Source organism: Scleropages formosus, chromosome 14 (genome assembly GCF_900964775.1).
Source record: "Scleropages formosus chromosome 14, fSclFor1.1, whole genome shotgun sequence".
NCBI classification, from domain to species: Eukaryota; Metazoa; Chordata; class Actinopteri; order Osteoglossiformes; family Osteoglossidae; genus Scleropages; species Scleropages formosus.
This window is the reverse complement of record NC_041819.1, coordinates 6447524-6590738: the sequence shown is the minus strand read 5'-3', so window position 1 is coordinate 6590738 and position 143215 is coordinate 6447524. Positions and strand designations below refer to the sequence as shown.

Here is a 143215-nt window from a genome sequence, read left to right as displayed (position 1 = left end):
AGATGCAACAAAAGACATGGAAACAATGAAGTTCTTTGTCTGAGAAAATGCGATTTATTTTGATATTTTCCAATGTTTATCAATTTTATTTAAATGCAGTCAAAAATAAGATCTAGGCAGCATTTTATTCTGGCTCAAACATGTCCTTCAACAGTCTAGAGAGTCTGAACACAGAGCCTTTCATTCTCCATATCAGTTAACCTACTAATTTGCGTGGTTTCAATGCTTGCTGTGAAATCCATGTATTTCAGAAGGAAGGTGGGAGTCAGTTCAATGTGGACCTTTGAAATGAATAAAACCTCTGTCAAAGTCTAGATGCATTTCACACATAACCGCTGTACTTCACAGGATTCTTTTGAATATCCTGATCCTGAGTTTCAGAATGCCTGGACTTGCTCTCCTAGGTTAGAATTAATTCAAATTTAAAAAAGCAAATAACTCATACATATGTGGAATTAATGAAAAGTTACAGTTCAAACTGGTCAAATGAGTTTATTCTTCCTGGTAGACTACTAGGACACATATATGAAACAAAAATGGCATATTTTCTTGCCTTTCAGTGATTTTCATAGTGAGAGTAAAGTAAGACACACACACACACACACTTTCTGAACCGCCTGTCCCATACGGGGTCGCGGAGAACCGGAGCCTACCCGGCAACACAGGACGAAAGGCCAGAGGGGGAGGGGACACACCCAGGACAGGGCACCAGTCCATCACAAGGCACCCCAAGTGGGTCTTGAACCCCAGACCTGCCAGAGAGCGGGACGGTAAAGTAAGACAGCAACTGAAAAAAAAAGAAAAATTGTCCCAAAGATTTTTCTAAAGTTCTAAAGGTGTTTCTGCAATAAACATCTCATTTCAGATCAATTTCAGAGCAGTCTGAGGAATACACAACAGAATCTGAGTTATGTATTGTTGAGCAGTGTGGCTATTTTCTGTGAAATTCGTCCTGTATCAGTCACTTTGGATTCTGTTCCACAACGGCATTATTGCGTGTGCCAATATGAGGATGAGGAGATCTCAACTAACACAGTGTGTTTAATGTGATTTAAAGTGTGCAGTGCATTCAGTCAAACTTCCAATAAAGGCTGATTAATTAAGAGCTCAGATGGAACGAAAACCAACTAAGAGGCCTGTAGAGGTCTTTCCCTGCTGTATTACTTATATTTTTATTCCCGGTCGTGGAGGGCCACAGGTATGCCTTTGTCTTTGAACAGCAACATCATACTAAGAAAAAGATTTCAATATATGATTTCTAGGGTGCGCGGTGGTGCACTGGGTTGGACCGGGTCCTGCTCTCTGGTGGGTCTGGGGTTCGGGTCGCCCTTGGGGTGCCTTGCGGTGGACTGGCATCCCATCCTGGGTGTGTCCCCTCCCCCTCTGGCCCTACGCCCTGTGTTGCCGGGTAGGCTCCGGTTCCCTGCGACCCCATTTGGGATGAGAGGTTCAGAAAATGTGTGTGTGTATGATTTCTTTAATTGAACCAATTACCTACTTACATTTTTGTGTACAGTGTAATGAAAATCTGTAGATGCTCCATCCCTCCAAGATTAAGAGAGAAGAACTAAGCTATATTTTATTCTTTCCGCTCTCTATTAAATTAGTTGTGCCTGACGCTGCCTTCTGCAGTTACTCAACAGAGCCACTCTTCTATTGAGCAGATGCTAGTCGGTCTGCCTGCCACCCGACATCCACGAGCACGGTTTTTTCAGTCCTGGTCCAGAAAATTTCGGAGACAGTTCCATAAGAGCCTTTAATCCAAAAATTAATTTATTTCAACAAGCAAATTCGGCTCTGCCAAAGCAGGAGCTATAGAGAGAGTAGTGAATTCTACTTATTTATGTACCTTGGGGTTCTGCACTAAAGAGCAACGTTTCGACCGTTTTTATCGAATGCTATTAAGGTATTCATCTCCAAAGTGTAAGCAATTAAAAGGCTTTTGAGGTATTGACTTTAGCATAGGAATTTTTATCAAGGCTTGTATCGTAATTGCTTTGGGCCCCACAATACCCTGTGATTTTCATCTTTGTTTGATCAAATTTAGAAGTAGACAAGCAAATATTTACGCTGACAGGGTAAACAGCTGAGGGGATAAGTAATGAAGTCTTCTTATTAAATGACACATGAAATGTACTCCGGTCATTTGGACTGCCTGTTAAGGACATCTGAAATTGTATACAGGCACGTCAGTGTGACAAGAACAGCAAAATATCACCGGAGGACATGAAGCAAACTCCAAAAACACATAGTCCTCATGAAGATCTATCAGGAGGGAACACTGTGTTCAGACATCAGCCTTAAGTGTGTACAGTTTATAGTTGTGCTGTTTTAACTACCAGGAACTTCATGGCCACTTTGTGGCCAAGAATATGTAGACATATTAACATATTCATGCATATTCATTAACAATACACAGGAATGAGTGCGTCTGGTCCCTCTAACACCACCCACTGCATGTCTTAATGCGTTATAACCATGGCAGGAGCCACATCAAATGTATATTCCCATTCTTCACACATAATAAGATTCACTTTGGCTGTGTGCTCCTCTCACATCTTCAGTACTCTTATTTCAAGTATTTCCAAAAAGGATAAAAAAGAACAAAGAATCAGTCTGAAAAAAAAAAAAAATTGTGCACACTATTCTAACCAGGATGACGTTCACCATATTTATTTTTTTTTTTTCCGAATTAGAATTGAAACATAAGCGTCTTTGTCTAATAGCAATGCCATATTCAGTGAAAAGGTCCATTTATTAGTCAATTCTCACCTTTCCTGTCAAGGCACCTCATGAAGAATAATGCGATTGATTCATATAATTATTATGCCTGTAACCTATGCAATTTTGCAGCTCGGGAAAATGAGGGAAACAATTACAAAGGAAATCTATCTGAGCAATGGGATTGTGAAAATGACCTTGGATTTATGGTTACGGGGGTAGAAAAGTTGAGACAATGGACTTGGCATGCCAGCCTACTGGGTTTTGCACAGGAAAGGAGTGACACAGCTAAACAAGCCCCAACTTGAGGAACAGGAACTCTTATCCCAGTAGCCTAACAGCTGCATGTGCAGCATTACACTTTCGGAAAAAACAAAACCGAGGACATACTCAAAGCACCAGGACACCAGATAGTGCAGTCATTAGTGCTACTGCCTTAGGCTTTGGATGCTACAGGTTTGAATCCCACCTCCTGCTGCAGTGAATGCCCTTCCACAAGGTTCTAACCTTAAACTGCTCCAGTAAAGATTACCCAGCTGCATAAATGGTAGCTTAACAATATAAGCTGCTTTAGAGAAACCCCTCAAGTATAAAAAAATTAAATAAAAAATTTAATGAGTGATTGCTCCTCCCACAGACACATTTTCTGGAGATACAGCTGAATGTCATTTATAAAGTATGCATGTGACAATGTGCCGTCTGATACTCACTGTTCATGTCTATTTTATATGGCAGATGACTAGCAACAGCACACTTTTCTTGTGGTTCCGACCATTGCTTGACTGGTGCATCGGTGTGCTTTACACAGAGGACATGAGGGATGTGTCCCCAGCACTTTTTAAAGAAAACTGATTTTATTCCCAGACGTTTTGTCTGGTTCCTTCGCCTTTCACTAAGTTGCTGGGTTCCCATATTGCCCCATACACCCTCCTCATTTGAAGATACACCCCCGGATTGGCGGACATCCCCTATCCCCTTACAGTACTGAATTTTAATGTACTTTAATGTGCTTTCGGCCATACACAGTGCTTTCATATCTGCTGTAATGTCATTTGTGCTCTGCTCTTCTATGTGCTGCTACAGGACTGTTTGATGCAAATCACCAGAAGTGGCTTTTTGTTTTTTTTTTGATGTGTCAAGGTCTTTGCAGTCACCGGGCACAGAGAGCAGAGGCGGTGGCGGCGGCGGGCCGGGCAGGATGTGTGCAGACGCTGCACTGGCACAGCGAGCCCTCAGCCATCTGTCCTCTGAGTACCGCAGCACGCAGGTCTGCTTTGCGCTGCATCCCTCTCACCCTCAGTTTCCCTTCCCCGAGCACCATCTTTGGGCATAAACAAAAACAAGTGAACCTCCATTAATGCTTAAGTGTCCCTTTCACATCATTATCGCTGTGTGAATTCTACAGTGGTGGCCACTGACTTGGTGATTATCCTTCCATCCATCCAGTTTGAGCAACCCGAGCAGTCGCAGCCTATCCCAGAACCCCTGGCTGTGAGGTTTGGGGTTACATCTTGAACAGAACACAAATAAACTGCAGGGTAGCCACACACACACACACTATAGGCAATTTAATGTCACCAGTCTATACCGGGGAGGAAACACTTGTTGATGACACACACACACATTGGCTGAAAGCGCTTGTCCCAAGTGGGGTCGCGGCAAGCCGGAGCCTAACCCAGCACCACAGGGTGCAAGGCTGGAGACGGAGGGAACACACCCAGGACGGGACGCCAGTCCATCGCAAGGCACCCCAAGCAGGACTCAAACCCCAGACACACCAGAGCAGGACCCGGCCAAACCTGCTACGCCACCTCGCTCCCCACTTGTTGATTATTCAGAGTCCAAATCTTTAGTTCATGTTTCCAAGGAACGTTCAAGCAAACATGTAAACCATGAACATCTTTTATATGCTATTCTGCATGTCACCTTTCCAGTGATAACATTTGCTTTAATACATGTATACAGTATATATGTATATATAATTTTTTTTTTTTTCTGCTGTAAATGAAACTGAACCAACCAGAGGCTCCTGAGTGGCTAAGCCAGTAAAGCTCCCCCCCACCCCCCGCCCCCTTCCTGAGTGCACTTCAAGCTGAGTAGCTTAGACTGAGTTATGTCATCTGCCAATTGTGGCTGGAAGTTCCCCAGTGGCACTACAAAGTCATTTCATTGCGGGGCTGGGGCTGTGCTAAATTCGCTTGGGGTGTTTCAAGTGACCACTGCCGCATTTATGCCTCCTACAGACATTTTATGAGTCTGCTTGTGGTTACGCTGAACCACTGAGAGATGTGCTATATTCGCCCATTTCTCCCCAGTTCTGTGTCACACCACCATGTGACCTCCAGAGAGGAAAGAAGGCATTTCTCATGCCGGAGGAGCCATTTGATTTGAAGCATTTTAAACCATTGATCTTGGATAGTGAATTGTGGAGCTACTTTGTTTCACGTGTGGTGTGTAATCTCACTAAAATCACACTTGTGTCACAGTTTTGATGGTACTGTATGTGCTGGTTGGTAAATTTGCCATGCGCTGCACTACAGGTCTGCTGGTTTAGCACAACGTGCACGCACCTGGGCCGCTGAATTCGCGTAGCACGGTCACCTTGGCCCAGAGTGCACGGACGATCACCCCGATCCCATGGCTGAAGGCGTGACCTCATCAGCCCAATCTGCAGAGATGGACGCGCGTGGCCTTGTTAGCGCTGTGCTGCAGGTCCGACCTGGCCTCGGTAATTACCTTGGCCTCTCGTGTCTCTGCTGTAATGGTCTTTCAAAGACCAGAAGCTGCCTCACAATGTTCTCATTCCTCTCAGTAGGCCAAGATCAGTCTGCAGAGCGCATCTCCTGCACTGACCCTCCAATGGCATGAGCCCTGGGGACATGGATCAGTTTGACACACTGTCCAGCACTGGCACTCTGACTATGAGTAATGGGAACACGGTTTGGGCCACTTCGTCTCCCGTTGCCTGGATCCATCCTCTTGTTGAGGGACAAAAGAAAGACGGAGGAGAAATGCCGCTGACACTTCAACGAGTTGATTCAGTATAGTCAGTGTGCATTATGTAAAGAGCCAAAAGCAGTCAAAGCAGATCTGAACTTTACATAAAGTACAGGGTGACTCATCTTTTTGTCCCTTCGTCAGATTTTTATTCCTGCCTTTTGACTCTGCTCAACACAACATTCTGACTGCCACTCTTGTAGCCTACACGTGTAACAAAGCATGACAAGATTAAAGGGATGGAACCTTTCAATCAAAATGTATTTGTCACTAAGTTCATATTAACTCTTAAAAAACAGTTTGGCTTGAGTGCTGAACGTGGTTTTTGATAACAGCAATAAAGGCAGTCCCTGGATTACGAACAAGTTCTGTCCCTAAGCATCTCTTTAAGTTAGATTCCTATGTTCACATTTACTCATTTAGCAGATGCTTTTCTCCAAAGCAGCTTACAGTGTTAAGGCTACAATCATACACACACACTTGCTGGTGCTTGTCCCAGGTGGGGTCATGGTGAACTAGAGCCTAACCCAGCAACACAGGGTGCAAGGTTGGAGGGGAAGGGGAAGGGGAGACATCCAGGATGGGACACCAGTCCATCACAGGGCACCCCAAGCAGGACTCAAACCCCAGACCCACCAGAGAGCAGGACCCAGACAAACCTGTTGCACCACCACATTCCCCAACTACAATTATTTACCCATTTAAACAGCTGGGTAAATTTATCAGAGCAATTTAGGGGAGGTATGTTGCTCAGTGGTACTACAGCCAGAGGTGTAGATCAAACCTACAACCTTTGGATTTGAAGGGAACAGTGCTAACCACTACACTGCCAGCTGCATGTAAGTTGGAACAGTTATGTTTGTGTCTAACGTCAGTTAGTCAAATGTTTCTGTTAGTATACTGTACAGTGTATTGTGTACCTTAATGTGCATTAAAAAACATTAAAGAAACTATTTCAGACACACTAAAACATTTTCACACACACACACTTTCTGAACCGCCTGTCCCATACGGGGTCGCGGAGAACCGGAGCCTACCCAGCAACACAGGGCGAAAGGCCAGAGGGGGAGGGGACACACCCAGGACGGGACACCAGTCCGTCGCAAGGCACCCCAAGCGGGACTCGAACCCCAGACCCACCGGAGAGCAGGACCCGGTCCAACCCACTGCACCACCGTGGCCCCCATACACTAAAACATATTTAACATAATAATACACACACACACACACACACACACACACACACACACACACACACACACACACACACACACACACACACACATTTTCAGAACCGCTTGTCCCTTACGGGGTCACGGGGAACCGGAGCCTACCCAGCAACACAGGGGGTAAGGCCGGAGGGGGAAGGGGACACACCCAGGACGGGACGCCAGTCCGCCGCAAGGCACCCCAAGCAGGACTTGAACCCCAGACCCACCGGAGAGCAGGACTGCAGTCCAACCCACTGCGCCACCGCACCCCTCTCCATAATAATACAGTAATAATAATAATAATACAATGTAATGAAGTAATGATAATATTAATAAGAAGACTAGCAACAATAATAATAATACATGTAACAATAGTATTTATAAGAGAGACAAAGAAAGAGAATAAATGTTACTACAGTATTTCTAATAGAGAGAGGGAGGAGGAGAAGAAAAAGAATGAGCGTGTGTATTATGTAGGCATAAAAAACATATCTGACGTCAGAGTCAGAATAGGCAAGGCAAGGGCAGCTTTCCTGCAACTGAAGAACGTGTGGGGGTCCAGAGTTCTGACAGTTAAGATCAAGACCCGAATTTTCAACTCCAACGTAAAGTCAGTCCTACTTTACGGAGCAGAGACCTGGAGGACCACCGTCACCACCACAAAAAAGATACAGACATTCATCAACAACTGTTTGCGACAGATTCTCAGGATCCACTGGCCCGTGATCATCAGCAACCAAGAGCTATGGCAGAGATCAGGACAACAACAACCAGTAGAAGATGATATCCTGCAAAGACGCTGGCGATGGATCGGCCATACTCCGTGAAAGCCAGCTTCAAACACTACAAGAAGAGCCCTCACGTGGAACCCCCAAGGCAAGAGGAAGCGAGGCCGGCCAAAAAACACATGGCGATGCCACCTGGATGCAGAAGCCAAGAGGATGGGCCACACCTGGGGAAAACTGGAAAAACTGGCCCAGGACAGAGATGCCTGGAGAGCCCTTGCTGACGGCCTATGCCCCAAGAGGAGTAGCAGGCATTAGTAGTAGTAGTAGTAGTAGTAGTATAAAAAAACATTTGAGAAAGTTTAATGTTCAGTTTTCCAATCTTCATTGGCATTTCACCTTTTTTCTGATCGCATTATTATTTTTCACTGTAGTTTCAATCACGATCATTTTCCATTTCTTTGATGCATCACCATCACTTGCATCACATTTATGCTTTGGTGCCATGGTTAGGAGGGTAGTAATAAAAAAAATAAAAAAACAATAAATCCAAATACAGTAAAACACAGGAGACATTGTTAACAGCAACGTGGCCTGACTGAAAAGATCAAATTCTTTGTTCCACCTCGGGCCCACGCACTCACAAGCCCCTGTAGACACGCAATGTTTCCATGGGCGTCGCAAAGTAGCATCCGGGGGGAGGTGGTTTGTAACTATGGGTTTTACATAAGTTGCATGTTCAGAACCTGGGGACTGCCTGTATACAAATATCTTTCTTACCATTCCCTACTCTTTGCCCCACTTTTCATAAGTACATTTTTTTTTTTACTTTTGGCTTGAATGTCATCTGGTTCTCTCAGGATGTCCGCTTTCCTTTTTCCCCAAAAAAAGGCATCTAAAGAGGTTTCTTCATCAAACACAACTCACTACTTATGTTTGTGTTAGAAAAAAAATTACATATATATACACACACACACACGAAACGAACATTTGTAATAAAGTGTAACTGATTACTTTCTCATTGTAGGCAGAGTACAGTAAAAATGTCTGAGGCAACTTGACTGTGAGAATCCTATGGGCACCAGTCAAACCTGTTCATTCTTCTTATTAAAACTTCATTATTCAGTCCTTGTACTTTTAAAATGAATATACTGTAGGTGCTCAAGTAAACAGCTAAGTCTCTTTCCAAAGAAACAGAGACGCAGACTTCACAATGACAAATGTACACTTTGTCATCTTCAGAAAAATATCTGGAGGTGGGGGAATCATTCCATCAGTAATCAGAACGGATGTATTTCTATTGTGCATAAACAAATATAAAATCATATTGCATTTCATTTATTTTGAGATTGAGAGCTGTATATTCAGGGATATGATGGCATGGTGGGTAAAGCCAATACCTCATCGCTCTGAAACTGCTTGGTGTGTGTAAGGTTCAAGTCCAACTCAGGGTGTGTGGAGTTTGCATATTTCTCCCTGTGTATACGCCCATCGGACATGAATGAAAGAAAGCCCTCCTAAACCACTTGCATTCCTCTTGGGCCTTAGAAACCATGCATGCCATTGTTATTTGTTAGCCTTGACTTGATGGCACATCCAATCATGCATGTAATAGCAAGATTATAAATGCCATATATTTTAAATGTCTACGTGCAATGTAACCCTGCATTACGAGAAGTATTTAAAACATGCTCATCAACACTACATCTCAGTTACTGTGGTAGCTGCAGAACCTACCACTCCTCGTTCTCCTATTTCTGCATACAGTATATCTAAAGTAGCTATTCTCTCTGACAGAGAGCCTGATAATCTATATAACAGTACACACACACACACATTTTCGGAACCGCTCGTCCCATACGGGGTCACGGGGAACCGGAGCCTACCTGGCAACACAGGGCGTAAGGCCGGAGGGGGAGGGGACACACCCAGGACGGGACGCCAGTCCGCCGCAAGGCACTCCAAGCGGGACTCGAACCCCAGACCCACTGGAGAGCAGGACCTGGTCCAACCCACTGCGCCACCGCGCCCCCCTCAATATAACAGTAAATTTTCATTAAATTATAGTTAAAAAGGTGAATTTGCCATTTGTACATAATGAGCTTATTACCTGCTGACTCTTCATATATACACACACACACACACACACACATCTTCAGAGCCGCTTGTCCCATATGGGGTCACGGGGAACCGGAGCCTACCCGGCAACACAGGGCGTAAGGCCGGAGGGGGAGGGGACACACCCAGGACGGGACGCCAGTCCGTCGCAAGGCACCCCAAGCGGGACTCGAACCCCAGACCCACCGGACAGCAGGACTGTGGTCCAACCCACTGCGCCACCGCACCCCCTATTCATATATACACAACTATGAAAATTAAATGTGAATAAATTAAAAGGGATGAGCTCTGCTTTTTTTCCTCCCGTACTTATTTTAGTATAGTTTGGGGATCTTTGAAAATTGGCTTTTAGTAATATAATCCATGTGAATAAAAATCCTGGAAAGCAGCTGGACCACCAACATAACACTAAACATAAAAAAATAAATACTCACTTTGCTAGTAAGCTACTACGTAGGAAAGCATTGTCTCAATAGTAATCTCAAACAACCTTTAACCATTATTTCAGGAACCTTTTAATTTTGAAGTGTTTTTTTTGCTTTAAAATATTCAGGGGAACTGCACCCACATGTCCAGTTCAACTGTGAAGATTAATTCTTAGATAATCTTAATTTGTTTTTAATTGGCTAAGGTCAGATGAGAGTCTGGAGTGTTCACAGCCAGGTTTTGCTGAATTTTTCTGACGGAGATATGGAAAATATGATCATTAGCCTGTCAGCGTTGGTCTGTTTCCATTTCACTCCAGTGGAAGTGTTATCAGGAAACAGAGTAAAATGCAGCAGTAAAAAAATCTGTGCGGAAAAATGCACTGACATTGCCAATATTTCTACTTTCACTGCACATGGCAGTCAACATCTTGTCCTTCATTTGTCCTTCACTACCTTTCTGTGGGATTCATGGCAGAATAATTTACATCCTTCTGCGACTTGAGGGAAAACATGTTCCACAGGTTCCCTCCCAGTGGCTGCACTTTGAAAAAGGGAGGGTGGATATTTCAACTTTTTCCTAGGTTCACTTGTCTGCACTTTTGTAAGAACATTAAAATGAAACACATTTAACGGTCTTTGCACAGCACAAGCAGTCAGTGGAAGGCAAGAACGGTGTAAAATGACCCCAGTTTTTTTTTTTTTCTTTTTTTTTTTAAAGCGCAGTATCATTGGCTTATAGAAATGTAAACATTGCACCTATGAACAGTAACACGTAATCAGTAATTTACCCGGGTAAAGAAACGGCACATATTGGAGAGACAGAGACGCTGCATCACGAGCTTCAAAAGCAAAAACTACAACAAGCCACAGAAAACAAAAGGCATGCAAAACACTGCAGAGTAAAAATGCATTCTGTATGCAAATGAACATTTGCTATGCCCTACCCTAAAAAAAGAAAAGAAAAGAAAGAAAGAAAAAAAAAACTTGAGGGAAATGATGCTGCTGAAGTGTAAAGTGCGAACGCAGACGCGGAATGCGACTCGCAGCCCCTGCGGCTCCTCTCCACTTCCACTGATGCGCTTCAGACGGGCGAATGAAACGCGCGCAGCTGCTCCGTCAGGTTAACGCTGTCACATCACACAAGAGCCCACAGAGGACAGATATTGCAGCGTTTCCTTGTGCTGGAACACATTGTGCACGGACCCTCCATAACCTACCCTGCGAAGAACACACATTGTTGAAAACCATTTCGGTGCGTCCCTATAATTAACCTTCATTATGATGACAGTCACTGTTGAACAGGGGGGTTATGAAGGAGAAATATATATATGTTGATTGCCATATATATATATATATATATATATATAATATAGTGTCTCTGTGAAAGTGTGGTGAAATAGAAGATTTAAACTGCCCTGAGTAGTTTCGCGTTTCACAGTGAAGAGAGAAAACACAAATAATGATTTCTTTTTTTTTTTTTTTTTTTTTTTGCTCGAAACACCTCCGCAGGCACGCGCCGCAGTTGTAAACAAAGAATGAATGGGTCCATTCCCGCACAAGGTGGTTCGCATCGGGTGCATTGCGTTGACAACGCGCACATTTACCTGCTTTACACGTTTTCATCGCGCGCCTTCTTGGTGCGGTTGAATGGCAAGAGAAGGGAAGAGCTGCCGGTGCGCTTACCGGGGTCACCCTGACTCCACGGTAACATTCAGGATGTTGAGCATGTTCAGGATGTTCGGGTCCGATCTTCTCCTCGGTGTCCGGCGTTGCCCCCATTCAGATTCCGTGATCGCAATCCACATCTCGACATATATACCACAGGATCACGTAGAGGATGAGCAAGATGGCAAAAATGAACAAAGCTACTAAAATAGCCTTGGTCACCGGAGAGATGAGGGACTGCATGTCACCGGCGGGCTCCGGCAGAACACCAGCGTGGAGAGGACACTTCAGGAGCGCACCGATGGACACGCGGGAGCTTCCACGGCTCCGAACCAGACCTTTGGAGCCCGCATCGCTTGCTGTGCCAAGTTGTAGGAGTTGAGGAGAGACGCTGGAGTGGAGGAGGGGATGGGGGGTGTTTCTCCGAGACACCCCGAGCGGCGAACTCCAGGGGGCTCCTTTGCGCATCAGTTGCGCATCAAGTGTGGGAAGCGCGTCTCCGTGCAGCCGCGTCTGAGTGCACCGTCCGCGGCAACTCTTGGTCCCTGGGGGGGCATCTCGGCTGGTGACACGTCGTCGCGCAAGACGACAGGGACGAGAGGGGTCTCCTTCGAGAAGAAGACGCGGCAAAGTTGCTGCCCCTGTTCCGGCCACGGAGCTGCGCCGCTTGTTCAAACCTGCAGCGCACGTTTTTTCTTTATTTTTTAATTTATTCATTTATTTCTTTATTTATTTTTAAATTGAACCCAGCTGATTAATATTCATCAGCGCTCGCGCTCGCCTCTCCTCTCGGGGTCCCTGCTTGGCTCGTTCTCGGACCCACGAAGCCTCTCCGAGACTGCGTGATCTTTAAAAATGTCCAGAACGGTCAAACCCCCACGAATAAGACCTGACAGCTCTTCGACGTTCGCGGCCATATAAACGGACGCCAGGTTACAGTTTAATAAGCGATCACTGGTTTGCGCAAGAGTTCTCATAAATTGGTGGGATGCACGTAAACAACCGAATTCCATATAAACAGATTTAAAAAAAAAAAAAAAAAAAAAATCATAGAATACATGATTCATTGTCATTGTGGCGCGTATTTACCAACTGTTATGAGTACAGCGTTCTGGAAGACGTAAACTGGCAAAGAATAAATATGTAAAATATAGGAGTGTACGGGGCATTCGCAATAGGCAGCAGTCCTCAGTCGTCAAGGGTAAAGACGGTGGTCACTGGGATTTACTCCTGTACGAGGGAACCACAAGTGGCAGTAGCAGTACGAGCAGCCATAGCCATGAGGAGCACTACAAAGACACACAGTATCGGTTGGACTCGCTAGATGGCACACAATTCGCTCATCGCCAGCTGGGATTCTACCATCCTGAGTGACTGCATGTAGGGCTCAGTGAACTGCAGCGCTTTTAAATAACTGCTCACTTATATTTCTCTTTCAGCCCGAGCAGTTCTGTTCACTGAGAGCTTTTAAAACACTCTACTCTATATAGTTACCGTATGATGATTAATTCCTCTCTCTTCCACACCCCACTGCTCCCACGCTAAAAAGATAAATTAAAAAACTTCTAGAAAAATGTTTATAAAACAATTCAGCTTCCATTGTTCTCATGTGAGCATTCTAAGGAATTATATTATTATTATTATTATTATTATTAGCTGCCTGTCTGTCAGACATCTCTGCATGGATGTCTGATCACCACGTACGACTCAGTCTCCGAGCTGGCCTGTCCTCCTGGCACAAGCTCTCGATCAAACTGGACAACTCACTCATTTTGCCTACCTCCTCGACTAAGAGTCTGGGAGTGAAGACTGACTCAAGTCTATCTTTCTCTCAGCGCATCGAAGCCACAACCCGAGCCTGGAGATACATTCTGCATAACATCCACAGGATCCGTCCTTACCTCACAACTGACTCTGCCCAACTGTTTGTCCAGGCCATGGTGACACCCCGTTTAGACTACTGCAACTCTCTCCTGTGTGGCCTTCCTGCTACTGCCATCAAACCTCTGCAGCTGATACAGAACACTGCTGCCCGAGTTGCGTTTGACTTGCCAAAGCGTTCCCATGTATCTCCTCTACTTGTTTCTCTGAATTGGCTTCCTGTAGCTGCCGGGATTAAATTTAAGACCCTGTTTATGACCTGCAAATGCATCAGTAGAACTGCTTCCAGCTATTTACAAGACTTGATTATTCACTACACGCCAACCAGACTGCTTCGCTCTTCCATGTCTGCCCGCTTGGTGGTCCCACGCACGAAAGGTAAAGCACGGAGGTTCTCGGTTCTGGATCCGTTGTGGTGGAACGAGCTCCCCCTCTCACTCAGAACTGCTGAATCTCTGTCCACATTTAAAAAGGGACTGAAAACTCACCTCTTCCAGCCTCACTTTGCTCATGATCTCTTAAGTTCATGCAAGGTATAAATGTTCATGCACTATAACTTCAAGGATCATCCCTGGATAAACCTTTACGCAGCTACTCCTGTAATGTAACACAAACGTTTATATGTATCACAATACATATTACTGGGAAGGTGATCAGGAATCATCAATATTCAGATAAAGTTTTATGCAGCTAGTCATGTGATGAGCATTAGTTCATATGGTGGAAAGAAAGAAACTAACTGTACTTAAGAATCACACGTCTGCATGTGTCGCTTTCTGTTAATGTAATGTACACATTGTTTTTTTCTATGAGATGTACGTCACTTTGGTGAAAAGTGTCTGCTAAATAAATGACTGTAAACGTATTATTGTTATTATTTTCTGTAATTACAGGAAATTATACCTGGGAAAAGGGCACATTCTTGAGTATTACTGTGTGCCGGTTTTGTGTACAGAAGTAATTCCACCATGAAAAGAGTTTTCCAGAAGTGACATAAGAGACACATGTTCCTGACACATGTTCAGCAGTGTGACAAGAACGTCCACAGCGGCCGTCCCGAGAAAGGAAGAACAGAAAAATGAATATGACAAACAGTTAAATCAGCATCCTCGCTCATGAAAACAATGTTCTTATTTTGTCAGTCGAGTAGCAGAAGGTGACCGTAATAATAATGAGTAAGATCATTTAACAACTTAGCACTTTTTAGTTTTGCGAAAAGTAATGTGAAAATTCATGAATAGCGCTGACTATGCCGGCTCACTTCTTCTAATCGCTGCTTGTTTACCCCCCTTCTTTTTCTTTTATTCCTTCCCAGATTTTGGCATCCTTTTGTTTTTCCTTAGGGGAAAACTTTATTGCCATCTCTTCCTTTAAACAGCAATGGAAAATCTTTAGTGAGAATTTTACTACACAGGCAAGTCACAGACTCATCCGGATCCATGGTGAGAGAACGATAACAACAAGCCCTGCATCACTAGCTCATCAGACAGTATTTTTTTCTTCTTTTCTCGTTTTCGGAGGTGTTGGTCCTACACAGGACATGCGAACGAGTAGGCTACTGCAGCTTCACCGTCACTCAAATGTGAGGAAGTCGACATAGCTTCGCAGAACTTGTTGAAAGTGACCCTGAATATTAATTAAATATTTTTTCAATATTAATTTGTGCATTTTTACACATGGTACTGAAAGCATTTTGAAGGCTTTCTGTGATTGTAGTCTTCACACCAAGAGGCAAGTACTAAAGAAACCAGAGCATGGAAGGTTAACACTTCATCTTCCATTCAACACACACACACACACACAATCTCTGCAACCGCTTATCCTGAGCGGGGTCGTGCAAGCCGGAGCCTAATCCGGCAACGCAGGGCACAAGGCTGGAGGGGACACACCTTGGACGGCACCCTAGGCGGTACTCGAACCCCAGACCCACCAGAGAGCAGGACCTGGCCAAACCCACTACACCACTACGCTCCCCATTCAATATATATCCCAGGTAAAATACACAAAGTTGAATATTATTAGGTCAACTTCAGAAACCCCACCAGTCGGGACAGCAGATCCCTGGCAGCTGTGTTTACTAGCACACAAGCGTCAAATACAAACATCCTGCAGCACTCATCTACTGTATACTGGATTGTTCTCCAGACCACATAATGTTCCTCTTGTGGAGTAAAGTGAGTATGTGGAATATGGTAGACATACTGTTTAACTGGAATTAACAAAACATGTGTTATTAAACTGAAAATATATGTAAGAATACCCAAGTTATGTGCTAATGGAAGGATGTGTGCCAACAATGTTCAATTTCACACAATGCTGAAATCAGTGGAATTGTAAAAATATAGTATTTTCAGTTTAAGTGTTTTTTTTTTTTTAAGTTATAATTCAGATATAAAAAGTGTGGACAGATTGTATGCTTTTGCCTCTAAAAATCACTAAAACGTGTCCCAGTTCGGACATTAAGTCTGTCAGAATGCCGATAATGCAGGTGACTTTGACTCATTGATCCTACTGTGAAGTCCACTTTCATATATTCAGCATTGTTTCAAGTTTATTGTCATAGATACAAGTACCATGTACATGTATCATGAAAATCTTCCAGAATGCTTCTCCACAGACTATGGACAAAGACAATAGAAATACTGCACAAACAAAACAATGACAATGACAGTGAGTAGTGCAACAGCAATAGCAATAAATAATGGTAACAGTAGTAACAATAATGCCAGTTGACAGTCAGAGAACTCAGAACGAGAGAATGAAAATGCTTAAAGTGGCAGTGTAATTTACCAATGTGCTTGGGTGAAGCAGTCCAACTCTAGTTACTAAGGGTGGCACATTGGTTAGTGTTGTATACTCTTACAGCAGTGGGGTCAAAGCTGTTCCTGTACCTAGCTGTGCGGGTTCGAATAGACCTAAGCCATTTTGCAGATGGCAGGGAAGAGAAAAGTGCCCGTGTGGGGTGACTATGATCTCTCATGATGCACATCGTCTTTCTAAGGCAGCGTGTGGTTTAGGTGTCCTGTACTGCTGGTAGCTGTGTGCTGATGATTTCCTGATCCATTCTGACAGGGCTTTCTTGTCCTGTATGGAGCAGCTGTCACCCCAGGATATAATACATCCTTTGAGGACGGACTCCACAGCACACCTGTAGAAAGTGGTGAGGACTGTAGTGGACATCCTGGCTTTCTTCAGACACCTGAGGAAGTGGAGGCGTTGATGGGCTTTTTGAATGGTTGATGCTGTGTGCTCAGTCCATGTGAGTTTGGCAGTGAGGGTGACCCCGAGGAATCTGAAGCTGTTGACCCTCTCTACAACGTCATCTCCTATGTAGATGGATGCATGAGCCATATCCTGTTTCCTGAAGTCAATCACCAGCTCCTTAGTTTTAGTGACATTGAGAGACAGGTTGTTGTCCTGGCACCGCTCTCCCAGGAGCCTCACCTCCTCTCTGTAGGCCGTCTCATCGTTGTTGGTGATCAGACCCACAATGGTGGTATCGTCAGCAAACTTTATGATGGTGTTGGAGGCCACGTATGTGTGGCCACACAGTCATGTGTGAACAGGGAGTATAGCATTGGGCTCAGGATGCTTCCCTATGGAGTGCCAGTGTTGAAGATCAGTGGGGAGGAGGTGTTACTGCCAATCCGCACACGCTGGGGTCTGTTAGTGAGGAAATCAAGGATCCAATTGCACAATGCGGCACTCAGTCCCAGTCCTAGTAGTTTCTGGATCAGCTTGGTTGGAATGACAGTGTTAAATGCTGAGCTATAGTCTACAAACAATAGCCTTGCATAGCAGTTTTTATTATCCAGGTGAGACAGAATGGTGTGAAGTGTGTGTGATATTGTGTCTTCAGTGGATCTGTTGTGGCGGTAGGCAAACTGCAGTGGGTCCAGAGTGTCTGGGATGGTGTCCTTAATGTGTCCCAGCACCAGCCTCTCAAAGCATTTCATTGCAATGGGGGTCAGTGCCACTGGGCGATAGTCATTAAGGCAGCTCACTTTGTTTTTCTTGGGAACGGGGATGATGGTGGTGTTTTTGAAACAGGTGGGTACAGTTGAGCTTTTTAAGGAGGTGTTAAAAACGTCCGTGAAGACAGTAGCTAGTTGCTCACTGCATGTTTTTTAAAACTCGCCCTGAAATTCCGTCCGGACCAGCAGCTTTTCAGATGTTGACTCGGCTAAAAGTTTTTCTCACTGGTGCCACAGAGACGGTGAGACCCGTGTTAAAATGTACTGTGGGGATTTGCAACGGGGGGTCTTTGTCCTTAAACTCGAAGTGGCCATAAAATGCGTTCAGTTTGTCAGGGAGAGACGCAGCGGTACCTGTCAATGACTGCCTCTGTGGTTTATAATCTGTTAAAGTTTGGATTCCCTGCCACAGCCTACTTGCATCTTGAGTGCAGTTAAACTCTGATTCCACCTTCCTGCTATATTCCCGTTTCGCGCTGGCGATGGCTTTGCGGAGCTCGTACTTGCTCTTTTTGTACGCGTCCGTGTCTCCGGACTGAAACGCGCACGAACTTATTTTGGATTTCGGCGGTTATCCATGGTTTTTGGTTAGGGAATGAGTTGACTGTCTTATGGGGTATGCAGACACTAACACAGTAGCGGATGAAATCCGTGACCACTGTGGCGTACTCGTCCAGATTGGAGGATGAGTTTCTGAACATGTCCCAGTCCACGGAGTCAAAGCAGTCCTGGAGCCTTTCCTCCGCTTTTGGTGTCCAGCACTGCACAGCGTGCGTCACAGGCCCCTCTTGCTTGAGTTTCTGCTTGTAGACTGGGAGCAGCAGAATTGAGGCATGATCTGACTGCCCGAGGTGTGGACGCAGCAGGGAGCGGTACGCACCTTTGTGTGAAGTGTAGCAGTGGTTGAGGGTGTTTGAGCCTCTGGTGGGCCAGGAGATGTGCTGATGGTACTTGGGGTACACGTTCCTGGAATCGGCTTGGTTAAAGTCCCCAGAGATAATGAATAGTCCACCTGGGTGCTTGTTCTCGTACTTAGTGAAAATGTGGTACAGTTCGTTCAGCACGCTGTGTGTGTTCCCTTGGGGTGGGATGTAAACTGCAGCCATGAGCACAGCCGAGAACTCCCTGGGCAGGTAGAACGGTCGGCATTTGATCAGAAGGTATTTAAGGTCCAGAGTGCAGTTCTGTGCAATCAGTTCCACATTCATGCACCGCACCACACACACACACACACACACACACACACACACACACACACACACACACACACACACACACACATTTTCTGAACCACTTGTTCCATACGGGGTCATGGGGAGCCGGAGCCTACCCGGCAACACAGGGCGTAAGGCAGGAGGGGGAGGGGACACGCCCAGGACGGGACGCCAGTCCACCGCAAGGCACCCCAAGCAGGACTCGAACCCCAGACCCACCAGAGAGCAGGACCCGGTCCAACCCACTGCACCACCGCGCCCCCTCTTCCTGCACCATGCATTGTTAATAAGAAAGCATACGCCCCCTCCTCTTTTTTTCCCCAATGAATCAGTCCGCTCTGCACGGTAAATTGAGAAGCCCTCGGGCTGGACCGCGTGGTCCAGTGTGCTGGCAGTGTAAAAGTGTAAGTGGAAAAACTAAATGTTTGGTCAAATGCAAATTATTGTGGATACTTTTGACTTAACTTCATAAAAACCTTTTACATGCGGGGGTTATGAGTCAAAACGTTTGTGATGATTGTCCTGCTGGAGGCCGAGCAAAATTCACATTGAAACCTGGTGAACTGAATGACTTGCAGTCAGATTGGAGAAGGAATGGCAGAGAGAACTTCCATCCAGTTTTAATAACCTCTTGTCCACAGTGAGACAGAGCTTATCACAGGATTACTGGTTCACAAGGCTGGGGGGGTGAGTATATACCCTGGATGGAATGTAGCGACACACAGTCATTCCCTAAGGACAACTGACAGTCACCAATTCAACCAAACTGCATGTCTTTCGACTGTGGGAGGAAACCAGAGCCGAGAAAACCCACACAGACACCATGCAAACACCATTGTGCACCATTTACATGTGTGCATTTAGCAGATGCTTTTCTAAAAAGCAACTTTTAATGAGAACTATGTAGTAGTATCAGCCCACACCTCCATCGACAAGGTGAGTTACACTGCTGGATACACTACTTACAATGAGTCACTCATCCACACACCATATTTCTCTGCAACTCACACACTATGGGTGGTTTTATAGTCCCCAATCCACCTGAGCAGCATGTCTCTGGACTGTGGGAGGAAACCGGAGTAGTGGGGGAAACCCACGTGGAGAGAGTGAGAAGACGTTATATACAGTATATAACCTCACAGACAGAGCAAGGATCGAACCCACGTTTTCTTTCGCGCCACACACGTACTGTAAGGCTGCAGTGCTAAAATATATTATCCGACAGTAACATCCAAGTCAATACTCCTTCTGTACAGTAAACTACTAGAACGAGCAGGGATTCCAACAAAGAGTCGGCTTCTCACCACCGCGCCACCTGCTGTCAGGTTGAAATGCGCTCACCAAAACTTACGCGCACGCGATAATAAGACATTTATCGCACATCAACTCCATATTGTAATGACCACGCGTTACTGTTTTAGGAGGGAGTGTGTGTTTAAATGTAAAAAGTTGCATTATGGGAAACCTGTAAATACTGTCTGTAACCGCTGGGGCCACTTCGGGGAGAAATGGTGGGTTGACTGTGTCTGGGACCGCGTTGGAAAAAAGCCTTGGGGTGCTAAGGTAAACTAAGAAGATTGGTTGTAAACGCAGATCTTGAAGGAAAAGGGGTCCTCGGACTGAGAGCATTGTTTCCCTTGCGCTGGTGTTCGAATAAATTATTCGTTATGAATGCTGTCTCCGCGTCCTTTTTCGCCCTATCCAAACGTATGGCGCTACGTGCCACAATATTTTAGACTTCAAATTATATAAAGAGTTACATCAATAATAATAATAAGAGGAACTTTTAAAAATTTTTTTTTTTTTTTTTAGATTTTGACCAGACCGCAACGTGAGATTCGCACAAAACTTTTTATAGCGCGCGACGCACGCGCAGCTGTCCCGCCCTGGGTGGTTTCAAGTGCCACCCGCTCGTCTGCCCGCGGCTTTGGGGCGTGGAAAAGCGCGTCCCCGGCGCGTTCGCAGCGCGCACGCGCCTCTTTGGGGGTGGGGGAGGTGTTTCCCCGCCACACCCATCATGCGCCTCTTTTCTCTACTTACTTCACAGTCGGGATTTTGCCGAAAGTTGTTTGTGTAGCTCCGCGTTACTGCACTACTTGTGCCCCTCCCCGAGCTCGCGCGCTTTTGCTGAGATGAAGTCCTGCTTCTGGATTCTTTTCTTCGCAACTTTTGCGCTGCGCGCGCTCCCCCAAGAAGGTGAGAACCTCCTACTCCTTTTTTACCTAACACTTTGGCCGCCGTCCAGACGCCGTTTTAAGGTATGGATTTGGGACGCAGGGGGCGAGGGAAACAGAAGATGGACACAAAAGTTGCAATGCAGACTGTTACTTAGTGGCTTAGTTCGTGTGCGACGATCTACCCTTTCCTTGGCACCGAAAACTGTTCCTCGCATCATCATGTATCTAGTGTCTCATTGCTACAAATGTTAATAAAAATGAATCTAAGGCAGAGTAAGAGCAGAATCAATCATGCATCCTGCAGTAGGTAAAATACGCCATCGACGCGACCTCGTGTTGTAAATAATTTACTGGGATTGATTTCGCAAACGTCGCGCCCCAACCCACCTAACTTTACACTAGTATTTTAATGAATACCTGCAGCATCTTGTGTTCCTCAAAGTTTAGCACTGAGTTTTTAGATGCATGTTTGTTTGTGCTTTTTTTTTTTTTTTTTTTTTTTTTTTTTTTTTTTTTTTGTTTTTTGAGAGTGCTGTGTGTGTGTCATCCGGCTTATTCCATAGTGTAATTGCCTTAGTTCTCTTCCAAGCATTTTTCTATTTAAAAAAAAAAAAAAAAAAAAAAGCAGACTTTTTTTTTTTTTAAATTTTTTTTTTTTTTTAACTTCAGCTTTTTTGATTCTGGGTACTGTGGACACTTCTAATCATGTATCCTGGAAAGAATGATACACAGGAAGGCCTGAGAAAGATTAATCAAGTCCAGGCCTCTCTCTCTGGAGCCTCCGCCTTCCAGGGCAACTCCTCATGGCTCTGAAATACTTGCGTGATGAGTGTGACTCAGTCCCGGGTGTGAGTGTACGTCTGAGGTGTGGTTTGCAGGGCCTTGGAGCTTAGGGGGCCTGCTCTCTCTCTTTCAGCTGATGGGTGTGTTGTGTTTCCGTGCCAACGAGCGGTTGCTAGGGCGGCCTTCAGGAACTCCTCGGCAGCGACTTTGACGCATCCCTGCCAGTTCTTCCTCATTACGGTTTGCGAGGCAGCGTAAAAAGACCGCCTGCAGTAGATCTGTTAGTGTAGCCGGTTTGTAACAAGTCAGCAGATGTGATGGCTGCCTTTGAACAAATGGGTTTGCAGGTTCGAAACCCACTTCCTGTCGTAATACCCTGGATGAAAGTAGCTTCATTGAAATTTGCCCAGCTGCACAAATAGGTAAATTGTCGGTGGCTTAATGCTGAAAGTTGCTTCGGAGAACATCGTCATCTAATGCATAAAGGTGTTGGGGAGATGACATTTACATTTATTCACTTAGCAGACGCTTTTGTCCAAAGCGACTTTCAACGGATACTCCGTAGTGTTATCAGCCCACACACCTTATTTTGACTACATTGCTAGATACACTACTTACAAGGGGTTACTCATCCATGCATCAGTGAAACACGCTCGCCCACTATGGGGGAACCTGAACAGCATGTCTTTGGACTGTCGGAGGAAACCAGAGCGCCCGGAAGAAACCCACGCAGACACGGGGGGAACATGCAGACTCCACACAGACTGAGCAGGGATCGAACCCACGTTCTCTCGCACCACCCAGGCGCTGTGAGACAGCAGCGTTACTCGCTGTGCCACCGTGGCGCCCGGTAAAAGTACTTTTTACCTGCATTTACCGTTTCTCTCTGTGTGTCCCAGACCGGGGTGTATCTCATCTGTGTGTTCACTACTTAAAGCACACCAGAATGTGACACTTTTTTAAAATTCTTTACACACACAGTTGGTCATACGTGGCCTCGCTGGGTACAGGTTTGAGGTCACATGACTTGATGGCATTGTCACATATATACAAGGCGGTGTTTTCTGTTCTAACAATAGTTACATGGTGTGTCTAGACGCTGATCCAGGACAGGGAACTGAAATGGGGGAGGGAATGAGAGGAGATGTGTCAGTGCTCAGCAGCTGTTGACTCATGTCATTCTAGCCGAGTGTAGCGACAGCTCCTTCACCTCATCTAGGTGTCGCAGTGTGTCCTTCGGCTTGTGCGCAACTTTCGCACTTTACCATCCATGACTTCTGCTTTCGAAGTCAGATATCGGTCATTAGACTGACCGGTTGTTTTGATAGCTTTTTTTCCTGTATTTAAATTTTTTTTTTTTTTTTTTTTTTGGGTCCATTGTTCAATAGTCTTTATTGCACCCTGAGCTGCAAAGTGACCCTAATGAAAATAAATGGCAAAATACATAATTTTAAATGCTATGCCCACCACTATGGAAATGGAAGAAGCTGCTATTAAAATATTGTGAAATCAGAATGCACCATTTCTCCTTTTGAGAAGCGCTTAGTTATTTTATGACCCCATTGTATGGAAGTCGAGTCTTTACGTAAGCAAAATTCAACAATTATTGTTTTAGACCAGCTAAGAGTGAACAGCTAAAGAAGCGAATGGTTTGAAAGCGGGGTAACCATAGCACTGTGACTAAAGTTCTACACGTGCTTTCCTTTTCATGCCAGATGAGCAGGGCAGAGTTTGCGGCGCAACGTATGTCATTTCCCCAACCACTTCCACATGTCTTTGCACGCTCAGCGCATCTGTCAATCACAGTGAGCCGTCACCCACTTCTTGCATATAACATTTTCATTACATTAATCTAAAATGGCTAATCTGTCTTCGGTGTTCATACAGTAAACTTTTCTTTACATCAGCCTCCTAAGTGCACTTTTTAAAATAACGGGAGATAATTGGTTTAATGGAAAAGATCATCAGTGATCAGTTTGGTCACTCAAAAAGGATAAGAACGAGAGGCTTACTGATAACTATTTTTAAATCTTCCTGTGCTTTAAAAGCAGTACATGGCATTGTGGTTAGACTGCCCGCTTGCCCTCGAAGGACATGGGGTTTGGATCCCAGATGCTGCTGTAGAAACTTGGTGCTAGGCACTTAACCTAAATTTCTCCAGGAAAATTACCTAGGTGTTTAAATGGCTAAATCATTGAGTTATTTAATATGGTATTCACTTTGGAGAAAAGCATCAGCTAAATAAATAATTGAAAATATTTAACAAAAAAAAATCTAGAATAGTAAAGTCTACAGGAAAGCCTTTCATCAGTATTTATTACCAAACTAACAGTGTAAAGATAGAGGAAAACTCGTGGTTGGTCCAGTTCTACAGCAACTCCCATCATTTACTGTTCATCCTGTTGCTTTAAAATTGCCCATGGGACAGAATTTCTATAAAGCGTTTAGACTGTAGCTGCGTGTGAAATCTGTGACAAAGGGGTGTCGCATTTGAACCGTAGGCCAAACGGAAAATGGAATGAAAAAGCTCGGTAAACGGCACCTTTGAAATCTATCTCGTAATTGTTAATCGTGTAGCGTTATTGTGAATAAAGGCATTAATTTACACTCTGTACTGCAGTTTTTGTGCTGGATGTATTTCAGAGTTAAGCAAAACCTTTTAGAAATAGTTAAGAATCTCACAGCACAATGAGCACAATTCATAAGCCCTGGTTTTTTATTCACTCACTCAGTCACTTGTTGTTAATCCCCCCCCATTAGGGTCACATAAGTCTGGAGCCTATCCCAGAATTACTCTAAACAGGGTGCTTGTAAATCAGTGTTTTTCTTCTTTTTAAAATACATTTTACATCGTATATCGCATCACAAAAGCTTTTCTCAGGAGCGGCTGAGGTCCTGTGCTTTTTTTTGAGTGAAACGAGGTGTTATCAATTTGCATATGGCAAAAAGGAGTTTAGATTGCCTGGTAATGTGCATAACTGCAAATGGTGAATTGAGGTCATCGCAATCGATTTGGTGCATGGGCTGGGCATGTAAGCACAGTGAAATGGACTAATTTCTTTGCCAATGAAGGGGGAAAAGTTTTTCTTAAATGTCCAAAGAGGAGGCATTTAAACAAGTTTTTCCTCGTGCTCTTGTGCGTATCGTGCGCTCTTTCCGCCGGTTGTGCAACGTGCCCCCGGGGTCCATCAGTTGAGCCTCTTCTCCTCTAGCAGGAAGATGCCCGTTGTATTCTGTGGCTATCAAATTCCCCGGGGGTCAAAGGAGGACAACTTGCCTGTGACCTAGGAGTCCAGCGCTTCTGAAATGAGTGTGTTTCAAACACCGTAGTAAATTCAGATTGTACTCTATGAGCTCCCTAGTGAGACTGTGGAGGAAGTTGAACAATGTGCAGTGTCCATCTGCAGTTTTCCAACAGATGAAGGCTTTTGCAGTGTTTCGCTTAGAGAGAGCCCACACACACACATTGTCTGTCTGAAACCGCTTCTCCCAAACGGGGTCGCGGCGAGCTGGAGCCTAACCCGGCAACACAGGACGCAAAGCTGGAGGGGGAGGGGACGAACCCAGGAGGGGACGCCAGTCCATCACAAGGCACCCCAAGCGGGTCTCGAACCCCAGACCCACCAGAGAGCAGGACCCGGCCAAACCCGCTGTGCCACCGTGCCCCCCCTCCTTAGAGAGCGTACATTTTTTATTTTTCATTAACAAAGAAATGATATCTCACAACCTTTTGCATGTAAGTGATTCTATGGTGCCGTGTTAGTGGGCGAAAAAACACGAATATAAGCAATCTGTGTTGTGATACTAATGTGTGGTAGCAAATTACTGTTCAGCATGAAATCCTTCCATTGAATCTGTTAAATTTCAGTTTCTTCCAATTCACAGGGTTTGATCTTAGTGATGCTTTTGGTGACGACGACAACCCCGGTAGGTTTTAGAATTATCTCCATGGTTTTTTCTTTCACTTATGTAGCATGTACATTATACTTAAAAAACGTACTTTGAGATGAAAGTCCCCTTAAACCGTGGTGGGGGGGCAGTAAAATAATAAAGTAACCTCTCTTCCGCAGCTCCAACAAAGCGCCCAGAGAAACCCAAGAGTGGAGGTGGTGGGAGTGCAGGTAGGGATTAGTTTACTGTTCAAGTCCTGTTGTCATGCATGCCAACTGATTACCCTTTTATTTCAAGTCTAAGACAGTTTCTTACATGGATGTGCTAATGATGAAAGGACATGTTTGAATAAGGTATAAAACATGTCATTATGGTTGGTTGATCGCTGGCTGTGGTTTAAAATGTTGCTGTTATAAGTAACAAAATGCGTATATTCATTGAAAATCTTTTTCACAGGGGATTTTGATCTCTTCGATGCCTTTGGACCAGGTAATATATGTATATTTATATTCCAGTAAAATGAGTTTCACGTTGGCATTGTTGTGCTGTACTAGAAGTTAAATGAGTTATTCAGCGGTGTTCGCCACGTTTGGTGTGATGCAGTTTTCATTATTTTTCAAGTGTCTTGAGTTGGCTTAATGGGTCGGTTCTTTTTGAATGTGTTATTCTCAGATCCAACACCTCGGCCACCTGCGAAAGACCCAAAGAAGCCAGCAGGAGGTATGGTCATGCTAAACAATGAGTATGAAAGCGTCGATCCCTTGAGCGCAGTACGGGAAAGGTGATGAAATGAACATCGTTGTCATGTTTTGTTTTTTTTTTTTTTTTTTTTTTGTCATTTCAGGTGGCTTTGATCTAAATGATGCCTTTGGTCCAGGTAAAGCCAGAGTTTTCGCTGTGGAAAGTTGGACTGGGATTTGCTTTTGTGCCACTTATCCTCTCGGGTCCGATTCTGCTGCAGCGTTGAGTTCGCTCCTTCTCACGGATCACTTTGTAAATTATGATATCGGCACAGTCAGTTGTTCAGAATGTTACTTAACTGGTTTTGAAGCGTTCTCTTTAACTTCCTTTGTTTCTCACATGCCTCAGCTATGCATTTTCACATAACGCAAAATCATAAAATGCTGTAGATTGTAGATGGGAGGTGGCTGTTTGGAAAGGTGAAAGAAACAAGGAGGAATTCATCAAAAGTTGCCATTTTATTTGCTTTCTTGTCATTTCTTCCACAGACCCTGAGACACAGAAGCCCAAGGTGGTGGTCCCCAAAGATGGTGGAACTGGTGAGACTGAACACTTTTGGAGTCCTCTTACATTTTTGTGTATTTGAATGTTTGAATATTTTCTCAGAGGGAAGGCGTGAATTAAAAGTTGAGATTAAAAACGACTTTCAATCAAATATCAACAATTAGCTTTCAATAATATACTTGTTTTGTAAACACCATGTAACTTTACAGCTGCATAACTTTTGTATAACATCATCTGCTTAATGAATAAGTGGAATTTTATTGTATGGAGGTAGCAGAGTGGGTGGGATACCTTTGCCTTCAAATCCAAAGGTCATAGGTTCGAATCCCACCTATTGCTGCAGTACACTTGCCCAAGGTACTTACCTCAAATTGGTCCAGTAAATTGCGTAATGCCTGAATTTTGAGTCTTTTGGTAATTTGGGGAAACGGGACAAGAGAACCATTATGACTGGGATTGCACTATATGTTGAATAACCTAATAAATTTAAAAAAAAAAAAGACTTTGAAAACAAAGTAATTGGACACCCAAAATACTCAGAGAGGTTTGCAGAATTAGTTTCATATACTGTACTTCAGCCATAATTCAACAATTTATTATGAATCATTGTTTGAATATTCCTGTTTTGCGGCACAACACTATTGTAGCCTTTTTTTTCCTCTCCCCCGCCGTGATGAATACAGTTTGTTTTCTCTTTAGGAGGTGGGTCATTTGGAGACTCAGACTTGGAAGACATCGGTAACGACGGAAGCTATAAACCAGATCCAGGCAGGGGCGGAGGTAAGTTTGTTTATTTTTTTGCCCCTCCCACTATGAAAATATAACATCTTGAGTTAACTTGACTGCGTTCACCTGTGGTTCTCATACTGAACACAGTACGGTACCGTGGTGCAATGCCGAAACAAAGCAAAAAGAGAAGCAGAAGTAATTAAATACATACTTGTTTACTGACTGGACATGTACATAGCAAACTAACTGGCATTATTGCAACTGCTGAGTTGTCCTTGTTCTTTTTTTTGGCCAAAAAAAAAAAACAAAAACAAAAAATCCATGGTTACCAACATAATTGATACCATGTGCTGACTTGTCAAGTTAGACTCTGCTTGCATAATAAAGTCCAGATTGAGCCCGAAACAGGAAGACTGTTGTGTGGCTGTTGAGGAAAGCCGTGCTCAGATTGTGCTCGATGAGAACTGGTGCCAGAAGGTGCTTTTGAAATTCGGCTACAAGTCGCACGCAGGGCTGCGCCGTGGACCTTGTGGTTCTGCTTCTGTGGCCGTGTTGGAAAGTAGCATCCGCTTTAGGTCTGGCTCATGTTCACTTTTTCTGCCTGGCTTTTCTTTTCTAGCCCGTGCCGCTGACCCCGCCTATGGAGGTACAGCCAACCTTTGTTTTTCACACTGGTCACTGATAGGCATCCTTGTGTTTGCAGCCCTTCTGCTACCATTTTTGTTGGAATATTCCATTGGTTTGTAATATTTTCCTTTATTTCAGGCGGTGGTGGTGGTGGTGGTGGTGCTGATGAACCTCAAGGTAAATGCATTACACCGCAGTTTCATTTTTTTACTCGCTAATCAGTAGTTTTTATTGAATTGGGTGTTGAATTTGTGTGACTGATACTCAATTTCAATCCCATATTGAGTTACCTCAAAAATAAATAGTGCTGTCATTATCTTCAAGATGTGATATTTAAATGTATCTTAAGTTGTTTTCTGTTATTTCTGTTTATTGTAGTGACTATTTTCAGTAAAAGGTATATTGTTATTCAGTTAGAGAGGGACATACCTGTGTAAATAGCTTCCCGTTGATGCCCATATCTCCCATAATGCGTTTTTTTTTTTTTTTTTATAAAGTAGAAGATCACACAACTGAAAGAGCAGATGAAACACTGTGCCAAAGTTTTCCGTTTCTTGTACGAAGTTCTTGCCACACATTAGTTAGTCTGGGTGTTTCATCCTGGTTCAGCCCTGCGTGGTACAGGTGTCTGTCGGGCCGCTGTGGCTGATGCCATGGGATCGTGCACACTTACATTTCCATTTATTCATTTAGCAGACGCTTTTGTCCAAAGCGATGTACATCTCAGCAAAAGAACAATTTATGCATTACATTAAGAGAAAGAGACATAGCTGCAGACATGTAAGTCTCAAGTAAACCTAGTTTGTTGCCTACCACTTGCTGCACCGAGATTCATCGTTCGAGTAGGTTCATAAAACACAGGCTAGACAAATCCTGATACCCTCCTACCAATTTTTTTAAAAAAGTTTAAAAAAAAAAAATAAATAAATAAATAAATAAATAAATAATTTAGAACATTATAAGATACACAAGCAAACAAAAAAAAAAATGCCGGAGTAGTGGCTGAATAAATGCTTTATCTGGTGATGCTCATGAAGTTACGATGTATGAACGTTTACACCGTACGCGAGTTGGAGAGATCTTGGGTGAAAAAGGCAAAAAATGACGTTTTCATGCTATTCTACACACTTCAGAAAATGTGCTTGTTACGACCCCATGCATCGAGGATTGTGGTTTAAATTAGATGAAATATTGCAAAACTTTCCATTATAAGGATATTTAATGTCTTGAGCTGTCTTTTTTTTTTTTTTTTTTTGAGATCACCAAAAACACTGCGGTGTAAAATTTGCTGTTTAATAGTCTTAATTTTTCCATATCTTTCGACTTGGAAGTATTTCTGCTTTTGCAGTTTTCTCATTTATTGTTTAAAGGGGTGGGGGGGACGAGTGTCCTCTTGTTTTCGTTCTGTACACTGCAGAACTGCGTGCAGTAATGGAAGTTTACATCAGCATTTTGTATTATGTGTTCTTTCAGAGACTATAAATCTTGCAAATCCCCTTTATAAGGAGTCCTTTATGTTAGTGTTTTGCTGAAGGATACAGTAGCAATAATTCCTCAGATATGAAGCTGGAACATTTAGTATATAGGTTATGTATAATTCCGTGTCCTTCGTTTCACCACAGAGCTGCTACATTTTTAAAACTTAACTTGCAACGATTCATGCGGTGCATATAAATCACATAAAAAGGCACAAAATGACTTTTTCATGCTATTCTGCATTACCACCTCAATTGTAAAGTTAATGAATGCACTTAGTCAAAATAATTGCAGGTTAACCCCTCGCGGCTAAGCTGACACTTGGCCGAATTTTTTGAGCCTCTTTCTTTCCGTTTTGGCACAAAGTGTGGCCGAAAACCCCGAATAGTCATGTTTTGAGAGAAGGACAGAAGCACGTGCTGCATATTTTGAGCGGTGTAGTGAGCGTGGGGTCATTTTAAGGAGATTGGCATGGGTCGTCCATGGACGCCCTTCTAAAACTGTTCTGCAATTATGTTTCATTGCAGATTTAGCGCTACTGTGGGCCCAGTTCCTGAAGCAGCTCAGCGCTAACGTTCCCGAGAGCTTCCATGATTGGATAAACAACTTAAAACAAGTAGTTGTGCCGTTGCTAGAGCGAGTCATGAAGCTCCTTGATGTGACCCAGTGAACGGGACTGCATTTGTTCTTGTGAAGTTAACCTTCCTGCCTCTGTGTTGTCGCTGGACTTTTACTCGGCGGCAGGTCCTGCGGGGTCGTCTCTCACCACTGTGGCTTTTTTAATTTTTTTTTTTTTTTTTTGTTTTTAAAATAAACCTGGACTACTATAACATGGATTTAATTCGTGTTCCAGTCTGGGAGTCTCGAGGATGGAGGATATAATTTCCAGAGCGGTGGACCATCACAAATTTTCTTTTTGTCAGGCAGTCTTTAAACTCGAGTCACCGGCGTTGCAGCTTTTTAATGCACCGTGAAGTGAACTGGGGCCTTTCCGGCTGGGAGTTTTTTTTTTTTTTTTTCTGTTTCTCACTTGCATGGCTTAATTTACACAAAAATGATAGCAAAAAAGAAGGATGGCATGAAGGTTGAAATAGCGTGTGCCTTTGGCATCATTTACTGATAGCTGATTAAGGGTGTTTGAGGTTAGGCTTAGGTGGGGCTTTTATTGTAGTCCTGTCTCTCTTTACTGGGATTGAAGACTTTTAAATGGGATTTTTAGTCTATAATAAATTACTTTTTTTCTTTTTTTTTAAAAAAAAAAATATGGGTTTCATTCGGAGATGTAATCTCACAGCCTTAAATTGTTTTGTCATTTCTCAAATTTGTTTGTATTTAGGAACACACTGTTTGCTCAGCAGGCCTGACAGCTAATGAATTTAGCAGTGGCCTTAGTCTCCCTTAAGGGTTCTTTGCCTTTGTATGTTCTTAAAATACTAGATTATTTTATGCAAAGCGATCTGTCTTCTGTGTTGAATGAACCTGCAGAAATATGGGCTGTAACCTTTCATGTTTCTCTTTTTTGAACTGTTAAACTATACTACCCATGCACTAGTGATGGGCGTATTTGTAATTAATCTGATTCTGCAACACTTTACTGCTCTTTTTATAAAGATTAGGTTTTGTATCTAATTTTTTGTTCCTTAGTTGCAATCTTTCACTTGAAAAGCTTCTCAGGTTTTTGTTTACTCAAGTCCCCCCCCCCATGCATTACACATTTTTATTCTTGGTCTTAGATTTTGTAAATACATTAAAATGGTTGTTCTTTGGGTAACAGCTTGTCTGCTTGAAATGAGACTTTCTGCCATTTCAGGCTTCCTTTTCCACTCCATGCCTGTTTGTGACTAGAGCAGCGCTGCAAAGGGGAAATGGTTCCATGTCTCCGTCTGTGGAGGTGGAATCTTGCCCAGTATCTTCATTATGTATTGAATATGTGCGAGAGAAGCTTACTGGACTTCAGCCCTTATGGTATTTTCCAGTGTTAAATCGTTCTGAGTTGTCAGTCAGTTTCGCATATAAACACCCGGTGGAGTATTTCATCATATTGCTTTTTCTCATATTTTTTTATTATTTTTTTTTTTCTGTGTGCATTTGTGTCAGAAATCTCTGTACAGTCATTCCCTGCTTAAGACATGGTCTGGTTTTGGAAATCTGCTTGTTAGGGAAGTTCACATTAAGTCAACATACCATTTGTTTTGGTTTGAATGGAGAATGTTTTCTCCTACCAAAAAAAAAAATATATCATTCTCCACCATGTATACATCCATAATTTTTTTTTTTTTTTTGTAAAATAGACAGAATAATATCAGGACAGTTAGTTCTTTGCACTGATTTATTAAGACACAATACTTGATTACCAGTCATTAACATTGTAATGCTGACTTGGTCGGTCACCCACTTGGCTGAATTGTCAGTACCCACCGTATGTTCATCTTGCTTTTCAGAGTGTTTTAACGGAGTCATTCTTTAAGGGAATAAATGGGTGCAAGTCAGTGTTTCTTCCAAAGCTCATTAAGAAAAAGTCCACTAAGCATGGCATGCCTGTGCAGGGTCTCCCCCCCCCACCCCCGTCTTTCTTTCATGTGTTCCTTTAAGGTTTCAGTTCCGTGAGATTTGGAGAAAAAATAAAACTTTCAATGTGAGGGCTAGATACTGGAGTCTAGCCAGGGTTGTGCTCGGGTTCTCATGTTACCATTAAATAAAGACACATCTTCATAAAGTGACTGAATAAAGTTTCCAATTTCCTCTAATTGTTTCCGAGGAAAAGAACTTACTTTCTTGCGTTCATGAATTTTAACAAGTCAATAGATCCATTTTCCTTTATTCAGCTAAGGCTTACGGCAAGTTCTTTACAGGTTATAGAAAAAGTACATTGTTTCCTAAACAGAATAAGAATGTGCTGCCATCTTCTGGAAAATATTAGTGGCTTCAGACTGGAAAGATGTCTAAGAAAAAACACAAGTCACAAGGATTTCGGTTGATATGGACTTTCAGCACTGCATGTGTCTGTGTGTGTCCTTACGCTCACCAGCGGCTGGCTCTGGGCAGATCGCAGGCATCGTGAGCGCGGTGGGCGTAGCACTCCTCGGCGCAGCATCCAGTTATTTTGCTTACCAAAAGAAGAAGCTCTGCTTCAAGATCCAAGGGGGTAGGTTTTACCGTGCTGTCGGCCTTTTGGTCACATGCTTAGCGTCTGTGGCTTTTTGCTTTGCTGTGCTACTGGACAATGACCGTTACTCCTGACTCTCAGGTGATCCAGAGAGTGGGCACAGAGACCAGAGCGGGACCCGGTCCGATCCCCAGGGTAAGACCTAAGCTGTGTTTCTGTCCCTTAAACTCTTCTGGAAACAGGCCTGCTTAGACTGCTCGGGGGTGAAAATCTCTCCATGAATATTTTCTTGGTATAACATCGTGGTCAGTTTTTTCCCCGTTACATCAGTCAGTAAAAGTACAATGAGAAAATCCCTGGATTTATAGAATTTTGGATATGGCTATACTAAAAAAAAAAGCTTTGCTCTACATTAAAACAATATATAATTAGATAAAGTAAATTAAGTGTTTTATGCTGATTGATTCCATAAGCAGTGCTATTATTGATCACCAGCACTCTGGAACACCAGATACAAGCTGTACACACTACAGAAGTCAGTTGAATTAAGGTGGCACCAAAGTATTGTTCTTTGTCTTTTACTGATATCTTCCAACTAGCTGCATAAACACAGGTCTTATTCTGTATTGAACAAACAGATTTTGGAATATGTATGTTAAGAAAATTCTATCAAAATGTATAAACAAACTGGAAGAGGTTTGTATCATTAAATTCTTGCATCAACAGTTCATTACAGGAGCCAATGTACTGAATATTTTTTGTTTCTCTTTTAATATGTAGTTGCTGCATGGTCACTCATTGTTTTGTCTTTTGCTGTGTACAGTATCGCTTGAAGCAGCAAATATTGTCTGGGACATGTACATCCTTGGCCTTGATCATTCTAATGTGGCTGTTCTCACATTTCCTTTAACTGCAGTTCTCAGCAATCTTCTCAGAATCTCCTAACTTCCTTGAGGCAAGACGCACAAGTTGAGTCACCACGGGTCCATTTCAGACTGCTTGCAGTTTTTGGGGACAATTTCTAATTTTAATTTCCCCCCCCCCTCATTTGAAGTAGTTTGAACCCAAAAAGCATTTTTTTTTTTTTTCTTCCCTTCCTTCCCTCTCCTTATTAAAATGGGAAAAGTATGAAAGTCTTTCTAAATGACAAGTACTTTTTTGTTGCTATATGTGAAATGATATTTTTTTTTTCTTTAACAAGCATTGTTTCAGTTTAAAGAACCTGTGTAAGCAGTCTGGTAACATATAACACTTTAATATTGAATGTGTTTATTAATACAGAGGTTAATGTGAGTGTTGCACACAAGCAAAATATAACAAGCGCTAATTGTGATCTAACGTAGGCTTAACATTTTTATTTGAAGGACATTTTAATACTAATTCTTAGGCTTGGCATGCAGATGGCTTTCTTTAACTGCTGTATTCAGTATGTGTTTTCTTTGATACAGAAGATATAATAGTTCTTAAAATGAATATACAATGCAGCTGATATGTGTCCCTAAAAATAAAATCCTTGTCTTTTTGTGTTTTTGAAAATCATGGTGTTTATGAATCATGCTTCAACAAATAATTTTGACATCTTTGCTATTTAGTTTTTTTTTTTTTTTTTTGTCTGGAAGGGGGAGTTTCTGCTAGTGTTGTATGCAACTGTTTTTGGTGTATATATGTGTGCTTTCTTCAATTTTCAGGATATTTGATTTTAACTGAATGTTCTTATGAAACTTTTATTTTGTCTACTGTAAATACCTTTGAACTCTGTGAAAAAGCATCGTTTGTCTTCAAAACCATCAGTGTAATGCACAAACTTTTGTGTTACGAAAGTGATTTTAAAACCGCATAATGTTGACTTTCCTTTGCAGCACAAAAAAGCACAACGTTGTTAAACGCTAAATTATTTAGAATATACAATTCAGTATACTTTTTTTTTTGTGTTTGCAACCATGCTTTTTACCCCATTCTGAACTGTAATGTAACATTTCCTTTTAACAATAAAATTCCTCTTTCTACGTGGATATATACGGATTTTAATTTCATTCAACAATGAAAAATGTCAACTTTTATAAACAATATAGATTCTAACATGCTTTAGCAGTACAGACTATACAGAGTCCTTCCCATCTTGGACTTGCCCCTTGTAACCACCCTGGTTAAGTAGAAAAACATCTTGAGAAACTGACTGGTCCAGCTGTGCTGTTCCAAGTGGTTAATCTGTACTTACAGATTTTACTCTATATTTAAAAAAAAAAAAAAAAAAAAAAATTCTTCACTGAAAAGGTGTTTCCAACATCTTACTCTATGTCAGTACCAATTTTAAATTATTTGCACTTTTTTAAAAATTTTTTTTATTTGTACACTTTTCATTTGACTATCTGTTTATACGAAGCACACAATACAGACTTCTTACTTCAAGGTAATGTTTTACGACAGGAGTGGATGTAGATTTTCACACTTATTGTTAGCTAGTTTTTAGAGCATTGGAAATTTGCGCTCAGTTCGATGACAAAACGGGACGTTGAAATTCAGGATGAATCCTGACTGCATGCAGTCTGGGGCAGCACTCAAACTTTTTGAAGCAATAAATTTAATTTCCAAAAAACAAATGCATTTCAGCAAAGTGCCTCCGTCAGCGGGCATGTAAGTAACGTAAAGAAAGACATATACGATACACAGGACGTGTGGTGCGTTAGATGTCACAGTTAAAATAATAGAACAAGGGAGGTACGGTAATTGGAAGAGTCACTCACTTTCCTTACCTGTCCTAGTCACTGTTGAGGTGGTCCAAAGCGTATCTCAGAATCACTGGGAGTATAGCTGGGGAGGCACATCCTGGATAGGATACCAGTCCACTGCAGGGTAGCCGCACACACCCATTAACACACAATAAAGAATTTAGCATCACCACACAGACAGAAGGAGAACATGCATTACTGTACCGCCCATAACTGAGTCAGTAATTGAAAACAAAACAAAAAAACAGTAAGCCAAAAAATATTGGACTAAAATAGAAAAAAAAAAGAAAAGATGTTTCAAAAATTGGTACAGGGAAACATCCTCATTTAGCTTCATACTGCTGACATGCTTCCAAAAATTGGAAGCACCTAGCACCCCTCTGTAGCAAATGTGTGTCTCTTTCACCACCCCTTCATAATAACTTTACTAAATCAAGTCCCATGAAGTTCAGAGCACCGGCAATGTGCCCCCCCCCATATTAGATTGTCCTTGGGCGATGACTTCTATTTATTTCTAATAAAGCATTTATATTCCATTTCCTCCTTCTTAAAAACTTCATGGTTTTTCCTATGTTATTACAGTGGCATAGACAGCAAAGAGGACAAATCACACATGTATAAAGACAACTAATCGTACCCTTTACATTTATTACTGTATCTGAATGTCGGTGTTTGTGTGACCCACCCATGATCATGGCAAAAACAGCAAATACAGCTGTAGCACTTCAAGTTGCCATCTGGAGTGAGAAATGTGTCTATTATGAGTAATTTCTAGGTACTCTCCTGTACCAGGTGGTGCCTTAGATTGGGTGCTCTTTTATATACAAACTTGGGCAATGTTTTAAAAGCAGCACAGACATTAGAATTACTTTTCAGAATATACCGGTGCTGATTCACTATATGTTTTAAAAATATTGAAAGGGGACCGTAAATGCAGACCAGAGTGATGGCAATGGGAGAAGACCGTCTAGCAGCAGCCTTAGTAAGGGGGTTCCATCTGCACTGCGGGTTTTATGCATCCACTGGCTCAAGTGGTAATCCTTATATCCCCACATTTCAAAACACTGAAAAAACTCCCAGGCTTGAGCTTCAAAATGTTGAGTCTGTGTCACAGATGCATCTAAATTGCAATAACTCACTCTATGGCAAACTGCATTTTAGAGCCAGTAGGAGGAAACTCTCAGAGTGTGAAAAGAATTTTCGAGCTGTTGTCTAACAGGTAACCTTGGGATGTGTGTATTCCCCTTTTTCTTATCCAGAATGTACAGAAATGAGATATTTGTGGAACTGAAGAATAATGTTAAAAAGGAAGTTAGAAACAAACACTGTTAAATATGTGAAAATGACTGTTTATATGTTTTTAATATATGTGTATTATGTGTATTTAATATACAGATTAAATATATGTCATTGTCTGAGATGCCTTGCCCAGTCTCATCAATGTATCAATACCAGATTGTAATAAACTGGGTGAAGGGATTATTATTGCAAATTAATTCATTTTTGATCTTACCCATGAATAAATTAACTTAATTAGGGGTAACTGATAGCCCATAGCAGTCCCATGTATTTGTAAATATTATTCAAGGAGAAATGATTACGGTAAGTGTAAAGTTTGCAAAAATGCTTCCAATCAAAATGTAAACGAGAGTTCGGTTGAGACGGAATCCAAGGCTCAGCGAAATTACAGTATATCAGTGAGACATATACATGGAAGGCATGGGTCTGAGCTGCAACCTGGACTACGGCCAGGGTTACGATTACGGAACCTGTCAAGGTCCTCAAGGAGCCTTCAATCAAAATTTATTTCAGAGCTAGGATTAGGAAGAGGGAAGTGGCCGGAGTAAACTGAACTAAGCTTAAGTTCTCATCTTGTACTTGTGGATCATTTAAAAGAGCAAGTCTGCTCTTCTCTGGAGACTTTGAATCACTGCAGTCTTCTCCTGTTCACTTTCCTTTGAAGACAATGCCTGAATGCTGGATAGCTGATAATTCTCTTTTAGAGTTGTTCTCAGGTACTTTGTTAGATGACAACTTGGTCTGCATTTTCCTCTTAGATGCTGAAATTATGGAGACAGTGTCAGATTGTGAGGAACCCAACCAGCCAACCAACATCAACAACCGCTTGTCCCAAGTGGGGTCGCGGCAAACCGGCACCTAACCTGGCAACACAGGGCGCGAGGCCGAAGGGGGAGGAGACATACCCAGGACGAGATGCCAGTCTGTCGCAAGAAACCCCAAGCAGCACTCGAACCCCAGATCCACCACACAGCGGGCACCAGCCAAAGCCACCGCAGCGAGGAAACCAGCAACGAACAAAGAGTAGAATTGGAACATATGAGGGAAAAGGCTGTTAAATTCAGATCAATTCAGTTCAGTTCTTTTTATTATAAATAAATAAATAATATTTTTATAAATAAATGAAGAAAGAAAGAAAGAACAAATGAATAAATAAATACTGTGATGTGCTTCTCACAACAGCATCCCTTATAGTACACACACACACACACATTTTCAGAACCGCTTGTCCCATACGGGGTCACGGGGAACCGGAGCCTACCCGGTAACACAGGGCGTAAGGCCGGAGGGGGAGGGGACACACCCAGGACGGGACGCCAGTCCGTCGCAAGGCACCCCAAGCGGGACTCGAACCCCAGACCCACCGGAGAGCAGGACTGAGGTCCAACCCACTGCGCCACCGCACCCCCAGTCCCTTATAGTACTTAACAGAAAATAATAAGCATAAAACAGACAAGCAACAATGGACAACAATGAAGAAAAAGTGAGGAAAAAGACCGGAAGAAAAGAGGGAATAGGAGGCAAATTATTGAGTGATTCCAGACAAATTCTTTATTTATAGAGACTTCAGATTTGAACTATAATAGTCTGTAACAGACTGGCATCCTGTCCATGATGTACCCTGCCTCACACCCACGACGTTGCATTGGCCAAGTAGTTACTGATGAATGAATGAATGAATGAATGAATGAATGAATAAGCCTTATTAATCCCAAAGGGAAATTCAGTTTGGTTGTAGTAGCATACAATATACAAAATATAGTACATACACAAACACATACATATAGACACACTGAAGATATGTTGATAATCATTGATATATTGATTATGAAAAATAAAATCCTGAAAAAATAAGCATAAATTCCTCAAAGAACTTTTTTATTTAAAAGAAACCTTCAAATAATTATGCTTTAAGTACGGCTCCGCGACTATGACGTCCTGCCCTGGTGGACAAGCACTGCTTTGTTGGCTCTGGGCCTCAGAGCTAAATTTGGCCCTGGTCAGTCACAGGGAGGTTTGTTAAAACTATGGGATTTTGACCTCTGTCCCCTCCCTCAAAATAGCATCCTGGGAAATGTGCCATGTAAGGATGGTGCAGGGGTGGAGATCTGTGAGTGGAGGTGGACCGCAGCATGCTGGGTATCAGCCCGAAGGTCATGTGGTGCCTTAACATCGTGCAGTTCTGTTTATTACAGGATGATGTTTCCTCTTCTAAGCTTAAATATATTAATAATGTCTACATTTCATTGCATTTAGTTAAATCTGCAGTTAAATTCCACAGTTTCCATTGACACCGATACCAGAGTTCCTGAAGTAATATTTTGCTTCATTTTTTACACTGCTACTAAAATGAGTATAATTGTAATTTACCACATATAATATAATATAATATATATTTTACATAGTTATTGGTCAAGCTGGGCTAAACTGTAGATTAACAAGCAGGAAAAAAACTAACTTTTTAAACATATGCATTTAATATATATTTTTTTTTTCAGGACAAGTTGTTTCAGACAATGTGTGTGGGGTGCGGTGGTGCAGTGGGTTGGCCGGGGTCCTGCTCTCTGGTGGGTCTGGGGTTCGAGTCCCACTTGGGGTGCCTTATGGCGGACTGGCGTCCCGTCCTGGGTGTGTCCCCTCCCCCTCTGGCCTTATGCCCTGTGTTGCCGGGTAGGCTCCGGTTCCCCGTGACCCCATTTGGGACAAGCGGTTCAGAAAGTGTGTGTGTATGGATAGAATCAGTCTACTGGCCTCTTTCAGGCAATTCATCAAATGTGTTCCAGTGAAATTTTTCGATGAATGATGTATGTTAGACAGTAACTTCAATGTTAAGCTTGAAAGACATTAATAACTTCAGATTTTTTTCAGATGTTTTTTGTTGCAGGAAGCAGCACACAAAGTCTGCTGTTGAAATGTGTGGCTCGTACCCAAACCCAGTTATTCAGTTTAAATCAAAACAACTGAACGGACCACGTGGACAATAAACCAAATCTTTCTAAATTTTTCACAATTCAACACATCAAAAGTTAAGAAGTCCAAGATCTACATAAATTTTTTTCCAGCATAATAAAATGCAAGACAACTTAATATCATTATCATGTTTCTCTGGGATGGTTAGTACACCAAATGAAAAGGCTGGAGGTAAAAGTGGGATAAAACCATTAAAAGTGGTCTTTTATACCCAGTACTGGATCAGCAGTCATCACAATGATGATCATCCCTGATAAGTTTTTCAAGGTCAAAGCACTTCACACTGATCATGGCAGGTCAAATAAATCTATGGTTATGTCACAGTTTGTAAAGGAAAATTTTCAGATATAAAAAAACTTTTTCATAGTTTTCGGTGTTTATTTCCCTTTGTTTTCAAATGTCCTTTTGTTTTTTGCCTTATTTTTGCTTGTTTGGGACTTTCAGGCTCAGTCCTGTAGGGGGCAGTATTCACTCATCTTCAAACCCAGAGTGTAGCACTGTAAAACATCATCATCCACTCTCACTGAGCCCAAACACCCCCATGCACACCCCCAGAAGCTCTGCAGTTATTTTTTAACCTTGTTCTGTTCCAATAAGTCTATTTAATTTGCAACATTGTAATTGTGTCTACATTTCACCAAAGGACTGCTTGTATTATACTGGTGTGCTTGGAGCAGTAGGACTTTCCATCTTCTGAGTGTATGAATAAGTATTATAGGTGAACTTTGCCAGTTGCTTTTCAAAATATACATATATATATATATATATATATATGTATTTTACAGTATATTTAATCAGTTCAACATAAGTTTATCACTGTAACCCACCGTGACTACAGACAATGAGTGCAAACCCAGATACTGTGTCGCAATCTCTGGATAATTTAAATAAAGCTCAAAGGTCTAAATCTGGAAAAAAAAAAAAAAAAAAAAATCACTTTGTGCAAACCTAACATGTTTTAGGCTTTTTCATGTGTCAATTCTGTATAAAAAAAATGTACTCAGAAGCCCTGAAGAGCCCTGATCATCTGCCTGCCTTTACCACCATTCAAAAATGGCTGCAATTACTAAGTTACGCATCTGAACATTTGTGGGATTCACTTGTTCACTTGTTATTCCCCGTCATGGATCCGCCATGAAACCCACTGCTCTTGAAATTACTTTGAATGTGATGCGCAAGTTCACAAGAACTGTGGTGCGTGGCTAACAGTCGTTTCAATGCAGTAACCGAAAGCAAGAACCTCTTGAGAAACAAGCGCTAGGAAGATTTTTCCTCTGATTTTTCCTCTTTTCCTTGTAAGAAACGGGAATTGAAACAGAGGATCGATTCAAGTGCGTTACGCAGCCACATGTAAAAAGTCACCGTTTCCATTTGAGCCGCGCCTCGCCGAAGCGCTCGGCAACATTTCCTCCCGGACAACATGACAGATGCCACGTGTCAGCAGCACGCACTCAGCTCTCTTCTCTGCCGCACCGGCATGCAGATGTGCTGTGCCTTAAGTGTCTCAAAGCGGACCCTTCCCACCGCTCCCGGGGAGAAGATGTGGGAGGCGTGCAGTCCAAGACATAACATTTCTGAGAAAATCTCTGGTGCTTCAGCAGGAGCTTCCATTCTTCACATGTGACCCTCAGTTAGATCCTCTCCATGCTGTCGAAGCCTGCAGGATCAAGGACATGTGGAGGGCTTGAGGACCATCCTTGGCACCTCTTTACTCCGACTTCAGCTCTTTGCAAGTTGGGGGTTGATGACACAGAACCCTCTGTCCTCGTGGCCAAGAAGGTGTCAGGCTGACGCCGGACTGTGCAGTACCCCGATCTGCTCCAGGCCAAATGAGAGGCACAGAGAACATGTTTTCCATCATGTCTTTTCCGAAGTCGCAGCATATAGGCGAGTCGTCAAGTGTCAGCGGTCAACATACACGTACTGCCTGGATCAGAGAAAAAAAAAAAAAAGGGCAAAAGAACTATAATGTACATGAATAAAAGGAATGAAATGAATTAAAAAAAGGATTGACATCTTTTAAATGCAGCTTTCAACAGCTGACTGACTCCACTTTCCATCTCTTCTCCTTTCTCCTCGCTAAGGCTGGCTTAAATAGATGCTCTTTTGCTCTCAGGCAGAACGAACATCTCTCATAAAACTTCCTTCAGTATAGGATTATAATACCATAGGTTACCGCTAAAACGATATGTATTTATGTGTATGCGAAGAGAAAATATTGTTCGCGACTGTGTTCAGCTAGAGAAAAATAAATACGCAGAGATACAGAATTGTAAATGTACAACATATTTAACATAAAGTATATATATAATTATATGCATGCATACATACAGCCTATATATACTGTATATATACTGTATGTATATATATATACTGAACTGAACATTTCAAAGAAGCTCCAGCTTTCTGGGACAGATGAATCAAATAATGTTTGTTATTTTAAACATATATAGTATTTTGAAATGTACTGTAGATTTTTTTACTGTAACACTTCAACTTACATTTTGAGCTTTTTAGCATTTCTTAAAACTGAAATTATTTTAATAGCCTTCTGTATTACATTTTGTCTGTTATACAGAGTACACTGTATAGTCCATCTGTGCAGCCCTCTTTATGGTAATGTGATGTTTAATTGTCATTTATAAGTGTGAGAAGAAAAAATCTGCATTATGGTCTTTTGCTTGTAATCAATACTTGTCCAATTATACTTGCAAATGATCTAAAATCAGCAACCAAGACAAATGACAAGGATGCTTTTTGCTTCACTGGCTTTCAAGCAGTCTGCAGCATGATGGCACTGTGTCTCTACAGCATATGTTGAATCGTGGTTTCCCTTTGATTTCAAGCCCTGAAGGGCTTTGGGGCTGTGCTTCTGAAGGATACCATCACTAAGGGACAAGTGAGGACAAGCTTATGATGAAGGTACCTCTTGACATTTGTCCACAACCCTGTGTAATAGTTTGGTTAGTTTCCGGGGATGCATATTGTGCTCTATTTCAACAGAAAGCCAATGGTTAGCATTACTGTTAACTGACAACACAGGGCGCTTTGTAACTTAATAATGAAGTACGTAATAATATTATTATTATTATTATTATTATTATTATTATTATAAAAGGGATGCGGTGGCGCAGTGGGTTGGACCGGGTCCTGCTCTCCCGTGGGTCTGGGGTTCAAGTCCTTCTTGGGGTGTCTTGTGATGTACTGGTGTTATTGTAACGACCCTGAGAGTTTGGGTGGGAAATGGGTGTCTTGTACATAGTTGGATTATGGGAAAATTGCAAAGTGTTAAACCACTGGGGGGACTTATGGGGAAAATAATGGGGTAACAGTGTTGCTCAGTAAGACAAGAAAGTCTGTGGGTTCTAGGGAAGGTAGGCTTGGTATACAGGTTCTAGGCCTTTTGGCTAAGATCAAAGAGGTGTACAGGTCCTTGAGGAAGCAGGGTTTTCAGACACGGAGTATTATTTCTTTCTGTGCTAGTGTTCCAATAGTGTGTTTGTTATGGATGTTGCCTGTGCATTCTTATTCGCCCCGTCAAAACCCAGAGCGCTGTGCACCACATTATTATTAAGGATTATTTTTTTTCCAAAGGGAAATGCATTATGTTTAAGTGAATCTATTTAGAATGGTTTGTCTGTTCATAAAGGTAGGTTAATTTTCCAGGGCTGTTTAGGGTAAGTATCTTGACCAAGGGTCCTACATCACGAGCTGGGAATTGAAAATGTGCCCTTTCAGTGCAAGGTAATAATTTCTGCAGCAAATACAACACATGCTACCCCTATTTACCTTCTGCAAAGGGATGGTGACTACTCAGTTTGGACACACTGAAGGCTGTGGAAAGGACCTAGTGTGTCATTTCACTGGTGGTAGTCAAGCTTTATCTTTCGTCTAAACTTAGAGAGGCAGAGGTGAAAAATGAGGCACTACGGACTCTGTCCTTTGTCTCCAGTTAAAACGTTTTAGACAAGTCACACTAACCTGTCCCATGGAGTAACAGTCAGCGGTACAGCAGAATCTGAGCACAGCTTTCAGTCTTGATGAATCGCATTCTCTTTGCTCACTTGCAGCATGCCGACTTTCTTATTTCTGGTATTTAAATTCGCCAGTTTCCTTTTTGCTAACGCTTGCCGTTACGGGAATTCCAAACAAAACAGAAAACTGTTTAGCTGCTGCCAGTACTGTGTGACATATTATAAAATGGGAATTTCACGTAATGGTACCATTTATATGATGCAGACTCAGTAAAACCCTCCATGAGCCTCCCCACTAGTGCGTACCCCAAGTTCACAAAAGTCGCAGCGCTGCAGATTGATTAATGATGTTCAGGACTCAGAACTGTTTTCATCAGAACTAAGACGCAGATCAGCTTAAGCTGTCCGAGGCGAGGGAAACGAGTTAGGGAGTGGATCCATGCTGCTCCACTGGGCTGAGACCAGGAAATGTTTTCTCCTGCCCCAGTATTTCTCTCTCGGCCTCTCTCTTTGCTCAGCCATCCAGCTCCAGAGCCCAGAGTGACGGCTGGTTAAAATTCCCGGCTTAGACTCTGCCTTGACAGAAAGGAAACCTTACATTATGAGCACGAATGCCAGCCTTTAGTGAGCAACAGCTGCTCTTTAGTCCAGTAGGAAAAACAGAGTGATGAGGAGAGTGACACGGTGACGGGGTGAGCGAGAAGTCAAGGAGGGAATCTCGAGAAAACACACAGCATGGACATCTTGTGCGAAATGAGTCATTATCCTCCACTTAAACAGTAGGCCAGACTAAAGGCTAAATGATGAATTGAAATGGTTACTTGATTTCAGGCAACATATTGCTGTTTGACCTTAGTATCTGAAAGCAACTGTAAAAATAGGGAAAAATGAATTATCATTAGAAAAAGGTTGCCTACAGGACAAGCATCAATAAATAGGAGTGTTTTGAGGGGAGTAGTGGAAATAAAATTAGTTGCTGTGCTGAATCTCTGCAAGCTCAGTGTTGGCGAACTTTCCATTGCTCACTCTGGGCAACAGGAAAACTAATGGGATCTGAGGGCGTCCTAGTGAAACGTCAGATGAAACATAAACACAGTAAAGCAGGCTCTTCCATCCCACTTGCACCAGGGAACTGTAAATAATGGTTTCCAGCTGAATTCATACCTCAATATTAATATCAGGGAGCTTGAGCAAACTCTGGCTCTAAATCAGGGATGGGTGTTCCGGATCCTTGCGACCAATAGGGTATGCTGGTTGCAAGCTCTCAGCTAGTTCATTTGTGAATATGGAATATGAATTGTATGTGCTTTCAACCAAAATCCAAATCATTGTGCGGCTTTGCAAGGACTGGAATTGCCCATCCCAACTCTCGCACGGGGTGGGGGACGTGGTGACGCAGCAGGTTTGACCGGGTCCCGTTCTCTGGTGGGTCTGGGGTTCGGGTCCCGCTTGGGGTGCCCTGTGATGCACTGGTGTCCTGTCCTGGGTGTGTCCCCTTCCCCTCCAGCTTTGCGCCCTGTGTTGCTGGGTTAGGCTCTGGCTTGCCACAGCCCTCCTTGGGACAAGCAGCTTCAGACTGTGTGTGTGAGCTCTCACACACAAGCATTTTCTAATAGCCCTATAACATGAAAACACAATGGAAGGGCTCTTCACCAGAAGGGACACCAGGACATAATTTACTGCCAGAGTGAACAGACCATGACAGGATCACACAAAAACAGGATTATGATTTCCATTCTGTGCACTCATACTGTCTGTGGAGCTCTCCACACGTTTGTTGAGAAAAATATATTGTCTCCGCCATGCTTAGTATTTCATTACATTAGAGAGTTAATGTTAGATAATTTATAGTCTATTTATTATGTCAGCATAATTACGTTTCAGTCACATTAACTGAAAAAGGAAGAATCGCTGATGGTCATGCGATAAACACACTTCATTGTGCTGTGTGTATCCACACTTCACATGGTATATGGTCTCTCGGCACCTCTGCACTCACTTCTCTGTATTCACACGAAAACAGCCGATGAAATGAACAGCTCTGTGTACTTTGTGGTGGAGAACAAAAGGCTTGTGAAAGAAGGAAGAAAAAATATCGCTTTTCCATTAACGACCCTATAAATGAAGAAGAGGAATGTGCTTCGGACAGAACTATTAGCTGTCGTACCTGAACCTAAGACAAGAATCAGACGTATTTATTATTAGATTTCACAAAACGTGCTGTGTTGACTTAACCTTGCCATTGCTCTGGGTAACAGTAGAGTCTGTGAATGAGCGAGTCATCGCTGATTTGAAAATAATGTAGGAGCCATAAATTACAAGTCTAACAGCAAGTCTTTCATGCCCGAGTAATGATAAATTTTTCTATTGATTCTATAGTATTTCAGAAATTACTGTCAGAGTCCTCTGAACATGCAGAGAATCCCTGACTGGGATTACAGAAATTGTTTTAGAAAGGCAAATGGACTGTAATGGATTAGTCATGCTTCAGGTTAAACAAGAGCATTTTTGCCAGTTTATTGTGGATTGGGATTTACTGAATTGATGTTTCACAACAATTCAGCTTGAAGAAAAAATGCTGGTTGTCAATAATAAACATTTGTTTATTGCCAGCAGGCAGACTGTTGTAGCTGGTGTGTCTCAAAACCCATAACGCGACAGCTTGAAATTTAGGGGCATACCCTGGGTTTGTTTAAGGACAGCCAGAATAACATTGAAGATGAACATTTTAAGGTTTCTTTGAAACTCACCTCTTTTCTGAATGGTTGGCGGCTGAATTACAAAAGCATCATCTATTTAACATTTCTTTGCAATTAGCTTATTGTGGTTTTACTGATTTGGTCAACTCCTTCAGTCAGCAACAACCAGTCTCATATCACATCTCTATCAGAGGTCTTGCTTAGGTGATTTAAGTGCACAGTAGTTTTCAGTCTTCTAGAACAATTTGACACCAATGGACCAAAACGTCCAACAACTGGCACTTCATCGTTGCTCTACCGTATATATCTCTGCTGGAGGGGCGAACGTTTAAAACAGCCCACGTTTTCTTCCTAGTCTTTCCGCTAAAGGCGCAGCAAAATCAGTCCTATAGGGACGAGCATTCTTCTAATGCTCTTCTGAAAACTGATTAATCTTCTTTTTCTATTGCAGGAAAATCTGTGGCTGGCATTTCAAAATGTGTCATATGGTTATTCATTGTGGGTGGTCACTTGGTCAGATTTAAGGCAATTTAGGAGCCATATGTTACTCAGATGTCAGCCCTGAATTGCTACAATAAAATAATGAGCTGAATAAATGACTAACATTATAAGCTGCTTTTGAACAAAGCATCGGCTCGGCAGTCAGGTTAAGCATCCGTGTTATGGATTACTCTCAATCCCTGCTTTGTTATTCTAGGGTGACGTTGCCATTATAAAATAAATGCGACAAAGCACCATCTTTTGGACAGCATGCCACTGGGAATATTGCAGCTGGCTTTCATCATATATTCAGGAAAACAAACAGACGTTGTTATGATGACTGTCTTCTGCAAAACAAGGCAGTTCATCTTAATAAGTAACAACAATGTCATTATTTACAGTACATGCCATTTCCTAGTGCACATTCCATCATATGTGTTCGGCCAGGTATCTGTCACTGCGGAGGGTGCCGAACAGCATGCCTTTGGCGCGTCTTGCAGGGTCCTTTTCAAGCATAACTGCTCAAGATTCAAGGCTTCAGACCGAGCCTCTGCGGACGCAGATATTACCGTTGTGAGACTGACGTTTTTGTTTGTCCGCTGTGGGTATTCAGCACTGTGAGCAACAGGTAACTGATGGGAAAGGAGCGTTGAAAAAAGTGTGGCATCCTAACAGGAGATGAAGTGGAGCAACACTTACCATGAATGTGCAAGGCCAAAGGGTTACAAAGATACTTGCACTAATTATGTTTATTATGGTGCTCTCCCTCTTGTGGCTTTATGTGGCCTTAATTGCCTAGCAAATAATCATTGAGCTGACATTTCCATTCAGTGTGGTTTGTTTCCTGCTGCTCAGCAGTAAATAAATATTACACTGGGACAAGGATGGAGTAACTGGCAGGGCAGGCTTATGAGTGCCTGCACATATAAAGCAAAATTAATGGCCCTACCACTTTTTCAACAGCTATTCATGGGACTTCTGTTGTACTGCTGAGAGCAGTGGAAAGTCAGAACTCTTTTTTTTTTTTTTCCTATTTGTATTAATTGTAGAAAACACAGTGATACTGATCTGACCTCAGATGGCAGGAAGGAAAACTCTTCTCTGATGGAGATAATGTTTTTTTTTGACTACTTGTTCTCTGCTTGTCAACAAAAGGTTCTGCATGCTTTCTTGGTTGTGATAACTAATAATAACCGTGAGAATATCGGGTGCTGATGTCTTCACAGACAAAAATGCCCCCGGTGAGTTCAAAGGAGGACTGTTGATGCCTTTTGAAGAAAATGAGCCCAAGATGCAACAACCCTCCCTTTAGGGTTCACATACATGGAGCTGCGCCTATGACAGTACAAGGGTAGGGGCAGCAAGCAGTGTACTAGTTACAAAAGCCATTTTTCATACAAAGGATGCAAGTTTGAATCCCACTTCCTGCTTTTATACTGTAACGACCCATGTTACTGTTTTTAGGCAGGAAACCTGTTCAATTTAAATAGTTGCATTGTCAGGAAAATGTGAAATGTGGTTGTGCAACCACTGGGGGCACTTCTGGGGGAAATGATAGGGTGACTGTTTTTGCCAGTGTGTAAAGAGAGAGTCTGGGGGTGCTAAGCAGGCTGGGAAGGCTGGCTGTGGGTGCAGATCCTGGAGGAAACAGGGTCCTCGGGTTTAGAGCATTATTTCCCCGGTACTGCTCTTCAAATAAATCATTCCAGATGAATGCTGCTTCTGCGTCCTTCTTCACCCCATCCAAACACACGGCATTGCACTCCACAATACCTTTAAGCCAAGCACTTCACCCTAACTTCCTGTAGCAAAAACTACTGAGCTGTTTAATAGGTGAATTAGTAGCTTAACATTATATAGCTGCTTTTGGAGAAAAGAATCAACTGAACAAATAAATGCAAAATGTAAGCAAATCATTCTGGCACTATTGAAAAAAAAGGTCTGTGAAGGTAAATTCTTTCTTGGTCTGAACAAAACCATACATTTTGTGTCCAAGATGACGACAACTCTTAGGATTTTCAGCCTTTTAAATTCCAATCTGTTTTACCCATATATTGCAGCAATCTTGCAAGAAGAAGAAATGAACTACAAATAAAGCCGGAAATTAAAATAGGAAAAAGGGAGGTGTAACTATTATTATTATTGATATTCAAGGTCCCCTTACTGTAGTGGAGGGGTTTTAGTGCCTGAATGATTCCAGGAGCTATGTCGCCTGGGGCTATATGCCCCTGGTAGGGTCTCCCATGGCAAACAGGTCCTGGATGACAGACGAGACAAAGTGCGGTTCAAAAGCCCCTTATGATGACAATTAAACCAAGGCTTTCGTTTATCCCACCCGGTATGGGGTCACTGGGGCCCCACCCTGGAGCCAGGCCTGGGGTGGGGGGGGGCTCGCATGCGAGCACCTGGTGGCCAGGTCTATGCCCACGGGGCCTGGCCGGGCTCAGCCCAAAGCAATGACGTGGCGCCGCTCTTTGGTGGGCTCACCACCTGCCGGAGAGACTGTAAGGGGCTGGTGCGTTGTGATTTGAGAGGTGGTCGGGGCCGAGTGCCCGGCCGACCCAAACCTCGGGCGCCAACTCTGGTTTTTGGGACTTGGAATGTCACCTCACTGGCAGGGAAGGAGCCTGAGCTGGTGCGGGAGGTTCAGAGATACCGTCTAGATATAGTCGGGCTCACTTCCACTCACAGCTTGGGTTCTGGAACCACTCTTCTCGACCAAGGGTGAACTCTCCACTATTCTGGTGTTGCCCAGGGTGAGAGGCGGCGGGCGGGTGTGGGCTTATTAATAGCCCCCCAGTTCAGCTACCATGTGTTGGAGTCTACCCCGGTGAATGAGAGGGTCATCTCCCTGCGCCTTCGGGTTAGGGAACAGTCTCTCACTGTCGTTTGTGCTTATGCGCCTAGCAGCAGTGTAGAGTACCTGGCCTTTTTGGAGTCCCTGGGGGGCATGCTGGAAAGCGCTCCCACTGGGGACTCTGTCGTTCTACTGGGGGACTTTAACGCCCACGTGGGCAGCGACAGTGACACCTGGAGGGGCGTATTGGGAGGAACGGCCTCCCTGATCTGAACCCGAGCGGTGAGTTGTTATTGGATTTCTGTGCTAGTCACGGTTTGTCCATAACAAACACCATGTTCATGCATAAGGGTGTCCATCAGTGCACTTGGCACCAGGACACCCTAGGTCGGAGGTCGATGATCGACTTTGTAGTCGTTTTTTCTGATCTTCGGCCATATGTCTTGGACACTCGGGTGAAGAGAGGGGCTGAGCTGTCAACTGATCACCACCTGGTGGTGAGTTGGATTCGATGGAGAGGGGAAAAGCTGGACAGGCCCAAACGCATAGTGAGGGTCTGTTGGGAACGTTTGGCGGAAGCCCCTGTCAGAGAGGTCTTCAACTCCCACCTCCGACGGAGCTTCAACCAGGTCCTGAGGGAGACAGGGGACATTGAGTCTGAATGGACTATGTTTCACACCTCCATTGTTGGGGCGGCGGTTCGGAGCTGCGGCCATAAAATCTCTGGTGCCTGTTGAGGCAGCAATCCCCGAACACTGTGGTGGACACCAGAGGTAAGGGATGCCGTCAAGCTGAAGAAGGAGTTCTATCGGGCCTGGCTGGCTCATGGGACTCCTGAAGCAGCTGACGGGTACCGAGGGGCCGGACGGAACGTGGCTCTGGCAGTCGCCGTGGCAAAAACTCGGGCTTGGGAGGAGTTCGGTGAGGCCATGGAGGAAGGCTTTCGGTAGGCCTCAAAGAGATTCTGGCAAACCGTCCGGTGACTCAGAAGGGGGAAACGGTGTTCCACAAACACTGTTTACAGTGGAAGTGGTGAACTGCTGACCTCAGCTGAGGATGTCCTCGGGCGGTGGAAGGAGTACTTTGAGGATCTCCTCAATCCCTCCGACATGCCTTCCGTAGAGGAAGCTGAGGCTGGGGACTTAGAGGGGGACTCGTCCATTACCCTGACTGAAGTTGCTGAGGTAGTCAAAAAACTCCTCGGTGGCAAGGCTCCGGGGGGTGGATGAGATCCACCCCGAGTTTCTCAAGTCTCTGGATGTTGTGGGGCTGTCTTGGCTGACACGCCTCTGCAGCATTGCGTGGAGCTCGGGAACGGTGCCTCTGGACTGGCAGACCGGGGTGGTGGTCCCTCTTTTTAAGAAGGGCGACCGGAGATTGTGTTCCAACTATAGAGGGATCACACTCCTTATCCTCCCTGGGGAAGTCTATGCCAGGGTACTGGAGAGGAGAATCCGAACGATAGTCGAACCTCGGATTCAGGAGGAGCAATGCGGTTTTCACCCTGGTCGTGGAACACTGGACCAGCTCTATACACTCACTAGGGTGTTGGAGGGTTCATGCAAGTTTGCCCAACCAGTCCATATGTGTTTTGTGGACCTGGAGAAGGCATTTGACCGTGTTCCTTGTGGCATCCTATGGGGGGTGCTTCGGGATTATGGGGTTCGGGGCTCGCTGCTACAGGCTGTTCGTTCCCTGTATGACCGGAGCAGGAGCTTGGTTCGCATTGCCGGCAGTAAGTCAGACCTGTTCCCGGTGCATGTTGGACTCCGCCAGAGCTGCCCTTTGTAAGCGATTCTGTTCATTATCTTCATGGACAGACTTTCTAGGCGCAGCCAGGGAACGGAGGGTGTCTGTTTTGGTGGCAGCAGGATCTCGTCTCTGCTTTTTGTGGATGATGTGGTCCTGTTGGCTTCATCGAATCAAGACTTACAGCGTGCACTGGGGAGGTTTGCAGCCGAGTGCGAAGCGGCAGGGATGAGAATCAGCACCTCCAAATCCAAGGCCATGGTTCTCAGTCAGAAAAAGGTGGATTGCCCCCTCCGGGTTAGGGGGGAGTTGCTCCCTCAAGTGGAGGAGTTTAAGTATCTCGGGGTCTTGTTCACGAGTGAGGGAAAAATGGAGCGGCAGGTTGACGGACGGATTGGTGCGGCGTCCGCAGTAATGCGGTCATTGTACCGGTCTGTTGTGGTGAAGAAGGAGCTGAGTCGTAAGGCGAAGCTCTCAATTTACCGGTCGATCTACGTTCCTACCCTCACCTATGGTCATGAACTCTGGATCATGACCGAAAGAATGAGATCGCGGATACAAGCGGCAGAAATGAGTTTCCTCTGCAGGGTGGCTGGGCACACCTTTAGGGATAGGGTGGGGAGCTCAGTCACCCGGGAGGAGCTCGGAGTAGAGCCGCTGCTCCTCCGCATCAAGAGGAGCCAGTTGAGGTGGCTCGGGCATCTGTTCCGGATGCCTCCTGGATGCCTCCCTGGTGAGGTGTTCCGGGCATGTCCCACTGGGAGGAGGCCTCGGGGCAGACCTAGGACACGTTGGAGAGACTATGTCTCCCGGCTGGCCTGGGAACGCCTTGGGGTTTCCCCAGAGGAACTGGAGGAGGTGTGCGGGGAGAGGGAAATCTGCAGGACTCTGCTTGGACTGCTGCCCCCGCGACCTGGCCCCCGATAACGGAGGAAGATGGAATGGATATTCAAGGTCCATAAGCCATTAAGTCACAATTGACCAAATTAGGGTCAGGGTGGTCTGGAGCCTCTCCTGGAAACTCAGAATTCCACGCTAGTCAGGACACGCAGTACATCAAAGGGTAGACACCCACGCAGGCACGTACGCATGCACACACGCACGCACGGAGAGCAGTGCTACTTGCTGAACTGAGCTATGCAAGAGACTGCGTACGTGCTCATAAGAGATAATGCTTGTACACCTGACAAGCAAGCTGTGCTATGGGTCACTGATACCATTATTCAATACAGAGGGGAATATTCAGTCAGCAACGATAACTGCACATTATTCTCTCGAGTAATAAAGGCCCCAGGAGATTATAACAAATGCATAAAAAGCTGCTGATGATTGCAAGTAATCACATCTGGTGTAATTGCTTTCAACAGCATTTGATAGCTTGAGCAGAACTTCTCTGGCAGAAGCCATTACGTGCCTTACACTTTTGGTATGGGTAAAAGCCTTAATATTTAATCAAATACAAATACAAAATCCTATTAAAGATTAATTCTCCTAGAAAAACTAATAATTTAACTGCCCAGCAGTGTGTAATAAATTTCAATTTAATAAAACTATATTAGTCTATTGTCATTTCATTTCTTTGTCTTGTTAAATATATTTCCTGTAAAACCTGTTGCATTATTTGATCAGCATATTAACTCAGTTCTAAAAAGAACATTTCAATAAAATCCACTCACTCACTGTCTGAACCGCTTGTCCCATACAGGGTTGCAGGGAGCCAGAGCCTAACCCAGCAATACAGTGTGAAGGGCTGGAGGGGGAGGGGGGGACACTCAGGACAGGATGCTAGTCCATCGCAAGGCACCCCAAGCAGGACTCGAACCCCAGACCCACCAGAGAGCAGGACCTGGGCCAACCCCCTGTGCCACTGTGCCACCACAAACCCCCCTCCACTAAAATTAATTTCAGCATTAAATACACAAGTGCACTGGGGCCACTCAAGACTACTAAAATGCACTTTTTGAAACTCGAATCAAGAATTATTAACCCTATGTGCTGGATACCAGAACATTCAGTACCTTCACCACATAACACACAAGAAATAAATTTCAGATAAACTGCAATAATAGTCAGCACGCTAGGTTTGATAAAAGTGTCTTACATTTGAATACCTGTGAAGTCACTAAACAAAAAAAATTAATGCAACTTATAAAAATGCATACAAAAAACTGAACATATATAAGCCAACCCAGTTCCAAATTTTATGCGCAGCTAATGATAATGAAAGGAGGGTAAAGAAACTGGCAACTCATAAAACACAAATATTTCACACTTTCATGCTAGAACATGCAGTGACGTCTGTGTGCAGTGCAACCAAACTGATTAGTCAGATTTCTGTACCTCTCACTGCATTTCTGATGTATCTATGCACTTAAATATCTGCACACTGCCATTCAAAACTGAGTACACATTTTCCATAGGACATTTGGTTAAAAAGTTTGATCAGGGAATCAGCCCTCCTATGTCTTCCTAGCTCTTCTGCAGCAGTCCTCAGAGATGTAGGACAGTTGTGAGTAACTTTTCTTTCACCTTCTGTTCAGATCATTCCATACAAGTTGTGTCCTGGATTGGGAATTGGTGGCACAGCAGGTAAAGCTGGTGCTTCAGACTTCCTGAACTGCTTGGTAGAGTTTGGAGGTTGAAGTCCAGCTAGCAGTGTGTGGAGTTTGCATCATCCTCCCTGTGGCTGCACCCCTCATACATAGATGGAAGAAGGTACTGGTGAACTACTTCAGGTCTTACCTTGCCTTGGTAACCAGGCATACGGTTTCTCTCAGTCTGCCATACTGGCACATCTGTCAATCTATTGCCCACGTGTACTCAAACTTTTGACTGCTACTCTGTGTGTTTTACATGTGATGATATCTCTACATTGTGTACCATGTTTATTTTGCTGTTCTTCTTGAACGTTCTGCCTTGCTTTCCCCAAGTTTCTTACTGAGTCTGGCTTTTCAATCCTGTACCCATGGACAGTGTAGTAAAAAACTGGAGTCATGAAACGTTACCATAGTGTGACATTTTTCTTTGCTTGGCTTCTACTCACAAGCTTTTTTCTTACAATGTGCAAGCATTCCTGCCTAGATCCTTTTGCTATGCAAAGAAAGGGATTGGGGCTGGTTTGATTATTTTATTTATTAATTTTTTTTGCACTTTAATCATATTCTCAAAATGTCCTACTTTCTGGTTTTTTTTATGTTACACAAAAGATGAGCTCTTTCTTGGCTGACATAGTCAGTGCTGAAGCATGTCTGATCCTCAGTCCCAAGCGACATGCATTTAAACTGTAGTTGAAGCGCCAGCCTTGTTTTTATCTGATTTTGTTTTACATCCGAAACATTCTTCCTTTGCCTGTGAAGCCAAAGGAATTACAATTTCATTTTATGTACTCTTGAACAAAACTTTTTAATTGAGTTCACACAGTTTCTGCATTCGCAGTGCAAACTTAAAAAAGTTAATTTATTGTTACAAGGTATATAATGGTTTTTTGCAAGTATATTTCTGCAAAGGATCTTAGATTCAGTTTTCGAGTAAAAAGCCCAGTTCATGTGCAAAAATGTCAGTGTATAGCTTGTAATTTAATACTCAATTAAATTAGTCACAAGATACGATTTTAGTCTGGTGTCAGTGACAGGATTTGCCTACTTTAAAGCAGGTATTTCTTTGTTGCTTTTTTCACGTGCTTTTCACTGTAAAACTCCCAAAGAGCAAGCTCTGCAAGGCATCTCGTAGACATCTCATAAACAGCTTTTATTCTTCTAAGAACAGACTGTTCAAGTCATCCAAGTGCACCACCAATCCTGCTGGAAAACACCTGTGATAGTGGACATCAGAGCGATATTGAGTTGGAAGGCTGGGCTTCTCAGGACACGCTGTAGGTTTTGGCAGAGAAAAACTCATTTCAGCTTCGTGTGCTCTATGAGGGCCTCATTTTTTGGGCCGAGGAACTGAAAAAGCAAATGTACCGGATGTTCACAAGCAGACTGCTAAATATGAAAGTAACGCTGCATGAAACATTTACATTTACTGTTCATGATTTAGCAGATGCTTTTCTCCAAAGCAACATACATCTCATAGAAAATACAATGTATGCATTACATTAGGAGAAAGAGACATAGCTGCAGATGTGTGACTCTTAAGTACAGTTAGTTCGTGTCCTTCACCATAAACACTGACGTTCATCACACAAGAAGCTGCATAACTTTACCAGAATATCGCCGATTCCTAATCACCTTCCTAGAAGTTTTTTTTTTGAGATACATGTAAACATTTACGTTACATTGCAGGAGCGGCTCTGTAAAGGACTGATCCGAGCATCATCATGAACATGTATACTTAATGGGGATGAACATTTATACCTTACATGAACTTAAGAGCTCATGGGCGAAGTGAGTCCGGAAAAGGTGAATTTTCAGACCCTTCTTGAATGTAGACAGAGTTTCAGCAGTTCTGAGTGAGAGGGGGAGGTCGTTCCACCATAACAGATCCAGAACCAAGAACCTCCGTGCCTTACCTTTTGTGTGTAGGACCACCGGGTGACCAGATGTGGAAGAGCGCAGCAGTCTGTTTGTCGTGTAGCGAATGATCAAGTCTTGTCGATAGCTGGGAGCAGATCTATTAATGCATTTGTAGGTCATAAACAGGGTCTTAAATTTGATCCGGGCAGCTATGAGAAACCAGTGTAGAGGAACGAGTAGAGGAGATACATGTGAACGCTTCGGCAAGTCAAACACAACTTGGGCAGTAGTGTTCTGTATCAACTGCAGAGGTTTGATGGCAGTAGCAGGAAGGCCAGACAAGAAAAACAGAAACAGAATAGCAACGTATGTTTTCATTCATTTAGCTACAGAGCGTCAGTGGAAACTTTAGTCTACTGTCTATATGCTTTTCTGTATTTCTATAAATGCTTAAGTAGTTCCCATTAGGGCTTGTGGAAGGACTCTACATGGATAATAGCATCCTAAATGGTTTAAGTTTATTCATTTAGCTGATGCTTTTCTGCAAAGCAACTTACAGTCTTGAGGTTACAATGATTTACCCCTTTATACAGCTGGGTAATTTTACTGGATCAATTTAGAGTAAGCACCTTGCTCAAAGGTACTACAGCCAGAGGTGAGGCTCAAACCTGCAACCTTTCAGTCCAAAAGTAGAAGTACTAACCACTATGCTAAGCCATCCCTGTTTTTCATTTGCTGCTTGTTTCTATTGTCCTCTTTCCCTCTTCACTGCAGCTCCATGAATCAGGGTGTTGGCAGAGCAGCGAAGGAGGAATGTACCAGCGAAGGAGTCCTTCTGACTATTAAGTGCATGTGTGTGTCACGCCCACAACACAACCACAAGCACCTGGCCACAATCAACGCAGCGTATAAAGAGCACTAGTCTACTGCTTCCCAGTTGTGGAATCTCTTTGAGACAACCGTCACTCCTGTGTTCATAACACTTCCACGGTGGCTTACCTGGCCTTCTCTGTGTGTCTCTCCTTGTTCCCTCGCCCGCCTCCTTGTCCTGTCTTCTACGGCATCGGACCTCGCTTCACTTCACTTCGTTCCTCATCTTCGGATTCTCCTCCCGAACCACGTTTGCACCTCAGATTTAACCATGCTCGTCCCCGACTACGAGTATAGCTTTGCTTCTTGTATCTTTGCAATAATGTGTTCAGCCGCATCACTTTTATGATATATACTGTAGATATTGGTATTAATCAAGTGTTATCAAAAACTTTTTCATTGCCAGATGGACAGAAGACATACTGTGCATTGGCAGTGTTCTAGATCAAGTGCTATAATTTGATCGGAAAATCCAGTGGATCTTATTCACACCAAAGTCAATTAAGTATACGTATGATATATGTTTAACTGTGACTACAAAATGCCTCAAAATACCAAGGAAGAAACTTTTATTTCAACAGAATGTTCTTTTGTCAGTTTTGTGAAATCTGATGAACGCTCACTAAAAATACAATGTCTTTTCTTTTGTGGTAAAAGCAAAGAATAAAATAAAATGTAACGGCTTAAAAAGGTTATCATTTGTTTACGTTTGCATTTACATTTATTCATTTTGGAGATGTTTTTGTCCAAAGCGACGTACATCTCGGAGAATAATGCAAAGAGTGGATCACATCGACAGAAGGAAAGATTTGGAGGCAGAGACATGATTCTAGAGTAGTCAATTCGTCACATACCACCATATGAACCAGTGTAGATTACATGAGTACCTGCATAAAGGCTTTTTCGTTGTTCAACAATTTCTTGTCAGAAAATTATACTGCTAAATGTTGTATTGCTGAGACAATCACATTTCAGAATTTCTGCAGTTTGAACATAAATTTTTGCTGTATTGTCCCATTACTGATTGTGACTACTTGTTCTATTCTGTTTCAGGAAGATGTACAGCATGATCTTCATTGCAGCTGAAGCATGTAGGAAAAACATAATCCAAAATTTTGTTTTTTTTTTTTCTGTTACTGTCTGACATATCAATGTCAATTGCATTTCAGTATCAGTGACTCAATTTTACAGTCAAAAAACTCTGCACAACCAGAAAAATATATTAGATTCTTGTCTTGTCCACCACAATTAGAATCATTCTACAGGATCACCCCAAAACTATGTTATTTGTTACCTAGATGCATTTCTGGACTGTTTCCATGAGGTTCATCCAATCAGTTTGCTTTCCGTGGCATGTATGTTATCTCACCTCAATTACACAGTCCAGACGTGCAGCAATAACTGATGTGGTGGAGCCCTGCATGTGTATGCGGGACTGGAAGGGGAGCTATAGCAGAGCTCTTTGCAAACTGCTATAAATCGAAAACAGGCTGCCCAAGATGACCTCCATGAGCCCTGCTTCAATTCATTTAATCTGTCCTGAGAGTGTGACAGTCAGGTGAGCAGCTGATGCAATGGGAGACCACACAGAAGAGGCCGCTTGGACCCTCAAGCTGCTTTCAGTCGTTTTTGCTTTCCTCTCTAGCAGACGCCTTTGCGCTGAGGAGAAACAGGAACAAATGCAGCCTGGTGGTGTCGACAGGTTGGGGGGGTGGGGGGGTTCACAGTGGGTGTTTACACATGTGCACACAGTGGGCCTGAGACCTCCCTGCTGTGGACATACTTCTTGTCCAGCTGGCTGTGCGTGACTCTGTGTGTGTGTGTGTGTGTGCGTGTGTGTGTGTGTGTGTGTGTGTGTGTGTGTGTGTGTGTGTGTGGTAGGGATCTAACTCTTCTGTTGCATTGGGGCTGGTGATCTGTTTCTCAGCTGCCTTCAGGAATTGTAATGTATTTGGTCCGAGGAACATTTGTCCCTCACATGGAAACCTACAGTCATCTAAACAAAAAACAAAGCAAAAATAATAGCCTTGGAAAATAAGAGAAACACACATTATCCCACTAAATGGTTATTTCACAGCCACATCTTGAACTAAGATTTCCCTTAGAGAATCTTCCTCTGTCTAACAAACTATCTAAAGGTTTAGCTTGGGTATGTCAGTTAAAAATATAAATCTTTTACAATCATTTAACATTCTTTAGAATCTATTTATTAACAATTGCATTGTCTGACAGAACTGGTTACAAAATAAAAAATATATATACATGTAATTATTAGAATTTTTTTTTACCTGTGACCCTAAGCAGGACAAGTGGTTAAGGAAAACTGATGGATGGATAATTTAAAAGTTGGATCACTGTGTAAAAAAAAAAAAAAATCACACTTTTTTTTTTTTTTTTTTACAGTGCACACTCTAACCTTGTCAGCATTATGAATCGAAAAAAAAAAATCGATTAGAGCACATTATCCAACGTCTGTCCCAAACAAACAATTTTTTAAACGTTTTTCAGTTACAAAAATTTTATGGTGCAATGTTTGTTACAGACATTATTTAGTACTGTAGCTTTGCAAAGTGTAATCGTTTATAATTAAATCGTTTACTATAATCAAACTGAACTCATTCATTTTATAATTGTTAAAGGTATATTGTTACTGTAACAGGAAGAAATTTTAGATTGAAGGGTCAGATACTGATTGTACGAACAGGTGGAAAGACAGCACTGATGCAATGGTTTGCGACGACAGTGTTATTCTGCCAACCTGTGAAGATTCGTGGGAAACAGAGAGAGAGTTGACCTCATCAGAGCAGCTGCGACAGCGACTCACAAAGCTGACTCCTCCAAGCTTGTGCTGTGTTACTAAGAAGGGCTTTATGGGGAGGGGAGGGGAGGTGAGGGGGGGTCATCACCAAGGATCCCTGAGGCTTTAATAAGAGACAGAACAGCAGTCGTGTTGACCAAAGCAGCACCCAATGCATGTTGATCCACCTCACAGACTCTCCCAAAAGGACAAGGATCTCTGGCTGGGAGACGGCCAGATGAGACAACGAGAGACAAATCTAGGTCACTCTTTGAATCTGCTTCTCTCCATTCTCGGCACGGGGGACGCAGGGCTGTGATCAGCCTTTTTCTTCTGTTGTAATGTGCAATTTTTGGAAAGATCATGTGATAAATCAGCTCCCCCAGCACACTCTGCAACAGGCACCCCAGAACAGCATCAGCGCCAGATTTTTGTTCGTGGTCACCTCGCAGACTTCCTCAGGCCAGTCCGTTTCTTCTTCACCGATGCCATGCACATGGATATGTGAAATCAACCAGCATATTTTGTGTTTCTGGTCAAGCAAACTAAAATATGCTCATCTGTTTTTCACCTAGTGCTTGCCTACATTGCTGAGGACTGGTCTGTAACTAATAAAATACACTCCATGCCCAAATGGTCTTTGGTTACTGTTCATTGCTCTATTCGCAGACTTCAACAAATAGATTTTCACACATTTGCATTATTATTTCATTACAAACCTTTGTGGCCTTATTGTTAGATCTATATACTCTACACACACACTCTCTGAAGCCGCTTACCCCAAGCAGGGTTGCGGCGAACCAGACTCTAACCCAGCAACACAGGGCTCAAGGCTGGAGGGGGAGGGGACACACACCCCGGACGGGACGCCAGTCCATCACAAGGCACCCCAAGTGGGACTCGAGCCTCAGACCCAGCACACAGAGGGACCCGACCAAACCCACTGCTCCACCATGTCCCCCCCATACTCCAGTTCATCCCAAAATCAATAGGGGTGTTTGATCTGAAAAAGTTGTATAACAACTATTAAAGCATTTCTTTAGAATAATTTTAATAGATTAAATATTATTTACAATCTTTATTTAAATTAAAAATTATATTTTTTTTCCTAAATTAATCGCAGATTGTTTCTAACGTTTTGTAATAGTAAAACAGCTTCAGCAAATTGTACCAACAAGAACTGTTGGATTTTTATCCCTATGAATATTTACATTGTTTCACTTCTCTACATTTATTTAACATTGCAGTTCCACACCCTGTAACAGCTGTATTTCCATCTCTTTCTGCCATTAGAAATACATGACAGTAATCCTGGGACTCATATATCTGGTGCCGGTCTCAGATTCCTGCAAAAGGGAGCTGTCTGTAAGGAGCTCAGACGCACACTTCATTTCACAATGACTCACTTGAGTTAATGGGAATTTCTCCTTCAATCCAGATGTTTCAGCTCCTTTGAAGGAAACAGTATGACAACGTAAAGCGTCCCAGAATTTAGAACAGATTTAGCAATAAAACAAATTCTGCTTACTCCTCCTCGACCTACATCACATCTCAGTGTACCCATTTGTGGACTTAGAGTGAATTTCTAATATCTATTGTGAAAGAAATTTTCTCCTTCCCATTCAGCCATAGGAGACAATGAAAGAAACACACTCCGACGCACGAAGACTTCTCACAACATCGGCCGATGGGTGAGCCCCAGAAATTGGGTGTCTCCCCGATCACTCTTAATTGCTTGCTTTTATTTGCCAAGTTCATGCATAATTCATTTTAGGGTGTAACAATTATGCATAGTAGCAACTTTCCACTTGTTGGGTCTCTGAACCTTCTTCTTTATCAGTTTCTGCTCTTTCCGTGGAAGCAGAAGCAGCAGTTAAAACCCCACCTCTTGAGAACCTACTGACCTCATTTCATATCATATCTTACACATACAGGCACCACCTCGCCCTGCATGTGTTTGGTCACTTCTGGGTGTCACGAACTTGTTTGTTAGTACTTCTCCACTTAGTCAAGTCATAACACATTCTAAGCATCTTACATTTTAATTTTAAAAGATGTATAAGCAAAGCATACATCTAGGTCATGTTTAGATCAAATTTAACACCACACTAACTATACAAAAATATTAATGAACTACTCTGGGAGTTATTTCATCTCATTTCATTTTAAAAACACACAATCCTGCTGAGTGGCTCTCAGGGCTTACTTGGTCAAACTGTAACTTGTGTTAGGGCCAATAAAATTAGTTCAAAATAGCCTTGACCAAATCTGAGATCATGCAGATGCACTCAACCCTCGGTAAAATTACCACCTGTTATAAATAATGATGAGCATTGTTCCCCTCAGCTATGCTGAGTTACAATCTGTTGCTCGGAGGCAGTTGTTAACTCAGGTCTATCACACAGCTGTATGTCCTTTAGATTCTCCCTGTAGTCAGACAGTAGGGAATCAGGTCCACGTCTTTTTGTCAGGGTCTGGAATTATACACTCCACATGTATGGCTCTCTTGGCTGTTCGAGTGTTCATCATTCTGATTCTACTTGTCTGTGAACGTAGGACACACATACCATCACTCAGCCTGTCCTTGCGTTTGAGTGTGGAAGACCAGGAGTGTCAGGTAATGGGGTCTACTCTAGAAACTTTTCGGGCTAAACATCCTACTCCTGAAACAAGTTAAGCATCTTTCTGCTGCCATTTATTTGCATTGGCTTTTCAGTGCAGGACCCTCTTCATTCCTCAAGCGGTGGTTTGGAGAGTCAAACCACCCACATTCTGTCCCATTCTGCCTTATAAGTTCCTTATGCCCCTGAACTTTCCTGGTATTTAGCAGTTTCAGTGCAGCCGCACTAACTCATCATTTTTGAAACAGCTTGTATTCAAAAATGCTTTTCCAGATAGGTAATTTTCATAAAATACTCTGCCATTAGTAAAGTAGGTGTTAAATGCTGGAAGGACCATTATCTTAACTAACATTCATGAAGACCGTCAAACACAAATGACAGAGGTGTTAACTGCGGACACAATAAACCGAAGGTATTTATTAAAAGTTTTATAGCATCGTTGCACAATAAAATGTATTTGCTGTTAATTAGTGTTAAATGTTCTGCTTCTCATTTTTCAGTTCTGAACGTGTTTTCGTGCTGAGCAAAGTAGTATTGCACACAATGGAGTGATGCTGTTTAAATGCTCAGCAGCCGCTATGGAAAAATAAAGAAAACGCAATGAGGCTTTCCCAGTTTGAGGTTAATGTGCACCTCAGCTGGTACTGAACACATCATGATACTTAGCTGGTTGGGGCTGGAAGAGCTGTAGAAGCAAGTGTAAAAAAAGAAAAAAAAGAAAGAAACTGACAACGCCATGTGAGCATTCTGCACGGCAGAGCAGGGCCTAAATTGATTGGTTTCAACTAACTGCTGTGAAAGGGAATGCAAGGATGAGCTGACACAGGATTTTCCTCCAGTCAGAGTTAGTACTGGCTGCAATAAATGTCCCCCAGTGACCTGTGAAAGGAACTAAGGTGTGTTTGTGGAAAAGGTGTAAAAACGGCTCACGCACATATGTAGCTCTGAACGTGTAAGCAGCATTACTTGGACATTCTGTAAAATGTAAAATATACAGTACTGAGGATGTCTTTGATCCCTTTAGCATGGTCATGGTACATCACAGATGACTACCTCGGTCGGTCCGAAACTTACAAACATTTGACTGGTACAAGCTTTTTTGAGAAGTATTTCATTTTTTTTTTTTTTTTTTTTTCTGTGAGAAGTATTCCCATATCCACTGGTTAAATAATCCTACAAAGTGTTTCATTCAATGACAAACTGTTCTATATTGTTTCCACAACTGGGTAAAAGCCAATTGACAAATGGAAAAAAAAATACAAAACAGAAGAGATTTTATTCTTTATTATAAAAAATCTACGCATATAATATATAACAGCCTCATAAAAAATAAAGAGCTAAGTTTATCACAACATGTAAAAGATGCTGACCTACCTTAAAACATAGCAATGTCTTTTAAAGACAAATAACTTAAAGTCAGAAAACAAGAGAGCATGATATGTGTCCTTTAAACATAATAATGATTTATGATCTGAAAAGGGACCAGGGTCACAAATCGATGTACATAAATTACCGTACAATCATTCGCAACACCATTCGCTAAAAATGCCCTTTGTCACTAAAACAATGATTGGATGAAAGTCATCACTGCACTTCATTATAGCTGTATGGACTTTTTCATATAACCTCTTTACTTTGACTATGGCAGGAAAGACGGGGGATACATAATGCATGTCGGTTCTTAAAAGTGAAAATTAAGCTGGAATGGGTTATGCGTATTTCTAAGGCTAAGATATGGCTAATATATCAACACCAATGTAGTCCATGGCAAAAATTTCTCATCATCAGATATTTACTCTCAACATTTAGTTCATGGCATTAATTGTAGCAGATTTAGAAACATTCTGTAGAGAGCTAAGAGCATATTAATGAATAAAACCAAAGTATGAACATAAATTATTCTAAATTAATTATATTTCTATAATTATTAATGCTGTTTTAGTAGAGTGCTACTCTCAGCCTGAAATATAAATAACAATGAAATATTGCCTATTAAGTTTTCTCATTAAATCAGCTCATTAGTAATTTTGTTAGGCACAACAGGTATACTAAGATTTTGAGGAATCAAATTTATATTAATATTAATGAACTAACAGCAATGTTTCATATGATACCAAGTCCACTTTAGGATAAGAGTCTAGAGAAATACAGGGTTTGAGGAATATTCCTTGAATGTAATGTAACATTGAAACAGCAGTTTTTGTTTTGATCCCTGAAATAGTTTTGCAGTTCTCTGACATCACATTTTTATGCCAGCACCATCTTATTTCTGATAGCATTGAGAAAAAAGAAAATACTTTTTCTGAGAATTGTTGCTGATAGAAAAGGAAATGATTGAAAAGTAAGTAAATTTGCTATCAAACTAGGAAACTTAAAGGGGATCTTTTTAGTTTTATGGGAATGATTGAATACGAGGAATTGCAAATTCAAATGTAATTTCTGTATTTTACCAATTTTTTTATTCCTTTCCCTAACAATATGGCTTTCTGGTTCGTTTACATTACCCTTACAATTACCCTTTTCATTCAGTTTTTTCTCAAATACTCTAGCAACCAAAGATTTTGTCTAAACAGTATTTACTGCACTGACCTCCGCAGTTCCTTGGGCAACTAGATATATGTCATTATTAATCAAAATACACGTAAGTATGTCATTTTAGAGTCATTCCCAGCAATATTTTTAGCAGTACATTTGTAGGAACCTGCATCTCTAGTGGATGGGTTCTGAATGATTAAAGAGCCTCGAGGGTGAAGATACTTGTTGCCAAAGAGCCTAGGCTGATTGTTTGCCATCAGTTGTGTCTTATCAGGCATCTCCCAGATTACTTCTGCCTTAGGAATGGCAATGGCCATGCAGTTGAGCTGAATTGCCACACCAAGCCTGGCATAGGTAATTGGGCCAGGACCACTGGTGATACGAGGTGGATACGCAACAACAATCACTGGCACTGTCATCAACGAGGCTCCATACTCATTCATTGACCTGCAGATGTACGTGCCCCTGTCGTAGATGGAGGCTTGCTGGATGTTGAGGGTTCCATTCTGCAGTACTGCATAGCGGCCTATTGTCTCCAGCCGGGTGAGGACCATACCACTGGGCAATGTCCAGGACAGCTTGGGTGGTGGGTTGCCATTGGACAGGCAGTGGAGCTGCAAGTTCTCCCCATAGATGATGCTCACCAAGGAGTTATATTTATTGCTTATGTCTGGCTTCTTCCCCACCTCCAGTATCACACTTCGCTCGCTATGCCCAGCCTGGTTACGGCCAACGCAGCGGTACATCCCAGCCTCCGAGACTGTGGGATTACTGATCTGCAGGGATCCATCAAGTCTGTGGAAGTATTTTGAAAACTGGACCCCACTCAAAAGTGTAGACCCAGTGGGAAGAATCCAGGCAATTTGTGGGGGCCCTTTTCCTTCGAATGAACAATTTAGAGTCATGACCTTGCCAATGGTGAGAGTGATGATGTCAGTTTTTGTACTCTTCAGTTGTGGTTTCTTCACTTCAGCATGCTCTCGCACATCCAGGTGGACTACTAGCCTGGCCTCCCCACCTTCATTTCGAGCAATACAGGTCAACTCTATCGATTCAGTTTTCCTCAAGGCTCGGACATCTAGAGTACCATTGCGGTGTACTGTTATTCTGCTTCCATAATACGGTGCTGGAAGGACTATGTTCTCAGGTAGGATCCACAGAATTCTTGGTGTTGGCATTCCCTCTGCTTTGCAGTTCAGCAGTTTGCGTTGATCTCTATAAGCTACTTCCCTGACTGTGTTTACTGCGCTCCTCAGTCCATTGATGGTGGGGGAAGAGACAAGCACCTCTATCCTGTTCACTTTTCGGTCCTGTCCTGCAGTGTTCCGAACCAAACAGGTGTAGTTGCCACCGTCAAACCTCTGGACCTTCTGGATAACAAGAGTCCCATCATTGTGTACCTGGTACTTTTCTGAGAAGGATGGAATAACACGATTAGTAGGTGAGAACCATGTGATGGTTGGGCTGGGTTCTCCTTTAGCACTGCACCTCAGAGAAGCGGAATCCCCATAAGGTACTCTTATAACGTCATAAGTTTTGTTTCTGATGACGGGAGAGGCTGTCACTACTTTAACGTGAACCTTCATCTCATCCTTCCCAATTTGGTTCTCAGCATAACAAGTATAGTCTCCCTCCTCTTTCATTCCAACATCATTAAAATAAAGGGTTCCATTTCTGAAGACAACATATCTTCTGGTGCGAACTCCACTGTCATCAGACTGCATGACACTATTCACCATGGTTCCATCTGGGAGACCCCACCTGATCTCTGGGTTGGGAAGGCCAGACGCGATGCAGTCCACTTTTAAGTCTTCGCCATAAAACACTTTCTGATTAGCCAGGTGCTTGTACTCAATCTTGGCTGGCTTCATCATGACACTAACCTTTAAGAGTACATAATCATCTCCCATTTTGTTTCTGGCAACACACAAATATTCTCCCTCATCCTTTTCTGTTACTGTCTCAACTGTCAGAGTTCCATTGCTGAAGACTTTGATCCTAGGATCAAAACTGCAACACAAAAGAGAACAAACAAAATTTTAATTGTACTCTGCTGGACAAAAAAGTTGTAATTATCATGAAAATATGCTGCAAACTTTAAAACCAAAAAAAGCGGAATGACATAAAATAGTGAGCTTATATTCAAAGTGCAGACTTGGTTTCTCACGCAGGATTTTAGAGCATGGAATAATCATTATTAAAATTGTTTTCTTAGAAATATATAATAAATTACTGTCAGAACAGCAGTTAATCATTAAATACCTCAGATTAACACTGGACACCTTGTTATAGAATTATTGAATACAGTAAACAATATAACAAAAACTGTGACGCAAAGCTGATATGAAATAAAGAGATAAAATATGTCAGGGGTTTTATCATATTTAATGAGCATACCTGTAATGTGCATCCACCAACTTCTTGGATGGGATTCTCCAAATAATTCTGGGGCCTGGATCTCCAGAGGCAATGCAATTGAGGCGTAGCTGCCCCCCATAGGTCACATCAGTTCTCTGTGGGGAAGCAGAGGTGATTTTGGCTGTGGATGAGTTTTTCTTCACTGTCAGAACGACGATCCTCTTGGACGCTCCCATGGCATTGTTGGCCATGCACTCATAGTTCCCAGCATCCCTTCCCGATGAGCTGCGAATGTACAGCGTCCCATTGGGGAACACAAACAGGTTGCCACTGACAAACTGTGTAGGGCGGACCTGCAGTCTGTTGAACAGAACCCAGCGGATGCCGGGCTGCGGGGCACCCCTGGCAGAACAATGGATGTAGGCCGCCTGGCCCTCTGTGAGAGTAATGTTCTCCTGGTGCGGCTGCTCGATCACAGGTGGTAGGGCTGTGATATGCAGTTGCACAGACAGAGTCACTGTTCCAGCTGCATTACTTGCTGTGCACTGGTAAATCCCACTATCTGGGTGACTGGCGGATTTAACTGATAGAGTTCCGTTGGCCAAGAGCATGACCCGCTGGTCTATACCAGAGGCCATGCGCAGGGTGGTCCTGTTGGGTAAGACCCAGGCTATCTGTGGGGCAGGGAGCCCCTGAGCTTGGCAGTCCAGGCTGATGCTCTCCCCAAGGTTCACAGTCACATCACGGTGCTGGGGCTGCAGCAGCTGGGGCTTCTGGGCCAGAACAATGAGGGTGACAATCATCTTATCCACACCATACTGGTTCTGCACAGTGCACAGGTATTGCCCGCGGTCCTGAAGCTGTACTCTTCGGATTACAAGTGACCCATTTGGATGAACCTCAAACCTGTGAATCCTTGTGTTCATCGCAACCATGGCCCCTGCATCGAAACAATATACATGGAATTATGCATCATGTTCACTTCTTACAAATGTTTTCTACAGTACAGGAAATTATTTCTGTTTGTTCACACTTTACATTATTTCATTTTTCACATGCTTTTCTCCAAAGCGACTTCCAATGAACACTGTGTCGTGTTATCAGCTGTATCAGCCCCAATGCTAGATACACTACTTAAAATGAGTTACTCATCCATACAGCAGTGAAAATATAAAAAGTAAACATAAACGTACAACGTAACGTGTTCAGGGTTAAGTTGTCATAGTTTGTTTTCACTTCTTGCAAATTATAATTTTTTTGTCTGCAGCATGTACTGTTATAATAATATATGATAATAAAGGATCAAGGCAAAATAAAATTTCTGATGTAGGAAAAAAGGAAAAAGACAGTGGACAGATACTGATTTACTAAAACAGAGGAGACAGTAAAGGACATTACAGTGGCTTAATTTTGTTCTTCACAGCTCATAGTTCACACAAGGAATATCATTTAAAAACCTGGTCTCAGTTTATGTTGCTAGCTGCTTATGTTAGTGTTTTTTTTCCCATAATTGTCTGAAATAGTGATGACGGACTATAATAACCTGAATAATTTTAATATGATTTACCTGAAATTGCAATTCATGAAGTTTGTGCTGAAATAGGTGAATACAGTATTTACATGCAATCCATACCTTCTCCAAGATCACTTTTTTGGTCAAGATGGAAAAAGTGTAGCAGCACTGCAATATGCAACTAACTTAATTTGCTGAAAATTCTGAATTATTTTTATTCCTTTTTCCCTGTCAAGTGACTGACAAGTACCATCACAGAGTGCATGTGTGTGTTTGTTATTGATGGCTTCCGCCTGGCCTCCGTGTTCAGCAGGAAACCGACAGGTTTTGGTTTCAGATGGTGTCTACTGCCGCTCTATGTGATGCCACACTCCTACAGCTCCCTGCTGCTCTCACTGTTGGCTAAGTCCATTTTTTACGCTGCTTTCTGTGTTTAGGTAAAATAAATGCTGGCATCACTTTCTAACAATACAATTTCAGACTTCACCTAGGGAAATGTGCAAATTGTGTCTCAACACAACACAGATCATTGGGCCTGGGTGTTAATAGAATGGAGTCGTTTGCCAGTAATTGCTAATTAAAATGTTTTAGCTGTAATTACAGATTCTCTAAAAACTCTGCCTTCTTTCACTTTATACATATCTAAAAAAAGGAATAAAATTAAAAAAAAAAAAAAAAAAACACAGAAAGTTTAAAAAATAATAAATCCCATTAATTTTCTCCAGATATAAATATAAACAAAAATATAGTTTAGGCACAGTTTTGAAAACATAAACAAAAGTAAGAGCCATACTTGAACACGTAAAAGAGTGAAAATTCATACCTGTGGAAACTTTAGTCCAGGACAGGAACGGCTTTGGTTCCCCAACAGTCTCACAGGGTAAAACGACATCCACCTCGGCCTGAACTGACATTGTACGCAGGTCGGGGGTACTGATCTTGGGCCTTGTTCTTTGGATAGGTCTGTCAAGATGTTGCTGTGGCTCATGGGACACACCCTGAATGACAGCGATATGTGGGAAAGCTGGTGCACTTGGAGGTCTGGTTTTACCTAGTCGTGGCTGAACCGTGGGTGGGTGAGACATTGCTGTCCTGGAGGTACTTGTTAAAGCACTGGTTGCTGTCTTCTTCACAGATGGGGACAAGGCAGTGGTTCTTGCTGCTGCTGTTTTTGGAGCGATTGACATGACATGGAAAACTGAGCCTGGTTTGGAGTTTACGGAGTTGTAGAAGGTATTCACAGTTGGCCGAGTCATAGCAGGGGTCCTGCTGAGGTCAGACCTCCCTGGGACGTTCCTGTTTGGATGATACGGGTACCTCTGATCTACACTGGGTATTCTTTCCTGATGCCTGTCTGGAATGTAATTTACTCCAGTGTTTCTGAAGATGTGATGTGGTCCTGTTTTTACACGGTTGGAGTCATAGTCTTGGAATGGTATACTTAGCTTTACTTTTGGAGTTGTTGCTGTTATTGTTGTTGCTGGTGAGATGCCAATTTGAGGATTGATCACTGATAATGTAGTCCTTGTTGCAGAGTCTGTTGACTGAGTTATTTGTGGCGCAACTGTTACTGAACTGTTAATCGTTGCAGTTGTAGAAAAAACATTTTCTTCTGTTGTTGACGGTATGCGTGACGTAGGAGCAGTGACATTGAAAATTGTACCACTGCTGGACATTGTGCTAAAAACAAATTCTCGATATGAGTTATCAGAGATGAATGGGGGTTTGGTTGCTACTAGAACCTTTGTATTTTTCTCGGAATCTTCAAAATTACTTGCTAGAGTAATGCTATGTATACGTGAATCTGATAATTTCGTGACTTGAAGTTGGATATCTGTAGAGCTTCTTGGGGCAACAGAGGACAAAGGCAGAGGTGAACTTTTTTCATTGTTAAGTGACATTCCTGTATAATCTGCATATTTATTCTTATTATCCACTTTGATGACATCTTTAATCACTGAAGCTTCCAGTTCTATGGATGAACGTTGTTTGGACTTGACAGGACTTACTGTGATGTTAATATCTTCAGCAGCATTTTCAGTTTCAGTCTCATCAGATGGTTTCTCTGTTGAAACAGTACTACTTGTAAAATCTTCCTGAACAGCTGCCAGTGTAACAGTTATGTGGTCTGCCAGTGAAGCTGGAAATGCCTCAGTGGGCTCTTTGTCCTCATTCATCTTCTTGAGCCCTTTTACAACACCCACAGAAGCCTCTTGAGTCACTGTGGCAAATGTTGGACTTGTGACAATATATGGTTGCTTAGTGCTTGATCCAACAGAGTTTGGTGTTTCTGAAAACACAGTGGATTTGACAAAGGCTTTGGATATTGAGTTAATACTATCACGATATAAAGAGTCAGTGTTTTCAATCTGACTCATCTGATCTGATGACGCCTGGTGGTCAGCTGGAGAAACAGCGTTTGTGGCTTTTGCTAATGTGGCTTTGGCTTCTGTTGATGTTTCTACTTTATGAGAAGGCGTCGTGGTCATAACTTTAAGTACGGATGCCAAGGACGGTCTTTCTCTGGCATGAGGCAACTGTGCAGACGGCTTAGAATTATGCGGCCTCATTCTTGTTCCGTTTGGTCTTCTTCTGCCTCCAAACCTCCTTCTCAAATTCCATGGCTTTCTTGAGTGAGATCTCAGCCCTTCAGTACTAGTGGGTTTGGTAGTTGGAGCAGCAGTCGTTAGGACTTGATGAGACCTATCCTGTGCATCATAGATGCCATTCTTCTGTGTAACATCAGGTACAGCTGTTGTGTAGATATTTAATAAGTTAACTTTTGTAGGGCTGTATACAGTTTTTTTATAATCAACATTATTTGTAGTCATCCCAGTTTGTGTAGTTTCTCTTAAGTCTTCTGTGGTAGGAAGTTCATTGCTGTTTGATGCTGGACATCCGTCACATGTTGGAAGTACTGTAGAAATGGAGAAAGTGGGACTGCTGTGTAATGTACTGCTCTTAGTTTTCCAAATAGGCACACTTTGTGTTGTATGCAAATAGTTTGGATTATATTCCCTTACATTTCTCTCTGTGACAATGTCATTAAATTCTTGCCAACCAGATGTGGAATGAAAAATACTACTACTAGCTGTTGGAGCACTCAGGTCAACAGTAATTCTCGGTTCAGATATTTGATAAATGCTGTTACTCAGTGTTTCAGTCGGTGGTGCGTCAGTAGCTATTTGATGCTCAGCATTTTGAGTTACAGTTTGTAATGTGAATGTAAAATGCTTTTCCTCTTGCAGGCTTGTGAAACCAGCAGAAGAGCCTGAATTTGATTTGTGATTAAATACCAATTTGTTATGAAGTTTTTTCATCTTTGTTGGGGAACTAGTTGGAACTGAACTGGAACTGGTTTCAGTTTCCGCATTTGTTTTCTCGCGAATTTTTGCCAAAATATTAGCCCACTGCTGTGGGTCTATCTTTTTGCTTAAGATGTTAGTCCTTCGTTTAGAGCCAGCTGCATTTTTTCCATATTCTTCTTGGAAAACTTTCTGATTTGGTTTTCTACGCATGTAAGGCCGTCTCCAAGTTTTTCTTGAAGGATGTCCTTGAGGATTGGCTTTCTGACTCCTTCTTTTGTTTAGCAAGTTTGGTTGACTTGAGGAAGATCTCTCCTGAATATTACCATCCCCAGATGCCTCTTCATCTTCCTGCAGGAAGGATTTCACTTTAGTGGAAGCACCTGAGGCAGACTGGGGCCTCATAGGAAACTTTCTCAATGGCCGCACACCATGTCGCCTTGTAAGAGTTACTTTAGTAGCGAGTAAATCTACCCCATGTTGGTTCAAAGCCACGCATTTGTAATATCCGCTGTCAGTAAGCTGACTCTGACTTATAAATAATGTCCCATTTGCAAACACAAAAACCTTGGATGAATTTGTTTTAAAATTCATCACCCTGTTATCGGGAAGAATCCAGTTTACTTCCGCATTTGGCATACCGGAAGCTTCACATGGTAAAGTAATGGGTTCACCAACAAACTTGCTTACTGGGGAACCTCTTTCATCTCCTGGTGGAGGATTTGAAGATTCCTCAACAGCTAGCCGAAAAGGAAGAACATCAAGGTCATGTGGCACTTGAGCAAGGCAGTAATACATGCCTGAATCTGTGTGGTGAACTGATTTAATCACTAGTCTACCAGTGCTGGACACAGAGACTCTATTGTCTGAACTGTTGTATGGCGCAACAACCTTGGAACCATTCGGAAGCATCCATTCAATTAGTGGATCTCCAGAACTTAGGACATTGCAATCCATTTCAGTCACACTTCCCACAACTGCAGTCAGTGTAGTCCTGGTCTCATTTTTAAATTCTATCAGGACCCATGTCTTTGGTTGCACTCTGGTCATATCTGTCTCTACAGTTTGTGAAAAAAGTGTGCTGAACATTATCTTGACACTTTTACCAGTTGACTGCTGTCTGTTCAGCTGTAGCTTAACCAGTGACTGCATAAGCCAAGAGGGCTCAGATTTCATACTGGCTCTAACCCCTGTATAGTAAAAAGCATCTCTTTCCATATTTTGCCTGTATCTGTAACTTAACTTTGGTTCTTTACTCAACATGACCTCTCTCTGCAGATACACCGGAACCTCACTGTAATATGCAATGAGCTTCCATAATTTTTCATAGTTTGCACGATCAACTGGACAGACGAGGTCCACAAAGAGTGTCATGTTTGCAAAGATCTGTTGAGTGTTTGTGTAGTTCCAAGAAAATGTCATAGGCTCTCTAGGTTCACTAACCGTACAGTCAAGGTCCACCTTATTCCCATGCTCATCTGATAGGTTCAATGTGATATTTCCAAAAATTTCCCTGAAATCCTCCAAGGGAAAAACATCACTGTCAGTGTCCTCAGAAGTTGAATTGCGGGGTTCTGAACTGATAATGGGACCCCTGCATGTGAGTTCCTCTTGTTCCAAGATGTCTTTACTCTTCAGATGCTTTGGTGAAAAACATTGTGGACACTGCTCCCCATTTGGGTAGGTTTTATCTTTCTTACACTTCAGCACATCTGTGGAGAAGGGAATATGCTCTAAAATATGATACAAAAATAACCACCTACATTTATACATCACCAGTAACACCTGAATTATTGCTTCCAAGAATGTTTCTTTTCCACAAAGTAACTTCTAGTCCTCATAATTTTACCAATTTAGATATAGGGATATCTTCTCCAAGACATTCTGATTAGAATCTTTCTCAGCAGCATGGCTCTTCTTGAGACCCAGCATATGAACCATAATGCTACTTGCTTCCCATATGCTGAGACTATACAGGTGAGTAATGTGTGAGTACAGGAGACAGCTGGTAGTGCAGTGGTTAGTGCTGCTGACTTTGGACCCACCGGCTCAAATTTCACTTCCAGCGGTAGTACCCCTGAGCAAAATACTTATCCTCAATTACTCCAGTAAATTGCGCAGCTGTATAAATGGGTAAATAACTGTAGGTAGACTAACACTGTAAGTTGCTTTGGTGAAAAGCAATGAATAAATGTAATGTTTAGTGGAGCAATTCAGGGTACATATCTTGCATACTTCAGCTGGAAAGGTTCTAAGCTACCTATGACCTCATGTAAATCTGTGCAAACAAAAAGCTGAAATGCACAATTTAATTAGAATTTCAGTAAAACAGTATCAGGTGCAAGGGGGTGTGGTGCCACAGCAGGTTTGGCCAAGGCCTGCTCTGTGGTGGGTCTGGGGTTCAAGTCCTGCTTGGGGTGCCTTGCAGTGGACTGGGTATGCCCCCCCCCCAAGCCTTGTGCCCTGTGTTGCTGGGTTAGGCTCCAGTTTACTGCAACCCCAGTTGGGACAAGCAGTTGTAGACTGTGTGTGTACTATTAGTTGCTGCCTTTCAAGCTTTTACTATTATAGCACAATTACAAGAGTACTGATGTAGTAACCATCTGAAGGACATGGCGTTTCATGTGGATATGAATGACTTTTTACCTGAAGAATGTGAGCTCCAGTTAAAGAACCATTTCATCCTGCAGTCGCAGGACCAAGGGTTCCCGTGAATATAAAGGCTCTCCAGCTGTGGCATGCTCTCTAGCATCTCTCTGGGGAACGTGGAAAGCCTGTTGTCTGAGAGGTACAGGGACTTTAAAGTGGAGAGGTGGAAACGCTGCAGGAGTGAGAAGGTGCTGAAGGTCGAGGGGTGGAGTTGCTGAATGTAGTTCCCCTCCAAATTGACTAGTCGAAGGGCAGTCAGGCCTTGAAAGGCATCCGGGTGGATAAACTCAATTCGGTTGTGGTCCAGGTGCAGCCTGCTCAAGCTTGAGAGCCCCAGAAGAGTTTGTCTTGAGATCAGTCTAAGTTTGTTGTAACTCAGTTTGAAGGTCTGGAATATAAGGAAGAAAAACGTGATAAGAAAAATATCCTTTGTAACTATTTTGTAAATGTGAGCGGCTCAATGGAAAAACACATTAGCATTTAGGTAAGTTAAAAAAAACTAATTTAAATATACATTAACATATCACATACATCTTCCTAATATATATGTGTAATTCTTTTGAATTATAACAAGGGCAAAAAATTTCTAATGACTTCAGTCTTCAGGTAAAAGTTTTGTTCATGAAGGTAAAAGCTTTGTTCATAAACAGTACCTGCAATGATATGAGATCTTTAAAAGCTGCATTGGGGATACTGTGTAGATCATTTCCATGCATCATAAGAAGTTCCAGTTTTCTTAATCCAGCAAAAGTGCTGGCTGTGATCCTATTAATGGAGTTAAACCTGCAACAAGAGGGCACGCTGCAGTTGCATACAAGTGAATTTATGGTTATGCAATGAATGTGACTTCAAATAGTAACACATGTTTATTTTTGCAATTGCCAGCAGACTGCTTCCATTTACATAATTTGCTCATGTGGGATCCCCACTAAGGATATTCCCGCAGTTCTTACCCCAGATTCATGCGTTCCACAAGTGCAGGTACACCAGTGGGGACCGCCAGGAGGGACCTGAAGGTGCAGTGCACCTCCGTGGGCTGGTAGCAGGCACATGGTCGCGGACACGCCACACCTGGGTCTGGCAAGGTGACCGCCGCAAGGAACAGCAGGACTGTGGTACCAATGTGTCCCATCTTCACCTGGGTGGCTGTGAGACCTTCTCACAGCTGTGCGACACAAATGCAGACATATTCACAAACATTACATCAACTCTTGATTATTCTGAGTTCATACAACTTCTACTCATAAAACAGTAAAAACCGTCAAACTGCTCTGCAAGTTATAAGAAGAGCAAGATGATGACTTATTTTCCATTTGTAATGATGTAATGCAGAAATTAGTGTTCTGTTCCTATAAATATGACTTTAATTACCAGGTGGACTTCAGTTACCAACATGTTATTCAAAATTTACAGGAAGAAGTTAGGAATCATGCAGTATGAAGTCATCAGAATCACAGGTACTGCTCTTTCAGTAGGTGAGGCAGCTGGTAGTATAGTGATGAGAGCTGCTCCCCTCAGACCCAAAGATTGCAGGTTCAAATCCTGCATGCAGCTCTTGGGTCCTAGAGTAAGGTCCTTGCCCTGAACTGCTGCTTCAGTAAAAGTGCCCAGCTGCATAAATGGGTGAAGTGTTTTAGGTAGCTTAATACTCTGTGTCACATTAGAGAAAAGTGTCAGGTAAGTGAACAGATGTGACTGTCTTCCATCTGCTTTGTGACCAGCTGGTAGCATAGTGTGTAGGGCTGCTGCATTTGGACCCACAGGTGTGATTCCCACCCTGAGCAAAGTACTTACCCTAAATCGTTCCAGTAAGATCATCCACTTGTACAAAGTGGCAAATGACTGTGACTTTAAATTTACTTACCACACACTTTTCTCCAAAGCAACTTCCAATGAACTCTTTGTAGTGTTCTGAGCCCACACACCTTATTCACCAAGGTGACTTGCACTGCTAGATACACTATGTCACTCATCCATACATCAGTGGAACATGAATAGCATGTCTTTGGACTGTGGGAGGAAACCGGAGCACCCAGTAGAAATACAGCGCTACTAACTGTGCCACGGTGCTGACCTTAACATTGTAAGTGGCTTTGGAGAAAAATGTCAGCTAAATGTACTTTGCATGGGAAAATGCTGCCACACTTCTCCGAAATGCGACACGTCACACGGAAAGGCTGAACTTCTAAAAAGTGTCGCCTACTTGTGAAAAAGCGGCCAAAAGCACCGCTGTGTGGAGCGATTTGCTCGCAGTCCGTCCCGCCTTTCGCAATGAGGGGAGTCCAGAGGACAGCGAGAGGAAGGGCTCCACCGGCATTGGGGACAGTGAGTAAAGGCCGGGAAAGCGCCGGTTACTTTACCTGGCGATCGCGAAGCGCCGGGACAGCGACACCGGCCACTCTGACCATGGTCCTTCTTCCAGCTCGCAGCCGCCCTACACGCTCCTTCAGCTGCTCCTTCAGCTGCTCCTTCAGCTGCTCCTCGATCACTTCTCTGCTTTTGAGCGCATGAACAGAAGACCCACCGGCCGACATCAGCAGCAGCGTCCCACTGCTCTCTCCGTTGAAGCGCGTCAAGTGGGTGGAAAGGAGAGGCGCAAAAACAGAAGAGTGTAAAAGAAGATGAGGTTGGAGAGCTGGGAGGGAGAGAGAAAGGACGAGGCGAGGCGAGGCGAGGCGAGGCGCTCCGTGGGAGGGGAGCCTCCTGTGACTGAGTCCTGCGCGACCTCCTCGGCGAGAGATGGAGCGGAGACCCCCGCTCTGCTCAGCGCACTTGCTGACAGGGCAGGGCAGGGGAGGGGAGGGGAGGGGAGGGGAGGGGAGGGGAGGGGCCGCTCTTGTGCCTTAACTACTCACTATTACCGTGCTGTGCACCGAGGCGCTACCACCTCGTCTTCCTACTTCGGTTAACCCTTCTGTAGCTGAGCCCTTCGTCCAAGGTGCCTTACAGTAAATATAGCGACTTTATTTATACTGCTGCATCAAGAAGCTTGCGATCATTTTCACATGATTATTCTCACTAGTAATTAAACTGATTCTTTTAACCGATTATTCCTACTCTCTGGGTTTATTCTGCCTTAGTATCAAATGTGAAATATTTTATTATTATTATTATTATTATTATTATTATTGAGTCAGTTGCTCATTTATTTAATTAATTGTTAATGCATTTATTTATTCATGAACAATGACCACTTGTCTAGTGGAGGGGTGGAGAGGTCTTGACCCTTTTAGAGAAGCAAAATCCTGAACAGGAGCCCATCTCATCACAGGACATTCATACACACACTTTATTATTATTATTATTATTATTATTATTATTATTATTATTATTATTATTGTTGTTGTTGTTGTTGTTGTAAAGTCTACTAGAGCAATTTCTGCAAAGTGTTTGGTTTTGCAAGGTACTTTGAATGAATGCAATAAGAATCACCTGTTGTACAAATGGACACAAAATTGCAAGTTGATTTATCTAATTTAGAAAATTAGATTAAACAAGGGGATTGGCTAAATAATTGTGACTTTGGAATAACTTTGAAAAATGTGAAAAATTACCTAGAAGTGGTTCAGCAATACAGGTCCTGCAACAATATTGTAGAATGCTCTTCAAAATTTGCAAATAGAATAAACACAACAATTTTTCACAAAATATTACATTTGCATTAACTTAAATGTCTGTGTGGGTTACCTTTAAAATATTCACTACAAGCCTTTATATGATATTTCCACAAACTAAAGAAAAAACACACAAAGCTATGTTTCAAATCTGTTGCAGCATGTCTGGTAGTTGTTATTTTACACCACCGTGCTCATACCTAGCTAATACCCGGCTAACCACTATACCCTGATACAGTGTCAGTCACTGAGGAACATAGTGTTGTTTCCTCACAAAATCATGGGAACAGTTCATTAATCACATAAGAAACAATGAACAAAACAGCTGTAAAAAGACAGTAGGAAGCACAGTATTTAGGAATATAACCTTGCAGTTTAAAGGTTTCTGGTTTGAATCTCCTCCTGCTGTAATACCCATGGTTAAGGTACCAAGGTGTCATGAACTGATACATTAAATATACCCTGTTGTACAAATGGATAAATCACTGCAAGTTGATTACACTGTAAGATGCCTTGAAAAAAGGAGCCAATTTAAAATAAATAAATAAAGTAAGAAAGAAAGAAATAAAGAAACAAATAAATAAATAATACTAAAAGCACACTTTAAATATCCTAGAGGAAACCAATGTGATTCCAGGTAAAGGATCCAGATATTTGAAATGTGTGTAATAAATTTGACCATCCTCCTGTCGCCTTGGGAAGAAATTTAAACAGCATTCAGTTTTATCTTGTCTGGTCATCAGATATTACTCTGGATTATTGATGTGCTTGGTTGTGACTACTTCCAGAACCCCCATGCTTTCAGTGGCATTCAGGTTGGCATAAAAGAAGAAGAAGAAGACGAAAGACACCAGGTGTTTTGTTCAGTTTTTTATCATGAAGTTTAGTACTGTCAGGACATTCAAACGCAAAAATGTTGGCAGTACGTAGTTAAAACATTCTTATGCAGTATTTATCTCTATAGATTTTGAACACATATAGTATGCATATGATATTTTCTCTTCAAGTTGTTCTTTATCTCGAAGGTTTGAGGTGGTTTTCTGGTTCGTTTGGCATCTTCAAGATACGCCACCAAGGCCCTGCTGAACCTGCTTGGTAAAATCTGTAGCTGCCGCTTATACTGTGATGGACACAAGTGTTCCTCAGAACTTGGGTAGCACAGTGGGACACAAAGTTTCAAAGATCTAAACCCAGAAATATTCTCTGTCAATGAGAGTTCATCACGGATGAACACAGGATGTGCCAGAGAGAAAATAGTTCTAAATTGGATTACTAAAGCGGGTATAGAAATGGAAATCAGCAAATTATTCAAATGAATTATAAAGCAAAATTCTGAAAATAAAACAAATTTATAATTAAATTCTGGATGCTAGCTATGATGACTAAATACTATATATTATTGGTTATTTGTTAACTGTGGATTTGTAAAGCATAAAGGCTATACTGTATCTTTAACAGTTAAATAATGAGTATTATATATACAGTATGCTGTTAAATACTGTATGAGCATTATGCAGTAGTATTAAATTTCTCTAAAACCGAATCACAGGGGTATGATAAAAATGACTTCCCATCTAGTATCACGGGACTGTTGTGAGTATTGGTTTCATTTTAATTTGGATCTGAGGTGGTGAACCAACCTAAGGACCACCATCTAAGGACCTGGCTAAACAAATATTGTGGAAACGTTTGCGCTTGTAAAGTGTAGAGTGGGAACGCTGTCAGATTAGCTCAGTGCAGAAGGCCTTCTGTTGCTGCAGAAATGCCAGAAAAAACCGCACACTATTGTGACTCATGACTGTTGGTGCATAAACATAATAAAAAGTGAGTGTAAAAATCTGTAAACATAAACATTCCAAGCAATATTTTCATAAAAAAAAAAAAAACAAGTTCTGTCATAATGTTCACATATTGCTTTAGGTTTTGTAACTTAAAGAGTGCTTAGAGTAAATACACACACTGTCCAAAACCACTTGCCCCAAGAGGAGTTGCGGTGAACCTGAGCCTACCTCAGCAACACAGGGTACAAGGCTGGAGGGGGAGGGGACACACCCAGGACGGGACACCAGCCCATCAAAAGGAACCCAAAGCAGGACTCGAACCCCAGATGCACCAGAGAAGAGGAGCTGGCCAAACCTGCTGCGCCACTGCACTCTCCAACTAGATACACATTTACATAAAAATACCATACTTTTTAAAATAATACTTCAGAAATAATATTGTTTTGGGACTTTGGGAACTTGGGACAATACATGCAGATAGTGTGACTTGTGACTGGCATTCAGGCATTTAAATTCAGGAGCCTTTTGTTGAAATAACACTGGGCGATATCTGATATATTTATAGAAACCCTGTAATAAAATAAGCTGGAAATTTCCTATAATATATTGAGTGAAGGGGGTGCGGCGGCGCTGTGGGTTGGACCGGGTCCTGCTCTCTGGTGGGTCTGGGGTTCGAGTACCGCTTGGGGTGCCCCGTGACGGACTGGTGTCCTGTCCTAGGTGCGTCCCCTCCCCCTCCAGCCTTACGTCCTGTGTTGCCGGGTAAGGCTCCGACTCCCTGCGACGCCGTATGGGACAAGCGGTTCAGATGATGTGTGTGTGTGTGTGTGTGTGTGTGTGTGTGTGTGTGTATATATATATATAGAGTGAACAAAAGGAACATATACTTTAAAGACAACTGCCTGAATGCACAGGCCTCAGAGGTTTGTGTTGACATGCAGTAAGAGTGCATCATACTCAGGTGGTTTCATTAGTCAGACGGGACACGGTAAATAGGCCCTGCCGCAGTGTGTCCGCATGAGGACCAGTGACACATCCGGACAAAGACAAGAGTGTTCTCATGTGTTTTTGCAGAGTGAGGTGGGTCATGTTTGAGAAGGGCTAGTGCTACCAAAAGAACATCATCTAGAAGATCCTTGTTTGCATCCACCCAATTCAGTGTCTTGTCAGTCTGGTTCCGTAACCCAGAAATTCATTAAATAATAATAATAATAATAATAATAATAATAATAATAATAATAATGCCGTTTTCTGTCTAGTAGCAGTGTGCAGGTCTTTGACTGTTCTTCATACATGGGGAGTTTTAGCTGTGCTCTAAATTTTAACAACTTGTTTATTATGTTTGAAAAAACAGTAGTATTTCGCGGGGGGGGGTGCAGTGGGCAAATAGGTTTGGCCGGGGCCAGCCGTGTGGTGGGTATGGGATTCCAAGTCCTACTGACGTCCCATCAGGGGTGTGTCCCCTCCCCCCCCAGCCTTGCGCCCTGTGCTGCCGGGTTAGGCTCCGGCTCACCGCGACCCCCGCTAGGGACAAGAGGTTGTATACATAGTGCGTATGAGTAGTTTTTGATTTAATTATTTAGCTGATTCCTCTCTTCAAGGTAGCCTTCAATGTCTAGTTTGTACAGTTCGAAGGTCTGATTTATTTACCAGTTTATACAACACTGCGCTCTTACTGGAGCAATCCGGACTAAACGTTTCTCTCAAGGACAATCACCCTTCTTCTGAAAGAACAAAAATGTAAGTTAATACATGACAAAAGGTTGTTTTTGAAATTATTTAGCTGATCTGACTTCATGTCTGTTCATGAGTGGTAAAATAGACCCAGCTGGTGCTTGTTTCCCCCTCACCTTCCTGCAAGGCCCTCGGGCCATGGGTTGGGCTGTGGTCCAGGCTACTGATCCCACCACAGTCCTTTCAGCTGCATTTGGGTCTGGCAGCTTGTCTTAGTTCATTAACTGTGACATCCCTTCAAAGGGGGGCACTGTGGTGAAGTGAGTTTGGATGGGTCTGCTTTCCGGTGGGTCTGGGGTTCGAGTCCTGCTTCGGGTGCCTCGTAAAAGACTGGTGTCCCATCCTGGATGTGTCCCCTCTCCCTCCAGCCTTGTGCCATGTCTTGCTGGGTTAGGCTCTGGCTTGCCTTGGGATAAGCAGCTTCAGCGTGTGTGTGTGTGTGGTCTTTGACTATGGTATTCAAATCTGACTCATAATATGGCTGCTTTCTATGCTCTTCTATTGCCCCGTTGTTCAGTATTTCACTGTCCTAACTTGACAGCATGTTAGTACTGTTCATTTCTGATTCAGACTAACTTTTGGTTAGGTTGGCAGGTAGTATATTGAGTTTTTAACAACGCGTCTTGTCCCTTTGCAGAGGTGTGTGGTGCATTTGTAACTGTGTGGTGCTGCAACACGACTGTCCCAGAAGTTTGTATTTATATGACTCATCAGATGAACTCAGCTTTACACCTTTACATTATAAATTTAACTTGTTTATGTTTATGTCTCTCCAAAAATGCAGGTTCCTGATGCAGCAGGCTTCCATGAGCGTGTACCGTACTGTAACAACCATCTTGTCTGTTTTGAATCATCAGCAGTTCATGGCTAGTGACTGTGAACTTCCTGAAGAACTGCAGTCATGGGAGAGCAATAAAGATGACAACACTGCGATATTATCATGCCAGAAAATGTCCCATCTGGATTTATGATTACAAGTACTTTGCTATAGTCCATTCAAATATAAATTCCTCTTGGTTTGATATCCCTTGCATGTGAATTGGATGAATTGTGGATAGAAGTCATGCGACTGAGAAAAGCTATGTAAATGAACTAAAATATATGAGAATAAGGTTTTTATATTAGATTAAAAAAGAAGTTTTGCAGTTGTTAATTATTTTGGTTTCTTTAATATATATTCATTGAGACCGTCACAATTAACTCCTTTAGTCTGTGTTGGTCAAAGTAGGTGATGTATTGGAATAAATGCACACCCTGATCTTTCTATTCAACAAAGTTATAATTTCCCTCTTGTAATTTTTCATTCATATTGATTGGCATGGTACATTTTCTAAACATGTAAATAATGGTATGGGGTGTGGTGACGCAACGGGTTTGGCTGGGTTTTGCTCTCTGGTGGGTCTGGGATTCGAGTCCCGCTTGAGATGCCTTGTGACAGATTGGCAACCCGCCCTGGGTGTGTCCCCTCCTCCTCTGGCCTTCCGCCCTGTGTTGCCGGGTTAGGCTCCGGTTAGCCGCGACCCCGCTTGGGACGAGCAGTTTCAGACAATGTGTGTGTGTGTGTAAATAGCGGCACAAATATATTCATGTCTGCAGATTTGTGACTTCTTTGTGGGTGTCTAATGAAGCAGAGAGACTGGGAGGGAACTGTTGGTAAGATTGCTATACCCTAATAATGGTTGAATCAGGGAAGGGAAAAGAGCCCGAGCATTAATTAACCACATTACTCATTCAAACAAAGCACTGAGTGAGAATTTCCAGTTCTAAGAAAAAAAGGTGTAATACACTTAGTAATTACTGTCCTAAATGGATTGAAATACAAACTCTGGGCTTTGACAGTCTCTAATTTGAACAAATAAACCTTTATATGACCAAGGGCCAGTAAATGGTTCTAATGGCAAGCTTGCAAACCACCGTATTTAAGTAAATCCTGCTGCTGTGATGCCGAGGCATCAACAAGCCTAGGAATCAACAGCAATCCGCAGTGTGTTCATGAAGTCATTAGGATAGCCTTCAAGTTCTGATATGATTACTCCATTAAATCAAAAGTGTGCATCAAGAGCTCTCTGACAGTATTTCCTCAGGGAAGGAAAATAAAAAAAAGAATACAACTTTTTAACACAAGCTGATTGTTATGATGGAAACCAGATGATGTTAAAGGTGAAAGGTGTCTACAGGGACCAAACCAGTAGCATAGAGGATAACCCACACACCGACCGTACTTCAGAATAGAAATGAAAAGTACATAATATAAACTGATGCCCTTTTACCCCTAAAGCCTATTTTCCATCCTTAAATACGATGAAGTGCTTTAATTAAAACTATAGAGGTAATAGGGGATTATTCATGCATCTAAAGCAACAGATGTTAAAAATTCAAAAATATGCATTAATTAAATGGATTTCTTGGTTATACTTCTTAATATGTTGATATACAGTAAATGAATCTGTAAAGGTTTCAGAGAAGTAATCAATACGTTATAAAACATTGTGTACATTCCATGCAATTTGTTTCCACTTGTTTCCAGATGTGTTCGCAGATGCTCACTGTTTGAATCAAAGCACAATGGGAAGTTCACAGCGAGATCCCAAATTGGAAAGAAGAGCCTTTTCTACAACTGCTATGGAAATAAGGTGCTCCATCCTCCAGGTTTATCTTTGTTCTGGTTGTGTGTCACAACACACTCTGTATTACTGGCCATTAACTAGAACACCACTTAAGAAAAACCACATTAGCCAGATTAATGCAAGTTAACATTAAAGTACTGTACTAGGAAAGCAGTGTTTGTGCTTGGAAAAGTCTGTAATAATTAAGGAGCAAATGAGAAAATCAGAGAAAAATCACATTGAAACATTACTGTTGAAGGAGTTGGGGTTGACATATGTCCTCCCTTCTTTGTCAAATTTGGAATGATATTTCAGGTGTTGAAAGCAAAAGCCTAGAATAGCAAATAATGTCAACAACCGCTTGTTCTAAGTGGGGTCGTGGCGAACTGGAGCCTATCCCATAAACACAGGGTGCAAGGCTGGAGAGGGAGGGGACACACCCTAGATGGGACTCCAGTCCATCACAAGGCACCCCAAGCAGGGCTTGAGTCCCATCCCCAGCCCCATCCCCAGCCCCAGCCCCAGCCTCAGCCCCAGCCCCAGCCCCAGCCTCAGCCCCAGCCCCTCCGCACAGCGGGCACCAGCCAAACCCACTGCGCCACCACACCCGCCCAAGCCTAGGGTAAGTACTTTGCTCAATAGTATGACAGCCAGATGTGGGAATCAAATCTGCAACCATTGGATCCAAAGACAGCAGCTCTAACCACTTATGCAAACAGCTGTCCCTTACTTTGCATATCCATGACCAATGTCATTCTTGTTTGCTGTGTTGTTTTTTATACTGTATAAAGCTGTCTAATGTCATCAGGTCATCAGTTATTAACACTTTCTTTCTTCTTGACCATAGTTTTCCCATGATGAAACCTGAAGAGGTCAGCTGTGATAACACCACTCCATGTTGACAAAAGACTGCATGCCATGGTCGATGTGACGTGACTATGTGAACCTGAACATTAAGTTATTAACACTTAGCAACAATGTTGTAAATAGCTGTAAATTATTAACTTTAAAGTGTTTTTTTTTCTTTTAAATTCTAGAATGTTAAGAATGGATGGGCAGGAGTGATACCCCAAGAGGTTCTTTGTACTCCCTTGCTTTTCAGTTGGGAGTTTTTTGTTCCTTTCCGCCACGGACAGTAGGCTTACCTCCAGCTTTAGTAATTACGTAGTTTTTGTAGTAATTTAATGTATAGCCAACCTTTAATTTGTACTATGCCTCTGATCCTTTGTTCAGTGCTCTGTGTCACAGTGTGAGAAGAGCACTCTATAAAAATAAATTGAACTGAATTCAATAGAGGATGAGAATCAGTGGCCTTATTGGATTATCAGGTCAGGTAATCATTTTAAAGAAGTTAGCCTCTAAAATCCTATGTAAAACAAAGAAAACAATAATGGTGGTAAATGAAACCAAGTCAGGTAGTATATATTGATTTCTGTCATTGCTTATCACAGAATATCACATGAAGACTTCCATAAGTTTTATTTCATACAGGTCTGTCTTATTGGGTAAGTAAGTGAAAGTGGCTTAACATTATAAATTGCTTTGGGAGGAAAGTCTTCTTCTTCTTCTTCTTCTTCTTCTTCTTCTTCTTCTTCCTCTTCTTACCAAATTCAATGTGAGAGGTGTTTCTTGTTTCAGTTCCATTTTTTTCACCTCACAGGACTTTATGAAACCTCATTTATATCTAGAAATCACCAAATGTATCACCAGAGCACTGAAGAGTGAAAAAGTAGTTCCATGTGGTGGAAAAAATGCTCCTCGCTATTGCGGTGCATTGGAAGGCAACACCAGAGGGTAGTAACACAACATGTTGATATAGTCGGCATACTTTCTTTTCATATACAGGACTCGCACAATTTCGGTGCAGCTGGGCGACACTTTCTTACATCATGCTTGTTGCTACTGGGGCTAGACTGTTTCTTCGAATGAAGTCGATTCGCTATATCTGAGTAGCCACCATGATCCTTTGGAAAATAAACATGGCGAACAAACCCTCCAGGATGCAGATGGTTTGCAAATGTGTGATCTGGTTTCACAGCGGATGACACCGAACTGCGCACTTCGATATTCTCAGTGGTGCTTAAATTGGCTTGTTTTATTCACTTTTCCCAGGTCCATGTAAAGGTTTATCCTACTCATTTAATATGCAAGTGTCACAATATGCATGAGGACACACAGTTTTGAAGAAACCACAAAATGCTCTGACAGACTTTTGGTTGAATCATAGGATGTTCAGAAGGCAGTGGACACTGTTTTGTCTCACCTTTAGCTCTCTATTCCAGGTTTTTTACTTCCACAAATGAACAAAAAAAAAAAAATACAAAACAGAAGGTCAGTTTTCTGTGCTGTCAAATTCATCTCACCTGGTAAAACACTTCTATTTCAAAATTACAGATTATTAGGAATGTCCCAGCTAATGACCTGGATAACAAGTTCTCTAATACGGCAAGTAAACCATTAATGCCCGAAAAAGCTTAATGCACTTCGTGACGTCACTAATTCAGTACTGATTCAAATTCCCGAAGAAATAGCTTGCCTCAGTTTTCAGCCTATATGCCAATGGAATATGAATTTTCCGTTCATCTACATGAACTCATAATCTATAGTAGCACCCATGTCCCATACCTACATTTTCCTTTTTAGACCGAGAAATGCAGAGCCAAGCAGAAAACAAGGAGCACTTTGTGTGCCTGAGCAGAGCATAGCTCTGTAATGACACACTTCAGCTGTTGGTGTTCCCCACAGACACTGGCCAGGGTACATGTCAATTAGTCCAGTGGTTTTTTTACTGCAGCTACAAGTCTCAACTGGAATCCATGGCTCATGGCTCTTTTCTTCCTACATCCATTCAACTGCATTTAAATACATGCTATTTTTTGCTAGTGGCAGAATTTAGGTTGTTTCTTCTCAGTTTCTTAAGCCTTTGGCTATTTGGTTTCCTACACAAACGACAAAAATCCATATAATCCATATAATAATCCATATCTACATAACTCAAATCATCCATAATGTTAACCACTTTTGTTTACTGTTTGCTTTGTATGCAGAATACCTCATTTTAGAGGAAAGTATTAATGCATAACAAACATAACGTTAAAAAAAAATAACTTGACACATCCATCAATAGATAGCCTACATGAAGATCATAAAACCTGATGTCTGAACTCTGACAATTTGATTTTTTTTTTACCTCTGAGAGAGATATCTGCATTACTTATTTTTATTAGTATATGCAGTATGCAGTTTAAATGGGAAATTCTAAAACAGAATGCAGAACATTGTACCACGTACAGTAGGGTAAGAATAAGGCTGTGATTATTGCTACATTGCTTTAAATGCCCTTCCACATTGGAAGGCAACAGCCTTATCTGACATGCTACACTCTACAAAGTCACACACACACAAATCATCTGAGACCGCCTGACCCAGGTGGGGTTGTGGGGACACACCACAGATGGGACGCCAGCCTGCCGCAGAGCACCCCAAGCAGGACTTGAACCCCAGACCCACCAGAGAGTGGGAAGCAGCCAAGCCCGCTGGGCCACCACATCTCCCTCCCTAGAAATTAAACATTAAAAATACAGTACCAATACTGTCACCATGCAGGTTGGGCTGTTCTTGTCTTCTTTTTGCTTGCTTCATTATTAACTGTCTTCATCCTTGTCGGTCCACTTTCACTTCTGAAATACAGTACAGGGCTTGACCCAACGCATGAAAGCACAGAGTATGCGAAGACCATTTTGAAATACACATTAGTCCTAGGACATAGATTCTTTTCAGAATAGTTCCAAGCTGGGAGGTTGCTGGCATACACCTTCTCCAAGACATGAAGCCACAAATCCACATTCCTGAGTTTACTTCGCCCGGGTCATAAGAATGCACGGTGGCGTGAGCACGGATGCATGGATCACGAAAGCACTGAACTTCTCTAAGAGACCTTTGGATTCTTTCTTGAAATATGATACAGGAGGTTAGTCATTTTTCCGTTCATTAATATTTTTACTTTTTTCTTTTGAAGAGCCTTCAGCTCATACTAACAACAATATTAACTATTATTCATTGCAGTGCTAGTATAAGGGCTAAAAGAATGTGTTAAAGAAATTTAAAGGCTCTTATAGTCTTATAGTAAACTTGAAAAATACATACACACACAGTGCCCAAAGCCACTCGTCCCAAGTGGGGTTGTGGCAAGCCGGAACTTAGCCCAGCAGCACAGGGTGCGAGGCTGGAGGGGGAGGGGACACACCCAGGATGGGACGCCAGTCCATCGCAATTCACCCCAAGCAGGGCTCAAACCCCAGACCCACCAAGGAGCAGGCCCCAGCCAAACCTGCTGCACCAGTGCATCCCCCTCTTCAAGAATACGAGTAAATGAATATGTTTGTACACACACACACACACACACAGACAGATGACCCTGGATTCACTTTAAAAACCGTTTCATTTAAGCATTCATGACCACAGTAATCTACCTATTTTACTATTATATCCTGACTATTTTTGTATTACATCAATGACTTAATATTTACTTTTCTTTTCTGTTAAAACACCCTGCATTTCCATGGCTACCTACATAATCCAATAACTAACGAATACTCAAAGTAGTGCTTTGCTCACTCTGATTTGGAATCAAGGGATAAGATGGTACATATAAAAAACATCTCAGTAGCCATATGATTCCTGTATCTTAAAAAGTGTATATTTACTCAATATTCAGTATTGGGGGAAGAAAAACGTGAAGAAAATATTTACTTGAAAGTAATGGCTGTGTTATAGAAGTACTGATTAAAACAACAGTACATGATTCTAAATTATGATGGCATTTCATGCATTTGTGAAACTAATACAATAAACATTAAAACTGCAACATACCTTTTCAGGAGGGACAGTAACAATTAAGAAGCCATAGCTTGTGAACTTGCACATGAATTCTTCAAGCAAGAAGGTCCTAGACACAAACCAAAAAACTTTTTTCAATTACTTCATTTCTGATTTTATAAGGGATAGTGATTATTGAGTGATTCGATTCCTCCTCCCTGCAGGAAACGGGGACAGATAAGAACCCAAGCTGTTAACAGAACCCAATAACTTTTCCAGAAACTATCCACATGTGGATAATAAACTTTTTTTTTTTTTTTCTCAATTTGTTTAAAGCTGTGATGCCTCTAACCGCAAATGGCCGAAAAATTTCCACTGTGCATTTCCAGCTGTCTGTGTGGCACAGTGTTCCTCCAAAACAGCCACTGACACTTGGAAAACCTGCAAATAGACAAACTGTGACAAATCAAACAGTCATCCTCAACGTTAACTCTTTCAACTTTTATTCATTTTGAAAAACGGTGCAATAACATTGCACTGAAGCAGAGACGGTATACACAATGAGTAGGCACCTCTGAACAGACCTATTCACCTTTTCTATTTTGCTCAAACATGTCAGACAGGCGGTAAAAATGTGAAAAGATTCAAGGCGGCACAAAGCAATGGAAGGAATCACATCCCAAGGTAATCGGGAAATTCTCTAATGGTGCATGAAATATCAAGTGTAGCACAAAGTGTCGGGTTTTCCTGCTCTAAAACTCCTTCGACTTTGCCAATGAAACAAGTAGATATGAACAGTTCAGTCCTGCACTGCTTTAACATTGTCCTCTGTTATCCTCAGTTTCAGCGCTGTGCCCGTCAGACAGCATGGTATTTTCATACGGTAGGAAGACCGTCTTGAACAAATAAAACTGCCCTCAATATTGAAAAAATATTTGCTGAGGTGTTTATTGAGAATCATAACCTCAGATTAATTCCTCTGAACCTTGGATTTATTTTCACTGTACAGAATTGTCTCTAATAGAATATAAAAGCATTTTATTTACACAATAAATGTCATGGTACAGAGGCGCAGTGGTTAGTGCTGCCACCTCACAGCACCAGGGCTGTACAAGCACAGCTCTGTGTGGAGTTTGCATGTTCTTCCATTGTCTGTATGAGTTCCTGCTGGGTGCTCTGGTTTCCTTCCACATTCCAAAGACATGCAGTTTAGGTGAATTAGCAACAATAAATTGCTTGTGTATGGGTGGTTACCCTGCACATGGACTGTCATCCTGTCAAAAGGGTAAAGCCTTGCGCCCAGTGATTCCAGGATAGGCTCCGGTTCCCCATGTCCCTGACCAGGACAAGCACTGAAAGCGCATACTGTAAGTGTGAAATAAACATTATAGCACATGTAACATATAGATAACAAATGAGGGCAAGTTAGCAGATGAAGCCAGTTTATCCAGAGGCTCGTTATTGTCCTATAAGTACAGTAACAGGTCTCAGTAGAACAAGTTGATCAGTACAGGTGTCAGGGTGACTCATGTACTCTCTGCACCATGGGGTTTCCAGCAACATCTTGAGAACACATCATGTTGGATGAAACAAATTTAAAACATGATTTACAGCTTGCTGGGTGTATTAACTCACATTTTCTGTACAATGTTAGAACGAGAGTTACACACCGTACAGGTTCGAGTGCTGCTCAGCTGCCAAAGTGAACAGCATGTTGAGGGAACGGACCAAAGTTCAAGGTTGTCTCCTCCAGCACTACCTCCGAGGCAATCCGACCATTCGGTGTCTCTTACTGATATGGCAGCAAGACTGAAAATGATATATTCTGATATACAAACTTTTATATGGCAGGGAATCATCCCCACTGGACACAGGAAGCTTTCTGAGAAGACCGTGATCATATCGTCCAAGAAAATCAGATCAGGCCCGTTCTACATGCTGCACCCTGAACTCCAGCGAGCAGCGTCAGGGACAACGTACAGGCTGCCTCTAAACCATCTTTTGTACTTCTTTGCATTAAAGTAATTTATAGTTAACTCATGGGTAGCATACATTTGTTATAAAGAATACAATAAATTCTTACTTTCTGTATTATTTGGTAACTCGGTGTGTTACAGATGTAAAGTAACAAAACAAGAGAGTGGCATGGTGGTGCAACAGCCAGTGCTGGTACCTCATAGCCCCTGGGCTGTAGGTTTGAACATGGGTTCAAATCTGGCTCAGGCTGTGAAGAGTTTGCATGTTCTCATGAGATCTTGAACAGGGTGTACCCTAACCTCATGCCCTATGCTTTCGGAATAGGCTTTGGACAACCTAGACTCTACATTGAACAAGTGGTTTTGAGGATAAAAAAGTACTATATAAAATACAGTATTATATAGAAATAATAAAATTGTGTGTGTGTATATATGTTTAAAAATCATTTCATACATATAAACTAACTGGAGGGACAGCTGGTAGTGTAATGGTTAGAGCTTCTGCTCTTGGATGCAACGGTTGCACATTCAGAACTTACCTCCAGCTATTGAACCCTTGAACCCACTCACCCGAAGTTGCTCCGGTAAAATTTCCTACCTGTGTAAATGGATAAATTGTTGTAACCAGCTTAACATCATAAGTTGCTTTTGAGAAAACTATCAGATGAAAACAAGAAACATGCTTTCTTTCGCACTAATGTTTGTTTTTCAGCTTCAAGAATAGATATGAGGAAAGGATTTGTCAGGTGAGCAGGTGTGTCAAAAATTGTGAAAACCAAGAACACTGGTTAGGTACTTTCTTGGAGAAATAGATAGATTGAAGCAGTTCTCTCTAGACTTTTGCCTGCGCTGCGTACCGTATAAGCATGTGGTTTTCTAGGTCACAGTAAACTTTCTGGAATCCTCAAGTGTTGTTTTATTGGCGTGCACATGTGATTACTTCATATCAGCAAAGGCCAGGCATAAACAGCTTTACTGCTGCGGAGCAGCTGTCCCATTTGCCGGTCTAGACAGCACTGGGGGAGGAAAAGAAAGAAACGTCAGGTTTTTACCTCCATGTACACACAACCCGGAAGCGCAGACCTCTGTTTGAAAGGTGGAACCGGAGTTCGCATGAAATTCATACATGCAGCTCGCACGTTCCTCGGTTCTCCTTCAAGTGGCTTCTTCGTAGGTCCGCGCATCCGTGTGTTCGTGACGAGTCCCGGCAGTCTCACAGCATGGGCTCTGTGTACGTAACACCACCTGGAACTGTTTACAGGACGTGTTCGACAGGTCAGATGTGACCGAGCCCCTAGCGAAGGGCCGCGAGAGTCTGCAGTAGAGGCGAGCGGGGATTCGTGCGTCTACTGTGAGATGTGCAGCATGACTAATTCTCAACGCTGCCAATGCGTTGCAAACCATTCAGGCATCCTCTCTGATGCCAGGGGAAATTAAACAACAAATATTTCATCAGCTTGTCTCCTGCTGAACCTCCGAGAGCACGATTCGCAAAAACATGAACTGTCACAGTCTCAAGTCAGCACTTTTTATTTGTAGGCCTTGTTTAGAGGGTTAGGTTTAAGTGCGTTTTATAATGGCAATAAGTCAACAAAAATTAATGCAAGAAGAGACTTTACCGTTTGAACGGCTTTTCCTTTAGTCTCGGGAGAATTACACTGTGTCATTTCTCCGTATCTGAGTGTGATGCTACCACAGCTACAAAGAGGTCTAACTGCTGGGACAACAACAATTAGGTGCGAAACATGGTAAATTATTATCCTGGTTTTATACCTGCAGTTGTTTACATCTCTTGGGGTCATAAGCACACCTGATTAAAATAAACAGATAGATAGATAGATAGATTATTGCAATTTGCCTTTTTTTTGTTTTAAATCAGAGCACAGAGAGAAAAAGAAAGAGAGGTATTAAGGTAAAACTACAAAATATTCCAAGTGAAATTTTTCTTTTTCCTGTATGCCATAATTCTTGCTTTGCTGCTGAAATTTAGTCTCAGTCACTTTTCCACGGCAAAAACGTAAGGGGTTTTGTTTTTCAGAAAGGTCTATTATAGGGTATGAAAACAGGACGCATTTATCTCAGCTTCCACATGCAGCCTCACATCATCACACAATGTCATTCCTAAGACAGTGTAATTTTTCATACTTAATTGATGAAGGTTGTAGCTGAAGCCTAGAAAATTAATAAAATCCTAAAGAGAGCCATCTGTGTAAAAGCATTTTAATAAACACTTTTCACTTCTCTTTAATCGCTTTGAAGGGGGTTAAAGATAATATCACTCCTCGCTGTCAATATAAATAAAGAAAAGAAGAAAAACACTTCATAAGTAAAAAACAAAAAAGCCATAAACAAATAATAACAGCAAATAATGTTCCTGCATGTTAAATTGACTATTACCAGGCTCTTCATATGCAGTTTTTGATGCTATTAGTTTGTTCAGACTACTTCTGTAAGAAATTTTCTTAAATTAGCAATTGTGTAAGTATGTGGGGTGGCCAAGTCCTGCTCTTTGGTGGGTCTGGGGTTCGAGTCCCCGCTTGGGGTGCCTTGCGTTGGACTGGTGTCCCATCCAGGGGGTGTCCCCTCCCCCTCCAGCCTTACGACCTCTGTTGTTGGGTTAGGCTCCGGCTTGCCGCGACTCCGCTTGAGACAAGCGGTTTCAGTGAGCGTTTATGTTACATGGCCCATTAGTAGCATCCCCAACATGACAAAAGATATCATACCCAAACTGTTATGTATGCAGAATGTTTCGTGATAAAGACTATTTTTTTTCAGTTTTGCAGTCATCAGCATGGACTTTCATTTCTTTCTGTGCACCTCAACTGAAGTACTTGGAACCACCACTTCGCAATCGAAGGACCTGGGACCAAATTCCACATCGCCTGTAGTACCAATGCATTCTCTGATTGACACTGTAAGAACAGCTTGCTATATTAAAGGGTCAATCATTTTAAGTAAAGAACAAAGACATTTACTAAACAATACATAATAATTACATGTATTTTAATCAAAAAAATTACAGCTACAAGTTTGAACAAGTATTTACTATAACTTGCAAATAAATAATTATATACTGTACACCAGTAATGGTAGTAGACCTGTCTGTACAATTCATTAGGTACTATATTCTGCAGATGCGCTCTGCAGTTGTCCACAAGAAAAACCGAGAAAGAATCTTTTTAAAACAGGTAATGCTGAAGCCCTTTCGAAAAAGTTCCTTTGTCTAGATATATGTCCCCATTACCAAATATCTCCATGTAATAGGGTAGTGATGGAACTGCTCTGGGGTTTTTCCAAGGAACCTGTATCTCTGCTACTCAAAATGATTTGATCACCAGCTGTGAAAAACTAAGTAGATGTGTTTTCTTTATTTTAATTTTTGCAGTGAACCACAATAAATGTTTATCTTTAATCTTTGCTGTGGATTGAAGCACCACAGAATGGAGAACTGCTGTCAATACTGAAAATTAAAATCACGAACCATTCCTCTTGTGAATAGAAGCTGAGTGTGTAACTGAGACAGTTCCTGTTGGCCGTAAACAGTGCATTGTTGTAAAATTTCGGCTGCATACATGATAGCATGGTTCTAATTACCAGTTTAGCTGTGTAGGCACTATGGAAAAGATGTGCTGAACATCTGGAAGACACCAAGAGCCAGATGGCAAAGACCCCTCAACATCTGTATTTGGGGTTTAAAAAAGACCAGGAACAAGACCAGGTACAGACTGTCACAGTCCTGGCAACTTTAGACAATGGACACAATCTTTAATAAAAAGTACAAACCTTTAATTTTACACTTCCATGACTGATTAAAACCTCTGTCACTTATTCAGCGGACCTTGACTCCATGTAACACATGGCTAAGAGTCTGGGAGTGACGAGTGACACAAGTCTATCTTTCTCTCAGCACATCGAAGCCACAACCCGGTCCTGCAGATACATCCTGCACAATATTCTCAGGATCCGTCCTTACCTCACAACTGACTCTGCCCAACTACTTGTCCAGACCATGGTGACACCCCGCCTGGACTACTGCAACTCCTTCCTGTCTGGCCTGCCTGCTACTGCCCTCAAACCTCTACAGCTGATACAGAACACTGCTGCTCAAGTTGTGTTTGACTTGCCGAAGCGTTTCCATGCATCTCCTCTACTCGTTTCTCTCCACTAGCTTCCTAAAGCTGCCCGGATCAAATCTAAGACATTGTTTATGACCTACAAATTCATCTACAGAACTGCTCCCAGCTATCTACAAGATTGGTACATTCTTCCACATCTGCCCGCTTGGTGGTCCCAAGCACGAAAAGTAAAGCACGGAGATTCTTGGTTCTGGCTTCGTTGTGGTGGAATGACCTCCCCCTTTCACTCAGAACTGCTGAATCCCTGTCCACATTTAAAAACGGTCTGAAAACTCACCTCTTCCGGACTCACTTCGCCCACGAGCTCTTAAGTTCATGCCCGTAAATTATACATGTTCATGATGATGCTTGGATCAATCCTTCATAGAGCCACTCCTGCAATGTAACACAAATGTTTGCATGTATCTCAAAAAAAAAAAAAGAAAAAAAACGTCTAGGAAGGTGGTTAGGAATCGGTGATATTCTGGTAAAGTTTTATGCAGCTACTTGTGTGATGAAGGTCGGTGCATATGGTGAAAGAAACTAACTACTTAAGAGTCACACATCTGCAGCTATGTCTCTTTCTCCTAATGTAATGCACTAATCGTATTTTCTATGAGATGTACGTTGCTTTGGAGAAAAGCATCTGCTAAATGAATAAATGTAAATGTAACATGAAGGTGTATGGTATGGATGGTAAAGATATTTCAACCTACTATGAAAGGTATGAGAATGCCAGATGAATATTGTATCGATAGTCTCTGTTCCTTGGTTTATTCCTACTTTATGAAAATATTACATTTCTAAGATCAATGAGATATCATTCACTCATATCACTGTCCTAATATCACAGTCGCAGTAGTCCGGAGCCTATCCCGAAAGCACAGGATGCCAAGCTATTCAAGGTACACCCTGGACGTGACGCCCGCCAATTGCAAGGTGGCCACACATGCACTCACACACCATGGTTGATATACGATCACCAAGCCGCACATATCCATATCTTCATACAATTACTTTTTAGTGTCCTACAAAGTGACCTTTGTTATAAAAGGTGATTTTGGACTTTCTGTTACAATGAAGATAAAAAGAAACCCAGTTACTGCAAGCTATTACAGCTAGGTATCTTCTGGTGAATTTTTTGACACATGGCTATGTTTGTGTAGAGTTCATTATTCATTTTGTCAGAGAAGTGTCATTTTTAAATAGTAGACACATGTTCCCATGCTCAACACAATGTCAGGCTAGATCTATCTTTAAAGAAAAACAGAACCATGGTGCTGTGCAGTGTGGGGTCGCCCTGAGCAATATAAAGTAATGTGTAAAACATCGGTCTTCACTATCTCTCGCCCACAATACCCCACAAAACGTAATAAATCTGTTATGATTTTTATGGTATGGGAATTTATAGATTTTCATAGCAACCATCAGTCTAGGCAGAAGGATTTTTGCTGGAGAAAAGGTTATGCTTGGCAACCTAAAACTGGCCCTTAAGGAAGTGATTGGAAGGAAACACTTCATTTTTGGTGCTTTATAATCTTTTGGATGGAGCTTCACAGAAGGTCTCTCTGGTGTCCACTGGGACAGCACAGATGGCTTGAAGCTGAGGTTCTATCAGTCCAGCGTCCTTCTCCTCCTGCTGGTCACAGTCCTTGTAAAAATGGACTCCTTCCAGCATTAAGTGTCTTATGACCATTTTCATCTCTCCCACTTCATTGTTTAACCCTATTTCATGGCAAAACTTCAACCATTCACATTATATTGTGTTCTACATGATTAATCTCTGGATATTAATAGGGAAAATATTCAATGGCAAAACACAGTCCTTTGGAAATGTTTAATCCTAGAACTGTGTACTTTCATCCTATTCTTATAGAAAGCTACTTTTTTCTTGTAGATGTAATATGTAACAGCAATAAACAAATGTATTATCATAAATTAGGAGGAATAAGAAGGAAAAATAATGCTTGACAGCGCTGGGATTTAGAAAAAAGAAAGTAACACTTTAAACAGCTTTTCAGTATCACATCATTATGGCCAAATTCATCTCAGCCCACATTCCAGTGTCTATCACCTCCAAGACTTGGCAGCATCAACTGCTGAAACTGTCTTTGAAAAAGTCAGCGAGTACGTTTGATATACTGTCAGGATAAAGTTTAAACGGGTGTATTGTATTTATATCTCGTCTGTTTGACTAATATCCACACATGACAGCACTGATATATATTGAAACATGATACAAATGAAAACAGCAACATACTGAGGAAAGAAAGAATTTGCATCTGATTGCTCTGAAGATCACGGCATATCCTTGGGAGCAGTATTTCATGAGGCCACATAAAGCCCCGCTATCAACAGAAGATGAAGGCGGAAGGGCTCTTTCCTTTCAAGGTTAAGGGGATTGGATGTGGGCAGGGCTGTGGAGTCAGCTGGCTCTCCACCAACTGCCCCTTCCATTTAGAACTGAGGAAGGGCTGATGGGCTGTCAGAGGGCAGCATGACCAAGGGGTACCTCCGAGGGCAGGCTGTGTGGGAGACGGCACAGGTTAGGGAGTGGGTGATCAGAAAGCAGCGGTCAGCCAGAGGGTAATGCCTGTTGGCTGAGTCACATTCTCCAGCTTCCTTTGCGTCTTTAATGATCACTTCCAAGCCCTACCTGCCCCATGGTAAAATGTACACAGGGGAGATTAGTTGGCCCAGCTCCACGTCCTGCTGTAACCTCTCCCCACAACTTGCCCTAAACATTTTATAACCATATTTTACTCTTTTTCCTACTTGACATTCCATAATATAGATAATTTGACTGTAGAACCTTGTGGTGAACTGGCAAGGCCGTACTCCGCCCTGAGTCTGGACTCCACATCGCCACAACCCGAGTCAAAAAAGGGTCTCCCGAAGGTCTCTCGACGGATGAGTGAGATATATAATTACCGTAGAATAATTCTAATGGTGAAAAAGGAAATGGCACTAACATTCACAATGATGTAGCAGCAAGACAGAAATGTGGAAATTAACCTTTGATGGATGGGCTGTCACGAGATTAGCTGATGGGACTGTTTGTTTGTTACCATGACAATGTAGGCAGAGAGAGCACTGTCTTACCTTCCACATTTTGACTTGAAAGGCTCAGCGCCTTCTCTTTCTTGACTTCATTCTTACTAGGGCAGCCAAAATTTGGGAAATTTCTGAAGCACTTAGAGCAATTAGAACCAGTCGTTCACGGTACACGTTTTTTGAGTTTTAATACAAATGGACAGAAAGCAAAATGAATTGATGTTTGCCCTGGGTTTAGCAACTTTTTTTCTACAGCAGAAAAATGCTGAAATACCACAGAAGTGCAATGAAACTCGAGATAAAAACTGGGGATAAACCATGTAAATGAAATTATGCAGTAATTGCTTTTGTCTGTTGTTTATATTGCTGGTGCATTTAAACTACTGAAATTTGGAAAAAAAAAATCACTAGTACTAACTCTTTCATTTGAATCTGCATGGAGAATCCCATGTTTCGGTGTAAATAGTTTAAATTAAGGAATGTACAATAAACAGAAAAACATCCATGCTTGCTGAAAGCCATACAAAAAGTGATTTAGATTCATTTCTGAGGTCCATAAATGCCATCCAAAGTATTCTGCATGGTTAGGAAACCCTTAATGACCAAGACTGGAAATTTAAGCACACATTCTGTATAAAGAGTGCTCTCGGTGAGACCGAATCGTTGTGTCAAACGGTAAAATCCTTTTAACCATATGGATAATATAGGCAACCATCTGTCAGTTTGCCCTGGCCAGGTTTTAAAAGCATTCCACACTGCTATTAGTCCTGTGTAGAAAGAAATGACCCCTCTAATAAAAGTCATTAAGAGGCTTCGGACACCTCTCTAATTAAAGTCATTATACTGTGTTGATGTATTTCAGCTACCCTTCAAACTTTAATATTACTTCCAAATATTGCAGTACCTTGAAATTTCTTCAATGCCATTGTGAAGAATAACATTTTAGCTTTATTTAGGAAAATAAAATACTGGGGTGGGGAAACAAACTTTCTATTTCTTTTGCCGTGTGTATATATATATATATATATATATATATATATATATATATATATATACACACACACACATCTTCAGAACCGCTTGTCCCTTACAGGGTCACGGGGAACCGGAGCCTACCCGGCAACACAGGGCGTAAGGCCGGAGGGGGAAGGGGATGCACCCAGGACGGGACGCCAGTCCGTCACAAGGCACCCCAAGCGGGACTCGAACCCCAGACCCACCGGAGAGTAGGACTGCGGTCCAACCCACTGCGCCACTGCGCCACCGCACCCCCCTATATATATATATAAAAATAAATTAATAGTACACACACACACTTTCAGAACCGCTTGTCCCATACGGGGTCACGGGGAACCGGAGCCTACCCGGCAACACAGGGCGTAAGGCTGGAGAGAGGGAGGGGACACACCCAGGACAGGACGCCAGTCCGTCGCAAGGCACCCCAAGCGGGACTTGAACCCCAGACCCACCGGAGAGCAGGACTGCGGTCCAACCCACTGCGCCACCGCGCCCCTCCTTAAATTAATAGTAAGAACTTACAAAATTTTAAGTTGTCTTCCATTTCTTTGAGGCAAGTAAATAATATGACAAAGTAATCATGCCATTTTGCTAAAGTGCCATTTTGATATCGAGATAAAGGTTTGTATATAATTTTGTGTAAACAAGTATGAAGTTTCATATTTAAGTGTATTTAATTCCGTATGTGTACTATACTGTATATACAGACACACAACCATCCTATATATATATATATATATATATATATATATGGGTAAAATAATTTTTTTTCCTGTCTATAGCTACAGCAGTAAAACAAAGGAAATTATATCTAAACAGCGGGTGCTTTCTTGAGCCGAAAAAGCAATGAAGAGGAACAGATGCTACTCTTTAAAATGTTCCTGAATTTGCATTTTTTGGGAACAATTTCACATCATGGTTAGTGTGGCTGCTTGTTTACTTGGTCTACTTTGCCACTGGGATCAATGGAGCAACTTAGGTCTTCCTGTAATTTCCTCTATGGTACAATAATCTGTGGAGTGGAGAACCACTTTAATAATGAGGAACAGATCCTCTGTCTGCCTGCATTTCTGCAAAACCTGCAGTGCAACAAAGTGCAATGGGGTCACAGCAGGACTTCGTAGGAGCACAGAAGAAGGGGCAAACCCTTTGACATGCAAGCCTTTCTCTGCAGGCTTATGGGCCCAGTGCAGGAGCTCCAAGGGTATCTGCTAAGGCCATCAAGGCCACTGGAGCACAACTAACCCCAGCAGAAACTGGCACTGTCACATACATCTTCATCTGCGTTTTTGAACGGAACAGGACAGACGAGGAGGAAAACAGTTCTGCTCAAAAAGGCAGTTTTAGTGGATGGTTACCAGTCAGCACATTCTACTTTTATTTCCAATTTAAATGCATCGCAGCCACTGGGAGATGTCAGTGCGCACGTTAAACTTCTCAGCATATCCAGCAGGATTCGTTGTCATTTTCAACTCCTCGATGACTTTTTCTTCCGAAATAAGGTGTTCAGAATATTGCTAGATTACTGCAAACTGGAGGATGACTAGAAAGCACCTAGTCCCAAAGGTTTAATCATTTACACATACAGTATATATGTAAATTAGTATATTATATTACATTTACATTATTATACATATATATATATATACACACACACACCTTTTCAGAACCGCTTGTCCCATACAGGGTCACGGGGAACCGGAGCCTACCCGGCAACACAGGGCGTAAGGCCGGAGGGGGAGGGGACACACCCAGGACGGGACGCCAGTCCGGCGCAAGGCACCCCAAGCGGGACTCGAACCCCAGACCCACCGGACAGCAGGACCGTGGTCCAACCCACTGCGCCACTGCACCCCCTCTCTCTATATATATATATATATATATATATATATATATATATATATATATATATATATATATATATATATATATATATATATATATATATATATATATAAAAAAAAATTTTACATGCACTTACTCCTCATCTTACAAATACAACTGAGACAGGAAGTCAATTGGTAACTTGATCTGTTTGTAAATCCAAATTTGCTTTGCTACTTTGTCAAAATTATACAAATACATGGGTGATAATACAGCTGTCCATTGATTTGCTGATAAAATTTTGTAAAAACAGTAGACAGAGCTACAGTAAATAAAATACTCAGATTTTTATTTCATTTGAATTGTCACTGTATGAGAACAGCGCTCTATAAAAATAAACTGAATTGAACTGTACAATCTCCAATTCAGTCCTGATTATTAGGTTAGGTTCTACAAATATTTCAGAGATATAATAAATACCTCATAAGACTTTTAATTCAATCATTCACTAACTTTTCCAAGCATTACGTTCTTTTTCAGAGAACCTGATCATTCCATGATGTATCTAATGTAATATAACTTCAGTCCATTCATCCGTGTATCCAGTAAGGGTTCTGGGCAGATCCAAAACCAATCAGATGGTTTTCCTGGCCATCAATGATACCATTAAAAGTCTCCTCCAGAATGACACTTCAAAAGAGTCTGTCTATTTATTTGTTTATTTCCGAAAATTCACATATAGTGTTATAAAAAATACGATTAATTAGACATTTCTAATCATCGTTCACGTAGATACATCAGCACACTTGACAGCCTTCTCCAGATCTCTCATTGCAACTCAGCAAAGCACTAGTTGGGATACAGTACAACTTGGCTGAAAGATCTCTTATTAGAAGCTGTCAACAACTTCTACATGTAGCAACAATTTCTAGGTCTTTATTTATATTGTTATTTTAAAAGCAAGCCTGCTCTTCTTGGACTCCTTAAAGAACATCCATGGACCTCAGGAGAAAACCACTGTTCTATACCATTTTGAAACCCTAAAACTGCTTCTTTAATGGCAGCACTACCTGAGATTTAAGTGGAAGCAACCTTTCAATACTGAACTTTTAATCCTTTGATACTAATATACCAAATTGGGGATTTGTGACTTTTGTCACTGCTTCCTCAAAATGAAGGGTGTTTCCATCAGAGGTCTCCTCATAGACAGCACTCACTGATGGATCCTACCAAACTGTCCCCTCTGCATGTCTCCAGTAAATCAGTGGATGATTTGAACTTGTCACGGTTACAAATTGGACTAAATTAAATACTGACAATTGGAGACTGAGCATTTCCTTGCATACAAAACAGGCCTTGCTGTTGAACATAGCCAGCTCTGGACATAGTGATGATAGGTTTTATTTCAGGTTTCAGTACCTTTTTTTCAATTTAATACCCCTGACAGCAGGTAGTAAAGTGTTTAGATTTGCCTCTGTGGACTCGAATGACAAGTCTGAATTCCACCTCCTGCTGTAGTACCCTGGAGCAAAATACTTACCCTGAGTTGCTTCAGTAAAAAATACCCAGTTGTAGAAATGGGAAAATCACTGGAAATGGTTTGAAGTACAAACTTACCATTGCAAGTTGCTTTGGAGAAAAGCATCAGCTAAATGAGCAACTAACAGCAGTGCTTTCTGTGACAAGAATTTGGTAGGACAGCAAGATAACATCAACTAGTCTTCACTGTCCTTATCATTGTAAGTGGGACAAAAGAGTCAGAAGACATCATAACAGACATGACCAAATTGCTGCGTAAGCATTATTTTGACTCCAGCTGAATTTCAGATGGAGCTTGAAGTTCAGGGCTCTCATTGACCCATATAGTTTAGAGTCTCTATATTGTTTCTGGAACATGTCTGGCCATAATGAATCCCTACAAAAGCAAGCAATGTTTTGACAACAAATGTTTTAATTAATCTCCTACATTTTCTTGCTGGTGCTCGTGCTGTGTTGACCCACCATTCTATTCAGGGTTAGTCCACAGGTCAAACCATTTACAAGGAATCTTTCAAGGTTGTTCATGCAAGATGTCAACTTGTATTCTGGACCAAGACTAAACAAAACCTTAACTCAAGCATTTCACAGTAGTTTAATGATCGAGGTAAAGCGCTAAATGATTTTAATAAGCTAAATGACTGCAAACATTTCCAAAAGCCTTAAAAGTTGAGGATACAACTAAGAAGTATAGTACTTAGTCAATGTCAAGTACAGAATTTCTTTTGATGAGCTGCATGCTTTGAGTAAAGTATAGGTGCAGAACTGTCAATGCATTAATGTATTGGTTTTTTGGAAAAAAAAAATCTATACTTACTGCAGAGTGGTTTCAGACAGTGTGCTGTGTGCGTGTGTGTGTGTGTGTGTGTGTGTGTATTTACTGCAGCTACAAATAAAAAACATCTGAATCAGGGTCATTTGAAGAGGGGCACAAAGACCCAAGGTATTGAAAACTACTAATTGTAACTGGATTGAAGATACTAACCTATTTTCTACTGTCCGAATTGCCCAGATGCAGTTCGGATATTGTGCTCTTGCATTTTCTGAAAAAACATTTGCACCGGTTTTTCAAATCTATTACAAGTGCACCAGGAGAAACTGAACTCAGAGACTAGACCTGTTAACAAAAGAAATCCTTCAGAAGGCTACCAGATTGTGCACAAACCCTGAAGAAGAGCCCACATTTCTGAGGGCTACAATTAAAATTAAATGGTATTATGTTAACTATTCTAAATAGTCAGTATTTACAGTCTGCAAAGTTAATTTGGCGACCAAAAGGATCAGATAGTGACACAAAGTGTAATGGCTCAGTTTCAGTAAGATTGAACTGTTACATAAAATATAAAGATGTGAGAATGAAATGACTTATTTTGGGGTTGGAAAACCTGTTACATTTACAGATTTAGCAGACCATTTTCTCCAAAGCGACGTACATCTGAGATAAATACGAGTGCATTACATGAGCAGAAGCTGGTAGTTGTTGCTGGTAGCCGTAGTGCAGTATGGACTCAAATTACCTGAACAACAAAATAACCTGTTCTTAATAGACAAAAAGACATGACTGTTCAACAGAAGTTGTAAAACTGTGCAATATTAATTGACATCTTTATTGCTATCAAAATCAAAAACTGTAAGAGCCATAAGTTAGCCATGTATGTTTTAAAGACATACAGAAATACAATGTGGTATGTATAACTATGTAAGGTCAGGGTATGGGGAGGGGGGAAATCACCTCAAACAAACATTTGTTTAAAAAAATAACAAGGAACATGATACCAAGCTGTTAGCCCACTCCTCGAGAGTGATTGAATCACTGGTACTTCAGTACACAATTATGTACGTGGTTTTTGGCTGTAAATACACACTGTGAATACAAATTAAACTCTGGCATGACACACATAAAAGGCAAACATGATCTGTTACCCATTAATAGTATTTTTTTAAAGACTGGTGCAACTACTTAATAATGTATATTTACTCTGAAAAATTCAGCAAACTTCTTTAAAAAGGCATCCAATTAAAAATAAGGTAAGGACAACCAAAGGCATTGACAAAACATTTAAAAAAAAAAAAAAAAAGTGTCCGGTATGTATGTACACTGAATTAAGTAGAGAAAGTATTTTATTTCGATAAAATATAAATAAAACAATTTCTAAAGTCAATATTAAATATAATAAAATTGTAGCACCAAAATAAATTTCATCAGTGCATCAGTCCCATTGGAGTAGGAAAAAAGTGAATGCACTGACATGTTATTTCCTGCAAGTTCTTGTACTGAATCACTGCAAACATAAATTCAAAACGTGATGAGAACATCTCCAATCATCACCCTGGAGGGTCCACCAGCTTCCACAGGGCATGAGACAATCCAGTTCATTAACGAGGATCACCTGCTTATTGGATCTCACAATTATTGATTCAATATTTCAATGCCAAGAGATGAAAACAAGGACAACATTCGACCAAACAATTACAGACATCAAGAAGACAGCAGTGATCGGAAGATGATGTAGCTCAGTGTTCAGAAAAAAGGAAGAACTGGATTCAGCGCCAATGCTTCCACAGAACAATTTTTCAGTACTCTCCACTTGAGTACCGCTTGTGCCTTGTTTGCCTGTAAACTTGTACATATTGATATAATGCAATGGCTTTCATTTAAATAGCACGCTCTTAAATTTGAAAACATCAACCCCTGACGTCATCAGGCATTTTGCAATGACATAAGAGTCAATGTCCCATTTCCATGCTGGAAGGCGAGTGCAGGCAGACACAGTGGCTCGTCTGCGTTATGTAGAGTTCGTGTACAAATAAAACTCCTTTTGATAAGAGTTCTAATAAGTAAACAAGTAGCTATAGAAAACTGTTGTATGTGTATTCCTCTTCACGATATACATGGTTTTGCCTTAAACCTCAGAGCGAATTAATGATGCCTGCAACGATTTCTAAGTAAGTCTGAGTCTGAACGTGAAAGCAGAGGCTGCATGCATTCTACTAATTGGAACCAAATGCCAATGGTGCGCCATTTTCGAAGAGTCTTTGCTCTCGGGAAAAAAACGGACAAGAACGAAAACTAACATGTAAAAGGGACAAATGTCGTTTTTAAACCCAATAAACAATGTCTTAGTTGGATGAGGACCACTGACTGTGAACAGACGCTGAAGAACCTCTTCACTTGAGGCTTGTCGGCAAGGCAGCACTCGGGCTGTGAATAAAAAAAAAAAAAAAAAAAAAGAGTCATCATGAAACCACTAGTGATCAGAACACAGGACAATTTTTATGTTGTTTCAAAGTGAGTTTGGACGAGCATTTTGTTAAAATCTGAAGTGGACGTGCTATGTTGAGGGATACAGCAGCAGTGGCAACTATTGTTCTCCTCTATTTTTTAGGCGTTAAAAAGAAAGCAGAGTGAAAACAACTGATTTATCATCATTCCTGCTTCAACTGAGGAACAGTTAACACAAGTCACTTCAAGCAAAATAAAATTTGAGAGGGGAATCATAGGAGTGGCCCCACATCTTGGACAGCTGATGCAATAAGGATGCAGCTCAAATACATGAGTAATTGTGGCTGCATTGTCCAACTGTCAAGATCCTCCTGGAGTCAATGGACTGCCTAAGAAACGTTGTAAAGTAAAATTAGCAACGCACCTCTTCCGTTCTTGGAAAACTCAAGAACTGAAGAGCCCAGCTATACTGCTGGCACGGTAAAAAGACAACGAAACGCTATGCATGCAACACGAATTGTTGTGTACCGAGTGCTTGAGTCAGGCTGCATTTTCAGAAATTTTTAAAGATTTCCAGGTCCTTGGGAGGCACAGGTGCTTCCTTCGTCCATTCATCTTCGGGATATACATCAAAGTTGGATGTGTCCCCTTCGTGTGACACCTTCGGAATTATTGGAGGCTGTGATGACAACAAAAAAACAGAAATCAGTGGACTGTAAATGTACTGGAAAGCATTGTAAACCTTAAAAAAAAGCAGATAGTAGAAATGAAGAAAATTAAGTAGAGTAAAAGTAGAGTAGACTTTATATGTATGATGTGACAGTCGACAAAGCCAGGAAAAACATATATTCACGAAGTATGGCAGACACATGCATTTAACTCTGAGTCTGTAAAACGTTCACTGCTGTTATATTGCTAATTATGAATTTCAAAAAAAAAAAAAAAAAACAACAATAATAATAATAAAAAAAAGGTGAATGAGTAGGAAATAGCACAACATGTATAAACTCCAGCCATTTTTCCGGCTTTACTAATGTTGTCTGAGGGCCCAGATGTGCTTTCTCAGCACAGAGACAGCTGACGTTTCTACTTTCCCAACTGCTCTTTAGGTCACTTCTGGGCAAACATAAAGGACCTCCCCAATGCCATGGTACATGAGTCAAGGCGGCACTCACCTTCAGCTTTCTCTGCGGCACAGCGTCCCAGTCGATGGATTTGAACCACCTGTGTTTTTTCACGTCTTCTGCTCCATTCTACAAGAGGATATATTATTGTTTCTCCGAAACTTGTGCAGTTTTAATAATGTGCCGTGCACTACTTATAAAACCGTGCCAGCAGTCCTCTCGAGACCATCTTTGTCTCAATTGCTCAATTCCATACTTACTCAGTTAGAATTTCATCACTCATATTAGTACCTTAAATCTGTGGTCTCCAACCTTCGTTGTGTGCTCTTGTTCCGGCTTTCATCAAACAGTCAGTTGCATTTAATTAAACAATTATTTTGCTCATATGGTAGAATTAAATTTCAAGCATTTTAAATTTCAATTCAACAGAGTCACTTGGTAAATAAAAGCACGTGATGAAAATGTTCGACTGAAGCTGATTCGATCAAAAGGACAGAAATCACGCCGACCACCACGACAAATGTTGGTCACCTTGGTTTTACAATGTTTCCCCGTACATTTACTCTGCTTCAGCTTGCAGTAGTCGATAAAACAGTTATTTAAAGCAGACAAATCCCTTCCTGCATTTGACAGTAGTGACTCTGGGAATCTTCAGCTGACAGTCTATCCAGCTTAAGTTCAATGCCAACACACTTTTCCAGACATAAGTCATCAATAAGGGTCTTTATTCAATCACTGGACAACTAATGAACATGTTACTGATGTAGGGAGGAACTGTTATTAGCTGGCCAGTAAAAAGCTCTCTAATCCTAATAAGCAAACCACAGTGGAAACATGTTCTTTTCATTCACTTTATGTCACAGAACAGGACTTTATGCGCTCCCTTGGCTGGTCATGGGAGGTATATTAAAAACTGAACAGGGTCTCAGAAATAATGGGAGGTCTGAGCATTCAGAAAAAAAAAAAAAAAAAAAAAAAGGCAACCGCAAGGCTGTTAAGTACAAAATGCTAAGAAAATTAATAAACTGTTTTTCATTTAGATCATTACTACACAGTTCCTGGACCTATTAGTCATATACGCTATATGAGTAATATCAAAAAAAATAGGTTTGGGAATTTGCTCAACATTTCATTACCCTAATTTTATTCAATTTAAGTACCACAAGGGTTTAAAATGTATTTAATGAACAATCACAGTAATTAATATCTCTCCTGAACAAATATTAAATATCAGCAAAGCGTTGTGCTTGCTGCAGCTAAAGAGAATGAGGGAAGGCTCCCCACGAGTGCATGTAAATGCAGCTGTTATCACGCACTCAACGCACTTTTATCGGGATAATGCCTCAGAAATCCCGATGTTGTCTCTCCCGACTCAGTGGGGGACATCTTATTAGAGTTGCAGTAAAACAGGTTCTAGGCGGACAAAAACGAGAATGGGATTCCGCACCGGACCGGCGATGCCTGGGAAGCTGAAGTCTTTCTTTAGAACACCAGCTGATTTTAGAAATTCCAGAGGAAGCCAAGTGAGAAAGGTTCACCCTTCCACACACTCGAGCCTGGGAAGCACTCTGCGGCCGTGATGCTAAGCTGGAAAAGTCTGCCATACGACACTTTGCCTTGGCAGCAACTTGAGTGTCTCTGCACACTGATCTGAATGCCAGCATCACGAGCACCCCCGGGATTTAAGAATCACTCTCATTATAAAATAGTCATATGCCCTGCAGGTGTGCACGGGTTTAAATATAACAGAAAATTACGAGCAGAATAAAACTGGCATTAGAATTACCTGTCACCAAAAAAAAAAAAAACCTCATAATAAAAAATGTAAATTTGAGACTGTTGGCTGTTAGGTAGCTGGAACAATCATATTTTTAGAGAGTTATTTTTCAACTAAAGCTCCTTTGCTCTGTAATGAGCCATTTACTTAAAAATGGAAAGTCCCTTGGTGGGTCAGCGTCTGAGATCATTTCTCCCGATGAAAAAGTTCTACGCATAGAATTAACTCCATACAAATAAGGGGCAAAAAATTATCCACATGGGAAACTGTTTAAGGAGTTAAAAAGCCTAACGCTTCTCTATAATGCATCTGGTAAATAAGTGGCTGTTTTATTGTCTTGTATCTTCAGCTTCTCTCTTAACCGGCTGCCAATACGATCTGTGAAGTGTGCTCTATTTTCAGGAAAAATATAGTAAGTCTTAAAGCCATGCCAGTCTGTGATGCAAGAAACATCAGAAAATGATTCATTCCACCATATGGTTTTGATTTAACATGTCAAGCATAATGAATCGGAGCTTGGATGCTGGTCACACGTAGGAGTGTATCCCCCGAAATGTGCTCGTTCCTTAGCAAAGAAGTGTTCGGCAACAGCGTTTCCTTCTCAAAGACTTGGATACAGCGAGGGCGTCTTTCTGTGCACTGCAAAGTGAACTTTACTGGAATTTATGCATCTCATCTGCAAAGATGCGAGAGCAGCCTAGAGGCCAACTGGCAGTGCACCTTAAGCTGGAGCTCATCCTGGCTCGCACGACAAACAGAACAGCACGGCCAGCGTGCTCCCCCAGACTTCACACAGAGCTGGGACCATCCTCTGGAAGCCGTCAGAGGAATCGGGACTCTGGCTTTGATATGTTGCTGGATCTTTCCATATTTTCAATAGTCTCAAGCTACAGTTTTTGAAAACATACAGGAAGGTAACTGAAGAAAAACATCATGTGATGGAAAACAGGCACATCGAGGGGGAAAAAAAGCTTCTACCATCCAAAATTTCACATCTTTTGAAGAAGAAGAAGAAGAAGAAGGAAAAAAACCTTCCAAGAGTCTCAGGTACATAAGTGTAACCCGACAGTTTTCGGCAGGTAAGTGATGACTCTACACCGGGAAAAGAGCTCTGTGAATAGTCAGCTTCCCAAGCGCCACATTACAAACCAAATCCACAAGTGTGAGTTTTCACACAAAAAAGTTCTGATGGAGAAAGTGATACGCAGGATGGGATAAGGAAGACCGGTGCGTACACACTACTATGGGTATTTAAGACCGTCTCAAACTTTAATGTATAATCTCCATAGAATACCATACCTTCATGTTCCCAAGCCTTCTTGCTCTATCAATGACAAGAAACTTCTTGATTAGGTCTCTGGAGAAACACAAGAAAAAGGGAAAAAAAACTAAGTACAGGACACTTGAAACAAATGTCGTCTTTAGCTGTGCTCAGATAGACATATAAACGCACACTCTCACTTTCTAAGGAAAATAATGAGAATTTGAGAGGAATTTCAATAAACCGCGAAGGCAAATGTGAACCAGCTTCAACCTGGCATCTGCGGAGGTGTTTCTTCCAGGACCTAGAATATCTCCTCAATGCCGATGTGCAAGAGGAACAGCAAAAAAAAAAAACAAAAAAAAAAACAATGGCACCCTGCAAACCGGTGCCAACTAGATGTCGCCAGGTATATCCCTCGGAGGGAAGACGAGAGTATATTAATGCCGGTTTCTACATATTTATTAAACAGTAGGTTTCGACATGTAATCTCTCGTGCGATCTCATCCAACAATGCTCCACTGTCTTCAGGCTTTAGCTGTTCTTCATGGCTCCACGGAAATAGGTTTGGTTTTAACCCCTCGGTTAAGGAGGCCACACGCAGACACGACGCAGGTAAGACAATCTGCACCAGTGTTAAAATCACTTCCAGCACATGAAATACGAACACTGCGAATGTAATTTCCCTCCGTTACAGCGAAATATTAACACCGAATACGTGTTACGAAGCACGCCGGCATGGTTGCGCTTTCACGGTTATAAATCTCTTGCATCTTTTACACAACGTATCCACACCTTAGACCTCACAACACACACTGCCACGTTAAATCTGTTCTACGGTGCCGTCACCTCGATCAAGATTTAGAATATTTGGAGAATGACACTACCTCCGCGCGCCGATGAGCTGAAATGAATGGCATGTTTTGAGACGGAATCTATGTCTACTATCAGTTCCAATCCCTGGAAGGCACTGGCACGTAGCGTGTTGATCTGAGAAAGCTGAAACATGGCCCATTTCTATTGTCTATTTCCACTGTCTAGTATGACATGAGCAGTTGCCCTTCTGTTCTCCTCTAGGTCTGTTAGACTTCCGGTCTCCTTTTTATCTAGGAAACCAGTGAACCAGTAGTGTAGCGGCTAGAGCTGTTACCTCTGCACTTGGAGGTGGTGTGTTTGAGTCCCACCTACTGCTGTAACAGCATTGAGCAAGGTATGTACACTATATTACTCTAGTTAAAAAAAAAAAAAAAAAAAAAAAAAACAATATGTAGCTGTATAAATGGGTAAATAATTGTAAGTTGTTTAATGCTCTAAGTTGCTGTAGGGAATGATGTTCAACCCTTTTCCATTTATGTCACTCTTCACTAACTTGCCTTTGCTGTTATTACCGAATAAACAACCAAAAGCCCATCATTTCCCAGCATTTCTGCTACTATGCAGCTTGAGTTTTTGGGACTCTGGGTGCCGATAGCTGGATGTGATGTGCGAATTCACGTCACCAGTCGTTTATTTACAGCAGTCCCTGGGAGATATTCTCCTCTGTGCCACATCCTCAGTGCCAGCACTGTCCAGGTGACGTAACAGGACAGAGAAAACCCACTGCGACACTACTAATGATATATAGTAAACTTAAATTTAAAAAAAAAAAAAAAAAAAAACCCTGCAAATGAATAGTGTATTTACACAAAGATAGCTGAGAATAAAAATCGGCAGGCAGCCATCAATACGAATGAATGTGCTGATGCTAGTTTGATTTTAGACTTTACTAATATTATCATTTCTTAATTTAAACCAGATGTTTAACAACCTTTTCCAGAAACAACAGGAAAGAACCTAAAGCAATCAAATGCTGACCTCTTCTTTAGAGTAAATCAGTGAATCAGATTTTATTTAGTGTGGAATATATACTAGAGAGGGGGGTGCGGTGGCACAGTGGGTTGGACCACAGTCCTGCTCTCCAGTGGGTCTGGGGTTCGAATCCCGCTTGGGATGCCTTGCGATGGACTGGCGTCCCGTCCTGGGTGTGTCCCCTCCCCCTCCGGCCTTACGCCCTGTGTTACCGGGTTGGCTCCGGTTCCCCGCGACCCCGTATGGGACAAGCGGTTCTGAAAATGTGTGTGTGTGTATATACTAGAGATACTACAGAACCATATCGAAAAACTATTTCTTGGTTTTTTTGGGTTCAACCTGGAAAAATGAAAACGCTGTCAGCTTTTATTAATATTAAGTGTATCTTAATAGTGAAACACTGCTCTTGATTACCCTACTTGGGACACTTTTTTATCAAAGTGATACAGAGACGTGCTGGAAGGCACCGTGCGATTTCCTGCTTCTCATACGTTTCCCTTACTTTACATGGAAATCCAGATGCCGAGGAAAGTCCAGCTTGCCAGCAAGGATCTTCTGATAAATGCCAAATGGATTGTCGTCGAAAAAGGGAGGATACCTAAAAACAGAAAGAACAATTCATTGTGCATGAAGAACTGAGCACTTAATTCAGTCTTATCACTTTAGTACCTCTACCTACTGGCATGACGTTAATTAAAAAAGGCACAAGGAACAGAAAACGTGGCAAAAATATACTGCTTTATAATATAGTGAGACTTGTCAGCTGTTAAGGTCATTTAAGATAAACCGGCGGTCTTGACAAGTCGTATCTGACTATTAAAAAAAATAATAAAACGCAGATTATGGTTGAAAAAGCCCATAATAATATGGAATTAAGAGGGCAGCAGCTCATTTCTGCCCGCTGTCTTTCTGTGCTCAGATTCTGCCTCGTTCCCTGAACCTCTCTTCCGTGACGCTGCCCAGAAACACAGGCTCTACAGGTGTGCTGACCGCTTTCCCAGAAAAACTAGTGCGCGGGTGCATAAAACAAACCTAGGCCACACACCCAGGCATATGTGTGCAGTTCTTCTGTGACCTCGTCCTGGGATCTATACCTGTATTCAGAACCTATGTTTTGGATGTGCTTTAAACAAGTTCCTTTGGATCCTAGAAATAGTTTATGACAATTCAAAAATATATATATTTACATGGAATACTTACGCAAAAGGTCTGAGAAATAATAATGGGAAAAAAAGAAAGTCATGGATACAGTGCACTACCAACTTAAGCTGAGGACATAAAAGCAACAGCAAAGAATGGGTTTCCTTTGTTTTATAGCCTCGGAATGAAGTAAAGAGGCCTTTCTGGTCAAGTTAACCTAATGTATTTTGCAGGTTAAGGTCAGCAGGGCATTTGAAATACAGGAGCAGGCTGATTCTGCATAGGAGTGGAATTTGTCGTACTCTGATGAGAACCTCAACAGCAAAAGATCAAACCGAGTTACTGGAAAAGGGAAAAGTCTGCGACCGCCAGCTGCGGACAGTCTAACTGCCAATTGCTCCGCTACCTCTTATTTGCCGTAGCCTTGCATGATTATCATTATTGTTTTTATTATTAACAGATTTATTCTCCAGAGCAATTCTAGGTTTGTATAGTAAACTGCTTACGACGATTCATCCGTTTATGCAGCTGGGTAACTTTTACTGGAGCAACTCGGGGTAATTGCCTTGCTCAAGGGTACTACAGCAGGAGGTAGGACGCGATCCCAGAACTCCGGAGCGCGAGCTGACGGCGCTAAACACTACACTACCTGCTGCATGACATAGTGATCAAAGAGCAGCACTTGTAAGAAAAAGGCCCCAGACTGAAGTACACTGCTGATGTATTCCCCAGAAGTACTTACGCTTACCGACTGCGGCCAGTTTTCCATACATATATAAATATATGGATTAAAGCGCCCGCTAAGCCCTAAAACAGAAATAAACAACGATCGACGCAATAATAATAAATTATAGCGTCTCTGAGAAGCCGGGGCACCTCAGCGAGCCTGTCCTGGTTCCAATCAAATCGGCCGCCGCCTGGAAGTTAACAGTAGCCACGTTCGCAGCACCTCGCTTATGTAACAGCTGCTGCTGGTTTATATAACACCTGAGGCCATGCCAAGACTTTAAGACGGAAAATTAGCAGCATGTGGGCGTCAAAAGTTTTCCTATTAGGAGAACGTAGGAAATGCGTTCGCTAAAAATAGGACGCTGTCAAAGTAGCGCATGCAGAATTTGCATCGGATCCATAAAAATAATAACGGGCAGGCTCATACGTAGCAGCTGAACATCTTTATTCCTTTGCTGTAAAATTCACAAGAGCATCAATAAACTTTCAGTGCGCCAACATAAATTAAATGGAACCGAAAAAGGAGCAGCATAAATAGCGTGTGAACTCGGTCGCCGAATAACACTGCGTTTCAATTAAGGAACACATCAGAACCTTCAACAAGAAAGCGTGAGGTTTTAGGTCTGCTGACGGGCTTCCAGGTGACCCCGATGCAGGGGAGGCTGAGGTTACGCAGTGCCCTGTCCTTCATTATCGAGAGCGAACCGCTACATCCTTTGAGGACCCAGGAGAGGCCTCTCCTTCCAAATGCTCCTGCCATGTTTGCTATCTCCAAACAAAAGGACAAGACCTTTGACAGAACAAGCATGCCGTCTTTATTCCTTTGGCCCTCAATCTCAAAGGAACCCTTGTCTTGAGTGAAGTGAGGTGCCCTTGCTGACTCCAACCTGAGCCAAAGAAGGACATCCATCTCAAGGGTGAACACAACAAAGGTTGTCCAATTTACTCCTTCCCGACACGGTCTCATCTTTCTTCAGGAGACGCATAGCCTCTTAATATTGTTATCTAAAGAAAAATAAGGTCAAGATGATTCTTGAGAGCTTGGGTAAGCATTCCAACTAATGGGTCATTTATGTGTGCGAGTTGTTTGTTGGTTACCTTGGTTACACTGCAGAAGACAGATGACCACGAGGAGCAGAGAAATTCAACTTCCAATTAATCTGCAGTCTTGCTGTACTTAATTCAAGGACGCCGTACCAGAACGACCCGCCGAAAGCCTTGCATCTATATTATCATCACAGTATTACCAGTAGCAGCGGAAAGTATTTGGTGAAATTCCAGAGGGTGGTCACACTTTCATCTTCTCATGGCCTCTGTTTGGTCGAATTCTCACACCGGTGCTGAAATCCTGCTCTTTCCTGCCTCCACACCTTATTTGCTGCCAGAACAGAGAGAAAAATAGGGAAAGACAAACAGTCCTCCCCTCTGAGACACCCTGAGCCCTAGCCAAGGTTAGTTGTGCTGGTGGATCGGTGCGGGTCAAGGCTAACATCCCTTCCGCCTGTATCGTTTGCACACATGGGATGGTTCTGCAAGCAACTGTCAAAAGAGCCTGCCAACACTGTGAAAAGTACACATTATCCTAGGACTCTCACTAAACCAAGGGGTTAGAACCACCATCACAGTGGTGCAGGACACAGCTGAAGGGTCTGGACCCTATTCTGGACCTTCTGAACAGACTCTCTGAGTTTTGTACATCCATCCATCCATCCATCCATCCATCATCAGTAACTGCTTATCCATTCCAGGGTTGCAGCAGTCTGGAACCTATCCCAGAAGCATGAGGTATGAGGCAGGACACACCTCAGATAGGAAACCAGTCCATTGCAGGGTAATCACACAGTGGCTTCCACACTACAAGCATTCTGGGTCGCCAATTCACAAGACATCTATGGACTGTGGGAGGCAACCAGAGCACCTAGAGGGAACCCATACCACAATCACCGTGTTTTAAAGCATATATAGAAGTTGCTGAGCACCGAACCACTGGTAGCACTTTAGCAGCAGTCAGCTGTGTCCGCTTAGCAGCAAAAGGTTTAGTTTAGTTTGGTAATAATCTAGGAATGCATTCTGGGAAACAAGAAACGATGAACAGAAATATCTAACTGGGGGAGACGCCACTAACCGAAAGGCATCAGAACATTTACGATGCACCAGGACACCCCAAACCTTGTGGATATTAACTAACACCATTGCACAATGGGGAAAATACCTGTCCTTTGTCTTCTAGAGGCTGACAATTTATTTATTGCAGCCTGGTTAACTAGAGCCATAAACCTGCAGCCACTGTTATGGGTCCAGTGAAGTTTTCCAATGCACGCGCGCACACACGCACGCACGCACGCACGCACGCACGCACGCACGCACCAGGATCTTCCAAACCATATGCACAGTGAGATGCAGCGCTGTAAGAGCAGACTAATTGTTATCTCATTTTTAGGTACGTTAACCTCACTGTTCCATCCCCGCACCCGGGACCAAAGGCTGACCTTAGAGATGCGGTGCTGTTCAAGACTGCCCTCCACTGGACAGAGGGCTCCATCACCCTGAACCCTCAACAGCAACAGCAACATGCCAAATTTTGTGGGTTATGTACAGGCTTATCTGCTCTTGGACAATGATGAGGAGTAAAGAGATTCACTGCAATATCTGCAAAAACAGAACTGTACACCTGAACCTTGGGGGCAACAAGTGGTGTGTATGTTAGCACTCATCCACTCCCTGACCCTGCTGAGGGACTCTGGATGAAGGTACTCACCCCAAATTTCCCCTGTAAAAATTAGCCAGCTACATTTAAATATATATATTGTAAAAAAAAAAAAAAAAAAAAAAAAAAAACATACTAATCAGTACAGCACTTGCAGAATTTTACCTTACTTGGGTTCGTTGTAAGATTTTCACAAATTTTGTTCATATTTTACATTTATTTATTTATTAGACACTGCTAGATACACTACTTACGCTGGGTCACTCATCCATACATCAGTGGAACAGACACACTCTCTCTGTCACTCACACACTATGGGTGAACCTGAACAGCATGTCTTTGGAGTGTGGGAGGAAACCAGAGCACCCAGAGGAAACCCACACAGACAGAGGGAGAACATGGAAACTTCACATAGACTGAAAGGGGATCAAACCCATGCCCTCTTGCACCACCCAGGCGCTGTGAGAACGTGCCATATTTTAGAAGTGGAAGCATTACCAATACTGCAGGTTGGTCTTTTCACGTGGGAAGACTCTGATCAAGGGGAAGAGAGAGGAGGCTTTCCTTGTACTGTAAACTTTGCTACCAGGTGATTATAACCATCAATTCCTCAGCAACAGAATGTAAAAGAAATATCTGAAACCTTTGGTACTGCATGCCTTTTTCACAGCCTTATGATGACTGCTCCAGAAGGGGACCCTAAATTACACGATATATTTCAGGGCAATAATGGGCCATCGACTGCCTAGTTGGCTGCGAAATCGATAATACTGAAGACGCCCAGACGGAATCAAAGCCACAGCGATGCAGGCCTTTGACTGTCTCAGCTGGGCTGCTGTACAGAGATGACAGCATGCTGGACAGATAGACCACACAGTTAGGATGAGGACTTGGAAAGACCAAAGTGGGCGCTCTTTCAGTGTGGCACACCTCTTCCAGGTTCTTCTTCCTACCACTACTGCTAAAATTATTGCAATAATAATAATAATATCATATTACTACTACTACGACTATTGTATGTAGTAGTTAATGGAGACCGAGTGCGTTAATGTGCTCCTTACAACAGTAACCATGTATACAGTTAGATACTATGTGCCTTTGGTTCAAAAGCCAAAGCCCACATGGGCTCCCAACGAAGTGGGAGCCTCCAGGGTGGCACATTGATCCCAGTAGTGGTGGTGCTAGAGTCCCTCTTGTGGAAAGAAGTGTCTGTGTTGTGTCCCACTTGTAGCTGAAGGACGAGGACAGAGAACACGGTAAAGCAGTCAGTCACTCTCACGAGACTCAGCGAGAAGAGCTGCAACAGTGTGGATGACCACTTTTACAGGCTGGACCCCTACTGAGAGGACTTGGGTTGGCAGGACTCGTATACAGGCAGCCCTCGACTTACAACACAAGTGACTTAGGACAGCGATTTTATTAAATTTTACTATTATTTTTACTTCATTATATTATTTTTAGGGGGGGCGCGATGGCGCAGTGGGTTGGACCGGGTCCTGCTCTCCAGTGGGTCTGGGGTTCGAGTCCCGCTTGGGGTGCCTTGCGACGGACTGGCGTCCCGTCCTGGGTGTGTCCCCCCCCCTCCGGCCTTACGCCCTGTGTTGCCGGGTAGGCTCCGGTTCCCCGCGACCCCGTATGGGACAAGCGGTTCAGAAATGTATATCATTTTTATTATAATATTGTTTTTGAGGTCAGATGTTTGGTTGGTCTTTTCACGTGGGAAGATTCTGTAAGGACCCCACATTCGTTACTGACCCAGTGTGTCTAGCACCGACTACGATTTATTTCAAAAACGTTGTTTTATATTTACAGAATGTTTAGTTTGTCATTCTATTAAAGCTACTTTTTTACAGCTAGCAAGACAAAACATGAGTATGGTCATTCAGAAAAGAAAAGGCAAAAAAGAAATGAAAGTGAAAATAATAGGGCCACTTTAAAATATAATACTGTATTTGTATTATTATTATTATTATTATTATTATTATTATTATGCTACATTAGTATTGACTGTATTAAAGAATCAAGTGATTGCATCCAGATCTCTCCTTTTGTTAATGCAATGCACTTTATTACTGTTCTCTGATATGTGCATCGTGTTGGAGAAAAACATCTGTTAAATAAATAAATGTAGGTGAATTTGTACATCGACTATGTGTGAAATGTACGTACACACTGTCTGAAACTGCTTGTCCCAAGTGGGGTCGCGGCAAACCAGAGCTTGACCCAGCAACACAGGGTGCAGGGCTGGAGGGGGAGGGGACACACCCAGGAGGGGATGCCAGTCCATCGCAAGGCACCCCGAGCAGGACTCGAACCCCAGACCCGCCAGAGAGTGGGACCCGGCCAAGCTCACTGTACCACCACGCCCCCTGTGAAATGTACAGTTAAAACAATATGGTACAAAGGCTTTTGCGATTTATGAGCTAGTCGGATTACAATAAGGTCTTCGGAATGGAACCCGGTCGTAATCCGAGGACCACCTGCGGTCAGGACTCACACAGGCCTGACTTTGTCCTGTGTAGTCAGAGGAACTTCTCTAGTGCACTTCCTCCTGCAGGGTCCTGCAATTCTTGACTGGGGTTAAGCTGCATCAAGTCATGTGACCTTTCCTGCTGGTGCAGGAGGAGTCCTATTCTGGACCTGCTGTATACACCAGCCGGATGTGCCGTTACCCGTCTTTTCCCCCCTTCCGACCCCATGGGCCGACCCTGTAGAAGGCAACCTGGCACGATGGCTCCAGCTCAGGTGCAGTTTGTGAGGACCCCTCCCTGCTCTGTAGCTGAGCAGTCACCCAGTGTTCGGCGTGAGAGTCTGAAAGCATCTCCAGTAGTCCTGTGTTCCTAAGTCCTTGACGGGTAGGAACTCGACCCCCCGTCAAGAAAAAGGTCTTACCCAGACAGCATCTCGAAGATGAGGACCCCCAGGGCCCACCAGTCCACCGCCCTGCCGTGGCCTTTGCTCTGGATCACCTCGGGGGCCAGGTACTCCGGAGTGCCACAAAGCGTCCATGTCCTGCAGAGACGAAAAGAGAGGGGCTGATGGACAGCACACAAAGAGGGCGCCACCCCTGAACGGGCTCTTCCTCGATCATTTAGAACTTGTGTTTTCACAGCAGAGCAAGAGGATCCCTCCATCACTCTATCCTCCTCCCCACCCCTCGCATTAGACTTTCACGTGACACGCAGTCTGGTAAAATTGCCTTATGGAGAAACCTCTCGACAGGGCGTCCCCGGCATGTCTGGACAGATGACGATGACACTAAAGGTGTGTCTTTCTGCTCTCGTTGCTGGGCTCGGGATGCCGAAGTCCTGCCGCTTCCTTGCTGCGTTCAGACAGCGTGTTAATTGGCTGCTTGGTGTGTAATGACTGTTACCATGGCGACAGTGGCTTCTCCATGTGCAAAGCTGGTCAGACAGATGGCAGAGGCTCCCAGACTCTACCTGCAGGGATTACCAATGCTCCCTTTTTTCCCGGATAATGACGACAGCAACTTTTCCTCGTGCATTTCCTCAGCAAACAGACCGTGCACGCGACGTTACGGCAACGCTGGGCTCTGCTGTACAAATGCACACGCGCCGATCGCTCCTTCCTTTCGAGGAACCGTGCTTTTCACTCCACAGCGGGTATTACACGGGGAACACATTTCTCCTGCATCAGCATTACTTTTGTTATGTGCTGCCAAGCAACCAATCAAGCGAAATTTAGAGGCAGTAAAAAAAACTTTCACCTGCCTATTAATCACAAAGGATCAATGAACCGGTAACGACATCGATAGTTATTTGGGGCAAGAATGAGATTCGGGCACTCGGGCGAATCAGAAACGGTAAATGGCAAGGAGCGGAGACGAATCACGGCTTAATTTACCAAAGACACGGCTTGCCCGTCTTCGGGGATCCCTGTGCTGATCAATACACCTCTTCAGCGGTCCCTTACAGGACACACGGTCCGTGTGTCACTTCTCCCACAGCATTATTTTAGGTCTACCACGTCATGTCTGTTTCAGGGTGTCGCTTACAGCCCCACCTCATGCTCACTCCCTGACTTAGCAGACGAGATGAAGCTACTCTTCAGATCACAGCGTGCAGGGGTCAGAGGTGCCCCGCGAACCCCCGGGAACCCGCGAAAGGTGCTAATTTTCCAGAAACGCGAAATGTGTCGCCTCCTCTCTCCCGATGGTCTGCCAGACTGTCGGCACTTTAGGTTGCGTTAAGTCTTTGTGACGCTCGTGCTCCCCGTTGAGAACCTGGAGCTAAACCTGGCTGCTCCCTCTCGCCATGACCGAAAGGTCGCCAAGGACACGGCAAGTTTAGTGAGAACGTTTCTATTTCCGTTTTATTTATTTCAAAAGAACAAGCGACACAATCATCTTTTCTGCCCTGCAGAACAAAACAAGACTAATTTTAAGTGAAAGTGCTTTCATAAAATGTGCCAACGAACGCATTATTATTATTATTATTATTATTACTATTTAACTTATGCTTTTTTCCAAGAAAAATTACAATGTTAGGTTTGTATTCTAAGCTATGGGAAATTATTGACCCATTTATACGGCAGATATTTTTTTTACTGGAGCAATTCATGGCAAGTACCTTTCTCAAAACTCGGGTCCTTCAAGCGGTAGGTGCCACCCCTAACCAGCTATAACCCCTAGTCTACGACATGAGCCGCTATCGATAAGATTCATATGGGGAAATCTGACACACGAACACTCGGTGACGCCTGGACCTTCTGCGGACGTCCACCGAAAGAAGTACCCGATACCTATTTTGTCCAGCAGGAGACAAAGAGTACTAGAAGCGCCCACTCGGTGGCACTGTGAACACATCGCTGCGCACATCTCCCTCTGAAAACACAAGCAAAGGCCCATTAGTGTCCAAGCTGCTGTCTTCCCACTGCATTTGCAGCAGTTTTATTGCCTTCCATTTATATAAGTGGGCCGCCTGCACATCTGAGACATATCCACTTCGCGCTAATTTATTTATTTCTTCTTCCCAGGGTGTAGATTAGCGATGCAAACCATTAGGTATATGCACATACGTTTGTAGTCACCCTCATTTAGAGGACGGGAAATCACAATTCACTAAATTCGCAAGCGAACGACGCTGGCTGATATTTTAAAGACGTGTTTTGCGCCCGTCGACAGTTCCGTCTCTTCAAGTATCAACGAAACAAAGGAAGCATTCCTAGCCAAACAAACCCATAGGTAAAAGCGTGTTATGCTCATAATTTAGGTAAAATGTAACCCGTGGAAAGGTAACTTTTACTGTCGGGATCTTTTCGTTTCGGTTAGCCGAAATACCGACGCAGCCGCCGTGCCTCAGACTACATCGCGTTCGACGTTGACCTCGGCGATCTCAGACTTGTTCCGGCACCCCCCTCGGCTCACGGCGTTGATGCGAAGCCAAGGCGCTTGAGCGAGGGAGAGCGAGACGGAGAGAGCGTAGGGAACTTCATTCGCTTGGAATCTGAGCACAGTATGTCCTTTGTCTCCGGTAGCTTGGTTACAAACACCAAAACAAGGAGTCAACACAGGATCCCCGTGCTACCTGAGAGGATGCCGTAAAGCGTCCGAGAAGCTCCACGAATGACGTCCCTGCCACTTCCGTGCATCTGGGAGGGGTCGAAAGAGAGAGGGCGGGAGCCGATCGGTTACCTGTCACTCAGCTTTTTAGCAAAGCCAAAGTCCGTAAGCTTGATGTGGCCCTCGCTGTCCAGCAGGATGTTCTCCGGTTTCAAGTCTCTGTAAACGATCTCCTTGGAGTGCAGGTACTCGATGGCGCACACGATCTCGGCCGAATAAAAGAGTCCCGTGCTGTTGTTGAACCTGCCCCGGTTGCGCAGGTAGCTGAAGAGCTCTCCTCCCGCTATATACTCCATCAGCATGTAGAGAAAGCGCTCGTCGTGATGGGTCCAAAACCTGAGGTCGGGGAGGAGGAACCGCGTAAGAGAACACGGCAACCGACAAATTTCCCACGCTCAGAAATGCATATATGTGTTACGGTAATGACAACAAGGCCACGATATAACGACAAGATACATGTTCGGTTTTATAGACGCACCACAAATATACCCGAAAAAATGTACAATTTATTTCAATTATCCCAAATTTTTTCCAGCAGCACGACGGTGCAGCGGATATCCAGTTCAGGCTGTGTAGCGTTTGCGTGTTCTTCCGTGTTTGTGCTCTGGTTTCCTCCCACAATCCAAAGACATACGACTCGGGTGAATTAGCGTCTGGATTTTGTGCGTGCAGGCATGTGTGCGTGCATGCTCTGTGTGATGTGTACCCTTACATGTATGGCCTATCTCACTGTGATCACACTCTGCACACGTCAATATTAATAATGACTTTACTGACATTACTGATTGGCAGATTCAGTTAGGTACCTGGACCTTTGCAGTTTAGTGTTTACCACGGTATTGTTTCTCAAACCTCATCCTGCTTTCTGGTAAATATCGAGCTCACAATTTTTATATGAAATAGTACACAATTACTTTACAGTATATTTGCCAGTCTCACCATCATTGTGTTTAGTCTCATACATTTAGATGTCAGACGTTAATAACTGTCAATAACAGAATTAATATCTGTTAACACGTCTCAAAAGAAGTTGGATCCTGGTGATTATGCTGATTAAAAATATACAGGGCAGTAAAAATGAAATGGGTTGCAAACAACCACAAAAGCCGAAGCTACGGTGTTTTCCTCGCTGTGTTCATTTCACTACAGACAGCCAACACCTGCAAGTTTGACTACTTTTTTCCTCTGGATTTTATTTGACAAGATTATCATCTAACCCTAAACTCATACAGAAATTACAAAATCAAATTAATGTCTTAAAAGAATAACGGAGCACGTCCGACTGCCCGCTGCCCCAGTACGTCAACGTACTCCGTATAACTGCGGTTCTCAGCGACGGTCCTTGCAGCGTGCAGTACGGTCGAATCTTATGCACTTTGGACTCACGAGGTCTCTGGTTTAACCAGGCAGCCAAAAAAAAATTAAAAAAAATAAAAAATCTGAAAAAAATACGCAAAGCATGGATATTCTCCCTTGAATAAAGCTTACGAAAGCACTGCCTGCCAACCAAGACACTGAACCGATGTCTTTAGACGCCGTCGATTCCTCGAACTACAGGTGAGTGTACCTCCAGTGTTCTTTGGAGCTTTTCACTTAGAGTTTTGCACTGAACAGAAGTAAACTGTTCACGGTTTAAGTAAGGTGGCTGGAAATGCTAATGGGGTTTTCGACGTTGAACGTAGCAGCACACTTACAGCCTGATAAGGAAGGGATGGTTCACCTCGGTGAGAACCGCCTTCTCGTTGTGGACGTGCTGCTCCTGCTTCAAGCGGATCACCTCGGGGATCTTCATGGCCTTCAAGGCGAAGTAGCCCTTGGCCTTCTTGTCCTTCACCAGGAACACTCGGCCGAAGGTCCCCGTCCCTGAGGCCCACGGAGAGACACGCCATCAGCTATGGAAGATGGCGCAGTTCTCACACGCTATTTTTTAACCTGCTGTTCGGAGAGAACCGTTTAAAAATGGGAATTCATTCAGGTAAAGGGCGGATCTCAAAATGCACGCGCTCCTTCTTCCGAAAGCAACAGCTATTCTTCAGAGAATACCTTCATCATAATATTTTATTCATCATGGGCTTGGCGGTATGGAGGCCTTTTCCTCCGCTACGCTCAGACCAGCTGCAAACATCTGCGTGTATAAAATACATGAGCAGAGCTCAATGATACTTTCATAATAATTTCGTACCTGCTTCTGCGTATGAATTTCTGCTTTGCGGAAAAAGCTCCACACGGGTGAGCCTACCCATAAACGAGGCACTTCGTCGAAATCACACATCTTTATATCGTAACGGTTTCATTAGTATTGTGTTATTGTGCTATTGTGCCAGCTTGTATAATTTTAACGCCGAGATAAATCCGATCAAATCTCCATCACCTCGAAACGACATCCGGGGGCATTGCGATGCTTCTAATGACGAAAGTTACCGTGAGTCATCCTCGAGACCTTCAGCCCAGGAAAAACTGCGAGCCAATTTGTTGTTAATTGCACAGTTAATTTTCCAAACAAGCTCAGCGTAACGAGCTGCACTTCACCTCATGTATGATTAATGGGCGCTGCCTCCGTATTCCCGGCGGAGCGGCCGTACCGCGGCCCGTCAGCAGCGATCTTCAAAGGTCTACCTGCCAGCTGTGTGTCACCACTGACGGTTTCTGCTCACACCTGCGAGGAGCAATCGAACCCCTGCTCGGGTGCAGAGCCACCGTACCCAAGTTTAACTGTGAATTTCTTTATTTATTATTATTAGTATCATCATCATCATCATTAACATTTACTCATTTAACTCACAGTGTTCACCGAGACATCTTAGTGATTTGATTCATACGCTGAAAAACACACAGACACAGTCTACACACTTTAATACGGCAGAAAGCTTTGAAAGAAATGCAAATCTGTGTTTTTCATTTTTATTACAGCATGACAGTAAATGCCTTGCTTAAATTTAAAATTGCAAATGACGTGCTTTGGCACAGATGTTAGCGTAATACAGTATCCAAAAAGCCAGTTAGAAAAAAGTAAGGGGCAGTGTGCAAGTCACCTTGGTGAATATGGTGTGTGGGCCAGTGACACTACATAGTATCCATCGTAAGTCGCTTTGGAGAAAAGCATCTGCTAAGTGAATAAACGTCAATGCAATGCAATGTAATGTGCTGCAGAAAGGTTTCAGGCAGCCACAGATTCTGGGCTCACAAGGCTTCGCTATGTTTTTTACCCATATTCCCAGTACCAAGAGGCAAGAGCCATGGGCTGCTGTTCACACAGCTTAGTACCTGCGGTACAAGAGCGAGCGCCGTAAGACGCGATACGGTGCGGATCGCCTAAAACATCGTCAAGGTTTGACCCTCATCTTTATACTAACCCGTTACTGCCATCTAAATATTCTTCCTATTTTTGAAAAACATTTTTAACTGCTATATTCTTTTCCCTCCGCTTGCTCACCCTTTGTCGTGCAGCCCACGGTTTCCTCCGCGTCACTTCAGATCGACAGGTTGATGGCATCGGCTACCAACACGTGTGATTATAAATGAGACAACTTCATGTAACGCAAACTGACTGATAAGAAGCTCGCTCAAATATCCTGGAGGCCAACGCCCACATTATTGCGGGTCTGCAGTATATCTCCACATAGTCCACAGGAAGAAAGCACAGCTGCAAATCAATCACGATTATATCAGTAAAATAAGAGAAAACCGAGATTGCCGGCATCTCCGAGAGGCTTGCGCTGCTGGAGGAGACGGGTGCGTTCCATCTATTCCACGGCCTCCTCGCGCGATGCCATGACCCCGGTGCTGCGAGAGAGCGGCATTGGCTCGCTCTCCGTATCCGCAGAGCCAAACAGATCAGCCGAGCAACTTGTCACAAATCTGAAGGGCTTCCGACCGGCACTCTTCTTAATGAAAGCGCGGCGAGTCACGATCCTCGTGGATAATTGTATTCCCTTTTGCTTTAATGAAAAATTAATTCACAAAACTCCAGTCACCGAGGGACTGAAGGACTCTCTCCGCCTATCTCTCTCACTGTCCTGTGCAGGAAAGCCTTTATCAATTAATGAACAGGTCATGGGTGTGACTATAAATATGTAATTGCCATTAATTAATTTCACCGCATTAAGTCATATTAGGAGGAATTCAATCCAACGGCCACGGGATTTGTCCAGACTATGCCTGACTATTGGCACGTAGGATTAAATGTTTTGAGCGTTAGACAACATCGGCGGATCGGAGATCCCGCCAGCGTGACATCCTGCAAGAACCCAGGGGAGCAGGTGTGATGTTTCTGAAGCGGGCGTGTCGCGGACAACACCCTACCGCCCAAGAAAACGTGATCTCAGCCGAGTGACTAAAATAAAAATTACCCGGTTGCAAATACAGCTTAACTCCTGCAAGCAGCTTGTTATGCAAACACTAAGTTGCTTAGGAGAAAAGCATCAGCTAAATGAATAAATAACAGTAAGAGTCAGACCGCGGCGGTATTGATCGTGATACGGAAAGTGGTTGTCATGGAAACTTCAAACAGTCCTCCTTATCGGCAGGCTCACCTCTAAAACTCACCTCTTCCGCAATGAAAAGTAATGCATTCGGAGTAAGCCAAACTTTTTGCCACTTGCCATGAGAAAACAGCAGGAGATTTTTATTCTCCTCCAAACTGACAAGTTTCACCACTACCATTAAGGGGGGGGGGGGGGGGGGGGACGACTCATTACAATGTTTTTCCGCCAATATTGACTAAACGCACCCATCTCTTTTACCTGAAGCGGCGCATCACGGGAAAACCGCCATAAATTCACCAATACCACAAATCACAAACACTGACACATCGCTTCCCCTTTTCGGAATGACTCAGACGCGCGAGGGCGCGGGTGGAACTCGTGACGAGACTCAACGTGGAATGCTTCGGAGCCAAACCGCAAAGATGTGGGAGGCGGCAATACGGGAACTGGTACGAGGATACGCGGACTGGTCCCGCGGACCGGCTCCCTCGAACCGTGGCGCTTCGGCATCGCTACGTTTTCGTTCCGTTTTGAACGCGTGAAGTCGCCTCTCGACCCCCGGGCTCCGAGGAATGCCACCAACCCAGCGGGGAAAGGGACAGAACCCTTTGTGTGACGTGATGACGCCTCTATGAACAGCAGTATTCAGCCGGGACTTCGATATTGCGGAATTCCACTTTACTCGTTCACTGCGGTACAGATTTCTCGAACGCTGCGAATAACCTGACTCGAGGACACAAAGTCATTATGCACTACCGTGAACTCTCACTATGTACTCAGAGATTATGTTACTGGCCAACACAGCCTACATTTTAGGCATCTCACCAGTTTTAAATGACCGCCAAATTAAAAAGTCCATTTTTAGCATTGTAGTATTATAGTCCCCACACAGAGTCACATGTTGGACTGGAAGACGTCTACTAGAAGACGGCACGACAACCTCCGACAGGTCCCGCTGGGTGTGCTTTTAGTACTTCTCCAGAGGTGAACTCCATAGCGTGAGACATCGGAAACTTGGTTTTGACCCTACTTTCTAACCCTAACTACAGTCAGGTAAAACTTGTGTCACTCAAAGGATTTTTTCTTAAAGCTGTACACTGATCAGCTGCTGCCCTTTACTTGACATTCCTTCGGTTTTCCAAGACGTACTAAGCTCATTTGCGGCATCCTGAAGCATCGATGTATGCGTACATCTGTAAAATACACAGAGAATTTCAGCATGGATGAAATGGACATGAGCTCAAGCACAAGACAGTCAGTCAATTAATGAAAGCATCACACACACACATTTTCTGAACCGCTTGTCCCCATACAGGGTTGCGGGGAACCGGAGCCTAACCCGGCAACTCAGGGCATGAGGCCGGAGGGGGAGGGGACACACCCAGGACGGGACGCCAGTCCGTCGCAAGGCACCCCAAGCGGGACTCGAACCCCAGACCCACTGGAGAGCAGGACCTGGTCCAACCCACTGCGCCACCACACCACCACGCCCCCTAATAAGCGTCACACATCACACCATAAATGTGTATTCGTAATTCTATTGGTCCGTTTCACGTCACGGTTTGGCCGGGTCCTGCTCTCTGGAGGGTCTGGGGCTCGAGTCCCACTTGGGGTGCCTTGTGACGAACCGGCGTCCCGTCCTGGGTGCGTCCCCTCCTCCTCCAGCCTTATGCCCTGTGTTGCCGGGTTAGGCTCCGGCTTGCCGCGACCCCACTTGGAATGAGTGGCTTCACGTCATTCATTTGGACATGGCGGTAGTGAACCCAATGGTTGCGGATCTCTCTCGCTCCGTCTCACACGCACATATTCAAGACAAGCAATAATAATAATAATAATAAAAAAAAAGGACCTTACAGATGTTTCCAAACTAACCCTAACCGTTCGTTAATTCATTCATTCATAAGCGTCTGCTTGTTCATTACAGGTTTGTGGTGGTGTAGATGCTATTCCAGATGCAGAGTTTGTGAGGCAAGGTATACCCTGGATGAGACCATCACAACAGTGATGGATGAGCAGTCCATCACAGAGAAAGATGACTATATGATTACCGAATGAAATCTCAAGCATTCAAATCACTTTTGAAATGACACCCAGGAAATGACTCAGCGTGTTCTACGTCGGCCGAGCGTGAGGTATTGGGTGTGATCTGGACGGTTCTTTCATTCTCCGACTCGAATGCATTAAAACTTTGGAAAGCTTCAAATGTAACGCCTGCACCATGCATTACTTTTCATATGAAGGCCTTTCTGTTTAATAGCCTTTTGAAATCACGTGAAAAGCAAAAGTCTTACAACAAACACCTGCCTTCATGGCAAAGAGAGTTTGCCACAGAAATCTCTTCTGAACTGCAAATCCAGATTAATACATAATGAATTTAATACAGCATGACTGTTGATACCATTATATCACTATTGCTATGTTCCTCACTTAAGGTCACAGTGTTTGAAACCATGATTTGCCTTAAGAACCCAACTGAACCCTTTATTTAGCTGACAGCTTTGTCCAAGGTGACTTGCAGTGTTACTTAATGAACCTCACAACGATTTACCTACTCACATACCAGGGTATTCTTACTGTATCAATTCAGGGTAAACACCCCAGTCAATTAGATATTAGAGCACGAGCAGGATGCGAATGAGGGACCTTTGGTTTGCAAGGTAACAACCCTAACTGGAACACGACCCGCTGCCCCCTTAAGGATGATAATCCTCGCCGATGTCTTTTATTACTTTCTCTATCCAAATATCTACAACCGTTCCATGACAAACGAATCCCACCGACTTACGGAAAATAACAGTGCACTGAAAATTAGTTAAACCTTGGCCCCCAAAAATAAGATAACTGTACTTCGAGCCATTTTTCCAGACATGGAGAATCATAACCTATACAGTCAAAAGTTTAAGGAAACAAAAGGGAGCCGTTTTATCAGCACAGGCAGTCCCCGAATTACGAACGAGTTCCGTGTCCTCAGTCCGTCTGTAAGCTGTATTTTGACGCAAGTCGAAACAGTTAGGTATGATGGGTATCTAATGTCAGTTTGTGAAATGCTTGCCTTAGCATATCATATGTCATGTACCTTTCTATGCATAAAAAAACATTAAAGAAACTTCAGATACACTAAAACATCTTTAGTATAACAATACAGTAATAATAATAGGGGGGCGCGGTGGCGCAGTGGGTTGGACCGGGTCCTGCTCTCTGATGGATCTGGGGTTCGAGTTCCGCTTGGGTGCCTTGCGATGGACTGGTGTCCCATCCTGGGTATGTCCACTCCCCCTCCGGCCTTACGCTCCGAGTTGCCGGGTTAGGCTCCGGTTCCCCGCGACCTCGTATGGGACAAGCGGGTCAGAAAATGTGTGTGTGAGTAATAAGAATAGAATAATGTAATGATAATAACTAATAATAATAAATGTAACTAGAGTATTAATAATAGAGAGACATAGAAAGAGACAATAATAAATGTTACCATTGTGATGATGAACAGAGGACACGGAGGAGGCTGGACCCAAGGGCAGGATTGTTTGTTTATTCACAATCAAAGGACTAGAGGTGTTCTCGTGGTCGGGGACGGGCGAATGGTCGGTCGATCGATCGGTGAACAGAGGCGAGGATGAGAAATTGTGGTCGAGGCGGGCGGTTGTTATCAAAGAGACGTGGAACGGGACTCGGGGGGGGGGGGGGGGGGGGGGTTGTTGTTGTCTGGAGTGAGACTCTGCGACGGGGAAGAAGTGTCTTTTGTAGCCGAGTGCTCTCTCACAGAGAAAGAAAAAGACAGTGTATGTGTGTGTGTGTGTGTGTGTGTGAGCGCACGCGTGCAAAACATTAAAGAAACTTTAATGTTCATTTTTCCAGTGTTTGTTGGCGTTTAACCTTTCGCTTTATCTACTCTTTAGTTTCAATCGTGATCGTTTCCTTTTCTTGGATGCATCACTATCACTTACATCACATTTACATTTTGGTGTCATGATTAGGAGGGTAAAAACAAAATTGAAGCCAAATACAGTAACGGGAAAAGAAGAAAGTCTGCCCTACCTTGGGCTCACCTGCCCCCCCCCCCCCCATGAGCCAACAAATTGCTGTAGACACCCAATGCATTGCAAAGTACAGCCTGTTTGTTATTACTAACCATTGTATGTACAGTAACTCAAATTTTTAATACAATAGGCTTAATTATTAAGTTTTGGATTGTTAGTTAAGGGTGACCAAAAAAAAAATTTAAAAAAAATCAACTTCCAGTCAGGTACAGGTTGTAGGCAAGTCGGAAGTTCGTAATTCGAGGACTGCCTGTATTTAACTTTCTGGTCAATATTACAACAGAGGCCAATGCAGGTTGTATGAAGTTTTTTAAAGAAAACAAGAAAAAAAAACATGACGATTCCAGGTAGGTCAACAAACTGAAGCCAAGCATGTTTTGCAGTAAAGATGCCACACAGCAACAAAATTTTTTCTCACTTTCATAGTGAGCTTACCAGGAGGTGGGGTGCCCTGGCCCCAGTGAGCCCAATGCCGTACAGTCCTTTCAGGGAGGTGGTGCTGACACCTTGTTAACTTCTCGACCGCTCTTCTTATGCTCAGGCTCAAGCTAGATCAGGACAGCAGCCAAGGTCTCGGTCTAATGCGCCAACGAGCCAGCATCCGACAGGCCGACAGAAAAGTCTGAAGAAACTCGTTACTCTTCTCAGTGTGCAATTTACAGTGTAAAAAAGAGAAACTGACAAAAGAGACGATCAACACCAACCTCAACCAAACTGATGTGGGTAACAACATACAGGCAGCCCAGAAACTCTTTACATAAACCACAATGACCAAAAGCAAAACTTGCCCAATAATCTCTTACTATTAGTTTGCACTTACCTGATGCCTTTATCCAAGGTAATTCACAACATAAGTCATACTCTACTAAACTCCTTCCTGCCACTTACGAGTTCTACTGCAGACAATTCTTAGATTCTCACTCACACATGTACTAAGAGTCATCAGTTTACCTGATATATGTGCCTTTGAACTGCAAGAGGAAACATCTACATTTATTTAGCAGACACTTTTCTCCAAAGTGACTTATAATGAGTTCTATGTAGTGTTATGAGCACACCCACCTAATTCACCACGGTGACTTACAATACTAGATACATTACTTACAATAGGTCACTCACCCATACATCAGTGGAACACACACACACACACTCTGGGTGAACCTGAGCAGCATATCTTCAGACTGTGGGAGGAAACCAGAGCACCTAGAAGGAACCCATGCAGATGCGGGAAGAACACGCATACTCCATGCAGACTGAGTGGGGATCGAACCCACGTTCTCTCACACCACTCATGCACTGCGAAAAAGCTGTGCCACCGCACTGCCCCAGATGAGCCCACAGGAACACAAGGAAAACACGCATAGCTCCACATATATTAAACTGGATTCAAACCCACATCTAAAGCCACAACGGAGGAGAGGTGATGCAGCAGCGCTGCCCAGAGAGCTCTCATATACATGTAGCCTATGTATTCATTTTCACAGATTATTACTATTTTTATTTTTTCTATTGCAATACTGCTGGAACAATCATAAAGTGATGACAAACCATTAAAAATATTGATGCACAGGAATAACACAGAAACAGAGTACTTCAGAAAAAAAAATCATTAGACCATAAGTGAAAGCTTAACCCCCAAACCTCAAACAGAGAGAGGATATAAAGAGATTAATTCCAGGGAAAGCTCAGGCGAGCGATTTAAATTCTGACATGTGACATTTTTTCTTTTCAAAGTGGGTCATTACACATGGTTTTACTCCGTCTGCACAGCTCCAACATCTGAAATACCATTGCATGTAGCCCATTCAAAAAAGGACAATCTGTAAACCACCTGACGTGAATCACGGAGACGATAATGAACTGAACACACAGCGCGACACACATAGATTGACGTGCGACGCAGGACCACAGCAAAACAACACAACCCTGAACCGTAACACTGTCCCTAAGAAACATAGTATTGGTTGTGTCCACTCCACTTAAACAAATGGTCCCGTTTTCGTGGATGGTTCGATTGCTTGTTTAAAAAAAAAAAAAAAAAAAAATCACTGCATTCGATTAATCTTCTTTGCAAAATCAGTTGTTTAAATATGAAATAAAAATAGCACAGGCATGACTAGAAAAGCAAAACATATGCTACAGGCTTGGACATCACGTACATCACGAAACTGTTGCCTTGGGAGGAAAGGGCTGACACACTTTTCGGAAATAAAAGGGACGGGTGCTCGGTGATGTAGAACCCAATCTTACATGTACTTTTTATGACCTTTAATATTTCTCTTGCCTTCTTTCGTGCCTTAATAAAGGAGCTACGTGAACACAGATCATTAGATTTACCATGAGATAAATCCAGCAATGATATGGTGTGCGGTGACTAAAGCACCAGGTAATTCTGACCTTCTTCTTGTAAACACAAGTTTAAAGGCTAGTTCTGCCAATAAAAAGATGACAAGTGTTAACGTGCCACAGTGGGTGTAGTTAATCAAGAGTATCCTAAGACAGGATTTTTCACACAACTTAATAATAATAATAATAATAATATCATTATTATTGATTTTTAGCTGATACCTTTACCTAGAGCGACCTACAGTGTTGGGTTTAAAAGCTAAACTACTTACAACGACGTATGCGTTTATAAAGCCGATAAATTCTTAACTGTGTCAATGCAGAGTTAATTTACTTCATTTGGGTATAGCGCAGGAGCTGAGACTCTAATCTGAGTCCGTGGATTGTAGGGTGACACCTTTAACAACAATGCCACCTGTTGTGTACATTCTTGAGAAATACAGCTCAAATCATAGCTTTTAAAATTCATTCTGTAGAGCAGACAGATAGGGTAATTTGGGGCTGAACATCCTTCAAAACTGACCAACTCTGCTTGAATGCTCCAGTATGTCCCCCACACAAAGACCTAAATCAAGTGGCTTCTTCAGGAGATTCTTCAACCTTGAATGGTTCTTCAGACTATATCTTATATTTGCTTCTCTTGTATGCATGGGGGTGTGGTGGCGCAGTGGGTTGGACCAGGTCCTGTTCTCCAATTGGTCTGGGGTTCGAGTCCTGTTTGGGGTGCCTTGCGGCGGATTGGCGTCCTGTCCTGGGTGTGTCCCCTCCCCCTCTAGCCTTATGCGGTGTTGCCGGGTAGGCTCCGGTTCCCCGCGACCCCATATGGGACAAGCGGTTCTGAAAGTGTGGGTGGGTGTGCTTCTCTTGTCATCACCCTTGAATTAAGGCGAGTAAGCCAGTGGTCTTACCATGAGTCAACTTGATGTTGCCATAGATTTTGAGGAAAAAGTCACTGATTTCAAGCGATTATTCTTTCATTCATTCTATTGTAACTAACAGCATGTCCAGTGCAGAGTACACTGGTCCAGCGCCTATCCCTGAACTGTAGGGTATGAAGCAGGGTACACACAGAATGAGATGCCAATCACACACTTATTCACTCACATACACAGACGGGCAATTCAGAGTGACCGATTCATCTAAAACATGTCTCGGGACTGTGGGAGGAAACAGGAGCACCCGGAGGAAGCCCGTGTGAGGACGGGGAGATCACGCAAACTCCACACAGACTAAACCAGCTCCAAACTCATGTTCAGAGCCCATAAGCTGTGAGGCACAAGTGCTAGCTGCTGTGCCATGGTGCCAGCCTCACAGAATTCATTCCTAGTGCCAAAATAACACGGTGAACTCCTGATGAAATGTAGCCCGCTTTGCTTTATCAATCACATCTTGTCTTAACGTTTGGGTTTCTTACAATTCTTGAGAATTATGATTCTCAGCAAGACAGGGATAGAGGTGAACTCGTTTGAACATTAAAATGTGACACACATACTCACATGTCATGTTCTCCCAGTGCAGAGAGGCCAAGTGTCAAAATCTTGTGAAACAGACGAAACCCTGAATGAACAACAACTTCCGCTGGCCAACGGCTAACTGTGGCACCGTTTCAATGGACCAGGGTAGGGACATTCGGAGCTCTGACAGAACCCATTTTTCTGCTTATTCTCCTTCACGAGTCATATTTACCTTCCCAGTGTGCAGTAGGGAGCAAGGGCACGAGCACAGGTTTCATGGTCTATTTCCCTAATTCCACCGATAGGGCGACCAGCTTGGCTGTTCGACGTTCAGAATGTGTGTCGGAATTTTTCTTTGCCAGTAAAATATACAGTTACCGATGTAGAATGATGTTAAAATAAATTCAGTCAGCCATCATCAATGATCACTTGTCCAATACAGGGTCATGGTGGTCGAGAGCCCATCCCTGAACCATGTGGTGTAAGGCCGGTTACACTCAGGACAGAACTGTATGCATCTCACAGACAGTAACTCCTTTTCTGAGTAAATTTTCACTACACCCTTTAGTGCAAGAGGCTCCAATTGCCAAAACTGACAAAAAAAAATACAAACACAAGGTTTCTTCACAATGATACTCATGTATGACACTGGAAAGCTCCTTTGTATTACTTTCACAGGCATTAATTTCACAAGAGTAGCAAGCTGATGGAGGGGAGTGCAGTGGCACGTTGGATCGGGTCCTGCTCTCCACTGGGTCCGGGTTCGAGTCCCGCTTGGGGTGCTTTGCGACGGACTGGCGTCCCGTCCTGGGTGTGTCCCCTTACGCCCTGTGTTGCCGGGTTAGGCTCCAGTTCCCCGCGACCCCGTATGGGACAAGCAGTTTCAGACAGCGTGCGTGTGTGTGTGTGTGTGTGTGTGTGTGTGTGTGTGTGTGTGTGTGTGTGTGTGTGTGTGTGTGAGCAAGCTGATGGCGCTTGCAATTTACACCTTTTTTTTTTTTTTTTAAAACTTTCCTGCGATATCTGCCGCTATCTTATCACGCGCTATTCGATTTCCGCGTTCTGAAGGTCATTAGCATAAAACCGCATCCGTAGCTTTCAGTACTTTACCGCACGTCATCTTATCGTAGAGGAAGTCCTCAATGACAGCGGGGAGTCAGGCTTCCGTGCCCTATTTTCACATTGTAATACCGTGAGGCTATAAAAACAAATGCAGGTCGCATTTGCCTTCCCACCGCGAGCCAGACGGGCGAGCCTGCGTTTGGGGGACGGAGCGGAGCGCCGAGCAGCTCCTCCGAGCCGCAAATAGCCGGCGACCCCGCTGGCCTTCGCTCACGGCACAACTTGAGCTCGGGGGCCAAGACTTTATGTGCCACCATTCAAGAACACGCTTCCTGTGAAATTCCCAGCATGACACCTCATCCTCAGAAGACCCCCGTAAGAGGGTGCACTCACAGCCCTGCATGGGGACACGCTTGAGTTACACCCTCAAATGATACACATATACGTATATATTTGCACAAACTATGTATATAGCAGGGTTATTTTTACTGTATCAATGCAGGGTAAGTATCGCACTCAAGGGTACTGCAGCAGGTGCCTGGATTCAAACCCAGAACTTTCAACTGCAAAGAAAGAGCTCAAACCGCTACACCACCCATTCTACTTAGACGGCCTGAACTAAGGAAATCAACACCCTCCCGACAAAACCCGACGCAGGGACGGAGTCTGGACCGGTTATGCGCGAATTACTAAACAATGTCTGTTATTTCCACCTTGAAAAAAAAAATAAAAAAATTCTGTAACCACCTTTTTTTTTTTTGGTACTAAGACTATACATGCAGTTCTGAGTAGCCGCAGAAAGGAAACAAGTCCGCGATGAAACTGAGTATTTATAGAAAGCTGAAACCAAACCCAACCAAGAACATACTGCACACTAGATTGAGACAGACAGGCAGACAGACAGACAGGGCCAGTTATTAAGACAAATATAAATACACATGGGTATGTAGAGATGATTGATTTTACTGTACTTCACATAGTCTGTTGGTTTACAGCCATAAATCAGGAACGGAAACAAAACATCTTGCTAAACGGGTGATGTGTGGAAATAAATGACACCAAATAGTTGTTTGTGGCGGGTTTACGGTCCAAGCCACTCCTTCTTTATCTGGCTCGGGACTCCGAGAGCTCGCTTTTCTTAAAGATTGGAGCTTGCTGTCCAGATCATATCGAAATGCCAGATTAGTTTTTCGCCTCCATAGCTGTTGTGCTTTTCTCCGCTTAGCAACCTGAGGACCGTGGGGTGAAAAGGAACGTGTGCAGACCCCGAGGGCGGAAGTCTTGGCACTGACCGGACGCGTGTTCCGCTCCCCTGCCTCGGACTGGAATCGAACTAATAATCATGTCAATTTTAGACTTGAAGGCTTAGGTGAAATCGATGACCTGCAGGTGTTGGACCCCCTGCCCAACTGTAAAAGGGCATGTTTTCTGGATTACAGGTTGGCAACTCACCTGTAATAGCCCCCTGTCCTGGGGCAGACCCACACACTGTTGCAAAGCGGGGATTCCTGTGCTCCGTCTTGTGCTCCGGCCAACTGTACACTTCGAGGCCAATAGTTTGAAAAAAGTATTACTTACACAAAGCAAAACCGGCAGGTTTGTTCAGTTAAAGCATTCACACACACACACACACACACACACACACGCTAGCTGAAACTGCTTGTCCCAAGCGGGGATGCGGCAAACCGGAGCCCGATGCGGCAACACAGGGCCCAAAGCTGGAGGGGGAGGGGACGCACCCAGGACGGGACGCCAGTCTGTCAAAAGGCACCCCAAGCAAGACTCGAACCCCAGACCCGCCAGAGTGCAGGACCCGGCCAAGCCCGCTGCACCACCGCACCCCCTACGTTAAACCATTCACTCTTCCTCTATTCAGTCAATATCATTTCACACATCTATCCATTCTCAGTAACCTCCTCTCCAGTGCAGGATTTTGACATCCTTTGGATAGCCCTCCCACCAAAAAAAAAAACCAAAAAACACGGTGTAAGGTAGGACACACCCGGGATGGGACACTAGTCCATCTCAGTGCAAAATCACACACACTAAAGTCGCCAGTTCACCTGAAACTCGGACCGTGCGAGGAAACCAATGGAAACACAACAAGGACATGCAAACTCCACAGAGACTGACATGGGTTCGAACCCACACCCCGGGGCCTGTGAGGCATCAGTTTCCTGTTGCTCCACCAGTCCAAAAACTACTTAGCATATGGATGCACAGCTCTAGCCTTTTCAACATGATTTATTCCTTTTGATTCAAGGGGTAGCAACCAACCAACCATTTGCAATAACCGCTTGCCCCGAGTGGGGTCGCGGTGAGACGGAGCCTATCCCGGAGACATTGGGACTAAAGCCAAAGGGGTGTGGTGAACACTGGATAGGACACAACTAGTTACCCAGGTACACAGCTGAGCAAAGGTACTGGAACACTCGAAGGGGAAGCACCTTGCTCATGGGCCCTACAGCCAGAGGGGGTAATCGAACCAACAACCTCCGGAACCAAAGGCAGCCGCTCCAACGAGGACACCACCAGTTGCCGTAGCAACCATATTAACTCATTTATAAAGTCATTTTAAAAGACAGTTTGGCTGACAACAGACACCACCTCAAATTCAAATGTGTTCACTATGGATTCCTACTTATTCTACATCTCCGATATTCATATTTCAGTATTATTTATTTAGCTGATACTTTTACCCAAGGCCATTTACAATTTATATAATCAATTTTCTAACGATTTGAACATTTATACGGCAGGGTAATTTATGTTGGATCGATCCAGGGAAAGTACCTTAATCAAGGGTATTGCATCAGGAGTAGGATTTGAACATGGGTCCTTATGGTTGCTGTGCTCTAACCACCAGGCCACCTGCTGCCAAGTATAAAGCACATATTTTATTCAGTAGTCCACAAATGATTTTTCACAATTCAAAAACTAAATGGAGAATTCGCCAAAGAATTTCCAAAAGCTCTGACACTCTGTTCATCCTGGTTTTCCAGTTCCCCCCCAAAACACCACTTTCCTCCCACCTCCAACGGTGTCAACACACCTAAAGAAAGAGAAATTAAAAAGTGCCATTTTTTCCAGGTAACATTACATTGCACTCGGAAACAGAAGAGTTCTTTCGACACTGATTTTTTTTTTTTTTTTTTTGTTCTATTTTGAGCCTTGGCTGAATTACCTTGGGAACAACCCCTTGACTTAAGGCTAACTTGGAGAGGAATCTATCCTGCTTTAGGTGCCCTTTTCAGCAGACGAAGTAGAAGGCGGAAGAGCATCACTTAACACCATAATTTAGTACTCGCCTTGATTTCATCTTCCAGGAAGGAGTGACTGCACATAAAAGAATGAGAAATGAGGAAACTAAAAAAAAGTACAATAAAGGAAAAGTGATGGCAAAAAAAAGACACTGAACACTTGCCGATCTGTCACCATAATAAAGATGTGCTTTTCATAAAGTGATGATATTATAGAGAGACTTTACAGAAGACAATTAACAACATCCATGGTAAGTTCACACAGCTCCAAGTGTGTGAGGTGCAGTGACAGGAGCCCAAACGATATTTAAGGGTAAAGGAGGGAATTTTTCAACCTCACTTTCCCACGTGCATCATCACGATCACCATGTGCAAGTCATATATCGGACTGCGCTTTAAAAAATAATGGGAAGGAAAGAAAAAGTGTTTCAGAACGGAACACCGTGGCTGCGAGGGCCTACAGTCATGTGTGAATTTCGATGACTTGCGATATTATATGCTGTCACACGCACGCATACGACGGCTACGTAGGAATACACGTATATGTGCACGCATGCATGCATATGATATGTGCATGCAACCACGCACGCATAGACATGCAATCGTGCGCGTGCGCGCACACACGCACACGGCCGGTGCGCGCGCCTCAGTGCTGCGGGACCCACCGACGGTGGCCACGGTGTCCAGGTCGTCCAGGGAATACACTCTGCCTCCGGCCGCGCAGTTTGCCACGCTATTCGCCTCGCCGCCCGCTCCGCCGCCGGTGTCCCGACATGAACTGTCCCCATTGTCCGCTCCCGACGTGGCTTTAGCCGCTGCCATCGTTCTGCTCTCCGCCGTGCATAAAACCTCGATTATATCTCTTTCTTCTCTCTCCAGGGATACAGTGTCACACCGTTCGATCGGCAGACAAATGAATCCTTCGCTGTTTTTTTTTTTTTTTTTTTTTTTAACGCTACTGAATGATCAGTCTGATGTCACACGCGCGCGGAGAGGGTCCCGCGTGCGGCTCCTTTGTTCACGCGCAGCCCGCAGCCGTCCTGCCGCCGCTGAGCCCCGCGGTGCTGCATTGTGTCCCGCGCTGCGCCGAGGCACACCTGTCCTGCGAAAGGGGCATGACTGGCACTGACGCGTCCCCGGTAATGGCGGTGCAAAAACCACTAATGTATATGTATTTAAAAACGAGTCTGAGGTCAGTTGCCAAAAACTTCTTTCTTACCGGGCGTATCCAGAACGCACCGCTAAGATACCACGATTTAGTGCCGCAATGGACAACAGCGCTTTCCCATAAATACTTAAGCGGTAAGCCGCTTTACTTAAAACACAACAAAAACAATAACTTTTGGATGAATCCAGAGCGATATTGTGCTTCTCCTTTTCGTTTCTGTATTAATTTTAAACCGCTCCAGACGACAGAGAAACACCCGGAGTTCAACTATGAATGACACATAAATGGTCCAATCATGTCACGCATGTCAGGGACTATGACCAATGAAATGACTGAAAGGGGTGAGCCGAGCCGGGTTTGGCAGGACCCGTTTTTCCTGTTGTTCACTGCACATGGAAAGCTCGTCGCCCCGCCCACAGTCAGATGAGGTCTCCGCCCCGCCACTCCCCGCGTGCCTAACAAAAACCGGAAAACACGGTGACGGTTCGATGTCACGCGCCAAAAGGGAAATATTGTGGCGGAATTACAGATGTGAAGCAGCGGGAAGGCTGCCACGATTACCATTTTAGACACAAAACGTGACATTTTATGTTTAACAATATCCATCCATGCATACGGTTTCAATATACGCTTGGCCTTAGCAACACACATACACATTTGTACACGCATATAAATTGTATACTTATTGTCCTCTAGGCTCTAGCCACCAAACAATGTTGAACACACTTATATGTGAACGAGTAATTTTTATTTTTCATTAATCATTCAGAAGGGAGATGCAGTGGAGCCTGCTTTCTAGTGGGTCTGGGGTTCGAGTCCCGCTTGGGGTGCTTTGCGACAGAATGGCGTCTTGTCCTGGGTGTGTTCCCTCCCCCTCCAATCTTACACCCTGTGTTGCCGGGTTAGGCTCCGGTTTGCCGTGACCCCACTTGGGACAAGCGGTTTCAGTCACTGTGTGTGTAATCATTCAGGTATTTTCCAGCAATTTTGTCAAGGTTCCTCAACTTTCCCGGAAGAAGAGTACATGTCGATGGGAGGCTTGAGAAGAAGAGCCTTTCTTCTTATAAAACTTGATCTGGTCACTCAAAACAAAAAAAAAAAAAACATTAGTCACTTGATGCATATCATATGCATTGTGAATTCTGGAAGATAGAAAATGTATTTCAGATTTGTTTCTGGCTGAATGAATTCATGACCAGGTTACGTGTGTATTGTATTTTCTGTTTTGCAGCTTTTTTTCTCCAGCTTTATTAAAGTTAAGATTTGATTTCACATTATTACAATATGTAAGTGACTTAACAGCATCCCTGAACTGAATGAATGTAGGTTAAAGTGCAACATACCATAGCTGCTATTCAATTAGAAGTTAGAATGGGACAACCTAAGGTAGCTCCTCTCTTCGTTTTTATGAAATCCATGGAGCTCCAGTCTGATCAGACTGAACCAGATGCACATGTGCAACTCCTGCCATGCCCAGCCCCCTACTTCACTGAAGTTACCGCTTCAGGGATTTCCACTTCCATACCAGCCACAAATGAGGGAGGTTTCTTTGCACAGACATTCTTCTGCCTTGGCTCAAGATAGACTGCAATGGCTATTTCTGAGCTTTGAGTTACTATCTGGAGTGACTTCTTGTAGCAACGAGTCCACCTGTCGTTACTGATTCCAGGTCTTTCCAAGCTAAAGGAACAGTTAAATTATTAAAATATTTAAACACTCTGGATTTAACTTCACAGATCTGTTCTGTTGTGAAGATATATCCATAATAGCCTACCCTCAATTTTTATTTTTCGACGAGACAAAGTTGACATGCAGTTACTTTTGACATTCTGCTAAAATATTGGGTCGCAATTGGTTTGCAATGTAAGGATTGTCTTCTTAAATCTGATAACTAATAATACCCTTGAGCAAGGTACTATTTTACAAAGACTTTTTCTCCATGCAAAAATATTTAATCTTGTTGCCAACCAAAAATTTATTTGAAGACCCAAGATATTTGAATGTTATTTCTATATTGTAGCATGGTTTCGCAAATAGAATGCTAAAAGCAGACGTGTATCGCAGCATCACCCCAGATATACTAACAGACCAGATGGATGAAGGTATATTAAAAGAGTACAGTGGGGAAAAAGCATTTCTGTGAATATCAGCTGCTGGGCTTTCCTGATTTAGAACCACACTTGTTGACACCACACAGCTGCTCCCTTACCGAAAGGCTGTGTCTTCGGTGCATCTGTTCACTGTACGGCTCAAAAGCAGCTATTCAAGGCCCACAGAGGATGGACAAGCTCACTGTTGAAATGTCCAATAAGTGATTTGTTGGTTACAGCAAAAAACACAAAACTGAAAGTAGATCTTCTATTCTATATACATACACATTGCAAGCCTAATACATTCTGGAGAATTGCCCTTAAATGTTATTCTTATAAATTGTGTCATAAATTATGATTAAATTCAATGGAGAAAGATAACAGAACAGGCATAATTTTACATTGTAAAAAATTTAAAAAAAAAAATTGTAAAAACATTTTTATATCAATATTCCCTCATGCTAATTGATTACCTGTCCTCACAAACAAGAAGCTTATTTCCTAACTGTGAGCTGGTTCATGTAACACAACTTAACATACTGTAGTTTCACTACTTACTTACTTTACAAGGTTGTGACAAGGGCTCATGGGGGCAGGGACATCAATCATCAGGCACAAGGTTGCTCATGCAACATGAAAAGAGCTCAGCATGACCACTGTGGAGATGTTTGCCTGTTTTTTGGACTTCGGTGGTTTCCATTTCCTAAGCAACATACTAAAACAGTGGCACAGTGAGTAGACCTGTTGTCTCATGGCACCTGCCCTGGGTGATGTGAGAGGACGTGGGTTCGATCCTTGCTCAGTCTGTATACAGTTTGCATGTTATCCTCAAGGGTTTTCTTCCAACAGTCCAAAAATGTGTTTCAAGTGAATTAGTAGCTCTGAAATGCCCAAAGTGTGTGTTCCGCAAGTGTATAGATGAGTGAGTCACTGGAGGTGGTATGTCTAGTTCTGTAAGTCCCCTTGGGTGAAGAGGTGTGGGCTGGAGTACTATGCAGTCCTCATGAGAGGTGACTCTGGAGAAAAGTGTTTGCTACATGAATAAATGTAAAAACAACCTCTTCTTGAAAAATTGACGACTAAGC

General features: G+C 42.8%; 3 protein-coding genes across 7 annotated transcripts; 1 reads left to right on the top strand and 2 right to left on the bottom strand.

Moving 5' to 3' along the window:
- The first annotated feature begins 20897 nt into the window (after nt 1-20897).
- Nucleotides 20898-34980, top strand: cd99 (CD99 molecule). 4 transcript variants are annotated; one of them, XM_018729145.2, is made up of 13 exons: nt 20903-21130; nt 25780-25821; nt 25965-26015; nt 26242-26274; nt 26458-26505; nt 26630-26662; nt 27015-27065; nt 27730-27810; nt 28379-28405; nt 28525-28563; nt 32891-33007; nt 33110-33163; nt 33885-34980. In XM_018729145.2, exons 1-13 carry the CDS (start codon nt 21067-21069, stop codon nt 33911-33913), a joined length of 669 nt encoding a protein of 222 aa, XP_018584661.1. In that variant the 5' UTR covers nt 20903-21066; the 3' UTR covers nt 33914-34980. The 4 variants fall into 4 exon arrangements, with proteins under 4 accessions (XP_018584663.1, XP_029113539.1, XP_018584661.1 ...); XM_018729146.2 differs by lacking the exon at nt 28379-28405; XM_018729147.2 differs by lacking the exons at nt 32891-33007; nt 33110-33163; nt 33885-34980 and adding an exon at nt 30390-32881 and having other exon boundaries at nt 20898-21130.
- A 29368-nt stretch (nt 34981-64348) lies between these two features.
- Nucleotides 64349-88119, bottom strand: LOC108920592 (immunoglobulin superfamily member 10-like). 2 transcript variants are annotated; one of them, XM_018729467.2, is made up of 8 exons: nt 88090-88119; nt 77128-77320; nt 75721-75932; nt 75421-75550; nt 74765-75155; nt 69637-73830; nt 67340-68240; nt 64349-66952 (listed from the first exon to the last, which is right to left on the bottom strand). In XM_018729467.2, exons 3-8 carry the CDS (start codon nt 75897-75899, stop codon nt 65038-65040), a joined length of 7710 nt encoding a protein of 2569 aa, XP_018584983.2. In that variant the 5' UTR covers nt 75900-75932; nt 77128-77320; nt 88090-88119; the 3' UTR covers nt 64349-65037. The 2 variants fall into 2 exon arrangements, with proteins under 2 accessions (XP_018584983.2, XP_029113950.1); XM_029258117.1 differs by lacking the exon at nt 88090-88119 and having other exon boundaries at nt 77128-77509.
- A 16325-nt stretch (nt 88120-104444) lies between these two features.
- On the bottom strand, nt 104445-140296 carry prkx (protein kinase X-linked). Its single transcript, XM_018729416.2, has 9 exons — nt 139538-140296; nt 123927-124095; nt 122305-122568; nt 119544-119663; nt 112578-112673; nt 110266-110323; nt 107241-107318; nt 106594-106744; nt 104445-106044 (listed from the first exon to the last, which is right to left on the bottom strand). The coding sequence occupies exons 1-8, from the start codon at nt 139692-139694 to the stop codon at nt 106619-106621; spliced, it is 1068 nt and encodes a 355-aa protein (XP_018584932.1). The 5' UTR covers nt 139695-140296; the 3' UTR covers nt 104445-106044; nt 106594-106618.
- Nucleotides 140297-143215: the final 2919 nt, after the last annotated feature.

What these genes read in the sequence shown, in the direction of transcription:
- cd99 (XM_018729145.2), top strand. Translation starts at nt 21,067, where the DNA reads ATGAAGTCCTGCTTCTGGATTCTTTTCTTCGCAACTTTTGCGCTGCGC. An exon ending in TGGTGACGACGACAACCCCG is followed by an intron (nt 25,822 to 25,964) that starts GTAGGTTTTAGA and finishes TCTCTTCCGCAG; the next exon opens with CTCCAACAAAGCGCCCAGAG. An exon ending in GACCCGGTCCGATCCCCAGG is followed by an intron (nt 33,164 to 33,884) that starts GTAAGACCTAAG and finishes CTTTAACTGCAG; the next exon opens with TTCTCAGCAATCTTCTCAGA.
- prkx (XM_018729416.2), bottom strand. Translation starts at nt 139,694, where the DNA reads ATGGCAGCGGCTAAAGCCACGTCGGGAGCGGACAATGGGGACAGTTCA. An exon ending in GAAGGCTTGGGAACATGAAG is followed by an intron (nt 107,319 to 110,265) that starts GTATGGTATTCT and finishes ATCCTCTTGTAG; the next exon opens with AATGGAGCAGAAGACGTGAA. An exon ending in TGCCGCAGAGAAAGCTGAAG is followed by an intron (nt 106,745 to 107,240) that starts GTGAGTGCCGCC and finishes TTGTCATCACAG; the next exon opens with CCTCCAATAATTCCGAAGGT.
- LOC108920592 (XM_018729467.2), bottom strand. Translation starts at nt 75,899, where the DNA reads ATGGGACACATTGGTACCACAGTCCTGCTGTTCCTTGCGGCGGTCACC. An exon ending in CTGGAGCTCACATTCTTCAG is followed by an intron (nt 73,831 to 74,764) that starts GTAAAAAGTCAT and finishes CCTTCTCCACAG; the next exon opens with ATGTGCTGAAGTGTAAGAAA. An exon ending in CTGGACTAAAGTTTCCACAG is followed by an intron (nt 68,241 to 69,636) that starts GTATGAATTTTC and finishes GTTTCGATGCAG; the next exon opens with GGGCCATGGTTGCGATGAAC.